Source organism: Protomyctophum parallelum (assembly GCF_964188405.1).
Source record: "Protomyctophum parallelum genome assembly, chromosome: 4".
NCBI lineage: Eukaryota > Metazoa > Chordata > Actinopteri > Myctophiformes > Myctophidae > Protomyctophum > Protomyctophum parallelum.
In genome coordinates, this window is record NC_139700.1 from 27,606,707 (window position 1) to 27,746,634 (window position 139,928).

Genomic DNA, 139,928 nt, shown 5'->3' on the forward strand with positions numbered 1-139,928 from the left:
GTTTTTATTAGCTATGCATTAGCGAACACTCCGGAGGGCGAAGCACATTAGCTGCCACCCTTAAAGGAGCATTCAGTGATTTGGGTGATTTGGAAAAAAACCCCGGTCCGCCCCGATAACAAGATGTGCACATGCACGCACTACAGTGAGGGTGAGGGGACATGCGACAGCACATACACCAAGGCCCGCTCAATCATGATTGGCCGGAAGGCCCCTCTTTATCCTGATTGGATGAAGGCTGGGCCACCAAAAAACAAAACCTACTTTTTTTTGACCCCCAGGGGTTAACTGGGGACAGGGAGGAACTCCTTATATGGTCAGCACACTCACAAAAAAACAAAAAAATAAGTTGAATTAAGTGAAATCACTTTGTGGGCATCCATTATTAATAGGAGACTTTCACAAGAAGATACATGACATATTACAACATTGTCACAAGATGCAGTTTTTGAATACAATTAATAACTTCTGTCCTTTTAGCTCATTGACCGCTAGGGGGAATCCCGGCGCTGTCTCTGTCTCCTACTGCAAACATATATTCTATTTGTATCAAGATCTCACCCGTCTATTGTATCCCGATACACACTGGATGCCTCAGCGTCTTAAACATTGAAGACGCAGAAGATATTTGGATAATTGGATTCATGGTGGCAGGCTGGCTGCTATCGGGCCAAGGCGGCGGTCTGATCTACCGGAAGATTTCGAGGGGAGCAGTCGAAAGTGTCGAAGGTGCTCCCAAGCTGCCCACCATGGTAAACGAACTGTGCAGAGCGACGGGGAACATGTCTGTGGCTATAGCTGAGCTTAATCGGAAGCTGGACACCAACTTGGAAAAACTTTCTGAAAGACTCAGTGCCCTCGAACGGAGAATGGAAATCAGCTTGGAACGTCAGACTGCAATACAGAGAATTTTACTGCGGGCGAAATTTGACAGAGGAGATGATGATTAAAAAAAATCATTTTCTCGCCATAATCTCACTGAATCCCCCCCCCACACACACACACACACACACACACATACAATCAACTGAGGGTGCTTTCCAGGCTGAAAACCAAGGCTGCACTGTCTGCACAGCCTGCTGTGTTATTCCTCTAACTATCTGGACTTTGAGACCCAAATCCGGGAGGGCTGCTCAGGATACGCTTACATCAACAATGAACTTATCATGACATTTCACACACACTCCTACACTACACGCCACCTTCGCCCGCCCCTCCCCCTGCTGTCCTGGCTGTGCCTCCACTTTTTTCCTACACGCACGCAGCCCCTGCAAGAAAGATGTATTTGGCGCTCGCACTGCGGCGACATGGACATAAGGGCTACGCTTGCATGCGGGCCCTTTGTCTAAGACAAATTTATTCCTCGGGAGACAAATAATAAAGAACCTTGAACGTTGAACCGATGCACTCGCAATGAGGAATATAATATAGGATCAACGAAGGTGTATGATCACACAGCCTATGCTTATAATGCATAAAACCATAACATTAACTGCTAGGTGGTTGAGTGCAATAAAAATAACTCCAGTTTAGCTTGTTGATCGTAGAATCCCCATAGCATAGGTGAGTCTGATTTAAATTGAGGTTAGGATTAGGGATATGATTAGTTATAATGGGACCAGTCAGAATAATGGGATGTCGGACTAACCACATGGCACCTGAAATCCTTCCACGCGCTATGTCCGGCCGGGGAAACTCTCCCCTGTCAAGTGAAGAAGCAGCTTGGACTCCTCATGCATAGAAGGAAGCATGAGGTCAGTCCGCTGCCCCTCCAGGTTGGCCGAGGAAGTGTAGCGCCCAGTATTACATTAGATAATTGACACTGGGTGTGGAGTTTGCATGTTCTCCCCGTTTTCCCTCACAAAAAACATGCAGTAATCCTGGTCTCTAAACTGCCTCCCCCTGGCCAGCCGGGGCGCCTGATGGAGGGGAAAGGAACTGGTTGGAATAACGTGTTCCTTCCACGCGCTACGTCCAACCAGGGAAACTGCCTCCCCTGGCCAGCCGGAGCGCCTGATGTAGGGGAAAGGAACTGGTTGGAATAACGTGTTCTTTCCACGCGCTACGTCCAACCAGGGAAACTCCCCCCCGTCAGGTGTAAAGGAGCGACTTGGACACTCATGCACGAAGGAAGCATCGTTGCTCTCCCCAGGTTGGCGGAGGGTGTGTAGAGCCCAGGATCACACTGGGTGAAAAAAATGGGTTGCAAAATCGTGGGATAAAAGTGTAAGTAAAAAAATAAATACAAGGCACCTGATGATAAAGTTGAGTTATGTGACTATCTGGCAGTCTGTGTCAACTACATCTAATGTCATCCTCACGCCCATCCATGAGATGGTCATCTTACATCACAGCTGTAGTTATTGTCCGGACGGTGTGTACTGCACTCACTAGATTCAGAACACTGGCTTCATCGATATGGGCGCAATCTAACTGCGGATGTCTAATGACATTTAAAAAAAAAAGTCTAGACCCCAGATATAATACGACCATTTTAGGACATTTTTTTACGTCATCTTATATTCGGCACAATATGGTAGTTTCTTTGGATGCAGAGAAGGCGTTTAATGGGGTAGATTGGGACTACTTGTATGCTCACAGCATGTCACAATGTGACATACTGTGAGCTTGTAGATTGGCTATTTTCGGTGAAGAGATTTCGTCTGGAAGTGTCCAAGTAGTCCGGTAATAATGTAATTTGACCTCAAAGTAATTGCAAAAAAACCAAACTCAGTTGATTTTGTATCTTCAATATATCCTGAATAACAGAAAGAACGTTGCCTGGAACACTTATTGGGCTAAATTTGGCCATAGACACTTTGGCCCAAGGACTAACTTATCCTAGGATACAAGCAGTATCCTAATAGGAAACAAGAAGTAACGGAAATTCCAACGTTGCATATATCCTGGTTGGACTGCACCAATCCTACATCCTGGGATTCTCTGGGAGAAGTTTGTAGTCAGCCCATATAGATTACAAGATGTAATGTATGCAGAAGTCCCCCTTAAGCATGACAATTTTATTTTTGTCATATTATACTATTTCAAAGGAATTAACAATCTGGAAACTGTCTATACCAGTTTACTCCAACAATTATTTAATACTCAGTATTAAATACAAAGTCAAAGAGTTCTCTGCTGGGACATTGACTGCATTTGTACTATATACTACTATTATTGGCTTGAAGCGAGCCCACATTGCTTCTCCAGGAACATTATTTTCTAGTTCATTTAGACAATGTTAAATGGCCTTACGATTTGAGAATCCCGGTGCTTGCGCGCGCGCGTGCGCGCACGCACGCACGCACGCACGCACGCACGCACGCACGCACACACACACACACACACACACACACACACACACACACACACACACACACACACACACACACACACACACACACACACACACACACACACACACACACACACACACACACACACACACACACACACACACACACACACACACACACACACACACACACACACACACACACACACACACACACACACACACACACACACACACACACACACACACACTTGTAACATCACAAGTCAGGTGATAGGGGTGTAACAGAGCAGCATTGTCTTTGATGTATGCCAGAAGAGAAGGCATCAAAGACATCAAAGACAATGCTAAGAATAAATTACACCTTCACAGGCAGAAGGTTAGAGCCAGGAACAGTGCCCTCCCCCCACCCGAGAGACAGAAAGAGAGAAAGAGAAAGAGTCACACGCACACGCACACGCACCATACACACACACACACACACGCACAATGCGGAAACTGTCAACTGAATTTGCAAGCACAATGCGGAAAACCGTCAACTGAATTTAATGGTAATTTATGGTAATGCCCCCTCCTACCTCAAGAAACACTAACCGCCTCTTCCTCCCCCCACCAAGCTCCACACACCATGGGCGACCATGCTCCCCCCCCCCCCCCCCCTGCCTGGTGTGGAGGCTTTCCTCCTCCACACCATGAGCCCCCCCCACCATGCTCCCCGCTGAATGGTGTGGAGGCTTTCCACACCATGAGCCCCCACCACCATGCTCCCCCCCCCCCCTGCCTGGTGTGGAGGCTTTCCTCCTCCACACCATGAGCCCCCCCCACCATGCTCCCCCCCTGCATGGTGTGGAGGCTTTCCTCCTCCACACCATGAGCCCCCCCCCCCCCCCCCCCACCATGCTCCCCCCCCCCCCCCTGCATGGTGTGGAGGCTTTCCTCCTCCACACCATGAGCCCCCCCCCCTCCCCCCACCATGCTCCCCCCCCCCCCTGCATGGTGTGGAGGATTTCCTCCTCCACACCATGAGCCCCCCCCACCATGCTCCCCCCCTGCATGGTGTGGAGGCTTTCCTCCTCCACACCATGAGCCCCCCCCAACATGCCCCCCCCCCCTGCCTGGTGTAACTTAAATACCACTTTATGTAGACATAGTACTCAATAGTGTATACACATAGTTTCCTTAGATAGATATTCCACTGTTTACAAGCTTACGTAGGATTCATGATGACTTTTTTATGTTTTGATGTATTATGTATTATGTTTTTTGTTCTTGCTTATTGTAAATCGCCCTTGATTAAGAGCGTGTGCTAAATGCCTAAATTGTAAATTCCTAGAAGCTTTGTCATTGGTCGAAAAAAAAACCCGGTCGAAATGACCAATCAGGAAGTAGACAGGCAAGTTGTCCAATTACAAAGCTTCTAGGAAAATCTTTGAATGCAGATTGCGGCCCCTAGATGTGTCACAGAGACTAAATTAGTTTTACCCATTGCTGGCTGTCTGAATACCAAAAAGAAAAGAAAAAGTGCATAACAATTTTGACATAGGTATTATTGCTTATAGCAGCTTTAACTCTGAGAGTGTAAGAATGTTAAAGACGGGGTGAAATGGTTAATTTGGGCATTTTATTTTGAAGTTTCAGCCTCAAACGCCAGTCACTGACTTCAGAGCGTCGCATCCTTTCAGGCTATGGGACACATGCACACACATGCAGAGTGTTGTTTACAAAGTGGCTTATTCATAACCTATAAAGTTTACAGATACATATTTTAGCGTGATAATTAAGTTTAAAACCAGTAACTGTCTGGATGTCACCTTGAATGAGATTAAAAACGGAGTAGTTCTGAAATCAAAACCACCTGTGTTTGGAGGACGACGCAGCAATATCAAACAGGTGAATTTAATCAAGATTCATTAATATGCATGTGAGCCTCTACACGTCATCACGGAGTACGTTTTCCGTCAAGATTTTTATGGACTTTTGATATAAAAAATAACCAAAAATTAAAAATGTCCAATTGTTTTGGCATCCATTGTTAGGTATGGCCATATGATGCCCACGGATATGGTGTAAAAGTGTGAAAAACAGTTTTCTGAAATACCTATGTTTCTAGGCCTATATCACTCAATATTTCATGTCAAGGACCCCAAAAATGATCTGTAATTGGCCTTCGACCCCCATCTGAAAATATGTTGTTCCAGGGACCTCCCCAGAAGCAAAGATTTGAGTTAAAACCGTTTGTTTGTAGATCTGCTATTTTTCAATAGCTAGATTATAACATAAGGTTTAAAACACCAAAAGGGGTTCCCGTACAGAATGGGTTAAAAGTACACCGGATGTTTAGTGTGCACAGTACTGTTCAAGCATTCCTGCTAAGTGCTGCCTGGGTCCCCAAGGGTCCAGAGTAGGAGAAAGGCAAGCGAGAGCAGAGCAGTTCCCAGTAGGTCCCCCATGGCTGTGAGGTATGGGATAGAGTAGCTGTCGGGGTCCTTGCCCCTTCGCCATAGGCAGTGGACCATCCAGTCGGCCATACAGAGCAACACAAAGACCTGTGAAAGGGGCAAGGCGATTACTGGAGACGAGACACAATGCAATGGAGCAGGAAAGCAGTGATCTAATGGGGAATGAATGGTGCAGAGAGAAACAAGCCTGGCTTACTTGAATCAGGGCGGCACACAAGAAGAAGATAATGAAGACAGGGGTGGGCAAGGTTAGACCTCCTTGCATCAGGTGAATCATGTATATGAAGACCAGCTGACCAGGGATGACCAAAAGCAACAGCACTTGGGCAGATCGATGGTTTGGCCCTAGTTAGAGTAATTTAGATTCGAACAGAACAGAGTAGTAGAGTAGATTTGATTAGAGTAGTATAGAGTGGAGCACTGGAACCTGCCTTGACAATGACATGGGGGTCCTTAATGTGGGCGTGGCCACAAGGTGGGCATGGTCAGGCCATAGGGGTCAGGCAGTGAAGTCAGGATTCACAGGATGTGAGACAGCTCAAAATAATATAACCAAATGCACCCATGTGTTTAAGGTAGGCTACTAATAGTCACCACTCACAAGCCTTTAGTTTCCTCACACAAACAAGTTAACACAGAATGACGACACTGTAGCATTAAAATAAACAGGCGGAGGCGCCCCTGGAGTAGTAGAGTCGATTAAATGGTTTGGGCCTAGCGACGTGAGGTAAGTTTGTTTTTTGTTTGTTCAACATTTACTTATTCTTATGTAATAAATTATATTTAAATGGCAGCTTGGCAAAAGGCAAGCCTCTTGAGTGAAAGGGGGGTAGGGGCAAAAAAAACTAAAAAAAACTTTAAAAGAAGACAACATTTTCTTTATGTGTCTTTGTTTTAATCAACAGCCATTTACCTGAGCCACAGAAAGTGCAGCAGGGGTTGTAGCAGCCTCTACGATCCTCAGGCACCTCTCCTGGTATGCAATTCATATGCAAATGAGTTGCAATACGACTAGACTGGATGGAGACTAGGTTTCCCCCAATACCTGTGGCAGTGAGAGACAGATGGGAGATGAAACAAAAGTGGTTCAATCAACACACACACACACACACACACACACACACACACACACACACACACACACACACAAACACACAGACACACACACAATTCACTTTATTGGCATGAGTAAACTGTAAATGTACAAACAATAGAGGGAATGCACATGCATAAAGTGAGCGTCAAATCGAGTGGCAAAGTGAGTTTAACGTTGTTTAACGTGGATGTAGGCCAGAAAGCAGTTTTTTGCCACTCAGCAGGCATAACCTTTCCGCCCTCACTATATGTTTATTTTCCCTTTTTACCTCCTTTATGATGATTAACCAATCCCTTCAATCAGGTTATTTTTAGCAAATGGTTGGTATTTTCAGTGTCTCCTACTTATCTCTGCCTGCTTCCTCACCTGCCCTCCCCCTCACCCACATGTGATTTGTGTTAACCAGATAGCTGGCTTCCTATCAGCATAGGCAGACAACGCGTGAATCTATTCTACGTACGAGCATAGACATGGTAACGCCCCGCCTGCCTCTGATTGGCCTATCGACACTGCCCGTCTTGCACCCGCATGGTCTCACCAGACTGTCCTCCGAGAAGGACAGCTTGGCACGCGCGACAGGCTGCATGTAACTAACTTGTAACTTGTATTTTTGTAGAAGAGGCAAACTAAACTTGTTTATGCTGTTTGTTTTGATTGAAAAATCATAGTACGTTGTACTATGATTTGATTTGGGTGTGTTGACTGTGTTCTAAATAAAGTTAGTTGTGTTGATTATAGTGTATTAATTTAATTATAGTAAACTAATACTATATACTAAAAAAGATAAAGAATCAAGGGAAAAGAGACCTTACAGTAAAATAATGTTTTGCGTTTACACAATTTATTTAGAACACACAATCAATTATTCCATCAAAGCAAACGGCATAAACAATATTAGTTTGCCTCTTCTACAAAAATAAAAGTTACTGTCATGCGTGCCAAGCTGTCATTATCTTATCATAGTTTCCCACCATGGAGTAACCTCGCGGCAGACTATCCAGCATGTATCCTCCACCTCGGAGGAAAATCTGGTGCGGCCAGCAGTGTCGGTAGGCCAATCAGAGGCAGGCAGGGCGTTACCATGTCTATGCTTGGACGTAGAAAAGATTCAGGCGCAGACAACAATGGGCTACAGGATTTAGCTAGATAAGCATTCACTTTGTGTTGATGCCTGACGAAACGTATCTCTATATGAAATAAAGTTTGGAGCTCAAGACCTGTTGTGTGAACTTCATCTCCTCTCATCTTTGACACACACGCGCACACACACACACGCACACACCCACACACAGATGCCTAAAACTCCATTCTTCCTGCCTCTACAGTACATTTATTATGAGTGAATGGGCCTTCAGAATGATGACGGAGCTACCAGACCATGTCAACAGATACCAGGGAACCTGCCTCCCTTTGTGTTTAAATAACTCAGTAAATATCTCTGTAATCACCTTGGGATGACTCATCAAGTAAGCATGCATACCATCTAAATAACGCTTCAGTTGCTTGACGACTTCTTTCTCCCTGGAAATAAAAACGTCTGAGTTTCCGAGGCTACTTGACAACTAGCCATCAATCAATTAGGTACAGAGGTATCTGTAATTAACCCCTCAAAGGACCATACCTTATGCTCACACAAGCTGTGAGGTTAATGAGGTTTTGTCTTTTACTTTTGTAGTGGATGTCTGTGGCTGGGTCTTTTGTAGTGGATGTCTGTGGCTGGGTCTTTTGTAGTGGATGTCTGTGGCTGGGTCTTTTGTAGTGGATGTCTGTGGCTGGGTCTTTTGTAGTGGATGTCTGTGGCTGGGTCTTCGCTTCCAGATAAATGATCAAAGATGTGAGACAATAGATATTGCTCAAGCGTGATTATATTGATGCTATGCAGAGAAAAAGTGCCATTCTGGGCACAGGTCTCCACCAGGAGGATAGGAGTGTGTTGGATGTTTGGCAAAATGTTTAGGAGTAATATAAACATGTTTGTTTTTTGCAACAATTGTCTTCATTTTGTTGAGGAAATGCAGAGCCAGATCACTCATAGCATCTCTATGAGGACAGAATTCTGGATGAGCAGGACATGCAGCATTTTGTACAAAACGGGCCACTCCTGAAAACTTTGGAAGGTAATCTTAGCCAATCAGTGTAGAATCTAAGAAATCCAACAGAGTCGTCTTGATCACATGACTACAGAGATCATGTGTAACGATTTTCCGTAACACTAATTGGTGGGGCTGTCCAAACTTGTTGTTTAGGTGTCAATCGGGTCTCTGTTGGTGAAGTCGGGTCTAGGTGGTCTAGAAGATGAGTTAGTCAGGGGATATTAATACAATCTGGTAATAAATTCCTTATCAAGAATTTTCTTCACCAATGTGTTTGGAAGGGTGTCTACTAACATATCCCACATTGCTTTATATTCAACCACCCTAGCGGAACTTTTGACAGCTGCTGAAAGTTGGGGTACCATCAACAACCTATATAAGTGCACTATATGGATATATGGCCGAATTTAGCCCAAGGGGTTTGACCCCTAGTTTGGCCATAGACTCCCTAGTTTGGCCATAGCCACTTGGTATGGTACCCAACTTTCAGCAGCTGTCAAAAATGCCCCTAGGGTGGTTCAATAGAAACCAATGTGGGATATGTTAGTAGACACCTTTACAAACACATTGGTGAAAAAAATCATTTTGAAAATGGCTGCCATGGTCACAGGGCCAATATAAATAGTACCACTGTATTCCTCATCCTTGAAAATGTGGGATTAGTCACCAGAATCAAGATCCTAGGTGGTCTAGAACCTAAATCAGTTAAACTTGTCAACTCCGTCAGATGTTCGTCAACTCCGTCAGACGTTCATCCCGTGATGTTTTTGTTAATTTCCAAAGAAATAGAAAATTCGATGTTAAATCTTTTGTGCTTATGTATTGAAACACCAACTGAAATGATACGTAATGATGATATATATTTTTTTACATGGTTTTCATGTTATAATATTGAAAATAAAGGTTGAAATGACGGATTTGAGAAATTGGATATTTCATAATAGTGTGATATTGGAACAAAACAATATTAAAAGAATTGTATTACTTAACTTGATTACTGAAAGCCATTATAAGATAACTGAGGACTTTATATTATTGTTGAAATTATCAAATTCAATTAAAAGGGATTTTACTGTGTCTGACGGAGTTGACATGAATCAGGTAATCATAAATGTCCCATTTTAGAAAGAAATGTTATGCGAAAAACCTGTTCCTTCTCAAGATTGGTAGTTGAGACCTGTGTCTACAAATACATCTATTTGATTTGAATGTATCTTTAAAAAAAAAATCTAGTTTGAAAAAAGTTTTGTCCCTTATCTCAAGAATGGGTTATTATATATATATATATATATATATATATATATAAGAAAGGCTCGATGGCTCACCCGTGCTGCTGGCCATTGGAGAGCGACATCGATATGTGGCGGCCATCTTACTTCGAGGCAGCATAACATTGTGTCTATGGGGCATGTACTTTTAAATAACCATAACTTGCTCGGTTTGGTTTGTTATAAACGTCAGAGACATCCGCATACGTATATGCTTTTATATGACGTTCATTTAAAAAATAACATTAAGTAGATAAGCATCCTGAATCATAGCCACATTGATAACGTTTGTAATAAACCAACCCGTTTCTAAATCCGTCAAGACTTAAGCAAGTTATGACTATTTTTGTTTGAGCTGCCATAGAACATATTGTACTGTTGCACCGAAGCAAGATGGCCGCCAGGTGAAATACATCGGAGACTCCGCCTTGAGCCATCTAGCCTTTATGCCTATGCTTTACAACGTCCCTCATGTCCCTCACAATCCATGTAAAGGAAAGGAAAGGTACTATGTTTACCCAGGGTAACTGGACTAAGCTCAAGAACTTGTTTACAGCCAGGCCCTGCTCATAGAACATTTCATGGTAGAGGTTCAATGCCTTGTCCAAGGGCACTTCAGCGGTGGTAATTTTAACGTGCCGGTCCGGGGATACGAACTAGCGACCTTCCGATATCAAGACCGCTCCGCAAACCGTTCGGCCACCGCTGCCGACTATGTCAGATATATAGGAATTCTTGCAGAGCAGGGATCAAACCCCAGTCTCCCACTCGTCAAAGTGGCACAGAACCTGTGTCTGCTAAATCCTGTAAAAAGTTTAAAGGAGGCAATTTCCTCTCGAGAAAGGATGAAGACCTAATTTGAGAGTTCCTGTAATTACAGTACATTTCAAGTACAACTCAATACAAAAACAAAAACTGTTAACTGTGAGTGGACAACACCATACAGCATTACACTTTTACAATAGGGCCCACCATTTTCAATTCATCAAAACATTTAGAGACGTTGTGTATACGAATATACACAACTAAATAGTCAAAACAGAAAATCATCATAGAGGAGGTAAAAAGGGAAAAGATACAGATACAGTGAGGGAAAGGGGTGGGTGGGGGACTGGAGTTTGACAAATTGTCAGTATGATGAGAATGTATCTGTTGGTGTCAAATGGAAGTGTGGAATGCCCTGCAGGAATTACTGCCCAGTGCTCTTGAATCCCTTGAGGAGGGCCACGTGGTTCTCAACGTTTTTGGCTGGGGACCCACGGAAATGCTTCGTCTCGCAGTCGCAACTACATTCTTGCCTTGACAGGCCATACATCCAAACAGGTCCTATCTGATTGCAAAGTGAGTGTCACTTTGCCACTTACTTTATGCATGCGCATAGTCGCATACCCTATAGCAAGCTCACAATAGGAAGCTCACAATAGGAAGCTCACAATAGGAAGCTCACAATAGCAAGCTCACAATAGGAAGCTCACATTAGCAAGCTCACATTGCGTCACGGTGCTACACGCGGTTATAATCATGATCGCCCATGGCTGTGTACTTGAACGTGAGACACAGTGTACTTGATATGTATTGTTTACTGACTGATCTGTAGCATACTTTATAGTTAGGCTACGAGAGACATCTCAGACAGCAAGGTCAGCCTTGCTGCAGTTAGCGGTTATTATGTCTGATATCTTGTGGTCACGTCATTATGATCCAACATTATATATGTTCCTGTTTGTGTAATAAACTTTGTGAACAATAACGCGACACTGCCGTACCAAAGGAATACTTCAACCGGATTATCACACACCACCCAGCCTGCACACACTACCTGTCTGTCAAACCAGACGAGGGTCCAGTACTTAGAGTTTACAACACAGCTTGCAATTGTTTTTTGAATAATCAAAATATAAAATAGGCCGTTTGAACAACACATTTTGCTGTGGACACCGTGGAACCCCCTGAAGGACTCTCAGGACCCCACTTTGAGAACCACTGCATTAGGGCAAGGTGGGTCATTTGGCCACCTGTGGAGAGGGAGAGGGCTGTTTTACTGAGACAACATGTAGTCCAGGAAGGAAGTGAGACCAAATGAGTATCCATGACATCACTGACACTTTCCATCCATCCATCCATCTTCAACCGCTTATCCGTAGTCGGGTCGCGGGGGCAACAGCTCCACCAGAGAGCTCCAGACTTCCCTCTCCACATTAGTGACTTCCTCCTGGGGGATCCCGAGATGTTCCAAGGCCAGTGAGTCAATGTGTTTCCTTGGTCTGCCCCGGGGTCTCCTCCCAGTGGGACGTGTCTCCCACCTGGAGGTGGAGACATCCCTGAGACGCGCAGAGAAGTGCAGGCAGCGGCATGAGCGCGCTGCAAGGACTATCCAACCAGGTTCAACACGTCTGCCCCACGCGTGACAACGTGTGCGGATCAAGAATTGGTCTAAACAGCAACATGAGGGCGCACCAAGCGCTAAACCCCACTACCCCCAGGAGGTATGAAGTATGAGGTATATGTATGAAGTATGAGGTATGAAGGTATGTGTGAAGTATGAAGTATGAGGTATGAAGGTATGTGTGTGTGTGTGTGTGTGTGTGTGTGTGTGTGTGTGTGTGTGTGTGTGTGTGTGTGTGTGTGTGTGTGAGTGTATGTGTGTGTGAGTGTATGTGTGCGTGGATCCTCCAAGCAGTCACAAAAATAACATCAGGTCAATTATGTCATCAAACTGCAATACGCAGATGACTGTGCAGTTGTGGGCCACACACCTGAGGCACTGCACGCTACCCTTGCTTATGGCAGGCTGGGCCTCTCTGTTAACGTGGCAAAGACTGAGGTAATACGCCAGTTCACATCCACTCCTCCATCTCATACCCCAACCTTCACCGTCTCCAAAATGCCACTTGCAACAGTGGACTCCTTCAAATTCTTGGGCAGCTTTCTCTCTGACGACTGCAGTATCGACAGAGAGATTCAAAACCGGATCAAACAGGCATCATTCTCCTTTGGCAGACTCAGGAGAAGGGTGTTCCAGAACAAGGACCTTACACTCCATACTAAGGTAGCAGTTTACCTGGCTGTTGTTATGACAACCCTGCTCTACACCTGTGAAGCGTGGACCCTGTACAGCCATCACCTGAGGATGCTGGAGGACTTCCACATCAGGTGCCTACAATGCATCCTGGGTATATCCTGGAAGGACCGAGTCTCCCACACTGAAATAATCTGCAAGACCAACTGCAGCAGTGTGGAGGCTACAGTCACCCAGCACCAACTCCGCTGGCTAGGCCACGTCATAAGAATGCCAGAAGAACGAACGCCTACCGCATGCCCAGCTCCATCTTGGTCTTCCCTTGGCAGGAGGCTCGCAAAAGCGCTACAAAGACCAACTAAAGACTGCCATGAGGAAATGCGACCTGGTGGCAGCTCGCCACAAATAAACTTCAAAGGAGACATGAAGCCAGAACCACACCCACACCCCCAGCCAGTGCTCTTCCCTGCCCTGTTTGTGGCAGATTGGATTGGACTACATAGACACATGAGCACTCACAAGATATAGAGATGGATTGTCATCATCGGATACGATGGACAACCTTAAGCAAGTAAGTGTGTGTGCGTGCATGTGAGCGTGCGTGCGTGTGTGTGTGTGTGTGTGTGCGCGTGCGTGCGTTTGTCTTCATATTCCATCAAAATGTACATAAGTTAATTTAGATTAGAAGAAAAAAAAACTCAGCTCACCATTTATGACTGGAGCATAAACTATGATTCCTGCCAAGTTCGGATCTGAGACGGTTTTGTCTAGGATGAGTCCTCCGATACTAAAGAGAAAAAAGAGAGAAGGGGGCGGGAAATAATAAAACTGGGAAAGCATATGTGACAGATGTCACCAAGCGCCGGCGAGCCATGTACATACTGTTCTGTTGTTCTGCAGTCCTATTGGGTGGCAATATTTGAATCACTGTCTAAAGTGGCTGGAAAACTAATTGCGCCTAATGCGATCACCAGTGGTGTCATGCTCGTTGCACGGGGTACCACGGCGTGGCACCAAAAGAAAAATCTTCGGTGGTGTTGTTTGAACACAACAAGAATGCCTCCTCCTCTATCAAAGAAGAATACATTCGTCCAAAGCAAGCGTTTAATTTAGTTTCGCTACTGCAGCAGTAAATAATTTGTTATTTTGATTATTTGAAGTTTACTTTTGTGTATTTGTGTGTCTAAAACTCTCATAGACTTTAGGTTATGACCATAGGCAAGCGCACACCAGAGTAAGAGAGTGGCAACAGTAGCGTTGACACCCATTGTAACAATGGAATGCGGAAGTGCTCATTCCATCTCAATGGGATAGTTCCAATTTTTGGAACAATAGCTCATAGGCACCCGCTTTGCGGTGAGTTCAAAGCGTGTCGCCAGTCTCTTACTAGATTACTCTGCCGCACATGTACCTGTAGGTGCACACAGGGGCGGCCTTAGGGATCTGGAGGCTCGTTGCAAAACCAATTATGAGTCCCCCATATACGCAACCAATGGCATATTTTAACTCGTATTGATATTTGATAAAAAAAAGTTTTTACCGTTCAATTTCGTGCGCAGCCATCACTCTCGACAATTACGTAGCATGTAGCAACAACACCTCTCCTCATCCTGATGTCCCTTCACAATAAAGTGTCTCCCTTTTACATCCCAAAGCCGCAAATTTTACCCAGGTTATTATAAATAGGAAATAGGTGTAACTTAACAGCGTGGGAGAGAGCAAGGCAGCGAGTGGGTGAAAGAGAGAGGGCCTCGGTGCAAGGGTGGGGGGACCGTGGGGGACTGGTGGGGCCGTGGGGGGAGGCAGCCTTTATAGCGTTCGTTACCCTACCCTAGACGTTTAATATTGCTTAGGTGGAAATATCACACGCTTTGTGGACTGATTGCAGTCATTTGTAGAATGATGAACGGTGAAATGTCAGATGGCGGCTCGACTAGTAATCGTATAACTTTTCCCGGTAGTATTTTATTTATTGTCTCCACCAGGCCGAAAGCATGGGGAGAGAGTATGTTTTGCACTCCGTCCGTGTGTGTGTGTGTGTGTGTGTGTGTGTGTGTGTGTGTGTGTGTGTGCGTGCGTGAGTGTCCGTTACTGCTAATCTCCGGCACCGTTGGCCCGATCCATGCCAAACTTTGCACACACACTCCCTGGATGCCAACGACGAACCTCTGCCCCAAATATTCCTCAACGACCTGTTATAGCGCCACCATGAGGCCGATTTAGGCAAAACACATTTATGTAGATTACTCTCCATTATTCACACAATTCGGTATACTCTATCTCCATAGGATCCATAGTCCACGGATCTGCACCATTTCCCATGTTCCATCCTGATTGGCTAAATTGGCTTCCAAAGCTCACATGATTGGTCCGATTCGAACAAAATGCCACAAATCACAAACAGTGTGCAATTTCCGTGAAATTATACACGCACATGTGCATCTTCACAACTTCTAATCTACACATAGCCCATATACCGTAGTCTGGAAGGAAAGATAGAGGAAATACTTTAGCAAACACAGATGCTGTATTTCCGCGCGCACACACACACACACACACACACACACACACACACACACACACACACACACACACACACACACACACACACACACACACACACACACACACACACACACACACACACACACACACACACACACACACACACACACACACACACACACACACACACACCTTCACAACTTCTAATCTACACATAGCCCATATACCGTAGTCTGGAAGGAAAGATAGTGCAAGATAGAGGAAATACTTTAGCAAACACAGATGCTGTATTTCCACACACACACACACACACACACACACACACACACACACACACACACACACACACACACACACACACACACACACACACACACACACACAGAGGTGTGCATTGACAACTTCTAATCTACACATGTAGTCTGTAAGGAAAGATGGGGCACAAAGCAAGGAAGAGGAAATACTTTAGCAAACACAGTTGCTGTATTTCCCTCGCCTTAAGGCTCTACCACATGGGTGGGGGGTGTGGATCATATGTCTCTGCATGGATAGTTTAACTGCTGTTTTGAATTCCAAGAACATACAGTAGTAAATCATTCAGACAACTGACAATATGCAGACCTTAATTGAGACCTAATACTACCTCAGACAAGTTAATGCATTTTAGGGACAGTTCTCCCTGAATATGCAGAGACAATTGCACATGAAGCCATAGTTAGATTATAAATCGCCCGAAGTTTTGTGAGCTGAGCTCTATGGATTACAAAACGTTTCAACTCTCAAGAAGACACAAAAGAGCACTTAGGGTACCATCACACCTGAGAAGTGTGTGTGCATGTGTGTTGTGTGTGTGTGTGTGTGTGTGTGTGTGTGTGTGTGTGTGTGTGTGTGGTTGATGTGTGGGCGTGGGCGGTCAGTAGAGTAGAGTCAGGAGAGTAGAATGATCCTCCATAAAACTGAACCTTTATGGGACCTAACAGATAAGGGAATGTGAGCTCAAAGCCAAAAGGGAGATAAGTTCCATTTCAGAAAGTTCAAAAGGTCATCATCTCGGGGGGAGGGATGGGGTGAGGGAGAAAATGGGTCAAAGGGTCAAAGTGGGTCAAAGTGGCTAAAACCATAATAAATTCGGATATCATCAAATAATTGACTGTATTGTAAATATTGTGCTGCACCTTCAAATCAGTGCATTAACCATACTTAGGCATTGACTGACTCCATCACTACTTATCTTGCTCCAATAAGCAAGCCAGGGAGAAATATCGACCAATCAGAATTGGGAGCAGAGATAATGAATGACAAGGGCAAGAGTCCAGTGAGGTGACTCATGACTGTACAAACAAACTGTTCAAAAGTTATGGCGAAAATATATAAACTGTGAAAAACTGACCAATCAGAATAGGGGGCATGGCTATGTAACTCCAATAACGGACAAGGACTTTAAACCAAGTCCAATGAGGCGACTCACAAGTGGCTACGACAAACTGTTCAAATGTTCTGGCAAGTTATAGAAACTATGACATATTGACCAATCAGAAGAGGGGACGGTGCTAATTGACTCCAATCATGGACAAGGAATTTCTATCGAATCAAGTGACGCGACTCACAAAAAGTCCAATGACACCACCCATAAGTCTGTATGACAAACCGTTGAACAGTATTGCAAAAAATAGGAACCATTAATATTGACTAATCAGAAGAGGGGCGTTACTAAGTTACACCAATGAAGGACAAGGACTCTGAACCAAATCCAATGACACCGTGTGATTCTATTCTACGTCCGAGCATAGACATGGTAACGCCGCGCCTGCCTCTGATTGGACTACCGACACTGCCCGTCTTGCCCCCATCAGCCCATGGTCTAACCAGACTGTCCTCCGAGACGCGAGGTTCCTGGCGTGGAGGGAAAAAATATAAGTAAGGTATAATAAAAGAGATTGACAGCAGAATGCAGCCTTAAATTGTAACTACGGTACCTTTTATTTTTGTAGATGAGGCAAACGCAAACAAAAAAAGCGTAATGTTGTTTATGCTTTTGCTTTGATAGAATAAGTGATTGTACTATGTATGTATATGATGTATTTTATTTGATTTGGGTGTGTTCTAAATAAAGTGTTAGTGTTGATTATCGTGTATTAATCTAATTATAGAAAACTAATACTATTATACAAAAAAATATAAATAATAAGGGAAAAGAGACCTTTTTACAGTACAATAATGTTTCTAGTTTACACATACAAATGCATTACACAATAATCAACACTTTATTTAGAACACACGCAAATTAAATCATATTACGGCGTATGTGTTCAACCAATTATTCCATCAAAGCAAACGGCATAAACAATATTAGTTTGCCTCTTCTACAAAAATAGAAGAGGCACAGAGTAACCTCGCACCAGACTATCCACCATAGCTATCCACCTCGGAGGAAAGTCTGGTAAAGGCCGGCAGTGTCGGTAGGCCAATCGGACGCAGGCGGGGCATTACCATGTCTATGCTGGGACGTAGAATAGAATCACACAATGACACCACCCACAAGTCTGTACGACAATCAGTTCAATACTTATATATGTATTTTGTTAAGTGTAAACATTGTAGATCTGGTATTTTCACTGTGCATTTGGCATTGAAGTTTGACGCATTTCCACGGTCACACCATTTTATGAAAACTTGTGTATGCTGAGCAAGTTTGATTTGTAGCTGACCATCCTGCTAGGAGGAGTTTGTTAAAGTGTGACCCTTTGTGTATGCTGAGCAAGTTTGATTTGTAGCTGACCATCCTGCTAGGAGGAGTTTGTTAAAAGTGTGACCCATGAAAATGGCATAAATTGTGCAAAAATGCCACAATAAATTCAAAATGGCAGACTTCCGGTCATGGCGCCATGAAGAGACATTTTTGTTAGTCAGTCGTGTACCAATTTGCATAATATGTAGGACGGTGAAACAGTATTGTGGGGCTTCAAGCACAAACCTTTGTATGGGGCGCTATTGAGCCATTAGGCCATGCCCCTTTTTGCGACAATTAAAATACACAACTTTTCACCACTTGTGATGTGTGTACAAAGTTTTGCAACTTTTACAGTGCGTTCAGTGCCTCAAAAATGCGATTCATTGAGGATAAAATTATAATAATCATTGCGATTTCAATAGTGCTTCGCACTACTCTAGCCCTAATTATTTCAAAAGTTACTAGTTACTTTGCAGATTTAGATGATCTACAAACTCCCGATGTGCCGCGAATCTCACAATACAATTAGCTGTGAGCTTGTAGATCTCATATTTTAAAAAAAGTGAGGTTATAGCACTTTCACTCTGGTACTGTTACTATATTTTGATGCCAATACTTTTATTCAGGTAATTAATTAATTCATTATTTTATATTTATTTTTGCCTGTGAAGTATACAAGCTTTCAAGCACACTCTTTCACCACGCATACACCAAAACAATATTTATCTATTTCAATCTATTTCACTTAAGGATATCACAGTACAGACCCTGTGTCCTCTGTTCTTCTCACTATTTAATGAGTTCTCTCTTTTTCTCACTCCACTGTATGTGTCCTCTCTTTGTCAACTCAATTCAATACAAATGTACTACTGAAAGGCTTCTATATGCACAGCAGGCAATAAACCTGAGATTCTTTTAAGATAACATTCCAACCTCTACAGGACTCACTGACTCAGATTTGAACTCCACTGCCCATTAGTCTTTTGCCCTCAAGGGCGTCAGGATGTCTCTCTAGGAATTAAGACCATGTGAGCTTTTCCCCTCCAGAGAACGTTTATCCATTACATCAGGAAACACCATTGGCTGTGTCTCAGTTTGGGAAGCTGGTGGGGAAGTCTTCTCTGCTACAATAGCACCTCCTACAGCAGGGGTGGGCAACCACCCCTGCCCCTTGATCTGACAGGTGACCTGTCGGCTGTCGACTGTGCCCAGCAGCCGGTGAAAACTAGAGTTCTCAACAGGCCCGAAAATTAAGGCCTGGCGCTACCTGGGCCCTCATCGAACCCTGTACGCCCAAGACACTGCCCCCGCTGCCACCCTTAGATCTCCAGATATGGAGCTGACCTGTTCCGACATTCCTTATGTTGATCTGACCTCATCAAACCCTGTACACGCAAGACACGCTCCATATATGGCCAGTACAGAATTAATTCCATATGTTGATCTGACCCCCCCATGCCAAAGCATGGTTGGGTGAGTCTTACTGGGACTAGTACTACTAGTAAGAAGTATTAGGTAGCCATGCCGCAGTCAATACTTGGTTCCCCAAAAATGTATCCTGTATCATATGCAATAAACAATCTACAAGGAAGCACAGGGGGGGGGGGGGGGGGGGGGGGGTCGTAAATAGCTAACCAAGTTCCTTCCTGTGAGCTAACCGGACCGGACAACGACCCTCTTTGCCCAAGCAAAGCATCCATCAGCGTAAAATAAACAGAAGTCTTGATAAAGCACTGTCACTGGAAACATGGATGTTCCCCTCTCATTGTGTGGAATGCGCTTCGCGTCACAGAATTAGCTCTGACCAAGAGTACAATTGAATAACAACAAATGTGGATTAAAACTGTGTATGCTATTCTGTGACCTGAGAATATTGTCATTGTTATGGTGTATACTGTACTACAAACAATATTTTAACTGTGACGTTTCTAAAGGTGATGGTTCTCCTGTAAAGTACATTTCTTGATTTCTGACTTTGTATTTGACCCCAACCTGTCATGTTTGGTAACAAACGACCTACTCCGGCTCTCCTGCCGTCTCTCCTGTGCACGCTCTCGGCGCGCCCCGGTCCACAGTGGCAACCTGGCTGTGGAAGATGGAAGGCGGGGGGGGAAAGGAGGTTCTCCCCTATGGCTACAACAGGCCACTGCCTTCAAAACACTGGTACCCCTGGGGGTACACTACAGTTTGGAGTCAGGGGACACTGCTCAACCCATGAGCAAAACCGACGCCACATGCCGACAGACTCTGATACCCGGCGAAAAGGTTGTATGAAACTGACCATGAAGTTATGGCACACAACGAATGGGAATATGAATGTGTTGGTTCTCAGTTCATCACTACAGCTTATTCATAAGCCACTGTTAGCCTGCCCGGCCAAGATCTGTTCATTTTCTTTCTCCACACGATATCCTAAAGTTTATCTTTTTTACTAACATTGTAGCCTACTTCCGGTGGGCATACTAAAATCGTTTTATTTTATTTTATTTTTATTTAAAAACTTATGTTTCTCACTTAATTTTAACTCAAAAGAGGATTTCGATGAGATCATCAGATGTGATCATGCCTTTGATGACAGGCCTTGCCTGTCCGTAAACGCATTAATTGACACTTACTATGACCAAAAGTACCACTTAAACCTGGTTCATTCTAACCATGTTTTACATTTATTTATTTTTAATAAATTGATGATTTTAATTAAGAAGTGGTTGTGTCTTATGTATCCTATGTTTATGGTCAATACAGTATTGGAATATTTAATGTAGTCTGTTCAAAGCCCACGTTACGTTAGTGACGTGAACAATATAATTTCATTATATTACCCATCGACCAAAAAAGTTTAAAAAAATCGAACGAACTTCTGTTGTGCGAGATTATAAGAATGTTCAAAGGGAAAGGGACTAACCAAAGGCCTACTGTATATGCCTATACTCAGCACTGTTAATTAAAACGCTTGATGCAGCGACTCACATGCCTTGTATCAACTCGCTGCAGCTTTTTTAATAAATCAGCGCTTCGGTGAGGATTCTGATCTGTCTTGTTTCTTGATAACACTCTGTCTCAACAATCACCAAATCTCAAGTTCACAAGATCACAACATGTTGTGTTTTGACTTTTGAGCTTATATTTCAGCTATTTTTGGCTCATTTCCCCCCCAGAATATGGGATGCATGGGTTCATGTGGTAACGTAACCAGTGAGCTGTGGCACGCTGTGAATCTGCACTGTTAGCAATGAGATAAGATTTCTTACTGCACCGTCAAAGACTTCACTGATGAATGGACATTTCAACAACTGCTTACTTAAGGAGATCAGCCGGAGAATCGGAGCAGCAGGGGCGGTATTGCAGTCGCTGTACTGCACTGTTGTGACGAAAATATTGTTGAGCCAGAAGGCAAAGCTCTCGGTCTACCGAGCAATCTTCGTTCCTACTCTCACCTATGGTCATGAAGTGTGGGTCATGACCGAAAGAATAAGGTCGCGAATACAAGCGTCCGAAATATTTTTTCTTCGACGGGTGGCTGGCATCTCCCTTAGAGATAGGGTGAGAAGTTCAGTCACACGAGAGAGACTCGGAGTAGAACCGCTGCTCTGCTTTGTATTTTGTGCGGGCAGCGACCGGGAGCCAGTGGAGGGAGCGGAGCAGGGGGGAGACATGTGAGAATTCTGGCTGGTTGAAGACCAAGCGAGCTGCTGCATTTTGGATCAGCTGGAGAGGCTTAAGTGCACATGCTGGTAGGCCAGTAAGGAGGGAGTTACAATAGTCGAGTTTTGACAAGACTGTTGTCTGGATTAGGATTAGGCTGATTCCTGGAAATATCATCAGTTGTGGTGATTAGTGAGACAGAGTTTTGTCAGAGCAGCAGCATTATTGGCTTAGGAATGGAACAAAAAGAGCAGGTATACGCTCCTGTATTTTTACATCAGTTATTATGGTGGTACTTCAGTATAAAAAGGTTGGGAACTAATGCTATAGAGCACTGAGTACTTTAACTTCTGCCCGTGGGGGCACCACTAATGCCAGGTCAGTCCTGTGGGCCCATTCTACTAGAGCTGACTCACACACAGTCAATAAGTTCATATGAATCAGCTGCTCTAAAGAGTTTGTCAGGGAAAGACAGGTGATGACGTCACACTGTCACGGTATAGTAAATATAGTCTAAACTCTAAACTATTGATAGGTCTGTCTTAATTGATAATCAAAGACATGATTAGAGACGGGAAGAAAATACAAAGCATGAAAATCACGTGATTTAATTTCTTCAATCAATAATAATTATCAACTTGGAGAGGTACAGAGATGTATACTAACTAACTAACTAGCATGGTAGCCTGATGTTTTTTGATAAGGGGTCAAGGTGGGGGACTGGGTACGGAAGGAGAGAAGGAGGCAAATGGGGAGAACACGGGGACAACAGTCCGTAACACATGAGGGGAGGGAGTGTGGATATGGAGAGGGCATTTCAGATGGGAGGGGCTGCCGTGTCTGGAGGGATAGAGTGAGTGTGTGTAGGGAGGGGGAACGTAGCAGGGGTTGGAGTGACAGTCCATGACTGGTGCAGGGGAACAAGGTGAGGTAATGAAGTGGGCCTAGGTTATATTCTGCATTTCTGCCACTACATTGGCTTATTGTGTAACATTTTCAATAAACCCAAATCTTATCACTTTTCTTATTTTGAGGCAGTGTGTAACTAAATATTATGTCAGTTTGGCACAGAAGGTATATCTCTGTTGAAGGGGAATTTTAGTAAGAATGTAACAAACTAATCGCCGTATCCTCAAGATATTGAAGAGATGTCATTATGCAAATTTTGACACAGAAAGATAGCAGACGGTGTTGTGCCAGAATCATGTTTTGAACTTACAGGCGCCTCTCTAAACAACAAGCTGAAACCAGACATCTGAACAACTCTTTTCACTGGTCAATGAGACCCACTAGTCAATCAGACGCACTGATAAAAGATATGGCCCGTCCGAGATGACACCATCCCGACCTTGACCACTATTGACATGTTTTGCTTTTATTGTTGTGAAGCACTTTGTGACTATGATGTCTGTGAAATGAAATGTGCTCTATAAATACAATTTACTTACTTACTTACTTACTTACTTAATTACTTACTAATCCACTGGCAACCCAGTCAAGAGGAGATGTGTGTTACTTACTTACTTACTTACTTACTTACTTACTTATCCACTGATCACGTTCAACCCAGATTTGGCTCAAACAAGGGGTTAAATGCGTTCTCCTCCTATGCCACAAAAATATGGAAACAGGAGATAGGCTCCTGTCCTATGGGCCTCATGGCTCGGCAAGTCTTGTCAGTTGTAACCTTGTATCATTTCTATTATCCTAATTTAATAAATCATTATAATTATTGAACCACGCTGTCTGAGTCTTATTCTTTTTGTGAAACAACTTTTTGACTTTGAGTGAAAAAAGTATATAAGTATATAATATAATTGGGTTCCATACTCTACATTCTACAATATTGTTCTTCTTGTCTCTGGGTTTTTTACTCTTCAATGGAAAATATTTAATTCCTTCAACTATAATGACTCCACCACACTACTAGGCAATCCAGCCAAAAGGAGATGTGCGTTCCGCAGAGCGCCCCTACTCAAAGGTATTGCTTTTGCAGTACTTTCACAAAACACTTTCACGTGATGTTGAAGAGGACTACACATATTAAATGGAGGAGCATTAGAGAATGCCATGATATATTTAGCATGTTGCAGGTATATATATTGAAAAATATAAATAATGAATGTTGAATTCATCAAAGAAATATACATAACACATTTTCTGAATGTAATTACAAATTTGTAACTATAATAATATTTCCCAATTTATAAAAGTGTTAGTTACTTTGTGTTGAAAGTCCACAGTTTTCAACAGGTGGTCCACGGACCACCTGTTGAAAACCCCTGGCCTACACTACAAAAACAGTGATATGTGAAGTCGTCTGGCATAGGCCTACCTGCTGATGACCATTGCTGTAATGATTGGTTCCCAGCCTGTGTACAGTAGAATCCGACTAGCTGGGTGTCTGAAGGAGATGGCGACCCATAGAGGGGTCAGGCACAATAGGAACGCACTCACCAGGTATAAAACACTGGAATATTGTTCTGTGTAGGAAATAACAGTGAGAAAAATACATGAGTTCAATGAAGATTAGGACTTCATAAGGCAGGGATTCTCAACATTTTTGGCTGGGGACCCCCGGAAATGCTTTGGCCATGTATCGCGACCCCCGTCCCGCCCCCACTCCCTACCCCCAATACAAACTGACTGCAAAAATAACCTTAATAATAGAGAAAATATATCATAAATAAATGAATACTGAAACCAGATTTAATCATTAAGGAAAGTTTATTCATGTACTTTGTAAACTCTACTTTGAAAACTCTCATTTCTATTTTCCAGCCATTCAGTTGCAAAAAAGGTATAGGCCTATATATATATATATATATATATATATATATAGTAAGGCGCTGTTGCACTGTAGGACAATGGCACTGCACATGGGTGTCATCTGTTGGTTAAAAATGAGAATTACATTTCAAGAGTGAGAATCACTCTTGAAAACTCCAAAATACTTCCCACCTCTTCTCTCTTACTGATTACCGGTGACTCCGCCTGGCCTAAGTCTGGTCCCGGAGTGTGTTTTCTGTGCTTTTGTCTGGGAGTGTCTGCGGCTAATCTCGCAAACTACCAGACTGATAAAATGTCATGTGCATGATGCATCCTGCCAGTAGGCCAAGGAACTGCCAAGGAATTCATGAATATTGTTTCAAATTAATCACTATAACTATGTTATTGTGAATTAATAACGTCAGTCCCACCGTCCCTCCAGTGAAGTCTATGGGATATGTGTCTGCGACAGTGTAGAATGGGACTAGCCAAAAGGGTGCAAGCTATGCCAATTCCTTCCTTCAGCCGAACTATTGCCTCACAGTTAATGTAATATATCTCTACACCAGTGAAGTAGTGCTGGTCCCAGTGGTCAACTTTATAATGTGTCCCTTCCAGACAGCGCAGCGCAGCACACCTATGATGCACACACACACACACCACTGTAAGGGAGAGAATGTTCTTTGTCACAAGAGCGGGAAGTGCTGACCACCAGGTGGAACTCCTCTTTATGGACAAGTTAAGAAAGCTTAAGTTGTCAGGCTTAGGTTTAGATTCTCATACAGACTTGATTGAAGATTTGAAGATTTATGATCAGACAGAGAATGGTTCTGGCAAGGTGCCTTATATAAGGAGGGGATGACGTCACAACTAGGTAGGCGTGACGTCAACCCTGACAGTACCCCCCTCGAGGAACGCATCCACGCGTAACCAAAGTGCTCGTGCGCCTGGCGTTGTCGAACACGTCGAGTAAGGGGTGTAGTCCAGAGGTCTGTAGTCCAGAGGTCTGTAGTGCCGCAAGGCTGGAATTGCCCAGGGTGGGTAGATGGCTGGAAAGAGCCGGGGGTGGGTAGATGGCTGGAAAGAGCCGGGGGTGGGTAGATGGCTGGAAAGAGGTAGATGGCTAGAAAGGGGGTGGGTAGGAGGCTGGAAAGAGCCGGGGGTTGGTAGATGGCTGGAAAGAGCCGGGGGTGGGCGAAGGGCCGGGCAGGCTGGGCGGCGAAGGGCCGGGCAGGCTGGGCGGCGGAGAGCCGGGCAGGCTGGGCGGCAGAGAGCCGGGCAAGCTGGGCGGCGGAGAGCCGGGCAGGCTGGGCGGCGGAGAGCCGGGCAGGCTGGGCGGCGGAGAGCCGGGCAGGCTGGGCGGCGGAGAGCCGGGCAGGCTGGGCGGCGGAGAGCCGGACAGCTGAAGTAGCCCAGGAAGGCTGAAGTAGCCCAGGAAGGCTGAAGTAGCCCAGGGTGGGTAGAAGGATTCGGGGCCAGGGTCCTAGGCGGTTTTCGTACATCGCAACAGCCTACCTGGGGGCACGATATCCTTCAGCGTAGAATAATTCGGGGCCAGGGTCCTTAGGCGGTTTTCGTACATCGCAACAGCCTACCTGGGGGCACGATATCCTTCAGCGTGCGGTTCAATTTTGACCTCGCCCAGGGGAGGGTGGGGCAAGTCATCTTTGGCCCTTCCCGGAGGCGAAGTGCCACCGGTTTGGGAAAATCCAACTTTGGACGAATCTGAAGTCATGGTCATCCGCTGCGTAAGGCTACAGTAATTCATGCTTTGTTGTGTGACCACTTTGGTGTTGAAACTTTGAATTTCTCGTATAGGCTTGTAAATGTACACTATGTGGGGATTATCTGACGAGGTTAAACCTTATATAGGCTATACTAAATTAGAAAAGAAGAATACAGCCAGTAGCATATTTGAAATAACTAAAACATTATAACAGGAAATGGTCATGATAAAAATGGTCTATGGTCTAATGTAACGGAATAAATGGATGATCAAATGCAGTTTTCACGACTCTTCTAACTGTAACTAGGGCCGTCACCTTGCCCCCCCGCCCATCCCACCCCTCACTGGTGCGAAACTGGGTAGAGAAAACGGGGAAGCGTGTGACCAAGTCACTCTCTAGGAACATGCATTTGAAACAGGTGGATTTGGTCTATTCCAGTTCCCAAACTGGTCCAGCTTGAGACCCAAACTCATAAAAATACATTATGAATAAACTGGTTAAGCCCTATTTAAAAAGAAATATAGCTGATCTTGCACTGTGAGTAAGTAATAATAATAATAATAAATTAAACACAGATATATAATATATTTTTGTGTTTTGAAGGAAAGAACATGAGTCATGAGACCATGAACACGGGTCATCAAACCAACAAAATGGGTCTCTCAGCTCTATATCAATTGGACATAAATTATCTATCTTTACCTAGGCATTCATAGAACCACTGGCTTAGGCAGGCTAGGAAGGCCAGTGTGATGAGGTCTCCGAAGCTGGCAGCCATGGGTGTGGCAACGTTGTCAGGGTTCATCCCTATCCGCTTGGTACCAATGATCACCCCGACCATGATGACACCTAGAGAGGTGGAAAAGCAGAGTGAACATTAAAACCTAGAAATTGAAATAGAATCAGTCCTGGGATTGACAAATTATGGTGGAAATATTTACATGTCAATATTATAACTTTGCATTCATTTGTAATTTTGAGAACCTTCTGTCAGACTTAGTGACTCACGATTTTAGCAAAACACATTTTTTGTGTTTTTATTTTGCGCACACAAGGCAGAGGAATAAATGCCACCTGAAATTGGCACTATAACAGGCCGATTCGTGTTTTTACCTATAACTAACACCTTGTATGCGCACTATAGAGGTCATGGAAAAAGCTTTGGGTGACGGCAGACTGCTGGGCGAGCGCTGGCGCTTTGGCATGCATGGGGGGTCAGATCAACATATGGAATGAATTATGTACTGGCCATATATGGAGCGTGTCTTGAGTGTACAGGGTGGCTCAGGGGTAGAGTGGCTGGATGGTAACCGCAAGGTTGCCAGTTCGAACCCGGGCTCCCCCAGGGTCAGTGACTCTGACTCTGAACCCCTAATTGCTCCTTATGTGCTGGTTAGTGCCTTGCATGGTTTCAGCCGGTGTGTGAATGGGTGAATGTAATGCACAATCTATCTATGTAAAGCGCCATGGATAAATGCACCATTTAACATTATGGAATGTTAGCTCCATATATGGAGATCTAAGGGTAACAGCGGGAGCATTGTCTTGAGTGTACAGGGTTTGATGAGGGCCTGTTGAGAACTCTAGTTTTCGCCGGCTGCCGGGCGTGGCTGGACAAATAACTTTTGGGCAGGCCCGTCTAGAGTTTAAATCAGGGTTCCCTTGTTTTTTGGTTATTGTTGTTTTGCTTTCTTTATATTAGTAATTGTATTGTCTTGTAATGTTCATTGTTGTTTTCTGTATGTTTGTATTGTCATTTGTGTGTAAAAAAGGAAAACAAAAAAAATCAGGGTTCCCCAATTAGCGGCCCGCGGGCCATCTTGGGGGGGGGGGGGGGGGTCCAAGTTATAAATGGCATTAAATGGGGGTCAGTAGCCTCTGCATGTCAAACTGGGGGTCCTCCAAATGGAGTCTTGCCCTGATCATTAATTTCAGGGCAAGACCTCGACCTCGCGCGTGCCGACTCGGCCCCCAGCCTTGTACCGTAGTTAAGGAAATTTTATTTGGGAACCCTGGTTTAAATGGACAGGTATCAGTCAAAAGGGAGACTGAAGGGAGATTGAAAAGGCCAATATTGATGACATCAGGGATCGCCATATATGGGCATATACACGTGATGCTTAGGAGTGTAAGCATGCCTAGTGCTTATAGTTGGTGTTACATTTGTCATATAGAAAAGCAATGTCCATGTCTCCCTGTAAAATTACACATATTTTCATAACATGCATAATTGATTCGAAGTTCCTAGATCACAAGTGCTGGCATGGAGCAGTTCAAGATACAGTTCATAAACCCAGCATGTTTAGATTAACATTATGTTTAGTATTTAATGTGACTAAGTGAATCATTATTATCTGCCTTGACATATCTGCACTGAGTTAACAACCTCACAAACTGGTGAGAATGGCCTCCCAGAGAAACTTGTGAGGACTGGGAATGTGAACAATTTTGATGGCATTTTTGAGTGGCATTAAAGAAAATTGATCATTTCTGCTGTTACTTTCTGTAAATAGAGTGAGTGGTCAAAAGCTGCATTCACGGCCCAGGCCGTAGCGTAACGGTCTGGGCACCGGACTGGTGATCCAGTCGCGGTGTGCCGCGGGTTCGACTCCCGGACCCGACACGGCCTTTACCGCATGTCATCCCCCCATCTCTCTCCCGTTTCCTGTCAGCCTACTATCTGTCCCTTAAAAAATCAATAAAAGGCGTAAGCCGCAAAAAAAATATATGAAAAAAAAATATATGAAAAAAAAAAGAAAAAGCTGCATTCAGACCTGAATATATATATTCGCCTCGGTTTGTCCCGTTTGTACCACGCCAGATCGCGCCACTCCCGTTTGCGCAATTCTCGTATGTAATCGCGCCGCTCTAGACAGTCAAACAAAAATATTGTAGTCTTCAAAATATTCTGTTTTCCGAGTCTGTCGCCAAAAAGGAACCAGATCAACCAGATTAAATTAATGTATTAAGGGACTGCCCCTCAATTGTACTGAGTTGAAATAAAGGTTAGTGATTAGGGTGGTAACAGTTTGTGTTCTTGGCTTGCCTTGTATCAATGAAGCCATGAAGGCCGTAGAAATGCTGGCAGAACACAGAAGAGCTGCATGATTGAGACGCATCTCTCCCTTCATTGCCAAGCCTAAAACTATTGCCATCACAGCAGCCAATAGTCCCAGCACTGTGGCCTGCACCTGGGAGAGTAAGAGAATAACTATTGAAACATGTTCAGGGAGAGCTGTGTGTAGGAAAAAAGCATCTACCGGTATGTTATTTTAGATTTCAGCTATAGCAATTATAACAGTTTATTTCTCTATAAAAATAGCCGATTTGCTCGTCTACATATGACGTTAGTTCTCCCTTCATTGTCAATGGGACTTTTATGTTTGTGTAAGACGGAAATCTACACTATTATAGCTGAATATAGGAGCTCAAAAATAGCAGTTACAGTACAAGCTCATTACAAGCCAAACAAAAATAAGTTTTACTCTTATGTACCTGTACACAAGATGTAACAATAAAGTACAACCTTGAACCTTGATATCGCGTCACCTCGTGACGTGAGCGCTACTATGAGCTCGTAGATTTGCTACAGCTTTGTGTGTATGTAGCACCGAATGTGATGATTTGATTGGCTTGGCTTTTTTTCTTGATAGGGGTCCACAACCAAATACATATCATTGTGGGGGTCCTGGGGAGCACTACTGATATACTAACATACTTTTTTCAGAAAACTGTCTTAGAAGACATTTGTAGAATCAGCCTCAGCCAAGTCTTAATGGGTTAAAACCCTATATACCTTGTGACAGGAGTCCACTCTACTAGGTCCTCCTATTTTCCCTTTACACAATAGCCAATCTAATCTACAAGTTCACAATGCATTCAAAAGTGACAAGTTGTGAGCTTGTATATGCGATGTGTTGTGACTATCACAACTCACGTCACAATATGAAATCAAACTACCTGCTTCAGAGCCAGGTTCCCGGTAATCAAAATCCATTTTTCTTTTGCAGACTCCATTCTTCCTGAATTCACCTGACAACATCACATAATGACATGATCATTCATCTTTGAAATATCATTCCCATCTTCCATGTATACATCTTAAAATGTGTTTAATGGGTAAATAAATGGCATGCCACTCATAAGATAACAGAGGCTCATTCTTAGCAGTCCATTTGATGCTATTATAAGAAAAAGCATGAACACCAGCTGATGAACAAGTCATGGCCATTTAGAAATTGTATTCTTTTGATGTTAATCAGTGTTTGTTCAGTTGATTGTGTGCAATCAATAAACTACAATACAAAAGTGTGGTTAGCTGGTGATTGTGGTTTCTATCATAGTGATGCAACCTGTCACTATGACTCAGACAACCAGAAAAACCCTGATACACCATATATAGAGGCATAATGCAGATGTCCATATAACTGTCATGCGGATATATGGGACCAATTAAAGTCAAACTCTGCCTGTGCATCGGCAAGGATTGAGGGAATGCGGTGCTCGCCACCGAGTCGTTCGGGTAGGTTGTTGTCCAGACTCCAGAACCTCCGATCTGACCGAAATGTCCATATATACTCTAAGTATAATGGATATCCAGTTGTCCGGTCACACCAATCCAACCGACATGCCAAACAATGGGCATGCCCATATATGGGCATATACTGATGACAGGGATCTCCAGATATGTTTGTCTTTCTAATTAATATTATTGCAATAGCAAAAGTAAATGATGGATTAAATGTTCAGGAGAGAAGCACACATTTTTTTTAAATAAGGAAATTACTTGTTAACTATGAACATTTACTGTAACCCTGAAAACAATGGATTTTAAAATATAGAATAGATGTAATATTAGATAAAATAGTTTGAGTTGTTTATACATTTGCCAAGTAGGTCATTAGGCCTATACTGCAAGTGGAACCGCTGCCGTTATCTTGACAAATTGGTGTGGATTTTCACACCAGGACAGAGAACTCATGATGTAAGAGAGAAAATGTATTACGAAGAACTCTTACCCTGTCCACCTACCTACCATAAAAGATCGACATGATGTAGTCCTGTTTTGCCTTTCATCTTGTGTTTATCTTATTAAGATATACCGGTATGTGAGGTCCTTTATGTGTCATCAGAAACACATATGACAGAAAGATGCGTGCGCAGTGTTTGCGCAGTGGTGTAGAAGTAAAGTAAAAGTATCAATACTATAATGTAGTATTCCAAATTTACTTGAGTAAAAGTACAAAGTATTGTCATCAAAATATACTTAAAGTACCAAAGTACTCGCATGAAATGTCCCATTTCACAAGTTTTCAAGTGTATAAAATGTAGAACTAAATCTTTTGAAAATAGCCAAAGTTTAAATAGGGTTGAAGTGGTTAATAATCTAAATCTGCAAAGTAACTAGAAACTAAAGTTTTGAAATGATTGTAGTGAAGTAAAAAGTGTGTGTATGCGTGCGTGCGTGCGTGCGTGTCTCTACTCACAGCAGTTGAGAGCCTAGAGGCCAGGGTCATCTCCACGTTCCCCTTCAGTCCCAGTACAGCAGGCACCAGAATGAAGATTTCTGTCACCTCCTGGAACACCTCCCAATACTTCCACAAATACACACAAGTTACAGAATAGTAAGTTAACCAAGGTCAATAAATGGATGGGATCTTCATGAAATGTGGTTGTAATGACCTGTAGGCTCAAGCTGCCCGAAGAGATGATGAAAAGGTTAAGGTCACAGTCAAGGTCAACATGTATGTCAGGAACAGAGAAAAGTAGAACAGAGATGTAGAAAAGAGATGTTAGTGTAGGCAGGGATTAAAGGACAACTTTAGTTTTTTTCAACCAAGGTTCATGTTTTAGGTTGTTATTAGAGAAACTAAAAGGTGAGTGTTAATTTTCTTTCATTTGCTGCTTTCTTTTGTTTTAGGGATTTTAGCTCTTTTTGACAGGGGGCGGGGGCATTCGAGCATGGGGCTAAATATGAATTTTTTTACAAAATATTATGGCGATTTTTTTATTTATTATTAACTATAGTCCTAATAAACCCCAGGAAATTACATCTGGCCACAGAAGATCACAGGATCTACTGAATTTGAAGGTAGCCTACTGGGGGAAGGCTTATACTGTGTGTATAGGCTCAATATGTCAGTTTGTCACATTCAATATATCCTGTGATCTTTTGTGGCCAGATGTAATTTCTTGGGGTTTATTAGGACTATAGTAAATAATAAAATAATAAATAGCCATAATATTTTGTAAAAAAATACATATTTAGCCCCATGCTCGAATGCCCCCACCCCCCTGTCAAAAACTGCTAAAATCCCCAAAACAAAAGAAAGCAGCAAATGAAAGAAAATTAACACTCACCTTTTAGTTTCTCTAATAACAACCTAAAACATGAACCTTGGTTGAAAAAAACTAAAGTTGTCCTTTAAGCTCCAGATGTGTTTTTTCCCGTTTTTTTATAAGTCAGGGGTTTTCAACTGATTGTAAACGAGGGACCACCACCCTGACTTAGACTCAACCTGGATACCACTGTTGTGTTGTGTGGGGATATGGGCTAAGTTTAGTGCTTTGGTAACCCATGTCTATTAACATCCACTGTGACCACGTGCAATACCTTCACGGATCACCAGTGGTCCACGGACCACCTGTTGAAAACCGCTGCATAGTATAAAGCAAAAGTGTTAACTTTACTAAGCGTAACTCTCAGGGTGTACAAAAGAGTTCATGTAACACTCAGTAGTATTTTACCATGTGGTATCCTAGTGTGTTATTGTTGTCCCATGTCTCTTTAAGTCTTACCTGTACCACATCAAGCAGCATCCCTGCAGAGACTGTGCCCAGCCCAGCCAGCAGGAAGGGTACTAGAATCTGCAACACCATAGAGCAGACTGTCTCCGTTGGCATGTCCCTGGAACTGTCCTGGTCCTGGACAGCGAAGACTTCTGCACTCTTCCCAGATATACCTCTACTGAACTTTGACCCCTTGCTGTCTCCATTGGGGAGTAGGAGGTCTGTCTCAGTATATGGACACAGTTGATAAGCGGTTGGTGATCTCCCTGGGGGAAGTTGTTGTTGTTGATGAGATGTGACCTGGTTCCATCCGTTGCCTCTTCCCAGAGAGTCAGCAACAACCATAGTGTGAAGTGACAGTGGGCAGCTTTCTGCAGCACCCGCCGCCCGACAAACAGTGTCCCCACCTGAACTGATCACTGGAACAGCTAAGTAGTGAAAATCCAAGGATGAGGATGATGCCACCAAATCAGAATGAATCCACAGGATGTGATACTGCAACAGAACAAAGCTTTAATAAGGCATGTCATGAACATGACAGAACAATTATTGCAAAGCATTTTGCCTTGCGTTTTAAATAATATAGCTTTCCCACACATAACTCTAAAGTGATGATAGTCCTTATATGCCAATTGATGGCCCCTCACATCCCAAACCAACTATTAGACTGAGCCTTTTCTTTTAGGCCTATATATGGCAATATAAACTGCATACAGTAATAAAGCAATTGACAATTAACACATGTGGACAATAAAACCAAATAACTTGTACATACAGTGCTATGGAAATTAAGCAATATTAGACACTAATCTTCCATATCACTGCCAGATTTTACATTATACCCTGAAGTGTATAATATAGAATTATGAAGCTACACAGGAAACCCAATAAGTGAGTTAACATTTCAAAGACCAGTAGGCCTACTCATATGATCACCTGCCACCTAGCCATGCAACATGGACATGGCAAAAAAACCCTGCTTGTGGACTCATAACTTTTGTCACGGTCATCTAATGGTACACATTGCATGCATTATCATGCTGAATACCTACATTTTCCCCAAAGCAATTCTGAGGCTGCTTTGTCTGACAGAGACAATATTCCACTTCATTTCCAATTTCTCTAAAATTAGCAATTACCAATTAGTTCCTGCATGGTTGGAAAGGTTAGAACCTTATCCCAGAACTTGCTTCTATATGTGCATATTTGAGAGTAAGTTAACATGAGTGACCAGTGGATCTGTTATTATGCATCGGCAAATATGTGACTATGAAAGTGAAATAAAAGTGGTGCAGTAGTGGAATTTCAGTGTTGTCCCTTTGAACCCTAGCGTCCCTATTCTGGGGCGAACACTATAGCAGATCCAGTTCAAGCTCACAACTAAACAGGAGATATTTATTGTTGAGTAGAAAAAGCAGGATGCCTATAGACCCCTGGAGTACTCAACTATATAGGGTTCAATCAATTAAACCCTAACACGCCATTGACCGGAGGGTCTGTAGGAGGCCCCCTCCTTGTTTCACCGACCAATGCTGATCTACAAGCTCACCATGCGTTGCAATAATTACACGTTATGAGAGCTGGTAAATCTGTGAATGTTCGTCCCAGAATACTGTCAGTCTGGCACTTCATGTGTGTTTCATGTGTTTACTGTAAGTGGTGGTTAAAGGCACTTACCCTGAATACTTCACACTCCTCTTGTGTGCTGTCGTCCTTGTGGCCTCAGTGTACTGTGTCTCTCTTAATGGCTCTTCATAGAATGACAACCCACACCATAGTGACCACCTCCTCCCTCCCTGCTCATCTCTCCCACTCCCTCCTCTCACATGCTTGTAAAACACACATTCAAATGAAGAGAGAACATAGACAACTTATCTCTCTCTCTCACACTCACACTCACACACTCACACTCACTCTCACACAGTCACTCACACACACACACACACACACACACACACACAGAATAATGCAAAGACTCCTGCTTCTTAAAACAAAACGCCAGCGGTCTCAGAATCCGACTCGAGGCTACCTGTTTCTGGCTCTACCTGATGAAATTGACATTCTCTCTTCCTTCTTCTCCTCTCTTCTCTCTCGCTCGCTCGCATGGCACACACACACTTCGACTTCTGACAACTGAGCAACGGCAACCCACTATGATGCTGTCTACGCAGAACTACATTTCCCATGACCACTAGCGACTGTTTACAGAGTCATGAGATAAATCATGGGATCGCTGTGCTTCACTTTAAGGCAAAGGCAGCTATACCGCTATAACAGTGTTGGCCTGTTGGGCTCTTCTAGCTGACAGAATGGCAGTCGAGACTCCTGATTGGGAATTTGATCGTTTTGACGATGGCTCTCAGAGTAAGTACTGTAGCTTATTCATGAAACAGTGAGAGTTACCTGGCTGCTTGTTGTGGTACTGGTACATGCAAAGTTGTATGCTAGCTCCAATAGCTCAACCAGAAGAAGCATGGGCACAGTCTATTTGCTGAATGGAGCAAACTACGTTGAGGAAGTTAGAAAAACACACCCGTGAATTGTGAATTATGTTAAATTAAGAATGTTTTCGGCTGAGATATAGGACCTATTTTAACAACGGCCATGGATGCTCCGTCGGGTCATAGTATGCCTAGTCCCGACTCCCCAGTCCCACTGTCAGTCTGTCACCAAACACAGCTGATCAATTTGACAGCTTCACAGTACAGACCAGAGTTGCTGTTTAGCTACTTAGCAATATAGCACTTCAGTAGCCTCATCCAAGTTACATTATGTTGTTAATTGTTGTTAAAAGTTGTTACTTATTTCCCTGACATTAAATGCACGGGTTGGAATTTGAAAGAGATGGACGCATGCAATCAGCCTAAACGTAGAACCTATAGCAGCAGCACCTCAGACAATTCTAAACCTAAGCATCTCCACTCCCATCAGAGATACACACAGAGGTTCAAATGAAGAACTATGGGAAGTTTTTGGAGGAATACACTTCCCAGCTGAAAGGGATTGAAGATGCTCTGGATGATTCCATTGGGGATGTATGGGATTTCACACTGGATCCCATTGCTCTAAAGGTAACCATGACATTTAAAGGAACAGTTGGAATATTTCTTTATACTGTTCCCTTCTAAAAAAATAAATAAAGCCAGAATATATCCCTCACAGTTCAACCTTCCACTTATTCCTTCCCATTTATTGCAGCTTCTCCCATATGAGCAATCTAATTTGCTTGAATTAATCAAAACCGACAACAAGGTAAGATGAGGTCATGAGTCATATGACATGTTTTGGCATACATCATAACACATGACAATTATGTTGCATCTTATGAAACGATGGTATTGTGCTTTGTGTAGGTCCTTAACAAAGTCATCACAGTATATGCTGCTCTCTGCAGTGAAGTGAAGAAACTAAAACATGAGGTAGGAAGCTGTGGGGAATGCCCGTGTACAGTTTAAGTTCTATAGGGCTGGGCAGTATATCAACAATTCAACACTATATTTCAGTGATCTTTTTTGCAAACTGTTCTCTGTATTCAATCAATCAATATTGTGATATGAGACTAGATATTGTCTGTGATTTTGGATATAATATGGCCTAAGTATTGTTTTTGTTTTCCTAGTGTTAATCACTTAACCCCTAATCGGCCTAATCATTTTCAATTTGGGGGGGGGGGACATTTTCTAAAATGGTAAATATTAGCTGATGTGCAACTACAAGCTCACATCGTATCAATGCATTGCAAGCTTGTAGATCCTTCTCTATTTTTAACATTAAAAAATCACACTTGTGTGAAGTGAGGGGCACTCTTATCATCATACGTCACATGCTGTGCTCAGCCAATCAAATCATCACAAATGTTATTGTGGCCAATCACTTTTGGCGTCTTCACTTTTCTGCCCTCACATTTATTTTAAATATATATTTTGCTCATCAAATCGCTATGGGCTGATCAGCCAATCATCAGCCAATGTTTGTGTTCACACAAACCCGGAAAGCTGGGCATAGGATAGCGCCCCTCAAAAAGTCACAATATGATATTGTCACAATATTGATTATTGAGGTATTTTGTCAAAACGTCATGATATGCATTTGATTTGATTTTGTCATGTAGTTGAAATTGTGTCTGCATAACACCAAAACCAGGCAGTAGATTTGTACTGATAAGATAATTAATATGTTCCACTTTTGTAGGCAGAAACCAAGTTCTATAATGGACTGTTGTACTATGGAGAAGGAGGTGAGATTACAGTAATCCTCGTATCAGCTATTTTCATCTTTTTGAAGGTGAATTTCTTGCTAAACAAAGTGTGTGTGTGTGTGTGTGTGTGTGTGTGTGTGTGTGTGTGTGTGTGTGTGTGTGTGTGTGTGTGTGTGTGTGTGTGTGTGTGTGTGTGTGTGTGTGTGTGTGTGTGTGTGTGTGTGTGTGTGTGTGTGTGTGTGTGTGTGTGTGTGTGTGTGTGTGTGTGTGTGTGTGTGTGTTCAGTATCTGACACCAGTGTTGTTGAAGGCGAGTCCCAGATTCAAATGGGTAGATTTATATCATTCCTTCAGGTGAGAAGTGGATGATTAAAGCCTTTCATTAATGACACTGTTCATTGGAATTGAAGATGTAAAACGTATATCTTCTTATAGGAGCTGTCCTGTTTTGTTTCAAGATGTTTTGAGGTAGTGGTCAACATTGTTCATCAGCTGGCAGCCCTATATAACAGCAACAAGTAAGTCGGCACGATCCAATTGTGTGTGTGACTGTGTGTGTGCCACACACACACACACACACAAGTTACAACCTACAGTCCCGAGTGGCTCCCTGAGTAGCGGTTGAGCATTGTTTTTCGGTAGCTGTTCAGTTCAAATAAATAGTTTACAATGTTTTTGTCTCGCACAGGGGTGCAACCAAAGTAATTGAATCATCAGGAGTCCATTTCCAGGTAAGGTGTTGTGGTCTAATTATGAGCTCTGAGCCACAGTTTAACAGGATTGTTTGTGACTGGCCCACGGATAGCTGCCAACATTCCATATTTTTCAAAGCTAAAACTAATAGCTGCTCTGGCCTACAATGATCACAGCTTAATTTCTCCAAATTATCTAATTGGCTTTACTCAACAGCATCCCTAACATTGCCTCTCCTTTGCAGACTGTGTATGAGCATCTTGGAGAGCTGTTAGTGGTACTTCTCACATTGGATGAGATTATGGAAAATCATGGCACACTAAAAGACCACTGGAAGATGTACAAAAGGTAAAATAAAAGAATAAAAAAGACACTGAGGTACAGGAGATTCCCAATGACAAAGTTATTGATAATGCATTGAACAACATAGAATCTAGTCTAAGATGCTATCTGCATGCGGCTTAAATAATTATCTTATGCATATGAAATTCAGTTTTTTAGTAGGTTAAGCTTCTCTTCCTGTTCCAGGTTGCTGAAATCAGTGCATCATAACCCTGGTAAATTTTCCATTCCTGAAGAAAAGTTGAAACCTTTTGAGAAGCTCCTTTTGAAGCTGGAGGGCCAACTACTGGATGGGATGATTCTGCAGGTAGCCACATCCATTTGTTTTACTATTGTATTTTTTCTCCTTGGAAAGGTTTGGGGTCATAGTTTGACATATTGAAGCATTTACTGTGCTTAACAGACTTATAGTCTGGTGAGACATAGGAGGACCCAAACCACAGTCCTAGAGACCTCTAAGTGCCTGCAATCCCCCAAGAACAGACAAAGCAGGTGGAGCCTCCTGTTGGCTCTGGTATAAAGCCAACTCCACACTGCGGAGATTCGTTCGATTTTACGTCGGGATGGATTTCTGCCGCCTCTTGCCTGTCGGCAGGATGTTGATAGATAATCTTGACGTTATCGACGAGGATCGTGAGAAACCCGACATGTCTGCTCGGTCTGGAGCCACCTTTAAGAGAGAGAGGTCAATAGCTGGAAGCCTGGATGAGAGGGCCAGTGATTTGGCCAATCACTGCTCTCCCGCCAACTGGAGTGTTGTGGTTAAGGAGTGATGTTAGTAATAATTGACTCAATTATTAACTTAAATTTCATAACCTTTAATAACTTTGGACAAAATGTAAAAAACAAATACTAAGTCTAAAAACAATGGCTATTAATAGGGAAATGCTTTGTACAGTATATTATAGATAGCCAAACCTGTGAATATGAGTTGACATGCATTGACACCAGTATGGTTATAAGTATTCAGCAACAGTCTTTAACAGAATTTGTTCTTTATGTGACTTTGTGACAGGCGTGTGTGGAGCAGAGGTTTGACGATCCTAAAGAAGGAATCTCTATCGCTAAAAACGGTGCCTTCGCTGAGGAATTTTTCTTCAACATACGCACAATATTCACTAATGTTGAGTCCAAGATCGGTCAGTGTCTCCTCTTTGGTTGTATTGATTGTGTGTGTGTGTGTGTGTGTGTGTGTGTGTGTGTGTGACAAGATTTGTTTTCAATCTACGTACGTATTTGCGTTTGTGTCAGGTGAACCCGCAGAGATAGACCAGAGAGATAAGTATGCTGGTGTTTGCAGCCTCTTCGTGCTTCACTTTCACATCTTCAGGGCTGTCGACAAGAAACTCTACAAATCACTTTTAGATGTCTGTAAAAAGGTAAGGGACTTACTGTTAATTTAGTCAAAATTGTATTTTGGCAGGCCTTTATGGCGTCGTAATGGCTGCATTCTAAAAATAGACGTTCTACAAGTAGAACGACCAACATTCTTCATCATTTCAGTCGACAAAATTAACACTGCTTGGAAGACGTCCCACTAATCATAGTGGTTGTTGTTCCAGGTCCCAGCTGTGACTCTGACTGCTAACATCATCTGGTTCCCTGACACCTTCCTCATTGCTAAAGTCCCGGCTGCCGCCAAGCTGATGGACAAAAAGAGTCTACAGGCGATCAGAGCACAGAGAGACGCCTACCTGCAACAGAAAGCACAGACGCTCACCAAGTGAGTTGATGAGCACATCAGTAACAATGTCTTTGAACAAAGCACCTGGCATTTGTTTTTTAAATGTGCTTTCCCTGTTTTAGTAAAGTTCTTTTTGGGTTTTCGGTTTGGGCATGAAAAACCGAATTGGCTGCTTAAAACTGTCTCATGTCTTAACTAAGGGATGTTCAGTCCTACTACGTGTTTGTTACTTCATGGATGATGAAGATGGAGGCCATCTTGTCCAAGGAGCAGAAAAGTGAGAGGTTGTCGGAGGACCTGAGCAGCAGGTGTAATGTCTTTGTACAGGTGAGAACAGCAAATGTCTGTTCAAATTGGTTGGACTAGTCTTCCGGGAAACAATAATTGGCTACTCTAAATTTAGCAGAAAAGGGGACACTTCGTTGTGCTGACTAAAGTTATTTTGTACCCTATGAAAATGGTGAACTCAGATTTTTAGTGTTACCACATACACACATTACTTGCAAACAAGGCAACCTATAGTTGCTTATAGTTGAGCCATGTTTTCAGAGCTTTCTGGTGAACAGCGACATACACAGACTGACTATTCACAGTAGTTTTGTGCTTACTTTGCATGGCTCAACCAATTGCATATCCAGTGGGACCTCATGCACGTATTGCATACCCGACATTGACCTTTTCCTGTGCTGTCTCTCTCCTAGGGGATCTTGTATGCCTACAGCATCAGCACCATCATTAAGACCGTCATGAATCTCTACATGTCTATGCAGCGGCCCATGACCAAGACCTCTGTCAAAGCCCTCTGTAGACTAGTTGAACTGCTCAAGGTACGTACAGAATGGTCAGATTCATACATACAGTAGTTGCACACCAGTGTCAGTGCAGAAAATGCATGTAAGCTTGTACAATGTACATCGGCTATCTTTGGTACGTGACACTGGTGTGGATCTGTGTGTGTGTGTGTGTGTGTGTGTGTGTGTGTGAGTGACAAACGCAGCATTTGAACAATATCTGCTGTCATCTCCTCTGCAGGCGGTGGAGCACACATTCCACAGACGTTCTATGGTGGTAGCAGACTCTGTTTCCCACATAAACCAGCAACTACATTCCCAGGCTCTGAACGCCATTGCCCATGCCAAGGTGACAACACAACACAACGCTATGCAAACAATACAATATACGCAAGATAATAATAGAGCTAATATTGGATTGTAATGACATAAAAATCAGATTTGGGGAAAAATACTATATTATTGATCTTAATCATTTTGAGATGCATTAGACACATTTAATATGTGTCCCTATTGTCTTGCCATGTTGTCGTTCTTGTAGAAAAGGGTGGTATCAGACAAGAAGTACAGTGAGCAGCGTCTGGACGTGCTGTCGTCTTTGGTGATGGCAGAAAACGCCCTGAATGGACCCAGCACCAGGGAGCGCCGCCTGGTGGTGTCCCTGGCCCTCAGCGTGGGCACTCAGATGGTAAACCAGAGGATCTGCTGTGTACTGTCCACTGTGTCCAGTGGTGTAAAGTAACTAAGTAAATTTACGCAAGTACTGTATTTGACCCATTCTGACCTGAGATCGGATTCTAAAAATGTCTTCTACATCCTCACAGTTTTCTGAAAAAGCTATGTTTCTATGTCAGTCGTTCTTCGATTTTTCAAAAATAGCAGACCTGCTATGAGCTTGTAGATCTGCTATTTTTCAATAGCTAAAGCATAGCATAATGCTAACACCAAAAGGGGTTCCCGCCCAGAAAGGATTAAGTACAATTTTGAGGTACTTGTACTTTACTTGAGTATTATCAATTTCCAATACTTTTATTTCTACTCCACTACATTGATTTTAAAACATACTCAAGTAAAGTACAAATACCTCGGATCCAAATATTGTACGTTTACTCCACTACATTGATTTGAAAACTTTCGTTACTTTGTACATTTTGATTATTATTACGAAACATACATTAACCACTTCAGTCCTATATACATTTTCGAAATGTTTCGTTCATTTGAATTTTAAAAGATATTTGAAAACTCGAAATGGGACATTCTGCATAATGAGTACTTTTACTTTTGGTACGTGCCAATGCTTTTGTACATTCACTCCAAAGTACATTTTGAATTCTGGACTTTTACTTGTAACGGAGTATTTCTATATTTCAGCATTGATGCCTTTACTTAAGTAACAAAATTGAGTACTTTTTTCCACCACTGTTACTGACTCATCACACACAAATGAAAGTGTTGCGCTTTGTTGTTCTTTGACTTTGGAGTTGATCTTTTCCATCTAGAAAACGTTCAAGGACGAGGAGCTGCTTCCGCTCCAGCTTGTGCTGAAGAAGCTGGATCTGATAAGTGAGGTCAGAGAGAGGTGAGGGGATGTTGTTTTATTTCACACCTTAGCTGATCATTTTGTAGCAGTAATGAGGTTCCATCACACAGTGGCGATAGTCAGGATTATGTGGGAACTAAGGTTGTTTAATTCATTAAAATTAAGGAATTATCTAAACCTAGATTTGAAAAACCATGCTCTTTTCTTTTGTGAGTGAATGAAATATGTACAATGAAAAAGGAAGGCTTCGACCCTTGCGGTTCTTCGCCAAAGTTCTTTCTTTAGATGTGCACGCTTCCCTTTGGACTCTTCTGCGTGAAATATGTCACACGTGACGAGACTTCAGTCAGTGTTGAGTCTTGTGAGGGAACCACGGATCCTCACAATTATGAACCCAGCATCTATGATGTGCTCCGTTCATAATTTCAGTTTGGTGATACTGACCGGCAGAGTGAAACCTTTTTTATAAACAGTCTCTGTGGGTTGTTTTCCCTTCCTCTTCAGGGTCAAGATTCAGTGTGACTGTAGTTTTCTGTACTGGCACAGAGCGGTTTTTCCCATCTACCTGGATGATGTTTATGAGTATGCCGTGGATGCAGCAAGAGTACACGTAAGTACAATGGTTATGTCAGTAAACAAACACTCAGGCTCATGTTAATTCAGGACCATGCCTTACTGTTTTTTCGGCTGAACAGGTATGCATGTCCCCTAGCTGGCTCTAAAATAGGCAAATCACAGATGATACATGTCAGGGTAAACCACGTGTGAACCTTAGCATCGTTATTCTGTAACCTATAAGCTCACAACGGATCACATCACAGATATTTAGTGTAGAGCGAATACCCGGAATAGTCTATTAATTATATGAATTTTAAATGGTTAAGGATGGTTAAGGATTAGGCAAGAGGGTTGTGTCTCGGTAGACCCATGCGTTATCCTTGCACTTAACAGATGCAAGGAGGATTAAATGCAGGTGTGTTAGCCCCTGCTATGCACAGCTTTGTGTGTAGGTGTGTTTGGGCATTGTGATTTGATTGGCTGAGGAATGATGATAAGAGCGCACCTCACTTTACACAAGGGGGATGTTTATTTTATTAATTCATTCCTTTCCACAGAACAATAAAATGGGAAATATGCATAGGATAATAATTGAACTGTTGGACATGCAGGTTCCTATTGATGCACCCATGCACAACAAATCTGTGTAAATAAAGATCACTGATTTGTGGAAGGATACTGCAACAGTCTCGGACAAGCCTTTATTTACAGGGTGCACTGCAGGCAAAATGTTTAGCTCTGTTTCTCTGATAAATCTCCCACGCTAGAGGGATGATTTTCGCTTTCATGCTTTTTGCACTGAATCGAGCCTTAAAACGCCAATGTAATGTCAGTGACAACCAGTGTAAAATGCCCTCAGATATTCAAATTGTTGAACTAATGTGTTGCCTCCCTTGAAACCCGACATCTTTTCTCATTCTGAAATCCATTCTCTCTCACACACACACACACACACACACACACACACACACCTAAAAAACAAAAATGTGATTAACATAATGCCCTACATTTCCCGCACACCCCTCCCCCAAGGAAGTGAGGAACGGAACTCTATCCCCTCCCCCTATTCATTACCTCATGTGGGAGAAATGTGCAAAAGACATTTTCTTTTTCTCACAATCTTCATGATGAGCGTCTCACATTAGAACAGTGATTTAGGTTCAAAATCTACAAAATTCCCCTAAAGATTATTATAATAATTGTCAGGAAATACCCAGCCCTTGTGAAACTCCTGAAGAGCGAATGTTTTTTAAAGTCTTATGGAGCAGCGGTGAAATGTTTATAAAGCATTGATAAACATGGCTTTTGGCCAAAGGAAACATAGACCGTCACCACAGTAGTCGACATGCCCATAAGCAGCCATGTAGGGACAATGCCAATTGGGTATAGTCTGGATTCACCACTGAACACATCCTTGTGATTGTGCAACTTAAGTTCACAAACGGCACACATAATTACTTACTGAACACACAGGCCACGCTGTTTTAATTGGACTGTTTCTGTCCCTATAGGGGTCCCCGGACCCCACTTTGGGAACCACTGGCATACATACTGTAGATATGGGCACTGGGGACATCTAGTGGATGAATGGTGTATAGGTCTTAGATTAAGTTAACATGGTCACAATGTTTGAAACTATAGTTACTATATGCATGTAGACATAAAAAACACTGGCGCTTCTCACCACCGACACACAAAAAAGGACTATGTTGAGCCCTAATTAGACTGTCACCCTGACCCTTAAGGTGTGGGAAGGAGCAATACATTGATCCTGTTCTTGTTTGGTTCATTAGGAGGAGGAAGGCGATTATTCTCACTGGCTTCTCCTGTTATTTGTTTGTGTTTTGTTCCTGTTGCATGCGATTGGCCCGGAGCAGTACATGTTTAGCGCCTTGAGGGACAGCGTGCCCACCATGCTGTACGCCAAACACATGGAGTCATGTGACCAGCTGTTGGAGAGCTACGACCAGGAGATCATGGACGTGTTCAATGAGGTGAGGAACAGGTGCCGTCCAAGAATGGCTGGACGTGTGTGTGGTCTGCTCTTTCCTTTCCTCTGCATCTAATGCACGGTTCATCTCTCTTCCACTTTCATCCTGCTGTTGTTTCAGCACCTGTTGGATAAATTGTGTAAGGAGATTGAGAAGGACCTGCGCCTCTCTGTTCACACGCACCTGAAGTTGGACGACAGGAATCCCTTCAGGGTCGGCATGAAAGATCTGGCCCACTTCTTCTCTCTCAAACCCATCCGCTTCTTCAACCGTTTCATTCACATCAAAGGTACGTTATGCCTCCACTGTTGGCAAGGGAGTTCTGCTTCATGTTTTGTGCGTTTGTAGTGTAACCACCTGGATTGGAACCTGGGCTGTCCCCCATGGGAACCCAAACTTGTATTGTTCCCAATGGGGAATCTCCCCCTTGTCCCAGGATGGATTTAGGCTTCAGGCATTTAGGGCTGGGCTATTTTGGGATTTGTTTGGAAAAAATACTAAATAAAATGTCTTATTTAGTTATTTTACAATATATGATATTGAGGTATTTATTTGGTGAAATATAATTGTTATATTGGATTTTGTCCTCCTTGTACTATAGTGTGCATACACATTGAATGTGCCATAAAAGAATCACTGGAAAATTAACGGGGTAAATTTACTATCTTCTGCACTTGTGTGTCATGTATGGACCAGATTAGCACGATCAAAATAAATCTAAAGGGGAAACAACAGATTGTAACTTGGTTACATTGGCTAAAATTAAATCAATATCTCACACATCTGTGTAACGGCATCGCCTCCTGAAAGACATAATGTGGAGTGTTCTATCGCTAACCGTTTAGTTTCCCTGCAGCCTGAAAGACATAATGTGGAGTGTTCTATCGCTAAGCATTTAGTTTCCCCGCAGCCTACGTCACCCACTACTTGGACAAGACGTTCTACAACCTGACCACCGTGGCGCTGCACGACTGGGCCACCTACAGTGAGATGAGGAACCTGGCTACCCAGCGCTATGGCCTGACCATGACAGAACCTCATCTGCCCAGCCAGACCCTGGAGCAGGTGGGTTGCCTTTTAGGGCTGCAACAGTCTCATTATCGTCTTCCCAGCGATGATTTTGTTATATGTTATATTTATTTTAAGACATGACAAAATAAGACATACATGACAACACATACATTGAGGGATTTATTTTATTGATTGAATAATCAGGAAGTGCACTTGTTAGGGATGATGCGAAAAAACGGATAAAAAAACCCACTGATGAACCACTTAAGGTTTTTCAGTGAAACCCTTCCTTTGAAGGCCCACCCGGGACCCGAGTTGTGAACAGGATGTACAAAAAAGATTAGCTCAGCATCGTGAACATCTGTGCTAGCAATCTGTAGGGAACGCGATCAATAAAGATAGACAAAAGAACACATGTTCCACAAGACGTAACCCTATCCTAATCTATAGGTCAACAGATGGAACAATAAAACCCCATTTCCTTTGTAAAATTTGTAAACAGGAGGCAACGGGAGTGTGACAGATAAGATAATAAAGAGGTGGCTGTTAAGGAAGACATCTGTCTGCAAATACTTTCTCACTCTGATGAGGGTCATTGAATGTTAACCCTCAGAATTCCTTGACACATCCCACCCAGTTTCCATATTTTCGCCAAATGTTAATCCATTTTTGCCAGATGTTTGTGTGTCATTCCTAGAATGCTAGGGTTCATGTGGTAACGAACGTAAAACCATTTTATTAATCTTTATCCCTATTTTATGGACACCAGATTGAAAGTGGTTAAATAAAAAAAATAGCCTGCTCGACTGCGAACACGTTCTTTAACTGATGCATGAGACATTGGACATTAAGAGTTGCATCACATATTAAGAGTTGTATGATACTTGCACTTATTATTTGTGATACATTCGTATTCGTTACCGGTTGGTTAGAAGATAATTACTGTATAAATGCAGTGATGAAATGTGTGCATGATTAACAGGGCTTGGATGTCTTGGAAATCATGAGGAATATCCACATGTTTGTCTCACGCTACCTCTACAACCTGAACAACCAGGTAAGAGCTCTCCGCACTCCTTAGTCGCTGTCTCTCCCTTTTTTAGACCTTAGTTGTTTTAGTACTGGTGCAATACCTCGTGCACTGTATGAACGTACCTGACGCCGTGATATGATTGTTTTGGTGACAGATCTTCATAGAGAAGGCCAGCAACAACAAGCACTTGAACACCATCAACATCCGGCACATTGCCAACTCCATCCGCACGCATGGAACAGGCATCATGAACACCACGGTGAGACTGCATGGGTGTGCATGCGTGCATGTGCATGTGTGTGTGTGCATGCGTGTGCGCGTGTGTGTGCGTATTCCTGTAATAATGTCAGTTCTTTCACACCAGTCACCTCCCTGCCCCATCTCTCTGCCAGGTGAACTTCACCTACCAGTTCCTGCGTAAGAAGTTCTACATCTTCAGTCAGTTCATGTATGACGAACACATCAAATCCAGACTCATCAAGGACATCCGCTTCTTCAGAGAAACAAAAGACCAGTCTGATCAGAAAGTGAGAACTATGGAACCATTCATGTATTTAATCAACAATATAGTTAATCAATCAATCATTATAAATCATGTGGCCCGCGACCCACAATTTTATTTGCGCGTGCATGAGAATATTTGTGGACCTTCAGCATTTCTAGTTGAGGACCCCTGCTGTAGGCATTCCTGCATAACTTCCGGGTATGATGATGATGTTGATGTTGCGCGCATACCTACAGTATAGTTGTTGTTAAGAGGCTGAAATTGTTTTTTTATTCAGACTTTTGAAATCAGTCCTTGAGTGTTCTCAACACAAATTGTGTTTGTTTGTTCATGTCTATGGTGTTTAGTATCCGTTTGAGCGTGCAGAGAAGTTTAACCGTGGCATCAGAAAGCTGGGAATCACGCCTGAGGGACAGAGCTACCTGGACCAATTCAGACAGCTCATCAGTCAGATCGGTGAGGCCTTCACACAAATGCACTTATGGTATTTTCAAGGTCAAGAGGGTCTACACACTTGCATTGTGGAATTTATTATCAAGAATACAGTATGAATAAAACGGTGTCTAATCTGATCACAATATACTGGATGTTAATTAATGGAACAATATTATAACATTTCTGCCGTGTTTCTACATTGTCCCTTTCGCTGCAAAGATGCTTTTTGTTCATTATCATGTCATTCTCGTTGCTCATGCTAAGAAGAGCATGTTATTTGTGTGTTTGGTATGGTAAACATCTTAAATTATGGTTGTTTTTAGTTTAACAAGAGATCAATGGCTATGAGGTTGAGATTGGCAGTCACACCCTCATAGCCACGATGCAAATGCAGTTTTATTACAGAAGATTACTGTTTGCAGTTTTATTACAGAAGATTACTGTTTAGACTTTACCTTATGGCTATGAGTGTGAGACTGCTATTACTTCACATTTTACTCCTCACTGTGGTCACACTGGTCGGTATCTTCTCAGTACTGGTGTGCTGCGTGTGCATTGTCTTGAATGCCTTTTTTATAAGGAAACCCTGAGTAAAAAACCACTGCTTTCCCATACCCCCCCAGGTAATGCCATGGGCTATGTGAGGATGATCCGTTCTGGTGGACTACATTGCTGCAGCAGTGCCATCAGGTACACCAATTTACACTTTAACTTGACCCATTTTGGGCGGGAACCCCTTTTGGTGTTAGCATTATGTTATGCTTTAGCTATTGAAAAATAGCAGATCTACAAGCTCATAGCGCGCCACTCGGTGGCGCGCTACGAAGAACGACTGACATAGAAACATGGCTTTTTCAGAAAACTGTCAGGATTTAGAAGACATTTTTAGAATCTTATCTCAGGTCAAAATGGGTTAACTTAAACGACACAGACCATGCACTCCACAGACCATTAACCACTTCGAACCTGGCATCCCTATTTTCGGCATGTCACATTATAGGCAAACACATTCCCAAAGAAAATGTTAATCATTTCCCCCAAATTTGATGTGCAAAAATCACATCATATTGTGAGCTTGTAGATCGGCTATTTTATAAATGGGGCATAAGTGGTTAATGTTATGTAGTTGTTGTTGTTGTTGTGGTAGTGTTTTCACTACCACAAAAATGGGATTTTTACCCTGACCACATAATTTTGTCTGACAGCTTATTGGGTCTAAATCCTGTTAGTGTAATAAAAGCACAAAATCCAAGAAGTTCTGCTTGTCCTCAGGGAGTTATTACTGAGACACTGCATCCACAGGTGAAGAATAATGTCTGTGATTCTGAGCAAGGCAATAGAGAATGACCATAACCTGTTAGTATAAAGTCTGAAACTGTAGAAGTCGAGAGGTGTGTCTTGTACCAGCGACAACTTCATTTTGAGAATTGAATTATGACTGGAGCACTAGAAGAGAGGCAGAACATGAATGGAGACTTACCAGTACTTTCTCTACCCCACTAAGGTCAGAGTGCCCATTATCTGCTCTAGTCTTGTCAAAAACAAGGAAAATCATGTCATGTCTGTCCTCTCATCCCTGTCTCCGGAAGGCTGTTCCCATGGCTTACTGTAACTCAATGTATTGTTTAGGCTCCCTTATCTCCCTCTCTTATTATTATGATAAGAGAGGGAGATGCAGTAGTAGGGTATTGGCTGGGAAACATCCAGAGCTAAATGTAAACTATATTAGTTGCCTTTTGGGAATTGGGGAAAAAAGTGTGGAGCAATAGCGGCGCTTAGTGTCCACAAGCGGCACATTTAATGGCTCCCCCCAGAGATTCAAACTTTCAGCACCAGGTTTAATAAGTGGCAAGCACTTGGATGGTCGTACTGGCTGCCAGGGCTGCAGAGGGGGGAAAAATGCCATAAATTGATCCTCAAGCTAGACTTGATTGGTAGACCCCCAAAACATCCCTAACTCTCGTCTAGCCTAAACCTAAACATTTGTGGGAGTATCGCTGCCTTTGGGTTGGGTTGGTTTGGTAAAAAATAGCCAATCTACAAGCTCACAATGCACCAGTGGGTGCAGTTTGTTCTGTACAGGCTCAAAAACAACACTTCATAAAATAAAGTACCGGTAATGTCTTAACCAATAAGATGTTACTCTGATCTCTAGGTTTGTCCCTGACTTGGAGGACATTGTGAACTTTGAGGAGCTGGTGAAGGAGGAGGGTCTGTCAGAAGAGACCCAGAAAGCTGCCAGGTATGACTGTTGCATTTATGACACATGGGAGTGACTTGGGTCCTTGAAACCTTTTCAAAGACCACCAGTTTGGTACGCATTAGGCTACAGACCCCTCTGAGAGTATCCAGTAGGGTCCCAGGAGCGGATTCCATTTGGTTTAATTTGTACATGTGGTCAAATGACCATATTATGTAGTGATTTTAAGGGCGGGATAAGGATTTGACAGGGCGGTTAGCCAGCATTTAGCCAATGATATTGCCTGAACTCAAACTCGCTGACTCTGTGCTTGTAGAAATTGGGCCCTGGTTCAGGAGCCACAACCTCATTTTAATTGCTCACGTCTGTATGTAATGCGCTGTTTGTTCATTGTTATTAATGGGCACGGTGAGAGACACTGACCCTGCGTCTCTTCCCAGTGTCCTGGACTCAGTACTCGGGGATTTGACCAGCAACTCTGCTGAAGGGACAGAATACTTTAAAATGCTGGTGGGGGTGTTCGCGCCGGAATTTCGCAGTGCCAAGAACATGCACTTAAGGAACTTCTACATGATCGTACCCCCGCTGGTCAGTGTCTCACTTGCATTATTTTCTTTTTGGTCTTTTCATTTACGCTACTGCTCTCCATGTTCCTCGCACCTTTCTGAACCACTTAAGCCCTATGTAGTTGTGACCTTAAGTTGTGACCTTGTACATCTTCTATTTCTGATCATGTTTGACACACGTTAACAGTTCCTGCCTATAGTGACATGCCCACAATACGGACGGTCAATGTTTCAACATGTACCTGAGCAAGACACTTAACTTCCTGTGTGCTGTTAATGGCGCCCACTGCTCCTAATCGTTAGATGGGTATACATTTCTCGTATGTGCAAATGTACAGTGGCAAAATAGTGTCATAGTAGTGGTGACTTGAGTATTATTATAATCACCGGCAATGGTCTACCCCAATTCTTCTCTTCTATAAATACTTAGTCCCCTTTTTCATTCCTTCATGCATTATGAACCATTTCTCTCAGACGGTGAACTTTGTGGAGCATTCCATCGGCTGCAAAGAAAAACTCAACAAGAAGAATAAAGGCGGAGCAGCATTCACGGACGACGGCTTCGCCATGGGTGAGCGGGCAACTGTGACCAATCGTGCTGCATTTTGAGTGGCTTTACAGACACGCCATGCACGCATGCACTTTGTCAAGTTTTAATTTCCCCCTCCCTCCTTCCGGTCAGGCGTGGCATACATCCTGAAGCTGCTGGACCAGTACCTGGAGTTTGACTCCCTGCACTGGTTCCAGGCTGTCAGGGATAAGTACATGAAAGAGATGAAGGCCGTGGCCAAGGAACAGAACGTCCAGTCCAGCAACCAGGACGAGAAGCTGCTGCAGACCATGAACCTCACGCAGAAGAGACTGGACATCTACCTGCAGGTGCTGCCGCCTGTCACCTCAAATTTTCAATTTAGCCATTTAGCACAGACACTTATCCAGAGTGATTCACAAGTGTGTGATTAGAGCATGAACCCTGGTCAACTAAACAAAATTACAGGGTAAATAAATATAGTCACAACTAGAGTGCAAAGAGAACAATGTAGTGAATTGGAGAAACTAGGATACCTACTAGGATGGGTAAAACCTATTCTTAGCATCTTGCATGGTAAACTAGCATCTATTTAAATCTTTGACTGAAATAAAGGTCTAACCCTTGGACTGCCAATCCCAATTTTTTTGTTTGGGTAACAAATTGGCATATTTTTAATTCATCGTTTTAACATACAAGAAAGATCTGGTGGTTTGAACAGATGGGTTTTTTTTATTTTTTTCCTAGTGTATTCTCAAAATAGACGAATCTTCCTAAGTCACTTCCGGTTCAACGATCAACAACATCCGGCAGTATTTTGACCCTAGTCACTAGCTTGGCTGGTCTGGATTGCTAAGCTAATGCTATATTTTTCATATCTAAGTCAAATTAACCTCAAATCAACCCCAAAACATCGCAAAATATAAAAAAAATTACAGCGACGCACATAGAGACGGCGCGCATGCACGATAGCGCACTATCACGCGGATTTCGGCCGTTTATTTTGGTAAATTACATCCAACATTAGTGATATTAGCGAAAAAAACATTTTTTTTTGCTCTTTTGACCCCCCGATAACTGATATTGATTGTCATTCCGTTTTTTCCGTGAACGGGAGGTTTAGATTTTTAGATTAATTCCGTTTTTTCCGTTAATTGTAGGCCAAGGGTTAACAATCCCTGAATCCCTATTTTAAACAATGGTGTTGCACGTGATTGAAATAAGTGCTTTTGAGCTATAATATTGACATGCCCCACAAAGTGATCAAGGAAAGGGTACATTTTTACACTTGAGTTAACTTACACTACTGTGTAATAATGGATGGTATCTTATCATATTTGGTTATGTAGCGGTAAGAGTGCGTTATGACCTGTCCTCCCTCCACCCTGCAGGAGTTTGAGCTGCTGCACTTCTCCTTGAGCAGCGCTCGCATCTTCTTCAGAGCAGACAAGACAGCAGCTGAGGAGACACAGGAGAGGAAGGATAAAGGTAAAAGGGCTTACAGTGTTTTATTTCCTTTTATTTTTTTATATAAAACAAATGCTTCTTAATTATTCTATTAGTCAATATAATAATTTATTACTAAGAAGATTGTAGCCTACAACAGTATAGCAGAATTATATATTTTTGTAATATATTTTTTGGGCTTTTCTGCCTTTACTGGATAGGATAGTTGAGAATGACAGGAATCTTGACCACTAGGCCATTGGCGCCCCAGTATAGCAGAATTCATGTTTCAACCATTCTTGTCTCCTCCAGAAGAGGCTGCCAAAGTGGAGGGTTCTTCAGATGGCTCCAACCCTGGCGAACCTGCCTCAAAGTGACCACTGGAGACATACGGATATTTATGTAGCAGCACTGAACAGAAATGGACAGAAGAAGCCACCTGCAACGAACAGAGGAGAGTTGGAGCACCAGACTCGGACTGTGCTTCCAGACTAGTCCGGGTTGGCGATGAAAACAAAACAACATCGTCATATAGCATCAACACGATGAAGGACGTGCTCTTCAAAAGGCTGTCACTGCATCCTAACGCCTGATTTTATATTCGTTTGTGCACCGTAAAAAGCGCATCTACAAGCTCACAACGTGCCGCGTTGCGACATTTGGTTATGAGCATGTAGATGATTATGCTATTGTCAGTGCGTGATGCCAATGAGTAACTAGAGTTGAACTCAGGCTTAAAAGTGGCAGAAAGTGTGCGCTGAGAACATTGTTACAGAAATGTTCTGTAAACTATTTTCCTTCCCTCTCCATTCTGCAGACAGCCAGAGACATCCCATGTCTGTCAGCTTCACATGAAACAAGCTCTGTGACTTTGTTGCGTTTATATGAATTGTGCTTCATTCAGTACAAAACACCAATCAGTGTTTTAATCAAATTTTACTGCAGGATTATTAGCTTCTTTTTTTTTGCACTGAAATTTGTAAGTCTTCACCTGTGTCTTAGTTTATACTATTTGATTGTTCATTAAAAAAAGATAACTTTTATGGCAGCTTAATGGATTTAAAGCAATGCCTCAGTGAGGTTTGTAGGTGTCTGGTATGACTTTGTGAATGTTTTCAAGGTGCATAATCATCTCTTAATGTTGACGTGCCATACTTGTGTATCCTAAAATATCAATTTTCAATTGATATTTTAAAACTCATTTCCATTTGTTGTAAGGCATGTGTGCCTTTTGATCATTGTATACTAGTTTCAATGACTAACAAATTAACCACTTTAACATCCACTATTTGGACATGTTGAAAATTCAAAATGTTTCAATCATTTAAAAACTTTAACAATATGGCAAAACTGGCCAATCTACAAGCTCACCGTGCATTGTGAGAGGCCACAGCTACTGTATTTTGCAATTTGTGGTTAAGACATATGCACTGCAGTGCATAAGTGAGCCACTCATCTGATACCTTTCCCTTCAGCACCTTCTGGTGGAGAACATAGTGTGCAGAAATAAAACAGTTTTGCAATTAATTAAATTGTCGACAAGACATGAATGTTCATACATCTTCAATATTTCTCTGTACCAAGAGGGTTAGTTTTTAGTTTTAAACATTCGTCAATGGTACATTTTGAAATCTTAATTTTCTCATTTTCCTAACTGTCAATTAGCTTTTTCTGTAAAACACTTTGTACAACAAATTAAAAGATCAATGAAACATGCACTTTCAATGTACATTTCTTTTGTTGAATCTGACCCATTCTCATGACCGCATGCCTTTTCAGTGGTTGGAAGTACTCACATTTTTTTACTAAGTACAAGTAACTATCAATACCACAATGTAAACATACTCTGTTAAAGTCAAATCCAATATTAAAAAATTATCAAAATATAGTAAAAAGTACCAAAAGTAAATACTCATTACACAGAATGTCCCATTTCACAAGTGTTCAAAATGCATAAAAGTATTTTTAAAATATATATAGAAGCAAGCTGTATAGATCTATTTTCAAATAGCCAAAGTATCTATAGTTTAATGTACTGTATGTTTTGTAATAATCCAAATCTATAAACATACACACACAATGGTAGTAAAAAATCATCCTCCCTGGCCTGTGTGCGCGCGCGCTCTACTGGCCACTTTAGGTGTTGCAGTACATATGTTCAATAATTATGCATGATATGCATGCACTTAACATTAAGATATGAGACAGATTCAGGAAGCCTTTTCTGCTTTAATACAAAGAAAATAAGCTTTTAACTTCAGAAAATACAAGATTGGTCTGGATTCTTTTTTTTTCTTCACTTTTCCTATGAAACACAGCTGTTTAAACAGCTTAGATTGCAATATGTCCATCCTTTCACTTTGGACTTGCTTGTCTGAAGGATGTCGTCCTTGGATGAGAATCAGGCTTTTCCTTGCTTGGCTTTTATTTGCAAATTATGTTGTTTAAGTGCCCACATCACTGAGTGACACCCTGTCCTTCAGATCCAGAAATGTCCCATTATATCCATATTGCATCCATGCTCACCCCATTAAAACGAGGTACAAGGCAGGGCAAAATTTCCTCCTAAATATATGTCATATATATATACACATACATACATATATATATATATATATATATATACATACATACATATATATATATAGCAATCATATATACACATTCGTACATACATATATTCATTCATGTGATGCCAAGAAACTAAAAAAATTACACATTACAAAATTGTAACAAAGACTGTAAAGTGTTTTGCTTGCTCCGGAGCAATGAAATGTGCTAAAGAACCTCTCGTGAGGCCTTGTCCACACATTGTGGCAACTAAAAAGTCTCTGATTTACACCCACATTTAGTCACAGAAATCAGAGTGTAGAAAGATGTATAGATTCATAAGATTGTGGAACTAAAAAAAGAAAATGAAATAGGATGCATGTGGATAGGCTGTAGTTCCAAAGTAATTGGGAGTGTTCACATGAAAAAACACAAACACATTTTGTGTTCTTTTATTACTAAATATAGTGCAACAATAAACATCGCATTTCGTATGCCCTTTCACTTGCCTCTGAGGATGGTACGTTGCCAGCATAGAATTTTTCTGTTCCTAACACCTTTTGGAAAACAGGCGTAACCCTTCAAGTGTTTAACATTGTCAAGTCCTTCTGCCTTGGACATAACAGGCTTCAGATTTCAAGAGACGTAAACAAAACACAGACCCTGCTTGAAACGATAACAAAAATGAGGAAAACAAGGAATAAAAACAGAACAAGTGTTTGTGTTTTTGGGCAGCACGCAATTTAGAAAAGGCAGGGCATTTCGTTCTCTTGTATGGCGGCAAAGCCCCCACCCTGCAGTCAATTAAACAAATCCTGAAGGAATAAAACCCAAGATGTTTAGACCACCCTCCCTGGGGCTAGGGCCATTTTCCTGGGACAGCTGTAGTTCTTGGGACAGGCCTGGGCCTTAGAAGGCCTGCTGGGCTGGGTTGTAGTTGAATGTTGTCGGCACATGAGGCCTCTCTTCCAGCTTGTCGTATTCCAGGTGAAATTCCTGTTCATGGAACAGAGAAGAACTTCAATTAGCTAGAGCCCAAACCTGTACAAAAATAAAACAATTTCCTACTGGTTCAGCAAGTGAGGTGGGACTTCGCATTAAAATAGTTCAAAAAAATTTTTACATCGTCAAGATTTTAGTTTTACAATATTCTCCAAAATGGGGCGGCAGTGGATCAGGGGTAGAGTGGCCGAATGGCAACCACGAAGCGAGGTTCCCAGTTCAATTCCGAGCTCCCCCAAAGTTAGTGTCGAAGTGTCCTTGAGCAAGAGTCTGAACACCTAATTGCAGGTTGGTGCCTTGCATGGTTTCCTCCACCATCTGTGTATGAATGAGCTTTGGATAAAAGCACCATGCACCATTTACCAAAATGTAAATTGTAAAAGAAAGTACCAAAAACAGCCACTGAGTGGCACAATTGAGTTGCTTTAACCAAACAAAAAAAAACATAGCACCTCTATTGTGGGCAATGCTGGGCATACATTATGGTCGATCAACATTATGGTGAAATAGGTAACGTTAGGCAAAAACTACTTTTCTATTATTGATATAAATTATGGGGCAAAACTACCTGCAGCTCCCAGCGGCATTCTTGAAAGGTCTGCTGAGTGCAGTTGGATTATTAATGTCTGCAAGGTCAGTCATCTTAGTCAAACTTTTCAGTAATAATTGGATGAGATCGGGTTGCCTGTGTGTGGGCGTGCTGCGTTATTTTAACAAAAAGGGACATTCCACAACACTGAAATGTCTGCTGTAGTCTTAGAGTATACTCTAAGACTTAGAGTATACTCTAAGACTGTAGTGTACAATCATTAAAACAACTCGAAAAACAACGGATGTACCTCTTAGTCAGAGCATAACATGTAATGCCTCATTTATACTTTATTGCACGCTGTGTTGGACACTGAAAAATAGCCGATCTACAAGGTCAAACGCATCAGATCGTACTGCGTTCAGCTTGTAGATTGGCTACTTTCGGAGGGCTATATTCGGTGAGCGACACCAGTGTGCAACTAAGTATAGATCAGGCTGTAACCTAAAACTTGAATGAGCCTAGAGCTGCTCTAGCAATCAACACAAGCCCATACTCAGTAGCAGACGGACGGCAGCGGCACCGCAGCACTGCACAGGAGAAGGCAACTCAAACGCACAGGGATAAAATAGATGCATTTAGTAATGTAACACAATTGATAACAGAAATAATGCCATTTGCTATCATGGACAGCTCATATAGTCCGTTGCGTTGTCAAAAAAGCCTACTTAGCGTTATCATTACACATTTCTGACATTAAAATCCCCATTATTAATTTTGATAGCTTACAATGCAGGGGGAAAAGGTTGACAAACACAAGAGCAAATCATTACCTTGGCCACTTTCCTCCAGTTAAGACAATCGAAGAAGTAGTACGTTCCCCTCTCGTATGCATTGGTCTTTAGTGTTGGCTCCATACCGGGTGCCCTTGTGATCCAAACCCGCTCCTCCTTGTGGTACCGCCAGTCCCGGTTAAAGCTACAAAACAAAAGAGGCAGATGAAAAAGTCAGAGAGGAAGCAAGGAAAAGGGACCCAACAAGACTTCCCATTTGAACGTCGAATGTTTCTTTTCAATGTGTTCCCTTTCTTTCTTTTGTATAGCACTTTGGGATGCTTTTTCATGCATGAAAAGTTATATACAAGTGTATTATAAGTGCATTATTATTATCCCATTCTGGACGGGAACCCCTTTTGGTGTTTTAACTAAGCATTATGTTCTACAAGCTCATAGCGTGCCACCGAGTGGAAAACGTAAGACCTTTCTCACACAAACTTACAGCTCTACTGCAGACAGAAGCTGTAGAAGGTCTCCGCCATTCATGTAGTACAGGTAGAATAGCAGGTCTTCACCATATCGAGCTAGTTTGATTGCAGCCAACTTAAGATAAAAGAGGATTGGAGAGGAATATAGAGAATTAACAGTAGTTGGTCATTTGACAATTATATGATACACAGACATTACACAGAAATTATTAGAAACATAGAAATATCTTATTTCTTCCTCTCTGTAGATTACATGATTTAGTTTGATGCATTATATTTTCTTTTGTGTTTTTGTTTTGTATTGTTCATTTCCCCTTTTTGTGCAGTCTGTGTTTTTACAGCTGCTCCCTTTGTCAACTTGTAGTCTTTTGTATTGTTCTTAATGAACTTCTAATCTGCTTAATCAATGACCTCTTCCTTACAGGAAAGGATTCCAAATAAGTCAGCTGGCTTCTTCCTTTCCTTGCATTGTATTTTTGTTCATTGATATGTATGCATTGTGTTTTTGTTCATTGATATGTATGCATTGTGTTTTTGTTCATTGATATGTATGCATTGTATTTTTGTTCATTGATATGTATTGTCTATTTTTTATACCATGTGCTAAATAAATAAACCTAAACCTACTAATTGTGACACTGTTCAGTGTTCAACATACCTTGTCCCTTATGTGAATGTTGGTTAAATACTCTGAGGGAACATGGAAGTCTGAAAGACAAGAGGAAGACCAGCAGACAATTAAGTTGTGATTCCTGAAATTAGACAGTGAAAACATTTTTGGAGTCTGTGGCTTTCATTATGCTGGCCCACATTGCTGATGTCACACCAATGCTTGCAGTCTGAGGCAACAGAGCATTATTATACAATTTCTACGTGTCACCAAGTTAAAGGTGGTGCAAGTTTTTATTTTTTGTAAAAAGGTTAAAGCTCTATGTTCAGATAGCAATCATTGCTGTATAGATAGTGTTCAACATCTTGTCTCTACTGCTCTTTAAACAGGGGGAACATTTTCATACGAGTTGCCAATTTAATTGATTCATCCGATTAGAATTTATACCGTTCCAGTTCCATCTCATCACTTCCAATTGTTTATACTGTATCTCTCTGTAATTAATATCCTAAAAAGCCTTTTCTGTTTAGTTAAGAGCTAAAGAGACAGGGAGACAGACCCCTGTTACTGAACACACACTATATAGCAACGATTACCATCACAGCACAGTTATTTTGCACTTATTTTAACAACATTTCTGCACCTTTTCTTATTTGTATTATGGGGTTTCACAACAATAATTAGTGAAAATGGAGGGCCTTGAACAGTACTCTACAACCAAGTCAGGTAGCATGAATCTCTTCTTAAAAGCACTCATATTACAAGATGATCTTTCCATCCTATCCATGCCAGTGCCTGACACGGCAAAGTGTAAATTAGGACTGCCAAGGATAAAAGTGGGATAAAATACACTTAGTGTCGTCCACATAGTTCCAGTTGATGTCTTACCAATATCTTGAGGTCGACAAGGTGCTGATGCCCAAGGGGAAGCAAACTTGGGGTACAAATTTCTGTTAGGAAAGAGTCATATTTTTTTCATACATTTGAATCATGGAAGGAAAAGAAAATCTAAATTAGATATCTAGAAAACAGATTAGAACTGATACAGGTGATACAGGTCAACCTGGTTTTAAATTGGATTTGGAAAGAAATTGTTCAACTCTTGTTTATCCAAGGTTAATGGTAAACTGACCCGGCATTTTCCCCCTTTGTTGAGAAATGGCAGCTGCAAAGCGCACAGACTATGCCTCACAATGAAGAACAAACTTTTAACACTGCTACACCTCATGCACTTCATATATGAAACGACAGAGAACGACAGAGAAAGGGGAATGTCGAAGGGTAGCAACACAAATGTTATTATTATTATTTTTTTAAGACTACGTTTCATGTAGGCCTAGAATATTATGTAGTAAGGTGGCGGATATATTCTGATGTGCTGTATGATAAAGTTTAAAGCTCCATATCAAGTTTCATATCCTACACGCGATGTGAAACCGTGTCTCCCAGACAAAACTTCTACCACTCTTCCCTTGCTTGGCCAGGGAAGATACTGCACTTATGCAATACTACTTGTCAACCATTAGGTATCCTACTACCTGATCTAAATGTCTCAAAGAAGCGTAGCTAGACCACATCCAACCACCACAGCAGATGTGCTAGTCATATTGCATTAATAATATACTCTCCACCATACAGATAGATTAAAATAACATTTTATTAATCTCCAGAAGTCCAAAGTCCAGATTGCAGCTTTAAATTGTTAACGGCTCTCGTCTATTAAACTGTGAAGACAAGGTTTATTACACTTGCTACAGTTAAAAAGTTTAAATAAACCCCAAGTGGTGACGAGAGCTTGTCATCTATATTCATGCACATCACTCTTCACAAGGGATGGCGAAGCTTATGGCTCGCACACTTCATATCTGAGGCACTAAATATGCTCAATGTACCACTGACATGACAGATGACATGATTATGTCCTTCCCTGAAATTGTGTTAGGTCAGTTAACTTACTCAGGTGAGTTGAGGTTGAGTCCCAGTGTTGTAAGGTCACTTCCCAGTGCCAAATGGACCATTCCAGGATCCGTTTCTGCCGCCCGAATGAATGTCAGCAATCCAATCATCCCAAACTGGTCCGTCACCATTCCCAAAGGAATGTTCGTCACCCGACCTACAGGCATAAAGATACATTTTAGACTTCAGTACAAAGTCACAATATGAGAAATATATATTGAAATCTGGCTATAGGTCTGTACACAGCATGAGAAAGAAAGAGTGGTTGTTTACATGGCATGCACAAAACTATTTTGGAGGTATTCTGTATCATTCAGGGTCTATTCATCATATATAGAGCATACCATTTTAGTAACATTACTGGAACTAATGCATTGTGTGTGTATTCATATACCCTCCTCCTCCACCCACAAGGAAGCATAGACCTGGGTCGACGAGATCTCACCATCAGGCAACACTTGGATCCCTCTCTTCTGGTTGTTGTTCTGTGCTGAAATGGTCTTGTCTCCAGGGAACTTGGGCCCATCTGCATTGGATGTACTCTTGACAATGGAATTTAAGTTCTGAACGGGAACAGAAGAGTCAAACCGGCATATTTACATTACTCCCGCACACCATACTGTATGTATGTACAAGACGTTGTCAATAGAGGCATTAATGCCCACTTACGGTTTTACTGTCATCGTTGTTCAACGAAGGGTCCTTGTAGTTGGGGCCAGGCAGTGCAGGGAAGTCCTCGTTGTGGATGGAGAAATCCTGTGTCGGTTCATTTGAAGGTTTTGTCACCATGCCAACTAATAGAAAAAAGTTATGAGATTTTACAAGGTGTGATAAACAGATTTGTTTTCGCATCTCTCTAGTATCACCCCAATGTTTTGCTAAATGACACCTGACTAATGGCTGACTACCATAAAAGGAAATATTTAATAATATTTGTAGACATTTTTTTGTGACATATATTACACAATACACTCACTACCACAGTCACACACATATACCCATGCACTTACGTAATTATCCAAAAAAGAACAATACATACATTCAAATAAATCATAAAACATTGTTTACCATTCAAGTACGTCTCCCAACACTCTACAAAATTGTTCTGTCTGCATAAAGTTATTTGGACAGAGTGTAGGACTTAAGAGGCTGACTTCCATAAATGATACAGGATAGAGCAAAACCTACAGCCGATTGTGGGCCACAGAAGGTCAATGGTGGCCTGACAGTGACAACCCAAAATCAGCTTGGTGTGTCAGGTCGTTTAGGGGTGGTACGCTGCCTAACAGTAAGTGCTGTGCATGTCTGAAACCAGTGGCTGTAGAGATTTACGCAACAACATTATGGTGAAATATGGGTATTTTCCTCCCATGTGTTCCAAAGATTATGCACAAGCCGTTAGTGGAGTATATAGTATGTTTTGCTCTTTGGTAACTAAGTGGTCATTCTTGGCTTCTGTAGTTTTGGAGGTTGATTAACAATGTTTTTGTGGACGCACTACTTTTAAAAATAAATAAAAAGGAGCCTACCCTGCTAAATACTTCTTGATTTTAACTACCCTAACAACTTACCATATGGAGCCCTTCCAGCTAGTGGGTTGAGCAGTGGTGTTGGATTTCCACTCCCTTCCCTCCGACTCCGGTCCGCTAATGCAGGGAAGTCTGACAAATCCAGTCCCGTTACATTTTCACTTCCATCTGTAGGGATTGAAAAGCTTGTCATTAAAACATGCTGGAGTTTTAACATTGTTGCTGCCAAGAAAATAGTGATAATTTCTGGAGCTCCATAAAAGTGTACATACACTAAAAGACATTGCCGTGCAGAACAGAGCAATCACATATAAAGCTATCATACGACATAAGGAGTAATTGTGTACAAAGACATGTTATTGATTAGTAACTGTAAATCAAAGTACTATGTAACTATACAAATCAACAGTGATATTGAATTTCCACACGTATAAATTAATGTATAAACCTGTGCCGTTGAAGATGTTGCTCGATATAGAGTTGTTCATCCCAAAAGCCTGATTGCGGTTCATTCCAAACCCTGACATGCTGCAGATGGTGGGAAAATGTAACAACAAAACTGTTACTGGGGGGAGGGGGCGTTCATTGTAGACCTATACTTAGTTTTACAATGAACCAATTCCAAGGTAATCATTTGTTTATTCCATTATATAGTCACAAAGATGAGGATATGTTTTTTTTATCAACACAGCAACCGTGGCAACCATGTTTGTGAAGGCTACTCACTGTCACAGTTCAGTGTGCAGTGGCACTTTGGCTTGCGATTATTGGTTATCAGACAGCCCTATGGTTGGTCCTTTTATCACTCCCTTAAAATAAGGCCGAAACGCACACGTTGTCTGCTATGTATTGAGTGCTGGCATTTTCTTCATTCTCTCATGTATCATCGAGCCTTGCACCTATAGACCGATTCCGTACCGGTTTCATGGTTGCAGCCTACGTATTTCCTGTAGGCGGACTCGACATAGCTGCGGGAGTAAAACCCTCACCAGGCGCACCTCTTCCACTACAGTGAACGGCAGAGTGACTGATGTTAGTTTGCCTCAAACTTTACTCCTTTACCTGCTTTTTTACTAACACTAACATTACAAAGATGCCCAGAACATCGAGATGAACCTGTGTAGTTTATGGCTGCTCCAACAGTAGTGGCAACATAAAAAAAAAAAAAAAAACGGAATGTCTAATATCCACCTCGGTGGCGGAGACCAGAGCCATTGAGTAATGGTTGAGACAAAGCAGTGAAGGGTCCTGAAAGATACGTAATTTCAGTCTTACCCAATACCCAATCTTTCTGTTTTATGAACACAAGGCTGCTGTATTTTATACCTCATACTAAGCATTTAAAGTATGAGGTATAAAGTACAGCAGCCTTGTGTTAATAAACAGAAAGATTTGGTATTGGGTAAGACTTGCGTTATGTATCTTTCACTGCTTTGTCTCAACCATTACTCAATGGCTCTGGTCTCCGCCACAGCGGTGGATATTAAACATTCCGTTTTTTTTATTTTTTATGTTGCCACTACTGTTGGAGCAGCCATAAACTACACAGGTTCATCTCGATGTTCTGGGCATCTTTGTAATGTTAGTGTTAGTAAAAAAGCAGGTAAAGGAGTAAAGTTTGAGGCAAACTAACATCAGTCACTCTGCCGTTCACTGTAGTGGAAGAGGTGCGCCTGGTGAGGGTTTTACTCCCGCAGCTATGTCGAGTCCGCCTACAGGAAATACGTAGGCTGCGACCATGAAACCGGTACGGAATCGGTCTATAAGGTGGAGTTTTGTGTTTTTATGTCTTCGGCAGTAGTTTTTTTCTTCACAGTATACTATGAAATTATTATAGGTAATGCCAAAGCCTATGACTTTCTAATCTTTAGAGCTTTGACAGATCTAAATGTTTTTTTTGTGGCTTTCGCCGTTATTTTATATTTTTTTATTTTATGGAGTGACAGACAGTAGGCTGACAGGAAATGGGGAGAGAGATGGGGGGGGGGAAAGACATGCAGTAAAGGCCGTCGGGATCGGAAGTCGAACCCACGGCACACTGCCAGACTGGATTACCAGCCAAGGTGCCTGGACCATTGAGCCATGGCCCAGGCCTGGGGGTGCATTTTCTAACTGTGCACCTTGGGCATGGAATAATCTTAACAAATATCTCAAATTAGATCAATTGTTATGAAATCGCTTCGCCATTGCGGGTTCGAGTCCCAAGCCTGACAGCCTTTTCCTGCGTGTCATTCTGTGTCTCTCAACGTTTCCTGTCTCTCTTCACTAATACTATCCAATAAAAGCAGAAATAAATAAAGGCTTTGTTTTTTTCTTCAGAATGGCATATTTCAGATTGACATAGTTCAGAACTGGCAGACAGACAAAAGCCTGAAGTCATCACAAGAGTATGCATATTCATGTTCACACATAAAATGGAAGAGGACGAGTCTACCTGTTTATGGTAAAGGGTTGGCGTGCTGGTTGTTGCTTGGGCATACAGATGATGCTGGGCGAGCTGCGATTGGGGCTTCCCAGCCCAGAACTCCCCATGCTGTTGGTCCTGCCACCCATTCCAATGCTTTGGCCAACCTGCGAGTGGTTTAGCAAGTTCCTCGTGTTCATGGGCAATGCCCCCCTATTGAAGCATGGTCTTATTCAGTAGATTGAATTTGGTTTTTTTTCCATATAGCATGTCTAACAACTATTAACTGTCATACAATGGTGCTACTCTACCAGGTAAAATAAATAAATAAAAAGTGCATGTATGTATGCGTGTATGTATACAGCACTTGTACAGTATACATGCCAAACATACATGAAATGCAAAACCCTAACACACACCTGCTTGGTGATGGAGGCGTATGGAGGGACATGGTGGGCACACCTGTTGTGGGAGTGATATGACTCTGTAATTGGGTGCCTTGTGTCAAATTGCGATTTAACTGAGGCGTACTGTTGCCCAAGCTCCTTATCGAGAAGGGAAGTGCACCTGAGAGAGGAGGACAGGAGGAGAGGGATGAGGGAGAAAGGAAGGTGAGAGAAGAGAAATAATGTGACCAACCATATCTGGAAAACATTGTACGTATGTATGCTCAATTATTTGTCACAATGCGAATAGGGTTTAAAGTTTACTTTGTGGGCCACCGTACAAGCTTGCACCAAGCTGTGACAGTTGACCTGATGATGGTGATGGAGATGACAACATCTGTAAGTCAACATAGAGAGAGAAAGTGTGGGACCACAGGGAAAAACCCCTCCTGTAATGAATATTGATGCAAAAAGACTAAAACTCACGTCTTTGTCCGACCGATGTGTGAACATCGACGGCTGGCCGTAGTACATGCTTTCATCAGGAAAGTCATTATCGACTACCTCGACAAACTCTACAAACTTCTTTCTAGAACCGAACATGCCTTTCGTCACCTGGAAAAGACATCAAGAGAACAGAACAGTCAAATTAAACTCAGACACTGTAGTGTAATGCAACTCTGACTTGTTGATGGAACCATATGGATGTGTAGGTTAAATGAACACCCAGTATTTTACAGTGTAGTAGTGCTGCTAGTGCATAAACTCTCCTGCAAACACAGACTATCCCACCAGCCATGTGTGCTAAATGTAACTTCAGCAGCTTTTCAAACGAATTAACTCTTCGACTACGTGCAACTAACGCGAATGGAACCAAGCACACCATGTAAACAAGCTGGTCCAAATAGCCCTGAGGACACAAACAGCAATATCAATGTACTCTCTCTGCTACCAAGCTAACATTAGCCTCCAGTCAGGCTAACGGATGGGGGCTCCTGTCTTTAGCCCAACAGCAGCAGCGTCAACTAGCCCAAATGTTAGCTGGCTGCTGCCTTAGTATGCTCAGTCGAGCTCAGGGCTCCCTCTCCCCCGGTACCGGAACACTTGGTGGTGCTGTCACATTAAAATCACATTTAAAAAATAAACAAGAGGCCAATGGCTTCGGCTCCGTTAAGTACCGTGCTATGCTACTATAAGAGCCCCACACACAGAGAGCTTTGGACTGGAGCCGGGGCTGCGTGCTAACACAACTAGCGCTGGTGGGTCTGATAAAAGTTCGGGGGCCTCCGTGTGAACTGCACGCCCCGTGCGTCGTCGGCGCGGCGAACCCGGGTTCGAGTCTCGCGTTCGGGGTTGCTTGCTTGCTATGCACTGGCACGGTGGCGCCCAGAGACGCAGGAGGAGGAACTGGACTCGGGCTCGCGCTGCTTAGGGCTCCGGGCTTCTGCTCTACCGAGCAGCGCGACCCTGTTTTGGGCTCGCGCTGCATGGTGGAGCGCCGAGCCATCATCACCCGCTCCTCCTGCGCCTTCAAAAGGAAAGCCCCCCTCCCTCCCCTCCAAGAGATCCAGAATGTTTTATGTTGTTATTTGAGTTATAGTCGCGTGAAACGCAGGAGAATAAACCCTCTCACCGCATCAATTTACACCTTCTCTCGTCTGTTTAGATCCAAGATGGCTGAGTGTACGTTTCCCTCAATGGAAAAGGAGTAGAATAGCCTTTACCCTCTGACCTTACAACCTGCAGTGACCGTTTCCGTACACAAAATGTAAACAACACGTCATATATACACTGTGAGATCCAGAGTGTTCATTTATGCATGTGACATGTGCAAGTCCGAGGGTGACCCTCGGAGTTAAATGAACACTTGGGATTTTTACTTAATTACAGCAAAACCACATACACATAGTGATAGTGGTGAATTGAATTATTATATAGCACCCAATAAAAATGCGTTATTAAGCTAATCATGTCCACAAATCCAACTACTGTAAACAACTGCTGCTCATATGCCGCTTTGATCATGATGCAAACCACAACGTTTTGGTATAATTATTATAGTCAGACACAAATAAATCCTGTATTAAATCCAATAGGCATCAACAGTGTGTTAATAACAATATACTAATAATTAAATAAATACTTATGATACAACTGTGAAATAGTAATCATGAAAATTGAATAATAAAAAACACCCATAATCAGAACTGGATCCTCAAATAGGTTTATCTGGCCCAAAAGGTCAGTCAGCTCAGGGCATAAGATGTGATTTTTTAAAGACCCCCTTGTCCCGTGTGTGTGTGTGTGTGTGTGTGTGTGTGTGTGTGTGTGTGTGTGTGTGTGTGTGTGTTTGACATGTTACGCTGATTATTGGTGACCACAACGGATAGTACAAATGAACAAATGATGCACTAGAACATGTTGGACAGATGTTGGATTGATTTTCTGCTTTTCCTCACAGCAGCAGTGCATTATTTCTTAAGCTGATGAAAAGCAAGCCAGTGTGGTGGATCTTTAGTGCATCTTGCCAGTGCCCAGGATTTATTTCTAGATTGAAACAAACAGCATGGATAATTCAGTGGTAGACCATGGACATGATCTGCTTACTAACATTCACTAATCAGTAAACATTTCCATTTTATCAACAGTTTCTAATTCAGTAGTGAGTGACCACTGAATTAAAACAGTGTCAGGTAGAATTCATAAAAGGCTCAATCGACTTAAATGTTCTAGGGCCTCCTATGTCCAGCTTTGAGGGTTTGTCCCGTGTGTGTGTGTGTGTGTGACTGTGTGACTGTGTGTGTGTGTGTGTGTGTGTGTGTGTGTGTGTGTGTGTGTGTGTGTGTGTGTGTGTGTGTGTGTGTGTGAGTGTGTGCGTGCGTGCGTGCGACGCCGTGCGTGCATGTTCGATGTAAGACATATAACTATTGGTTTATTAGGCTAATCCAATTGCAAATTATCAGTGTTTTCTAAATCCTTTTTAAGAGTTGTTATCCTCAGATATTGGCCTATAAATTATGAGATGTGTTGGTTGTGCAAGTGCATATAGAGTTGTGACTTGTGTAGACTACATGTAGAGTATATATTTGACGTACATGCACACTGTTTCATGATCGCCATGGAATCCTCAAATAATATGTAATGAAATGAAAAAATCTTTATCCCGTCTACAATCCTAGTACAAAACTCTGTTAACCAACTCCAAAAGACCCCCATCTTAGCTACTCTTCATTGGCTACCTGTTAGTTTCAGAATTGATTTAAAATGTTGACTCATGACTTTAAAGCCCTGAATGGCCAGGCTCCAAGCTATGTCTCTGACATGCTGAAACCTTACCTTATACCTTATACAAGCTCAGCTTGTCACTAAGGGCGGCAGGGCTTTTGCAATCCGGGCCCCCAAGCTCTGGAATGCCTATACCTACTGAGCTAACATGTGCAAAATCAGTATCCACGTTTAAATCTCTCTGAAAACCCACCTTTATGTTAAAGCCTTTTCTTAATTGTAATTTTTATTATGTTTTGTATTTTTATGCCTGCTATCGCATGGATTGATCTTTTGTTGTTTTCTTTTGCTTGACTATGAGCACTTTGTGACTTTGTCTAGAAATGTGCTATATAAATAACAAGAACATTATCATTATCATTCAAGGGGTACAATATTAGTTCTCAACTGGCTTCAGGAAGTAACTCAGGACCATACTGCTTCGTATGAACATAATGATCTAAGCTTCGGTTAAGACCTTAATGTCATTTGACCATTTCTTTAAGGAAACATTCTGTTTCAGGCAGCCAATATAACATTACAGCAAAGTATGTTATGAAGATATACCGCCTATGTCCCTGCTCGTTGTTTCTCAAGGTTGTTTCTCATAGAGCTGTGAGTACAGTATGTGGAATAGCCAATTTTTTCTTTACAAAACTTCATTTTCACTGAGTCTGCCAGCATTCCAATCCCTACTTCATAGGGCATACATTCACTCAAAGTAAAGCTCAAGTAGATGTAGGAATCAGTATATTCCATTTCCATAGGCAAGGCTCAAAATAAAAATACATTTGCTGAGATTGTACAGTACAGTTATTTTCTGAAATCCATAATCTTAGTTTTACTCTGGTTGATCATAAGCCTCCATTTAGAGCACCGGAGATTTAGCATCTTCCACAGATTATCTTGTGACTCTGCTAGGAGGATAATATCATACACATAAAGTAAGTAAGTGGATGATTTGAAGCAGGCAGGTACCTTGCGTTCAACCACAGTTGACAGGGAGACAGAGTCCAGTCCAACTGCCTTTCATGGACTCTTATGGTCACATTATCTCCCTTGATGTGAACAACACTTCAACCATTCAACCATATAGCCACACATTTAAGAATGGGACAATGTATATGGTATAATGATCATGTAGGCCTATATGGTCAATGAATATGGCACTTTCTATGCTGAGCATTGAACACCCTTGTTGCAATTCAGAGGGCTCCAAACAGTAAGTGGATGAGAGGGAGGCTATGTGCTAAAAACAGACCATCAATAGAAACAGAGTAGAGGAGGCAAGCCAGTGCCCCCTCCGATAAGAAAAATGAAATGCCTGCCTAGTTTTATCTGGTTAGAAAATAGCTCTAATGAAGGTACACAAGATAGCATAGTTAAATCACACCTCAGAGTGAACTAACTGAGACGAGTGATATGACAATACTCTTGGTTTTGGAATATACCAATATATATACCAATATATCAACCAAAATAATCAGAAAATAGAATAAAAATGTAGGAGACATATTTCTGTGTGTAGTCTTACTAGTCTATGTAACATTCTTCCACAACCCTATGTTTTGAAAAAATGACAGGGTTTTAAATTGGTCTAGTGTTAAAACCCATAATGCACCTCAAGTCTAAAGCATCACATTTACCCTTGAAAATCAGTTATTTTTGTTGAGTAACACATCACACAAAGGAGTATAATTCAGATTGCGTGAGGACCTCAGAAGTCAGACGTGTTGCTGCTGACATAAAACGCCTGTGGTCTCAGAGGCTACTGCTGACAAAACCCAGGCATACCCTGGCATAGTACATATCCCTCTGATATGCCCCTTTACTTTTTTGAGAGAGTTTCTTTTCCACTTTTTTATTTGTTCGTTAGGCACAAAACACTTACAAAGCAACAGTCTTGTTGAAAATGCTTTACAAATGAAAGCACTAAGCAGGACACTTGCAACATTTGTGAGACGTCACTAATTCTGAAAGTTGTTTGAGACTGGAGGTCTCCTTATGTGGCTCTGATAAAGGCACAGACCTAGAGTCAGTGGTCTGTATGAGAGGAATGTAGATGACCTTCCCTGCTCTTTCATCACAAAGCACCTCTTATGCTGATCCATGGCACTCGACTCTCCACAACCCACGCCCAACCCCTCCCTGTACTCCCTCATCCACCTCTATCATGTATGAGAAGTAGGGGCAAAGTCATTAGGCACAAATGGGGAGGAGAGAGCAGCTTGTGGTTACTATCACTCGAGAGTCAGAGCAAATCTCAGTGCCACTGAGGGATAGGGCTATGACTGCACAGGGAATATATAACAAGGGAATACCATGTGTACGGTATAGACATCATTAAGTTAGATAAACACATGGGATACTTTGGGAGAAGCTGACAATCACTGCTGACCCTGGAATGAAAGTAAGTATTTTTCAGTATAAAATAATTCAGTTAATTCATTGGTGATGCTATTGTACTTATACTCTTATAGGTCACTTAAAAACACAAATTTGGTGATATTTGAATTAAGTGAAATCCCTGAAGATACCTTTAAGTGCTTTATATTGCTTTGCTTTTGTCAAGTGAAAGTCATCGTGAAAAGCATTTTTAGTTGCCAGTTGCCACACTGTTATTGTTTCAGTTGCAATGTAACACTTTTTAAATATGTTTACGTTAACCCTGATGATGTTAAAAGGGTGGTGAAGGTAACATTTTTGTTTTACTCATCCCAACAGTTTCACTCAGTATGCATCTATTCTGATGTTAAATTGTGGAGGTGACCATAGGAGCATCTATGAGAAAGGAGGATGGGGAATGCTTTGAGAGGTGCCATTGCCTTCATCCCCTCAGAACGAATCCAGCAGTTTTTAGTGGGGGACTTGAAGGAAATGCCTTTAGATCGTACTCTGGACCTGAGCAGCCTACAGCTACGTCGGCTGCCAATTCCTGCCTGTGCCTTTGATGAGCTGGTGAAGCTCTACCTGAGCAACAACAATCTTAGCAGCTTACCAGCTGAACTTCAGGGCCTAAGGAAACTGCAACTACTGGCCCTTGACTTCAACTGCTTTGAGAAGCTACCTGCAGCAGTTTGCAAATTGCCACAACTCAATATCCTTTACCTAGGTAACAACAGGCTGTACAGCCTCCCAAGAGAATTGAGAGAGCTTACGGAACTTAATACTTTGTGGCTAGAGACTAACTGCTTCACAGAGTTCCCCCATGTTGTTTGTTCACTGCACAATCTCAAGACCCTGCACTTGGGATATAACCAGATACGTAGTTTGCCAAGGGAACTTAGAGGGCTGGAGGAGCTACGGAGTATTTGGCTTGCTGGTAACCAGCTAAGTGAATTCCCAGCAGTGTTGCTGGAAATGCACCTTCTAGCTGTAATTGATGTAGACCGTAACAAAATTCGCCAATTTCCAGTGTTGTCCCACCTGCAGGGGCTGAAACTCGTCATCTATGACCATAACCCCTGCGTTAATGCTCCGGTGGTGGGTGAAGGAGTTAGAAGGGTTGGGCGCTGGGCAAACAACTCAGATGATGAAGAGGATGATGATGTATCAAAACCAGTGAGTGAGACTTCTGCTGAGGTCAAGGATCTTCCCACTGAGGAGGAATAGACTGACCTGCCAGAACAGGATGACACTTCAGAAGCACAAGCTGTTATTAGTCAAAGCATTCGTAGTCGCGTAGCCTTGACGGGTGGTATGGTTCCAAATATGGTAACCACAAAGACATGGAGTTGAAAATAAAAAACAATGTATGAATCTAGTATAGATTCTTGCCTATCAAATTAATATTTGCAGCAAAGCTGACTTTCTCTTTTTAGTAAGCTAGTACTTTATTTGAGATTTTATTTGAGAAATATTGTACACTGTAACACTGACAAATAGCTAACTTTTTTTCTTAATGTAAAATAAAGGGAAGATAATTCATTACAATGATTAAATTATGCCAGGGTCAGAGATTTATATCTACCTGCCAAGTACATGATGAATAGTTGTAGTCAAGCAGTGCACTCCATATCCAGACCAATGCATAATTTATCTGATAGACTGGGGTTATGGCTTTGAATATGAACGTCTAATATGCTTGAATAGCATTGCTTTATAATAGTTATGACGTGAAACAGATTAGACAATATAAATATTTACGCTTGTCAGATTGATTGACAACTGATTGAATATATCTGTACATATGGTAGAGAGATATACAAGATTCTCTTCTTGCATATCTGTCTACTACTACTCTGTTACAGAGATAACATTTAATTTAAGTGGCTAGGGTTAGCTCTGGTCCATAGCCCTAATGCCCTTTGCTGCCGTTGTATTAAGGCTATGGGACCGTTCTCTTCCTGGCTCGCATGAAGCTCAGACTAGCCTTTCCTCTGTTACAAAAATAACAAAACGTTTCACCTACTCACCAATACAAAGACGGCTTGTGTTATTAGAAAGTCTACTTTCCTTAGTGGACGCACTAATGTCTGTGTATACTGTACGTATGTACATAGGCGCCTACTTTATCCGTGGGATTCAGCGTTTTAGCCAAAGCTATAATTTAAGCATAATAACAATATCATTTGAAAATTTATAGATGTCTCTACAACAAATGCATGGGAGCTGGCGTAGGCTTTTTCCAATTGCGGTCCTTCAATTCAGTGTTTTAGGCAAAGCGATGCATGCCTAATTATTATATGTTCATTCCATACCAAAGCTCTATCACGGGTGTGTGATTCTGATCTGTCATCTCTGCGTGTTTACACTATACACACGCATCTTCACTTTTTGAATAAATCTTGGTTTGTGTCACGAGGCATCTGGTTTGTGTTGCTTGTGGTTCTAATGAAAAGGAATAACTATTACATAATATGAGAGCTTAAACCCAGTTAAAAATGAGGACAACAGTAGTTTAGGTTGGCTGAATGGAAGTTGGACATTTTTTTATTAATTGAAATAAACTTAAAGTAAGATTCACTAATTAACTATTTCAAAGCCTTTATTGTGTTACGAACAGATTACGAAGCATATTTGTATTCATTGCAGACAAAAACATATCAAACTATATTTTATAGCAACAAAAACAATGCAATACTTTGCAAAAAAAAGTGGATTAAACTGCTGAACCTCACAACGTCCTTGGCATGAAATCCTTCACCTAAAAACGTTTTCAACAAGCCTTTCATGTATTTCCTTAAGATCTAACCCCCTTGTAATGTAGGGCTTCACAGGGTTCATCATGTTAAGACCTGTTTCTGCACTTTTTCTACATGAACCTCACTTGCTTTTCATAGGCATATGGTATACAATCTTAATTTAACACTTAGAATAAGTAACTGCTAAAATAGTTAATAACTTAAAAAAGCACACATTTAACAATATAAACTAAATTGTAACATGCAGAAAGCAAAGACCAGAAAGAATGAAATCAGGGTTCTACTTCTGTAACGAAAGACCTCCAAGTCAGTGTTTCCCAAAGTGGGGTCCAGGAACCCCTAGTGGTCCTTGGGGTGGTTCCCGGGGGTCCCCAGCAAAATTAGTATATATAGCATCAAAATCAGTTTAACCACAGTTTAACCGTATGTCATACTTCAGCAATTTGAAAATATAAATATTTGTAACAGTTCTCTTACGGATGACATAAAAATGTTTTGAGAACCACTGTAAATCATTGAAATTAAACTGAGGCTGAAGTTCTCACAAACTAGATGAGGCCACAGAGTAAAGGTTACACATTTGTGTATTTTAACACAACACTGCCCTATCCAACACATTTTACAAAACAAAATGCTCTGAAAAAAGTATGCATTGTCACCTACCTACCCACTGTTCTAAAGATTATTGAGAAAGTTTTAATGAGGCAATACAAGAAAATGTTGCAGCACGTTCAGCAGTGTCTTCAAAAACACTGAGCAAATACACAGCCTAGTTCAATGCAGGACATAATGGTCTTTTTTAATGGAAAAGGTTGAAGAGCTGTGGGACACCCACTTAAACCTAATCTAAGCAAATGTTGAAGTTAGACAGCGTGGAATACTATCATCAGATGCAACACACCGTGCATGACCAAAAAAGGAGTGTCAACTTGTTCACCGATAGTAGACTGCAATGCCAATTGCCGGTGTACTGTATTTTGACTGTATCTGAATGATGGAATGTAGCATCACTTGCCAAATGTCAACATAACTGAAATGGACAAACAAGACATAAAATTGTCTTTTTTCAGGAAATCTGTCAACAGTCAGGAACAAAGCACAGGGCTGAGGTTAACATGTTAAAATGAGGTACTGTATACATGATATCAAAATGACAGGACAATAAACAATAACAAGTTAATAACAGTGTGGCTAGGCTAGTAAAACAATACTGTGTTTGTGCAGCTTCATCAATGATTTGCATGAACCTATCAACGTGACTCTGAAAGAAGCAGATATTGTGTGACAGATTTGAGATTTTCACACAAATATAAGTTCACGCACTGGTTCACAGGCTCATCCAGGGTCCAGGTCGCTGTCGAATAATGGTTTCAGCCAAGTGAGGCTGCTGAGATGTCTCCAACAATCCTTCCCTCTCTTCAGTCCCCGTAGAATCACAAGGCTGGCTCACAGTTTCTCCACTAATCCCTTGAGGCTCTGGGACCACCGACAGTTCCTTTGCTGACGATTCCACTATGGCGTCATTAGATGGCTCGTTCAGAGAACCAATTTCACAAGGCGACGTCACTGACGTGTGCCTCTCCATGCGCTTCCGAGCTTCCACTTTCCTCTGTTGGAAGCGAGTGTTTTCTCCCACCATGACTCTCACTTTCTCTGGGGGCCAGATCCCCCCCCATATACACTGCAGGTAGCTGAAAAGCACAATCACAGTGAGGAAGGCAAAATTACTGGCCACACCAACCACTGCAGATGGTATGGGGAAGTTGTACAGGACATATCTTAAGCCAGTAAAGTAAGCATGGATTCGAAGCTGAGATGAATATAACTGCACCCGCTTAGAATGGATCATGATGACAGCACCGAATGTAGGTTGATAATCAATGGACTTGTAGTCCGGGTACAGCTCCACTTCTATGAGTTGCTTCTGCTCTGATATCCCGGTCAGCAGAAGAGGAGCAAAAAACAGAGTGCTCAGAGTCTGTAGAAGGGCAGAGCGGTAATGCAGCATCGCAGAGCGCCCCACAGATGACACTATGTCTCCCCCCTTGGTATAACAAGACACCTGGATCATAAACATACCTATCTGCTCGTTTACTGGAGACTCTGGCATTTCTAATTCCAAAGATATCCTATATGGCAGACCATGAGCCATCACCTGTTCTCGTCCATTCTTCAAGAATGAGATATTAGCAGTGGGGAATGAACAAAGTACTGACTCTGAGGCTTCACAGTCAGACCTGTAGTAGTAGTGCACAGGTGTAGAGAAGCTGACAGTGGGCATGTACGAATAGTAGAAGCTTCCGTACAGAAAGATAGACACCCAAGACAGCAGACCGAATACACAGCACAGGATGGCAGCCTGAAGCAGGGTTCGACGGGCTTTGTGGAAGGTGACAGCCACCACGTCCTGCAACCACAGCAAAGCCGGTCTCGAAGCGCCCCCCATGGCGTGTCTAGTCCAGTAGACTCTCGTCTATCACTCTGGTCCAGGCTGCAAGTAGGCTAACAGCTACCCAACTCGGCTTAAAAATTCTAGTTTAGGAGGAGGAGGTTCCTTTATGAGTGGGGGGCTCCTCCAGTCTAGAAAGCTTTTTCGATTGGATTTCTTGCCCTTGGCGTTGCCTTTCATTAGCTCCGATCACCTGCGGGCAGTAGTAGTTATCATTGTCATCACAACAGCGGACTGTACGGAGCAAGAGATTAATATATAAGTGATCCTTCCGCACCGGCAGGCTTTGAACCGGATGTACATGTCATGCACATCATCATGTCTTCTTTGTAGCTGCTGCAGCCAGCTGCACCCCAAACGTCGTCAGTCAGTCGGCAGCAGAGCAGAACAAACTCAGCGGCACCATAACGACCAGGGATGATGGGGAAGAAAACTCGCCTCCCAGGAGTTGGAACGGTCGGACGGAGAACCATACTGCAGCTCTCTCAGTCTCCACCCGGACTTCGCAGCGGGGCGGCCGGCGGACGGGAAGAGACCGGGTCGGGGTCCGAAGGTGAGATGCAAACGGGCCTTTGAATGCTGCTAGCACGTTAGCTAACATGCTAGGCAACTATTACCCGGCTAGCTAGCATGTCAGCAAACGTGCTTCGCTAGCAGAACCGACTGGTTGATTATTGTAAATAATTGTATAAAGTACAATATTTGCCTCCGAGTAGAAGTACTGAAAATTGGAAATACTTTGGGAAGGTAAAAATGAAGTCAAAATTTGAGTAAATTACACCACGGCTAGCTAGCATGTCAGCAAACGTGCTAATGGATAGCAGGACGGTAGGGTGATTATTGGGGTTAGCGAGCTAGCAAAACGGTCTAATTGGCTACAGCCTAACCCAGCAAATATTTTTTCTGACGGCAGCGCCTGTTACAAGTTCTCTCGGGGTTCCTACCGTTCCTCGGCTTATGTGATGGTAGCATACACAGAGATACAGCATGGCATACATGTTCGATAACCACAACTAAGTTGTGTTGTGGACTGGAGTCGGACTCTGCCATCCACTTGGGTTAGTACAGTAACGATTTCTAAAACACTTGTATCATGAGTTGAAGTTATCTCTGAGTCTGAGCCATAGCCGTAATGCTTAATTCTGCAAGCATTAGGGCTATGAACCAGAGCTAATTGTTGAAGTGTTTGTTTAAAGGGCCTTTATGAGGACCAAGTAAAAAGTGCCAGGTATCAACATCCACCGAAAGTGTTACGGTTTTGACTGATTGAAGTATTCAGTTTGGAGAATTACAGTACATTTCAAGCACAACTCGATACAAAACTGTAACTGTGTACGACACCATAAAGCATTACACTTGTTTACAATAGGGTCCACCATTTTCAATTCATAACATTTAGAGACGTACATTGTAAAATGTCGAACTAACTGATGAAATGTCTTTTCTTGTTGCAATGATAATTGGAACCTTGGGGAGGGTGGGGCGAATGGGCGATGGGAGATTTATAATGAAAATGAAAAAATCATACAAATCGTACAAATATACGTCTTCTATAATTCACATATATATATATATATATATAGCCAAAACGGGTAAAAAGGGGGAAAATACATATACAGTGAGGGGGGAAAAGGGGTGGGTGGGGGATTCAGATGTTTACGGGGCAGTTTTGAATTGCAGCAGTCTGTATAGGTGCCCTTTGAGAGCGGTTTTGAAGGAGTCAAGGGTCTTAATGACTGTTGGTAGGGCGTTCCACATTTTTGTGGCATAGGAGCGAAATGAATTTAGTGCAGAATCTGGGTTGCACATGGTTTGTTGAACTCCCTCTGGTGTTATGGGTGTGGACTTCGTCCACAATATAATAATAATAATCATTATATAATACTTGTTTTCAGTGATTAAAAATACCCACTCATTACCTAACAATCGGTAACAAATCTAAAATTATAGGTCCAACAATACTGTCTAAAATGATAGGTCCACTTCCTAGGAAAAGTCCATGTTGCATGAGGATGATAAAAGAAAACGTCACCCTACTACTGTTAATGAACCGTTCAGTCAGTGGTGCGTGGTGTTGTTGATGCTATTGTGTGGTTTGCTTTATTAAATGCTTTTCTTGGGTTGTTTTCAGATGAACAGGACGGCGAAGCACACAGATTTGTGAGAGAAAAAAACACTGACATGAAGCCCCGACCAGTGATTGCCACCAAACCAGGTGAGGTTTATACTTTTACGAACTCTGAGTTAACCACTTAACCATTATGAACCCTAGCGTCCCTATTCTGGGCTATTTTCAGCTAAGATATTTGGTGTAGTTGGTGGGGGGGGAAGAGGGGGCCTAATATAGACCCCTGGGGGACTCCAGTCAAGTGGTTAACCTCTATATACTTAGTAAACCAACTGACAGGGGTCAACTCTGTATTTGGTCTGCTGGCTACACCAAATCTCTTTGCAGACTATAGAGGCTATGCACATAACCCGGAAGTTATGCGGGAATGCCTACTGAGTGTCAAAAAATACTTTCGGTTCTTGAGTCTATACATCCATAGCATACTTATTTACATGCACCTCGACATTGGGTGCAGGGCCAATAAAGCAATCATGGAAGGAGGTAGGGCCCACAAAGAAAAATAAATGTCAATCTTAATGGATCTTCGTCAGGTCAATATCCAGTCCATACATCCAAACAGAAAAGTCTTGTCTGATTGTAGCAGAGACATACAGAAATGAAACAAAATAGGGGAGAGAAAAAAATTGAACAAATGATTGTATTCGTGTATGAGTGAAAACAAGATGGATATCTCATTGACCAAATGCCTTTTGTGTCCATCTTTAGAAGGGTTGTCCCTTCTCGGTGCCTATGATGACAGTGATGAAGAGGAGTCGGGAGAGTCTTCACATCCTCCTGCTGTGAAGACTCAACACAACCAGTCTGCTGACATTGACAGCACACTGGCCAACTTCATGGCTGTACGTATGATTTGAAACCTTCTAGACATACTGAAATATACACAATGACGGAGAACTTCTGAGGGAATAACACTCAATTTTTGGGGGGGAAATATATGATTTCCTTGCACAGGAAATTGATGCAATCACCATTCAGCCAAGTTCAGAGGACCCAACGTCTTCAGAACCTGCCGTCTCCCCCAAGCTAGAACCTGACACACGGCAACCAGTCCCTGTTGATGCAGGAAAGAATAAGGAAAGCACAGAGGCTGAGTTCCAGTACAACACTGAACACTCACTAGCTGGAGGTAATTAGGTGTCCACTCTCCAGTGTTTGAAATAAAGTGCTCCTATTTTTCAACAGGGAACCATTTATAATTCTATTTGAGCTGTTATTTGTATCTGTTCATTTCAGTTGGTGGTTTGAATATGGGAGATTGGCAAGAGGTGTGGGAGGAGAGTTCTGGTTGTTATTATTACTGGAACACAATGACCAATGAGGTGGCCTGGGAGCTTCCTCACTACCTGGCTGATCAGGTGAAGGGCCTGCAGCAATCTGCCAACATGTAAGTGTCTGTTGCTCATTATCATGGCAGATAGAAACGCATGAATGTATGTGCCACAAGGTTTGTATACCGTTTTCAAACTTATTTTATTAATACTCTTGACCAGTTCTTGACCATAATGACTTGCATCTCGTTGAATATCAAATGAACAATTTGAGTGTTTTCATTTTTCAGCTCTGCTGTTAATGGCACAACGCATAAAGGTTACTATGCTGATCAAAATATTGCACCTGCTACACCACCTCCGTCAAAGCATGAGGCAAAGACTAAGGCAAGTTCCTCTTTGCATAAAATACACATTTGGGGGGGGGGGGATAAATTAACTTGAATGAAACTTTGATCCCTTTTATTGTTTTTGTCTGTTAAGGAGGTGATTGAGAGTGTCGTTGCCCTCACAAGCGAAGAGGAGGAGCGCCGTGGAGTGGCCGCGTTACTCCTTGGCCCCCTTATCCCCTCTGACGTAAAGGAGGCAGAAGAGAAGTGGAGGAAAACGTTAATTGGCGGCTCTGACGAGAAAGAGAACAGCCTGGACTCTGACGGAGGGGGCAGCGGCATTCCCGGGTCCCCCGGGTCCCCCTTGGCCACCCTGCAGGATCCAGACTCTAACCTCATGGGCCAGAAAGATGCCCATAGCGGTATTCCCTCAGAGGCGAACTCTGATGCTGAGCAGGAGACAGAAGAAGACACTATGGAGCTGGAGTTGGCCTTGGAAAGGAAAAAGGTGAGCTTAAATGCAGTACATTCTAGGGGTGTAAAGATGCATTGATGTTGAGAATGAGATAGAGGTTATTAGAGGTTATATCTTTAAGACGTGGTGAAATGAAAAATGCGTTTTTCACACTTTTAGAGTATATCCGTGGTCGGGCATAGTAACAATAGATGCCAAAACAATGGGACATTTATGTCTATGTATTTTTATATCAAGTCCATAAAAATCAAACAGCTAGAAGGTCCTGGGTTTGATTCCCGCTCGGGACGCTGTGGGCGCTGGCGCCGTGTCCTCTCCTCCGCGTCATTAGTGCTCATACCCGAGAGGGGGTTGGCGAAAGGGCCTTTCTGTGTGGAGTTTGCATGTTCTCCCCGTGTCCCCTAGCCCATTTTGGCCTGACGCCCATTCTAAAATGCCTTCTAAATCCTGACCTAAGTTTTCTGAAAAACTTCAAATATTTCTATAGCAGCATCAAATATTTTTAATTTCTGAATACTGTACATACTAAACAGAACCCCAAGAGGGGTTCCCGCCCAGAATGGGCTAGGGTAGGTACCCTCACAAAAAACATGCAGTAATCCTGGTCTCTAAACTGCCTCCCCCTGGCCAGCCGGGGCGCCTGATGGAGGGGAAAGGAACTGGTTGGAATAACGTGTTCCTTCCACGCGCTACATCCAACCAGGGAAACTGGTCAGGTGTAACTTGGACACTCATGCATGAAGGAAGCATGAGTTCAAGTCCGTTGCTCTCCCCAGGTTAGCGGAGGGTGTGTAAGAGCCCAGGATCACATTAGATAATTGACACAGCGGTGAGAATGGGTTACAAAATTGTGGGATAAAAAATTATAAATAATAATCAAAATTGAATTGCGTGATGAGGAAACGCGACCCGAAATAATCTTTATTTCATTCACCTGTTTGATTCCCATTGCTACACGTTCCTCCAAACAGCTTGATTACAGAAATACTCAGAGGATATTAATTAAATCTGGGAATACATTTCTTACCAAGAATTTTCTTCACCAATGTGTTTGTAACCTATCCCACAATGGTTTCTATTCAACCACCCTAGGAGAAAGTTTGACAGCTGCTGAAAGTTGGGGTACCAATATAAGGCAATTTTCTAAATTTCATTATGCTTTAAGTAGCATGTGACATGTTTTCATGATTCTGAATCCATTCCAAGCATTAGTTTTGCACGAAAAACGGTGGCTATGGCCAAAAATGTTAAATGGCAAAAACAGGATGGCAGTTCAAGCTATCAGTGTAACATTATAATTCATAATTCCCGCTCGGGACGCTGTGGGCGCTGGCGCCGTGTCCTCTCCTCCGCGTCATTAGTGCTCATACCCGAGAGGGGGTTGGCGAAAGGGCCTTTCTGTGTGGAGTTTGCATGTTCTCCCCGTGTCCCCTAGCCCATTTTGGCCTGACGCCCATTCTAAAATGCCTTCTAAATCCTGACCTAAGTTTTCTGAAAAACTTCAAATATTTTTATAGCAGCATCAAATATTTTTAATTTCTGAATACTGTACATACTAAACAGAACCCCAAGAGGGGTTCCCGCCCAGAATGGGCTAGGGTAGGTACCCTCACAAAAAACATGCAGTAATCCTGGTCTCTAAACGGCCTCCCCCTGGCCAGCCGGGGCGCCTGATGGAGGGGAAAGGAACTGGTTGGAATAACGTGTTCCTTCCACGCGCTACATCCAACCAGGGAAACTGGTCAGGTGTAACTTGGACACTCATGCATGAAGGAAGCATGAGTTCAAGTCCGTTGCTCTCCCCAGGTTAGCGGAGGGTGTGTAAGAGCCCAGGATCACATTAGATAATTGACACAGTGGTGAGAATGGGTTACAAAATTGTGGGATAAAAAATTATAAATAATAATCAAAATTTAATTGCGTGATGAGGAAACGCGACCCGAAATAATCTTTATTTCATTCACCTGTTTGATTCCCATTGCTACACGTTCCTCCAAACAGCTTGATTACAGAAATACTCAGAGGATATTAATTAAATCTGGGAATACATTTCTTACCAAGAATTTTCTTCACCAATGTGTTTGTAACCTATCCCACAATGGTTTCTATTCAACCACCGTAGGAGAAAGTTTGACAGCTGCTGAAAGTTGGGGTACCAATATAAGGCAATTTTCTAAATTTCATTATGCTTTAAGTAGCATGTGACATGTTTTCATGATTCTGAATCCATTCCAAGCATTAGTTTTGCACGAAAAACGGTGGCTATGGCCAAAAATGTTAAATGGCAAAAACAGGATGGCAGTTCAAGCTATCAGTGTAACATTATAATTCATAACTTTTCCAGAACAGTATAAATAGTTAATACAAGTGAGTCAGGTGACAAGTTACCTCCTCCTATCGGCATTTAGAGCCTGGATAGCTACAGGCACGAAGGAGAACTTATACCTGTTGCTTTTGGCCCCTGGAACTTTTAGGCGAATGCCAGAGGGAAGCAGCTTGAACTCAGAGCTTTCGCCTTTATTTTATATATTTTTTATGGAAGGACAGACAGTAGGCTGACAGGAAATGGGGAGAGAGATGTGGGGAAGACATGCAGTCAAGGCCGTCGGGAACGGGAGTCGAACCCGCGGCACACTGCCAGGCTGGATTACCAGACAAGGTGCCTGGACCATTGAGCCATGGCCCAGCCAAGGAGTGTTTTTTGTGCAAAACTAATGCTTGGAATAGGTTCAGAATCATAAAAAAAACCCTAATTTGACCCCTAGTTTGGCGACACTTGCCCAAATGTGCCTAAATGTGCTGACATCACATTTGTGATGACGGATATGGCCGTTTTTAGCTCAAGGAGTGTTGTTTGCGCAAAACTAATGCTTGGAATGGGTTCAGAATCATAAAAAACCCTAATTTGACCCCTAGTTTGGCCATAGACCACCTAGTTTGGTGCCACTTGACCAAATGTGCCTAAATGTGCTGACATCACATTTGTGATGACGGCTATGGCTGTTTTTAGCCCAAGGAGTGTTTTTTGTGCAAAACTAATGCTTGGAATCGATTCAGAATCATGAACCCCCTAGTTTGACATGTCACATGCTACTTAACACTCTTATTGCTAGCCTATTCTGCTTGGCTAAGGGATTAACATTGGACGAAGGAACTGTTTCGGGGCCCACAGCAAACTGTTCTCTTATAGCGAGAATCACACCGCATACATCAAAAGAAAGCCCAACTTGTCCACTTCAATTTAAAAAAAATATCATGATTTTACCATCTTCCATTCTGGAGATATTGACCTTTTTCTAACACCTGCTTTTTCCTGCACTCTGCTCGCTTGAAAAAACAACAGAGATATGGAAGGTCAAAGTTGACAGACATTTCAGTTCAGTTTTTTTATATGAACACAAATAATATCCTATACATACCATACACCGAATGAAAGCCCTCAATGTCTACTTTTAGGAGGAAATCAATATACACATTGATCATATACAGTTTGTCAGTAATTGTTTATTGAATGCAGCTTGCGGCCACCAGAGAGAACTTTCGAGAAGGCATGGACCTGAACAACTATTATTCACAAAATAAGGCCTATAGCGACATGTACATACTATATACCGTATGAAACAGAAGACTCTCTGCTTTCATAAGAAAAAAACTAATACTGTAATAATAATAGAAATCACACCCCTGTGAAGTGAGCAGTGCAACTGTTGCACTGCTCACTTCACAGGGGTGTGATTTTTGCTGCATTCAATAAACAATTACTGACAAACTGTACATGGGATCAATGTGTATATTGATTTCCTCCTAAAAGTAGACATTGAGGGCTTTCATTCTGTGTATGGTATGTATAGGAAATAATTTGTGTTCATTTGTATATCTGCCTGTCAATGTCTGTGACTAAATGGCTTTTGTATGAGCTAAAGAATGAGCATATATGGGACTGATGATGGAATATTGGGGCTACGTTACTACTGTTTTGTTTATTTTTTATGAAGATTATGATGATGACGGATCAAGACCCCCGGCGAGCAGATGGAACGATGCGAAGACGCATTGTCATTATTTATCCATTGTCATTATTTATCCATCTGTGATCTGTCGCTGTGTACAGTGTATCGTTCCAACTTGGCTCGCCGAGGTTGTTGTTGACTTGTAAAGTCAAAACAGCGGCGCGTGCGTCTTGTAAATACATCATAACAAAATAACCGTTTCGTCCCTCGGCAATGAATGAAGGAAGGGAGACCAGACGTTAGATCTGTGCCGTGTCTATTATGGGAACAAGTCCGAGCATGTTCCGACAGAAACAGAGTCTACACAAAGACGCCTCCTCGCGAGCAAACGGGGGCCCTCCCTCCCTCCCCTGAGACATGCAGGGGGGGAGTGAGAAACAGCTCTGCCTAGCTAGCTACGATCGGATGTCATGAAATTTGATCTGGCTAAGGGCTAGCTAGTAGCTACGCTCGCAATGGGGGCCGCCATTGTGTGATAGTGAGCATTTGAGCCCCTCCCGTCCTGAGTTTCAGGATGGGAGGGGGAAGAGGCATCTTTTTCTTTTTTTTTGTGATCACGTGATCGGAGTGTTGTGCTACCGTCCAATGCTAGTAGGTAAAGTGCTCGGGTGTGTAGAAAGGCGATTGAAAGTTATCAATAAAAACATACAGTAAAAGTAAATCTCCCTTTCCCGCATCGGAGCGCTGGGAATCGAACCACGTAAATGTCCCTTTCCCGCAGAGAAACGGTTAAAGCATAATGAAATTTAGATTTTTTTTTATAATGGTTGTTGACGGTACCCCAACTTTCAGCAGCTGTCAAAAAAATAGAAACCAATGTGGGATATGTTGGTAGACTCCTTTAAAAACGCACTGGTGAAGAAAATTCTTGGTAAGAAATGTATTCCCAGATTTGACATTATTCTGATAATATTCCCTGACTAGTAGATAACGGTAGCACAATTTGAAATTTGCACTCAATGGCCAGAAGAATAATGTAGTCTGTATATGCCACAATGCTTTGGTGCACTCACCCCACCTTGTGGAGAGGGGGAGTTCTGTCTTACTGAGACAACATGTAGTCCAGAAAGGAAGTGAGACCAGTGTCTGTGACATCAGACACTTTGAAATACTAAAATATCTAAACACACCCTGTACATTACCCTCATAAAATTACCCTTGTCTCCCAAACATCATTAAATAGTGGTTGCAAAAGGGGTGAAGCGACATGCTAAAATATGTATCTGAAAACATTATAGGTTAGAAATAAGCCACGTAGTAGCAAACCGTCTTTCCCTCACTTGTAAACAAACCGACTCCACGTGCAGCGGATGTAGTGGAGCTACGTCCCATAGCCTGAAGGGATATGACGCTCTGATTTGTTCAGAAACGCACGGGCTTCCATTTCAGACTAAAACTTCCAAAATGAAAGTACCGAAAAAGCCATTGCACCCTGACTATGTTATGTGTTATCTTAAATAATAAATTGCAATTATATGTATGACAATGATCAACTAATATTGTCATGATTGACCGTGGCTGTCCCCCAGGCTGAGCTGCGGGCTCTGGAGGAAGGTGATGGGAGTGCAGGAGGTTCCAGTCCCTGTTCCGAGACGAGTCAAGAAGCTGCTGGGCCTCATGGCCTTCTGAAGAAAGGCAAATGGAAGACTGCCTTCCTCCGTGCAGCCAGCCCTGACTCCAACAGCAGAGGCTCTTACACACAGGAGACCACAGACACGGGTAGGCTTGCATTCACGTTCTCTGTTGCCAGGATAGATTTCCGTAATTTGAATTCCATAGAGGCAATTTATGAGATCATCAATGTAAAAAGAAAATGCTGGCTGGAGTGTACAGAGATTGCTGCGGTGTGGATGAGAGTGGTCGGGCTACTAATCTACGAACCATGATCAATCCCCATACAAATAAGAGAGAACCAGAACTCTTGTATTTTTACACTGAAGACCCACATGAGTTTGTGCCAGACCAGAGTAGTCGCACAATCTTAAAGCCCATGTCTTCATGTGTGTTCTGTAGCAGATCCTAAAGTCCCAGAGAAGGCTCCAGCACCAGCAATTGAGGAGAAGGAATCGGAGCAAACTGAGGATAAAACGGAGTTAAAGATTCTGGGAAAAGAGGAGGTGGAAACGCCTGAGCTCAAGGTAACTGCAGCAATGATAACAAAGGGAAGTAATTATATGAAGTAGAAGTAATTGATGAATGAACTAACATGTGAATGTGCTTTAGTTTCAGATTGGAGAATTGGCCAACACTTTAACCAGCAAGCTGGAGTTCTTAGGAATAAAAGAAAAGGCAATCTCAAACTTTCAGCTGCTTCTGATACAAACCGAGGTGAGATTTATGTTCCAGATAGGCTGCCTTCTCGTTGTGACTGCCTTACCAGTCTAAAATATTTAATGTGCTCAGCACATGGCAGTATTAAATATTTAAATGCTTCATTATAATCCATCACAAGGTATCTATGTGGAAGTTTCCTGTAATTATGCTTTTGCATTACTCCTCTGTCTTTCTCCTTTCCGTCCTCTCCATCTCTCACTTCTACTACTGTATTTATCTTTCCGTTTTCATCTGCCTCTCCCATCTATCCAAAACTTGTTCATCCCATCCTTTCATCCCCTGTACATTGCCCCCCCATCCCCCCCTTGCCCTCTGTATCTTTCAGACACGAATTGCAGACTGGAGGGAGGGCGCTCTGAACGGGGTATTTCTCCGCCGCAGGCTGCAGGAGGCTGCCGAACACATAAAACATTACGAACTTAACGCCACCCCTAAAGGCTGGTCCTGCCACTGGGACAGGTACGCGCTCCTAACTTTTCACATCTCTAAACTCCCCACCTCCCCTCAAAACTTATCGTGTGACTATATACCCCTCAGTGTCGGGGGGGTTGCAGACTTTTAACATGATTTCGAGGAGTGGATCATAATACATTACCAGAAACAGACTTTCCATGTTTCGGTGATGCGATCCTGGCACTCTGCTATTGCCTGTTCTGATAAGAGAGCATCCACTCTGGGCCGGCCTGGTTACTTCCTAATAATACCTGACTCAGGCCTATTTGGCTAGACTGATCCTGAGGTGAAGTCAGGGGAAAGCGGGTGGAGATTGGGTGAGGGGTAAATGGTAGGAAGGTGGTACCGTGGGAAGAGCTTTGCACTTTGCAGGACTACAGCCCCCAGAATGCAACACTGACACAGAATGATGCCCTGGAAACGAGGAGTGTCACAAGCATCAAATAAAAGTGAAGACGGACCATTGAAGGGGATCCAGCAGGTCAGACCACCTCTATTTCATATCATGTTTCCTGTTTCTTTATTTCTTGACTGAGTGAAAATTCTTAAATATTTCCTATGTAAAGAGTTGACTGTGCTTGTAACTTTCTTTAATTATGTTGATGGTGCTTTCTGATTGGCATCTTCATGTGCTTTGGGAGGGGAAATGGTTGTCTAAAGCTGAACATATCTGACAACCGTGAACCTCTGAATGCTATTTTGATCAGCCTTTCAGGACCAAAAGATGATTGTTTTTTTGTTAATTTGTCTTTGAGATCAAGGTGGGTTCAACCTATCTATGTCCGCAATCACATTCCAATTTGGTGTTTGCCCTTGGATGGCTAAAGTTGCTGTCCAGATCAACATTACTGCCTCCACCGTGTGGCAGCTTTGTCCACTCCCTTAACCCCACTGTCCCCAGGTTGTCATGGCATGCAGCTAGTTGCAAGGGTAGTCGTTGAGACTTGTGCCTTCTATCTCTGTTCTACTCTCTAGAGAGCACAGGCGCTATTTCTATGTGAACGACCGGACCAGTGCCTCCCAGTGGGATTTCCCAGCTGAAGAGGACAACCAGGAAGAAACGAAGTGTAGCCAGGTGCCCCAAAATGAAACAACCAGTCAAGGAGATGCCAAAATCTGTGTAGCCACTGCTGGGATTGCAGGTCAGTAAACAAAAATAAATCTTTAAAGGAGCTTTACAGTAGCCGTTGCTTTATCTTCCACCTACTGATGCGTTTTAAATGCAATTCAATGAATGGACTCAAACTTGCCAGCGAAATAACGGCATCACTGAACCAATGTGAAGAATTTTGGGCAGTCCTTGATATTGGAATTGTCTCAGGATTGGTTTTCAAAGCAGAAGGTATAGGCATTTTAGTGCTGGTTTTCTCCGTCGTCCAAATTCATTAAATTAATTTAGATTTTCCCATGCGTCTCATCCCTACTCATTATTCACCCGAAAATAATCTAGACTGGGATTGGCACAAACTAATGAAACAAACGATTCCTTTGTGTCCGCAGGATCATCTAGTCATGTCTCTGTTGCCCCGGCAGCCCCCCTTCCGCCCAGCGCGTCTCCATTCTGGTCTGGACCTCAGCCCCCACTTCCTGATGGACCACCGCCACCACCACCACCTTCAGACTACCCCCCGCCTCCCCCTCCTCCCCCAACCTCGCCACCTCCACCCCCTCCCCCTCCGGACAGTGATGGAGAGATTATGGAGGTGGAAATGGAGATGGATGATGATGAAGGGGACCCCCCGCCTCCGGGAACAGAGGAAGATGGCAGCGGGCGGCCTCCATTACCTCCAGGCATCATAAGCACTAAGGTATTGGCAATTATACCTCTTGTTAAATTGTGGCTTTCTCCAAATGTGTAAATAAAGAATCAGACCGGGGTCTGAAGTGAGTGGTGCAACAGTGCCCCCCGTTAGTACTCAAAACATTTGGTGCTCTAAACATAGGGACATTGCTGTTCCTTGGAGTTGTTGCACCACTCAAAGATGTATAAGCATACTAGCGTCATGCTCTGTGTTTTCTTCAACAGATTGTGGAGTCTACAGCCACCCAAGCGAAGGGTCATAAACGCAAAGCTGGTCAGTTGACCAAGGCCATCACTATTGGAAGCTGCCCCATTATCTATACCCAGCCGGCTGCCATCGCAGGTGAACGCGTCATTACACATGATTTTTCCAAACGTTCAGAATTGTGATTATAGGGCTGACGGATGTCCCTAGAAATAAACAAACCATTAAAAGCGATATTTTTCTTTATCCGAGTATAATGGTTAGTTGGGATAATGCTAACAAGTCATTTTAGGAAATGTATTGCCAGACTGGACGTGCAGTAAACCGAGAATTGCATATTTACCGTACTATTGTAATGCAGCTCTATTACATTTTTATTGATTTAGTTTGTTTCTCTGTATCTGCAGCTCCCGTAATACCAATTCCAATACCAAGTACCTATTGGGGTGTGCCTCCACCTCCAGTCACTGCCATGCCTGTAGAAACCCCTGTTCCACCAGCCCCACTTTTCGCCATTCAACCACCACTGCCTTCACCCCAGCCACCGGCTTACGAGCCTCCAGGAGCCAAAACTCTACCCGTAGTAGACAAGACCAAAAAACTGAAAAAGGACAAAAAGGAGGTTGGTAATGAAACGTGTACTTCAAATTGAGTGCCATAATAATAACCTACCTCAAACAAGGCAACCTAGAGCATGAGAATCTTATTTTAAATTCTTTATTAATATAACAAACCACCACATTTCTAACATTCTCCCAATCAGGCATCCCTGCTCAGCCTGAGTAGATATGAGCTTCATGTAGTATAGTTGTCAGCAGTGGGTGTGGTACCTGAACACAGGATCTTAATTTTCTCGGGTCCAGGTCTTTTTTCCGACACCTTTTTAGCCGACGGGACAATGGTCCGACAGTTTCGGACTATTGTCTGAAATACCGTCTTTTTACTCCAACAGTCCGACACGACATTAGACAGACAGAAGTTGCGGCAATAGTCCGACAAACCGTACGTTAGACAGGCCACCCTTAGGTTAGACGGGACAATAGTCCGACACCCCTTAGGTTAGACGGGACAATAGTTAGACGGGACAATAGTCCGACACGGGAGGGGAGGGGAGGAGTGGGGTGCTTGTGTGTGTGTGTGTGTGCGTGCGTGTGTGCGTGCGTGCGTGCGGATACAGTGTGCGTGCGTGTGTGCGTGCGTGCGTATACAGTGTGCGTGCGTGCGTGCATATACAGTTTCTGTGTGTGTGTGCCTGCGTGCATGAGTGCGTGCGTGCGTGCGTCATCATATTTATTATTATTATTATTATTATTACTACTACTTTGCATTATTATTATTTATACGTCATTGTATTTAATATTATTATTATTATTATTATTATTATTATTATTATTAATACTTCATTGTATTTATTATTACTATTACTATTACTATTACTAATATTAATACTAATATTAATATTAATATTAATATTAATATTATTACTACTACTTTGTATTATTCTTATTATTATTATTACTATTATTACTATTACTATTACTATTATATTATTACTATTACTATTACTATTATTATTATTATTATTATTATTATTATTATTATTATTACCAGTAGGACCCAGTTGTGCCCAGTAGGACCTAGTAGGGCCCTAGGAAGGAGGGAGAAATGAAGGAAGGAAGCAAGCAAGCAAGCAAGGAAGGAAGGAAGGTGGAAGGAAGGTGTGTGTGTGTGTGTGTGTGTGTGTGTGTGTGTGTGTGTGTGTGTGTGTGTGTGTGTGTGTGTGTGTGTGTGTGTGTGTGTGTGTGTGTGTGTGTGTGTGTGTGTGTGTGTGTGTGTGTGTGTGTGTGTGTGTGTGTGTGTGTGTGTGTGTGTGTGTGTGTGTGTGTGTGTGTGTGTGTGTGTGTGTGTGTGTGCGCGCAATGCTGGCCCTAATGAGTCCTACTGGGCCCTACTGGGCCCTAATGAGTCCTACTGGGCCCTACTGGCCCTAATGAGTCCTACTGGGCCCTACTGGGCCCTACTGGCCCTAATGGGCCCTAATGAGTCCTACTGGCCCTAATGAGTCCTACTGGGCCCTACTGGGCCCTACTGGCCCTAATGGGCCCTAATGAGTCCTACTGGGCCCTACTGGCCCTAATGAGTCCTACTGGGCCCTACTGGCCCTAATGGGCCCTAATGAGTCCTACTGGGCCCTACTGGCCCTAATGAGTCCTACTGGCCCTAATGGGCCCTAATGAGTCCTACTGGGCCCTACTGGCCCTAATGAGTCCTACTGGGCCCTACTGGCCCTAATGGGCCCTAATGAGTCCTACTGGGCCCTACTGGCCCTAATGAGTCCTACTGGGCCCTACTGGCCCTAATGGGCCCTAATGAGTCCTACTGGGCCCTAATGAGTCCTACTGGGCCCTACTGGGTCTACTGGGCCCTAACTGGGCTCTACTGGCCCTACTGGCCTACTGGGCCCTAATGGGTCCTACTGTAATAAATATGATGAAGTATTAATATAAATATAAATAATAATAATAAATATGATGAAGTATAAATAATAATAATATTAAATACAATGAAGTATAAATATTGATAATAATAATAATAATAATAAATACGATGAAGCACGCACGCACACACACACACACACACACACACACACACACACACACACACACAAACACACTGTATACGCACGCACACACACTGTATACGCACGCACGCACACACACACAAACTGTATACGCACGCACACACACTGTATACGCACACACACAAACTGTATACGCACGCACACACACTGTATACGCACACACACACACACACACACACACACACACACACACACAGAAACTGTATACGCACGCACGCACGGACGCACACACGCACCCACACACACAAGCACCCCACTCCTCCCCTCCCCTCCCGTGTCGGACTATTGTCCCGTCTAACTATTGTCCCGTCTAACCTAAGGGGTGTCGGACTATTGTCCCGTCTAACCTAAGGGGTGTCTAACCTAAGGGTGGCCTGTCTAACGTACGGTTTGTCGGACTATTGCCGCAACTTCTGTCTGTCTAATGTCGTGTCGGACTGTTGGAGTAAAAAGACGGTATTTCAGACAATAGTCCGAAACTGTCGGACCATTGTCCCGTCGGCCAAAAGGGTGTCGGAAAAAAGATCGCCACCCAATTTTCTCAATAGAAGAGCAGGAAGTCCACCTCTAACCACGACGTGGGTTAGTGTTAGTAACTTACTCTAATATAATATTAAAACATTTAGGGAGGAATCTGAACGGCACTTACCACACTATTTGAGTTTTTCTTCATACATGCATACAATTCTCATGCCATCCCTTTGTTTCAAGTCAAAGAAGACTAAAACGAAGATGCCATCACTGGTGATGAAGTGGCAGACCATCCAGAAAGAGCTGGACGAGGAGGAGAAGAGTAGCTCTAGTGATGAAGACCGAGATCTGCTCAACAAGAGGGGCATTGAGGAGTGGAAGCAGCAGCAGCTTCTTACGTAAGATTCAGTGCATGGCTGAAAATAGCTAATGTACATGGCATTAAAGTATTTTATGCCTTAGATAGTTTTTATTTACAATTATGCTGAAATGATTATTAATTATATTATTTCTCCCTCAGGGGAAAGGCTGGAAAGAACGCTAACTTCGAGGCACTCCCTATAGACTGGCGGGAAAGAGTGAAGAAGAGGAAGATGATGAATAGCACATAACATTTACCCTCTGATACGGAGCCTGCACACAGTTTCACAAATCTCCTTTATCCTTCCCTTCCCCAGACAGAACGCTGGACAATTATGGGTGTGAATTGTGAACTATCATCTTCTCTGGTGGTTATGAATGCATTTCCTGGTTCCCCATGGTGGGTTGTATTTATTTTTCTTTATTTTACAAACCGTAAACCCACACCCAGTGTTGGCATTTGTCCCCTGTATAGAATCGCAATAGGCTGTTAACAGTTTCCTATTTTTTCTCTAATTGATAGTAAAATGGCAAGCTCTTAAGCATTTGGCTTTACTTTATTTTGGTTGGGGAACTTTATGTAAAGTATGAACAATAGTTATTTAAATTTTGCCCTATACACTATCTGAAGAATCAACGTTGGTGTTCTATTTATTTGTTCAGAAGCACACAATTAATTCATAGCTTATGTTGGCAGAACAGATGTAATCACCATGACAAGAGCAATATGGTCAGTTTGTCACACCATGTGACAACTTTGATAATAATGACTAACTTTTGATAATGGAGCCCCCCCTTTTTTTTTCTTCCCTTACTAAAACCAAGTAGCATACACTGCTATTTTTGCTTGCCTTTACATAATTTGATGGTGGCCACTCAGCACTCATGACTAGTTCGTATCAGACATCATTACTAGATTGTATCAGAAATGCTTATGTTAAAAGTTAAAATGTGCCAAATGTGCCGATGGGTTGATTGTAAATATTCCACACATGTTTTGTAGATCCAGTGAAGATTACCATGAGAATGCATTTGTGGAGGACTGAGCATTTTTACAGTTGTGCGTGTGTATATAGCATAATGTCTTAAGCAAATGGGATATCCGATTTTGGGATTGGAAGGGAATGTCAGTAAATGTATATTTTGTAAAAAGTTATTAAACAGTTTTTCTGATGTCATTTTTTTTATTTCATTTTGAATCCAATCATCTCCAAATCTCATCAATTACTACCATTATGTAATTCCTTAAGGCATAGCCTACCATGTGAAAGATGTGTTGAGGTAAGGGGAGCTTGATTAAAATATGTAGAAATGTATAAACCCTAACCAATTAAGTGCAAAGATTTATTTTAATGCCTCATGCTACTGACATTGGATAAAGGTGAGAGATTGAATAATTCAGTCCTTGAGGTTCCTGGAATAGTTGACCGTCTATTGCGTCTTAACCATATTTTATATCAGGATATTCAAAGCACACAAGCTTTTAGATATGCTGTTTTTGAAACAAATTCTTGAATACTTTTGAAAACAAGTATTCTCATGGCATGGCCCTCAATGTCTTCATCGTTATGCTATGCTGTCTTCATCAGTGTAGTAGGGGAGGATGGGGGAAGATGAACCACTTTTTACTTAAGTTGTCCTGGAAGCAAGGCAAAATGAGATGGCAGTCAAATCTAATGATCTACACATATTTCAGGATGTCCTCTATCAATTGAAATGATGAGTAAGCAGCTATGACAAAGGGCCATGAAAATATGACCTTTAAAAAAAAAAAAAAAAAGTGGCTCAATTTGCCCCAGGTAAGGGGTAAGTTGATCCAAAATTGAACCACATGATATTTTAATGTAAAGAGCTTAAACTTGAACAGATAATGTATTCACGTATTGAAAATAATTTAATAACAGTTTTCCCTTTTGCAAATAGTCTTATTTATCTGTTTATTTATTATTTAAACAATATAAAGACAATTAAATAAAGTTTGTTATTCAGAACCTTATAATATTTGCAATATTGTTAATGCAATATAGCAAATTTGCAAACATTTGCAAACATCCAAATTAAAGGTCATTCAGTATAATTTGAGTATAGCTAATACTTAATACAAAAATATGAATGGTGATTCACATTAAGAAAATTGGCTCAATTTACCCCAAGGAATTGGTTCAACTTGCCCCATGGCCACTTTTTGACTAAACATGGCTAGCTTAATGCTCCAGGCTAATGTTTAGCTAAATGATTCACATGGGTTTTATACATTGGTATATCACCAACATGCATGATATATAAGTTTAGACCTGGGTGCTTTTGCTTTAATATAAAAATGATTATTCCAGAAAAGTTTATTTTTTTACTTTGACCAGCAAAAAACACTTTTTTGTGTATAAATGTACTTTCCACTTTGTCCATGTGTCTCTCATCTTCACAGTCAGGTTGAAATGGTGCGTGTGTCCTGATTTTGAGGTCACATGACAACTCATGTGTGTAGTTTTAAAGATACAGGGGGTGGTTCAACTTACCCGACAGTTCATCTTCCCCCATCCTCCCCTATGTCAAACTCAAACTCACAATAGTTCATTTCCAAAGTGATCAAACTATTTTGTGAAATTAAATGGTCAGCTAGATAATGATAAAAATGTGAGTATGCATGTGAATACCAATGATAAGTAGGCCTACCATTTCAGGATATTGTTTTAATGAATTGCATTGTTTCGGTACTTTGGTGTTAAGTTTAAACTCGCGGCGAGTTTGTAAACTGGCGACTTCTCCGAATACCGTCAGATGGGGCTCTGGCCGTGGCCAAATGGCTCACACGCATCAATTGTGTCCTGTTTTAGGGCTGTTTTTTCAACTATTTGAGAACCGCTCTCACACAAACCCCCCACAACCTGAACCCACCCCACCCTATTCCATGTCCATGGTAACATTCTTGTTGAGTGTCGGTTGCTGGGCAACGTAGTTGACGAAAGATTATTTTTGCTGGCCTGCACCACTGCACGCTCTGTTGTTTGCCCCAGTAATAGTAGGCTACGTTTACTTCCTTTTTCCAACGTGAACAACTTGAACAAGGTAAGATCCAGTTTTAATAGCCGTTTTATTGTTAACGTTGTGCACAAAGAGGCATGTATATTGTGTAGTAGCCTATGTGTACTTGTGTAACGTATTAAGCACGCTGCACGTGTATGGGTCTATTATAATTGTGAACAAACTAAAACATGCGTTCACGTGAGAAGACAGATGTATAGGCCTACCTGATATAGTCAGTATGACATTAATTATGCTCGCCTATATGTGTGACAAAATAAGGCTCTGGTGGTCCATAGCCCCATGCCCTTATAGCTGGCATTGGCGCCCAGAGCTAAGATAATTATGTACATATTTTCATTCATGATTTAACGGTAATATAGGCCTACCGTTTTATTTGTAGAGGGCATCCGAGGAGGAGATTCAGGAGAGCTTCTTGCACCATTTTCTGCAAGACCATGGACTCAGCGTTCACATGTGAGTTTCATCATCATCATCATCATCATAGTAGTATTACTGTGCGTGTGTGTGTGTGTGTGTGTGTGTGTGTTTCCATCTCAGAGAACAAGTTCCATATCATTGTCTCTGTCAACAGGAATTGGAAGGATGCTGATCGAATGCACAGCTGCGACGACAGTGACTCCAACATAGAGGACAAGGAACATGATTTAGCAGCAAGGAGAAAATGTAAATAATATTAATAATAATAATAAATGTTATTTATAATGCACTTTACATGTGAAACAAATCTCTACAGACTAAACCTTTGCATAATAATACTTTAATATGTTATAATACTTTAAACTAAAGGGATTGTGACATCCCTGAGCTCAATTGCACCCAAAAAACCTGAACTTTTAACCTTCAGTAGATTGTCTGTGGTCTGGGGTTTTCTGGCTCAAACAAGTGTTCTGATTTTCCTGTGGAGTGTGATGTATCATGTAAGAGGCCACAAATCCCATATATGACATAGGAATTTGCCAGCAGATGTTTTAGCTGTTTTGCCTGTTTCCAGCTACAGCTGAGCTTACAGCTCAAAAGGCTTCACAGACACAGAGAAAATCCCACGCCACAGAAAATCCACTGAATGTTCAAAGTTCAGGTTGTGTGGGTGTATCACTGAATGTTCAAAGTTCAGGTTGTGTGGGTGTATCACTGAATGTTCAAAGTTCAGGTTGTGTGGGTGTATCACTGAATGTTCAAAGTTCAGGTTGTGTGGGTGTATCACTGAATGTTCAAAGTTCAGGTTGTGTGGGTGTATCACTGAATGTTCAAAGTTCAGGTTGTGTGGGTGTACCACTGAATGTTCAAAGTTCAGGTTGTGTGGGTGTATCACTGAATGTTCAAAGTTCAGGTTGTGTGGGTGTATCACTGAATGTTCAAAGTTCAGGTTGTGTGGGTGTAGGCTAATTGAGAAATTTGAGGTCATAAAACCTAAAAGAAAAAAAGAATTCGGCATTTAATTAGCAGCTCATGATACAATATGAGTGCATAATAAATAATAAATATGTCAATGCACATACTATAAAATACTATAAAAAAAGAGGTCCCTTAAAACACAAATTCAGTTCAGTCTGTGCAGTGTCACAGGACTTATAGCTCTATAGACTGCTGAACTAAAGCCCCGTTCAGACCTAAAGAAGCTGGAAAAAAAATGCAAAGCAGATTTCATTTCGACGCAGCTTTTGTTTTAGAAAGTGGGCGTGTACAAGGTACCTGTCACTCAAGCTGCCTGGACTGGCTTTGAGATGAGAAAGAAAACAGGCAGTTTGAGCAGATGCGCATTTGAAAGTCTAAAATGTGAAATAGCGACTTATAGAGGAGAAATAATTATATATTTAGTTACATCATAACCTATGTATGGATGAATAAATAATATAATCTTGGTAAACGTGTTTGTAAATAACCGAACGAGACTACGGACCAGATCTCAATCCTCCCTCTTTTACCCCGTCTTCAGTGCTCATGTCTCCCCCCCACTCCGCTCTCCTCTCCCCCAGGCCACGAGTGAAACCCTCCGGGCATTTTTTAAATAGCGGCTCTGTATGTAATGTTAATGTTGTTTTAGCAAGAGCATACCGTAGAAATACAATTGTATATATCCAGCACGTCGTAAAAGCAATTAAAACAGCTTATGTTTACGTGTGTTTTCCGGACATTCAGTCCCAAGTCTCCCTGGGAAGGGAGCCCCTATCGCGGCGCTGTCTGTCACTGACCCTCTCAGTCCTCGGCTGGCTATATGTGGCAGTAGGAGACCGCTCCTCCACCACCACCCCGGACCCTCACCGTTTACACTACAGCATCAGCACACACAAAGGCTATTATTGATCTCTCTCGCGTACACACACACACACACACACACACGTGGTGCACACACGCGGTGCACACGACGCGCTGGGGACCCGGGACTTTAGTTCTTTGTCTATAGACTATATATATATCTGCTAATTTATAAACCGTGTGTGTGTGTTTAGTCCACGGTCAGAGTCAGCTACGGGGTTCAGTTGTTCACCTCTCCGGACGGTGGGAACCGGGAGGGGGTAATTACTGCAGGGGCACTGAGAGAGAACTGGCTCGCAAGTGATCCCTGTGTCGTCGACTCGTCGGCTCCTCCACGGTGCTCACTGCTCCACCACCCCTCCCTCCCCATTAGCGCAAGTTTGCTTTTTATTTAGCAGATGATGTGAAACTTGGGCCACTATAGTAGCCTAGTAGGCATACTTTTATTACTCCATAAATAATCAATATCACACACACACACACACACACACACGGGGATTGTGTTCTTCTATCTATCTATAAATATAGGCTATCTACTGTCTTTCAACTTTTGCTATGAGGTTCATCGATAGGCCTACATGAACGCAATAAACCAATTGAAATGATTCCCTCAAATAAATCTTATCTATATGCGATTGGTTTATCGATTCAGAACGCAGCAAACCAATCACAAAACACGGGCAACATATTGCATAAATAGAGGGGGTACATACAACTGATATAAAGGCTATTCATTATTTTTTAAAGGTATGATTGACGGTGCCAAAGTTTCAACAATCAACATATAATGCAGCTACCGACACACACACACACACACACACACACACACACACACACACATGACGACCACAGAGAGGGGCCGGGCTGCTCCTCCCCTCTTCTCGGTGAAAGTTTGGGGGAAAAGGCAGCGGGTCCGACACGAAAAAACAACCGGTATTGTTTAGTTGTTTATCTATCTATCTATATCTGCTAATTTATCAACCGTGTGTGTGTGTTTAGTCCACAATCCGCGTCAGCGACGGATAGCGTTCTGGACTGGTCAGTAGTCCATGGCTTCGGCGGTGAGAACCGGGGGGGGGGTGAATGCAGGAGCACTTCTCCCCAGAAACCGTGCCAATCCACTGGGATAGAACTGGCTCGCGACGGAACACAACCTGTTTTCACCGCTTCGACAACTTGTTTCTCATATAAACTTTCATTTCTTTCGATAAATATGGTCTTTCTTGCCAAATATCCATTCATATTTCATATACAGCCCTTATTTAAAAAGTATATTTTTTTATGCGGAGAATCGAACCGGACAGCTCTCGGAGAGGCTTTTGGTTTTGTGAAATGAGCTCAACTCCGCCTCCTCAAACCACGCTGTGCTCTGATTGGCTAGCTTCAGCTTTTAAAAGCTGCTTTAAAGTTAAGTTTTGGGGAGAAAAAAAAACGCAAAAAAAAAAAAAAAAAGCTGTTCATTCCAAGCTTCAAAGCTCAAAAGCTGCTCTGCATAGAGATAACATGGGACCACGAAGCCAAAGCAGAAGCTAGCTTGGGCGGTGGGAACGGGGCTTTACGCTTGCCAGAGTGTGGGACGTGTGGAGCGTTCACAGCTTTCCTGTCTTAGCTGATCTAAGTGAGCAGGAGGAGGGGCTATAGTATAGGGATACTTGGATCAAATTTGTAACTTGTAAGATATGGGGTGCTATGCCTTTGGTTAGTACTTGGTGTGGGCAGCAACTGGGGGCCAAAGAGAGAAGTCATGGAGATTATATTTGGATCAGTATCTATCAAATGATGTTCAACTTGGATGTGTAGGATATGAGTTATACATTTTTCAAGAAATTGAGAAAACCTTATATATTTTAAAACAAAGCAATACAGCCCCATCACAGTTGGTGTTGTAACTTTATATATTGTCAATTACTTCCATGAGAGGGGGAGAGGTGGTGGAGTTAGTTTCTTTAGTAGACATTTTGAGGGTCCAATGGAGTTAAGTGGTTTTGTCCAAAGGCCAAAGCACTTTTTACTACTTTCCATTGGTTCAATAATTTCGAAACAACACACAGACGCAAAGGCCAAGGGACAATAGCACTGATATATGCCAAAAAAAATCTAAAACCTCATAAATTGAGTTATGAGGTTCCTCCCGACAGCAACGATATGTTGCCTTCCAGCTTACTTTGTAGGCACACAAGGACCACTCCCTCACTGGTTGTTAGGGGTGGTTTGTGATCTAACCAACCATTGTTAATAGTGACACAAAACTACAGAGTGGTCAGTTGTAATTTTTGACTTCTGCAATGTATACATTTCTGAAACTGATTAAAATAAGAATTTAAACTATAGCAATCATTGAGGCTTCATTTACCATTTAAAGATGAATTTGCTTGTTATCAGGTTAATTAATGTAATCAGCTTTACTGTAATACTTTTGATGATGAATATACAATGCTGTAATTTGAAACAAGGTGAGGTGGTCATTAACCCATTCTGAACGGGCACCCATTTTGGTGTTGGCATCATGTTATGCTTTAGCTATTGAAAAATAGCAGATCTACAAGCTCATATCGCGCCACCGAGTGGCGCGATACGAGCTTGTAGGTCTGCTATTTTTGAAAAATCTAAAAAAAACGACTGACATTTTTAGAATCTGATCTCAGGTCAGAATGGGTTCATCAGACCAGTGTGTGTCCGGCGGAAACCTCGTATGAATCTGATCTCAGGTCAGAATGGGTTAAATAAGGAAACAATGACCTCGTTGACCTGGCCCTCGTCATCTATTTTGGTAGAGCCAACTCATTGTTGTGTTCTTATTGTGCTACTGTCTGTCTGTTACATGTTCCCATCCAGTGTCCATACACGTGGGCTATGTTATGAGGACCACTCAGCTGGTGGTCGCCTTTGATGGCGAACGGCCCCTCAGGCTCAGAGAGCCTCTGGACCTGTTCATCTTCCCCTCCGTCTCCTGCCAATTCCAGGGAGTCCGTTGGCCCATAGAGTTTGAGGTCATCAATGATGTCATCCATCATATAGGTGTGTTCTCTTTTAAATCACTTTTCAAAACACACTTCTATTGCTTTTAGTCTGTTTTGTGTTTTTCACTTTTTGAGGTAAAGCTTAAAAGCGTTATACAAACCTTATGTATTATACAGGGGATATGTGGTTAAAACTGTGATGAATGAGTCTAGAAATGGCAAAGAAAAAACGTATGGTAATGATCGCAGCCAAACTCTTCACACACTCCCTGGATGCCAGAGCTGAATCTCTGCCCCAAATCTTTCCCAGGAAGAAATGGCACTTGACATTTCTCACCTCAGCCACATGGTGGCGCTATAACTGGCTGATTCATGGTTTTACCTATAATGGCACCTATCTCTGTAAAACCTTATATGCACACACCAAGAGGCCAAGGAAAAACCTTTTCCCTGTATTTTTCACATCTGCTCTTTATTACGCCACAAGGACTCTTTTTTGGTGGGGGATTCTATCCAAATAGATACACATGATCTCTATAGTCATGTTTGATTTCTCATATTCCATCCTGACCTGATTGTCTAAGATTGGCTTCAACGTTTTCAGGAGTGGTCCGTTTTGTACAAAATGCCGCAAATCATCAACGCAGTCGGATTGCGGTGAAACTGTGCACTCATATTGACTAGGCTGAGGAAGAAATGTCACTTGACATTTTTCAAGTCAGTCTCATGGTGGCGCTATAACAGGCCGAGTCGCATGTTTACATATAACTGCAGCGAGATCTGCGTAAAACTTTGTATGTATACAAGGAAAAATGTCTGGCCTGCATTTTTCAATTCTACCTTTTCGAGCGCCACCAGGAGGCCAACTTATGTGCAAATCGTTCTTTATATTACCATTGTGATTGTGTTCCAGAATGGGAGCCACCAGGTCCAGAATCATTTTACCAGTTAACAGGACATGAGAGGACGCCCATGCCAGTGGGAGAGGAGAAGGGGAAGGTGGTATACTGCATTGACCTAGGTAAGCCTGTGATTAAATATATGTTCAGCACAAAGCCATGTAGAACCAATACTGTAGCTACCTGGCCATGATATAAGTCAAAATATGATTGATCAAGCACTTATTTTTATATAAGAACAAATCAACATGAATTCAAATTCATTTTTTTAATAGATTCAATTGATTAAAATGTAATACCAATTTTATACAACAGAGTCATGCAAAAATAACAACAAATATAGCTGCAAGCAGCGATAAGACAGGAATCAATAAGCCCTTTTAGGCTGCTCAACAGTGCCACTTTAGGTCACCCAGCGGTATTGCAGCTGTTCATACCCCAAACATACAGTATACAGACAGACAGGCAGACAGGCAGATGAGTTTTTTCACTTAAGAAAATGTACTCCCGATTTTTTATCTGTATAGGACCAAAGTTAAGTTTTTCATATAATTCAAAATGGTGGGTGAGGGCAGAGGTCAAAAGTTAGAAGACGAAAGTTCGGCATGAGGCATGACAGTCAAACGGTTCATGAGCTATGCCTGTTAAAAGTTTGCATTTTCAATTGAGTGCTATAGCGCCACCCTTTGGCCAATGGTTGTGGGATTTGCATCCTCACCGTTTGGCATAGCCCTTTCACTCTAAATTAATCCCTTCTCTTTCTCTGTCACTCATTAAGCCACCAAGACCCCCTATTTCACCCACTCTCGTGTTGGGGGAAGCAGAAGGCCAATTAAGATCGCCACCTCTTGTGCCACACGTCAGGGGGAACCCACGCTAGAATTTGAGTCACGATTTGAGAGTGGAAACCTGCAGAAGGCGACGCAAGTGTGAGTCTGTAAAGCCTTAACTACCCTGATCTTTGCCATTTCAGCTCCTGAGCTGTCTTGTTTGTTCTTTGATTTATTTTGACTCACTGGCATTTCCCCTCATCTCACCCCTACCCAGTGGCGTCCACGACTACGAGCTCACTCTGCGCACAGACACGTACACCAACAAGCACACACAGTGGTTTTACTTCAGGGTCAGGAACATGAAAGCTGGCGCAACATATCGCTTCACCATCATCAACCTGATGAAGTGTCACAGCCTGTACTCTTTGGGTTTGAAACCACTCCTCTATTCCGAGAGGGCTGACAAGGAGAGAGGTGTTGGGTGGCACCGCATCGGATCTAATATCAGATATTATCGAAACTGTAGCCAGGTGGGTAAGAGCATGCCATGTCTCAAGGCGCCACTTAGCTTGTAAGCTTACGATTATGATTTAGCTAGAATGAGAATTGAGTGCACACTCAAATTTCACCTGATCTAAAAGTCTTTCTAAAAGTAATGAACTTTGAGTGATATTGTTGGATTACAAAAGTGAAATATTATCTGCTAAAGCAGAAGTTCAGTTTCCCATAGCTTTGTTTGAATGGCCACATAATGTGATGCATTTACAGTTCAAATCTGCTGCTGGTCAATCAAATCAAGCTATTATATATTATATGGGTAAATTAACTGGAACAGGAAACAGATATGCCACCTGCTGTAAGGAAACCTGAGAATACAGTTATGGCCACAGAGCCTTAGCAAACATTGTGGATTGGAGGGAGGGCGAAATCCATTTGACCCGACCGCCCGGTCGGTCAGTGTGCATCTGTTGAAGACTCGATATGTGAAATGGACTTGGAATTTTATAGCAGGTGCTAAGTGCACATAAAACAAGTCATCAGATGGCTGGGAGAAAGTGTGCAGTAGGATTGCGAGATACAATGCCACACTGATTGCATATAAACATATCAGCATATAATGCATAAAACACTACAGCTTTTAAACAACATCGTGAAATACAGTCTCGCAGAATGACAAAAGGACTGTGTGTGCGAAATCAGGAGAGAATACGATATTACATACTGTAGGTCTGTGTCACTCAGGCTGTCATTTCTCCTTTCAGGGTAAAGAAGACAACAATACCCTGTATTCGCTGACGTGGACTTGCCACTTCCCTTATGACTCTGACACCTGCTATCTGGCTCACTGCTATCCTTACACCTACTCCCGCCTGCAGCGCTACCTCAGCCGCGTCACGTCTGACCCGGCCGTCGTGGCCTACTGTAAACTGCGGGTGCTGTGCCGCAGCCTGGCAGGGAACATGGTGTATGTGCTGACGGTGACGTCCCCTGCTGGCAGTGCTGGCAGCAGGGCAGAGAGCAGGAGGAAGAAGGCTGTGGTGGTAACGGCCAGGGTGCACCCAGGAGAAACCAACAGCTCATGGATGATGGAAGGATTTTTGGATTTCCTGCTCGGGGACTCGGACGACGCTCAGCTCCTCAGGGACACTTTTGTTTTCAAGGTGATGAGGACTCAACTGTATATATATGGAAAATCTTGAAAATCAACAATATAAAAGTGACCTATTTAAATTAAAATGTTATTTTAATCTATTATTTTTTATAATCGACTAGATCAATTAGTTGAATTAACTTTTGCACCCCTATGTGTCCATAATCCCATTCCTTTTCCAACTTTTTCAACCAATTTTTGGTCCCATGCTTGTATCAATTTGATTGGTACTGCATCAAGATATTAATGGGTATAATTTATGTTATAGTATTAAACTATGTTTTTCTGCATAAAAAAATATATTGAAATATGCAAGTTAAGACTGTAAAGACTGACATAGCTCACAGATTTCAACACTTATTTAGAGTCTAATGCTTCGCTCAACTAGAGACTGGTGACAATCTCCCAGCTTTCGTTGCTAAAACTTTGAGGACGCAAATAGAGAGTGCATTGTTGCACCAATCCACAGTTCATCATATTGAGGTGGTAATATTATTGGTTTCCAAAGGTTTATTACTTGTTGGCGACTAGCGACTGTTCACGTTGCTGTTTTAGAAACTACCTTGGATTTTGAAGTCACCAGACATAGTTAGACATAGCAGAAGTATCTAGCAACATAAGACACTCACGAGACTCACCTGCGGATTTGAGGTCTACAAACGGTAGCACTCCAAACAAGCATCAACAACCTCATTTCCTGGTTCTGCTTTTTCTTGATGTGATGCAGGTTGTACCGATGTTGAACCCAGATGGTGTGGTGGTGGGGAACTATCGATGCTCTCTGGCTGGCAGGGACCTCAACAGAAACTACAGAACAATGCTCAGGGAATCCTTTCCCTGCGTCTGGCACATGAGGAGCATGGTGAAAAGGTAAGACAGAATGTTCACATACATACAACTACAGTACACACACGCATGCACACACACACACACACACACACACACACACACACACACACACACACACACACACACACACACACACACACACACACACACACACACACACACACACACACACACACACACACACACACACTCTGTGTCTCTTTCACTTCACAAACGTACTGAACACGACCACTTCTCACACCATTCTCCTGAACATTGGGAGTAGGATATGATATTGGATAATGAAACTCAACTGCACACCGAGTGACTCGAGTCCTGCTGTTCCATGTTTTCCTTCAGATTGATGGCTGAGAGGGACGTGGCCCTTTACTGTGACTTCCATGGTCACAGCCGCAAAAACAATGTGTTTATGTACGGCTGCAACAACCGTGGTGATTCCACACGGCAGCTCCACGAGAGAGTGTTCCCGCTAATGATGAGCAAGAATGCCAATGACAAGGTAGACGTGACGAAGGATTCTAATACTCATATTTGTAGGAGAACCGTGCATGATATAACGTGACTAACTGCTTAATGAGCTCGTGGTTGTGGTGTCCGTGCACTCAACAGGCTTGGATTGTCTGGGGACAGAGTGGCATTCTGACGCACCGCCATTCTGACTATGTGGCTTCTGTGTGCGGTTAAGTTTCTGGTTTAAGGACTTCAGTGTTTTGTACCATACTATTGTATGAGTACAGAACAAAGAATGTTTGCTTTCGCCATCTTTGTTGAAGAAGAGTCTGGGCAATTAAGATTTAGTCTTACTAGAAGCACTAAAAGTTTCTCAATCTTATATTTAGATTTAGTCTGGCTTAATCTAGTCACCTCTGAGGTAGGTCAATGATTAAAGTGTGATTACCTTTGAGGGGATTAAGACCACCCATTCCGCTGCTTCGGAATAGTGGGTTTATTGATCTATGACATGGTTGGTTCCAAAGGCTGCTTGCTATACTTACATATATGTAGTCATGTAGCTTATATTTCATAATCATAACACGCAGCTTCTTTATTGATTCATATACAGTGCTGCATACTGATATCAAATATCATGTTTCCCACCTCCTCAGTTCTCATTCAGGAGCTGTAAATTCAGAGTGCAGAAGAGCAAAGAGGGAACGGGGCGTATCGTCATGTGGCGTCTGGGCATCAGAAACAGCTACACTATGGAGTCCACCTTTGGAGGCTCCACTCTGGGTGTGTTTGAAGTGAACTCTAATTGTGACTTACTGTGCCTATGTGAGTGTGCGTTCAGCGATTTCATTAACATAATACAATCATCCACCTTGATGTATTTCATCTCCAGGTAATAGGAGCGGAACTCATTTCACAACACAAGACCTTAAGTCCCTGGGCTACAATTTCTGTGACACTCTGCTGGACTACTGTGACCCCGATCCCACAAAGGTGATTAAACACTTAAACCCTATACACTTAGTTGACCGGAGTCCCCCAGGGTTCTTCTGTATACTAGGCTCCCTATTGTGGTCCCATACACTAAATATCTATGGCAAAATAGCAGATCTACAGACTACAGTGCATCATGTTGCGAGCTTGCTATATTTGCCGAATGTTCATCCCCAGAATAGGGACACTAGGGTTCATGTGGTTAAAATAATGGTCTGACCTGTTTTCAAAGCCACCATCATTATAATATTATTATACAATAATATTACAAAGATATGTTTAGGCACAAACTGTAAGACAGAACACAACATGACCTGAAACATACCTTGTTTCTCTTTTTGATGACGTTTAGAGCACATCGATTTATTTGAGTACTGTCATTTTTGTAATTGTTTATAACGTTTCTCTTTCTCTGAATGTCTGCGTTTGTGTGTTAGACGGCATACTGTCTGACTGAGTTGTCAGCACTGCTGAAACAGGAGGTCAGGGAGAGGCTCGGCAAAGAGCTGGGCACTGACTGCAGCATCTCTCTCTCTGATGTGGAGTCCAGGTCTTTACCTTTTTAATAGCCTACCTTTCATCGTGTGACATAACTTTCACCAAGACTGAAAGCTTTGTTGTGTAATTTTAGCCCCATTTAGCGAAGAGGCACCAAGGATGGCAATGTCAATCCATCTAACACTTTATTCCCATTTATAAAATTACTATAAATTACATTTATAACATTACTGGATGGATTGCCATGGGATTTTCCGTGCACCTTCAGTAGGATGTGCCCCTAATGATTTTGGTGAACTCTAGTGCCACCTTTTGGCCAGTTGGCTGCACCACAGCCATTAGGGATCTCTGCAGGGCTTGTTAAGCCACATTCACCTTGAATTTGTATTGTTTTTTTTACTGCAGTGTATTGTATTGTGTATGGATGCTGCTGGTCCTTGTCTCAGAGACATATTTCTCCTAAGCCTTAGGAGAAATATGTCAAGGACTGCTTCTCCCTTAGGACCTAAGGGAGAAGCAGTCCTTGACCCTTGAATGTGATTTCCCTCGTCCCAGTGTTGTTTTTGGCAGCAAATTTCTATTTTAGTCTTTGGAATGAAACTTCATTTAGTTTTAGTCACATTTTAGTCACCTGGAATGTTTAAGTGTTAGTCTAGTTTTGGTCGACTAAATATCATAAGATTTTAGTTGACTAAATCTACAGTTGATTTAGTCGACTAAAATGTATTTTGGCAGGCCTTGATGCCGTCGTAATGGCTGATTTTACCCTTGCTGAAAATAGCAGATCTACAAGCTCAAAACGTGTTGTGCTGCGACGCGTTGTGATCTTGTAGATCTGCTATTTTCAGCAAGCAACCAAGTGTAAAATGACTTATACTGGATCTCTTGTCCACTAGTCCCTCCCTAAAATTTTAGTCTAGTTTTTATTTGTTGACGAAATTGTCAATAAATTCAGTCTCAGTTTTAGTCACCATAGACAAACATTATTCGTCATAGTATTAGTTGACGAAATCAACACTCCCTCCTCCCCCTGTCTTTACAGCACCAGTGGTTCAAACAGTACAGATTCGGATGGACTGCCGGTACATTTACTGAAACAAGAAAATGCTGTCCACACACAGGTACGGCCTGTGCACCAGAGTCACATGGAATCAGTCAGATGGCAATATATGAGCAGTTTCCTAATTTCTAAATTGGATAAATATCTCTTCTCTTTTAGATTAAGTGGTCATTGAAATACAAAATAATTAAGCTTCAAGATGCTTAGTCTTTCTACAAATTTGTGTAGACTTAAATGTTTTCAGTCATATCTGTTACTGGTGCGTTTCCCCTCATGCGGCTGTATTTCTCTCCAGAGAAGGCCCATCGAAAAGAAGAAACACCTGAGAACTCGTAAAGAGAGGAACCAACTGCGACAGGAGTGGATCAAGAACAACACAGAGCCCAATGTCCTGCGCAGTAGCATCAACAACATTGTAAGACACTCCAAAATCACGATTGAAGCATTTACTGTTTTGTTTTTTACTTGCCATTATAAAGTCATTTACAGGCAATTTCATTTCATATTATAAGACAGTTTTTTTTTTTTAAGTGTAAAAGTAAAATAAGTGACATTACAAGAAAAAGAAAGAAAAAAATAATTTAGAGTATCTGGGCAGCGTCTCTACCCATTTGTAGAATCGGCTTCCAGATATTCTGCTACTAACTCCCATCTCCTTTTGAAGTTATAGGGAGCTTAATTTGTAACTGGGCTGTCATATATTCCATCTTATTTATTTGTTTAACTTTTTGTAGCCACTGATCAATAGTAGGGGGGTTGGGTTTCATCATTTAGCCTACTGTTTTATTCTTGCGAGCTGAAAATAATTCATTGTTTTGGTCTTTGCAGGAGCCCAATCCGCTCAGCGAAGACGAAATGGTTAAAATGAGGATCGAAAAGACTGTAGGCCTACTGAGAAACGAGAACAGAAAGAAGGTATAAAGCAGATGATGATTAGAGTCCGGCCGACGATAGATTTCTGGGTCTTATGCTGGACAGTTTTAGACCACTGATTACCAGTATTTAATGATATTTAAAAAGTGCAACATCTTCTAAGCAATTTCAAAGGGTGGTCCGACAGTCATTACACTGACAACCTACCTCTATCCCTAACCTAACCCTCCGCAAGCACGGGAGCAGAGCATGTTCAAGCGGTAGTCCGACCGTTGTTCCCACATGTCAGACTAATGCTCCGTTGGAATTATGTTCGGATCCCATTTCGAAAACATTGATTTCAGACATTTGACTTATAAACAAACAAGTAAATATAAAATACCCATAAAGTGAACTCTTGTATTTATTCACTGTATTAAAAGAAATGCTCAAAAATCTACAAGCTAACAATACATCACAACACGGCAACATGAGCTTGTAGATATTTTTTTATATTTTCTGAAAACCTTTGAAAATGTTAATGACATGCCAGAATAGAGGCGCTCTGGCTCTAAGAATGATGGACAACCAAAGATACACACATAAAAGAGAAGAACTCATTGGCTTTCCACTTTACAGTATGTGCCCTCCAAGATCCCCTGCGGAGCAAAGGTTGACAGTTGGATGAGAAAATCTGCGATTCCTCGTTCAGCCTCTGGCCCCAGACTCACCAGCCATGTGACCCTAAGTCAGGACCAGGAGCCTATTAAGGTTAATTAATTATCTCTGCATCCTTTTGGGATCATTTCACTTGATGTAGGGTCTGTAAATTAAGACATTATTGGATCAAGCAAAAGTGTTCATACAAAGTAAAATCAGGAGTGCTCATTTGTGTAAAACTTTACCTGTCGACAGTTGATATCAGCTGTCAAGATGGTGATATTCTATTCTGTTAGTCAGTGATTTCAAAAGCTGCATGTGCTGTCCTTTTTCCCCTCAGTTGCTTTTGGACTTATACTAAGTTGCGTGCCGATGTGTGGTGTATCGAATATAGTTGAATATAACTCAGGATTTGCACTTTCTCTGTTTTAGAATAAATCCCTGGAAGCTATGAGGGCTTCATACCGGCATCACAGGGCTAAAGCGTATCCGCAACTCAGACTGACCCTGACCAAACTATCCCAATCAGGTAAAAACACTCTATTAGTATCAGAATTCAAATTTCTTGGAATTACACTAGACTCAAACTTGACATTTAAAAAACATGTACAAAATGTAGCCAACAAAATCAAATTCAATTTATCTAATTTCAGACACATAAGACCATATCTAACAACCGATGCAGCTAAACTCTTCATGCATGCTATGATTTTTTCACACATAACGTACTGTTTCACAACCTGGTCACAGACAAACCAGACAACTTTAAAACCCATAGAATCACTGTACAAACAGACATTAAAAACACTTGACCAAAAGCCCATCCGTTACCACCATTGCCACATAGTTCAAAAGTACAACCTATTTAGTTTTAACAGCTTCAAACTCTTTGCAGATGCTTGTCTCATTTTTAAGATCTTAAATGGACTTGCACCTCCACCACTGAACCAGTTCATAAATCGAAGGGACAGTGGTGACAGAGCAACAAGGGCAACTACCAGAGGGGACTGTGAAGTGCCAATCAGACGTAGTGTGTTTGGTAAAACAGTCTTCTCTGTTAGAGCCTCCCATCACTGTAACAGTCTCCCCACAGAAGTAAGAGAGACTTCCAACTATCTGACCTTCAAATTCAACCTGAAAAGGTGGCTAAAAACAATTCAAATCTGTAATCATGAGTAACTATTGGCACTAATTAGTATTCGGTGTCATTTCTCATTTCACTTTGCAGTTGTTCTGTCCCCTGTACCATGTTGATCTGTATTGTATTGTGTATGGTCATGGTGTTGGGTGCCTGCACATATGCACACATGGCATCAACGCATGGTGTTGTGTGCAGGCACCCCACACTTTGTCTTTCTTTTATCTGTATTGTACTGTGTTTTTGTATGGACGTGGTGTTGGGTGCCTGCACATATGCACACATGGCATCAACGCATGGTGTTGAGTGCAGGCGCCCCACACTTTGTCTTTCTTTTATCTGTTGTACTGTGTTTTTGTATGGACGTGGTGATGGGTGCCTGCACATATGCACACATGGCATCAACGCATGGTGTTGTGTGCAGGCGCCCTACACTTTGTCTTTCTTTTATCTGTTGTACTGTGTTTTGTATGGACGTCGTGATGGGTGCCTGCACATATGCACACACGGCATCAACGCATGGTGTTGTGTGCAGGCGCCCTACACTCTGTCTTTCTTTTATCATTTACTTTTTAAGAGCCTGCCCAGGGACTACAGATGAAATTTAGCTTTGGTTAACTCTGGCCCATTTACATTGATGTGAAAACTGACATGTTGATTAATGAGCGTTGTCCCTGTCAAATAAATAAATAAATAAAATAAAATAAATTGGTGTCTAAATGTGATCTCTACCATAGCCAGGCCGATTCCAGATTTTTGGGCCTGATGCCAATCCTGATTTTACTACGCCACCAATTACCAATGTTTTGACCTTTTTAAAAACTTGGATATGGAAACTACAAGGGTCTGGAGGAACCCAGCGATGCTGGGTGCTATTGGCGATGTGAAAGTAAATAAATGAATATGGATGCAAGCACATTGGAGCTGTGTAAACCTGGCTGAGTGGCCGGGTTATTTTTTCCCCTTTTCTTTACTTATAAAAGCAGTTTAGAGGGATAGTAGACTTTTGAACATTTTCAACTATAATGACATGCCCAAAATAGAGACGGTTTGAAAGTGATAAAGAATCTGGACACATCGGCAGCATACAGTAATTGATCACCGATGTCTCTACAATCACTAACTTTATCATGTTGCGGTGTATAATACACCATGTCTCCCTAGTTGAGGAAGTTCACTTCTGTGTTGTACAGTACATTCATGTGACAATAAACACTACATTGGTCATTTTAGTACTCTTGACAATAGGGGAAAGTCTCTTTCAGTTTGTCTGCATTTGGTCTTCACAGAGGAACCAGAGGAGGAGAGAGGAAGGTATTCAACTCAGCTGTTGCATCTGCACTCCCTGCTTCCACCTCAAACAGGGGCCTTCTATCCTCCCCAGCAGCAGCAGCCACCACTTTCTGTTGTCTCTCACAAAGGCTTGAGAGGTCAGTCCAAACATAGTTTGAGTGTTTACTCTTTACAGATTGTGAGGAATAAATTGGGATTCTCTCATTGATTGAAAACCTGATCCATAGTGCCTCATAGCTAGCTGTCTGGTCATAAAACTCATCTCCCTCTTTCAGGAAGGCTACCAGATTCTCTCAGCACTGCGTACAGGTAATCATAGAATCATCATAGCGTTCCAATAAAAGATGACATGACTTAACTAGGGTGAATCATTCAACATATTGTATATTTCTGATGATAGGTCTCCCCCAGGCTTGCAGTACAAAGTAGTTCCAGATATTGTTCCATCAAGGGTATTGGAACTCAACATATCATCAACCCTTTGCCCTGCCAAGTCTAGCCTTGAGCAGCCTCATGTAGACAGAAATGCTGCTTGGGTCTCCACCTCCCAGACAAACACCACCAAGTACAGACAGGTGATCCAGGAAAAAGATGCAATGGAAGGTGATACTCATACAGAAATGCCATTACTAACATGACACATAGACATGACACATTAAACAATAACTTAACTATGTACTTTTACTATGTAGCACATCTAATTTGCTATTTTGTTATATTGTTGTTTATTTAGTTGGTGTGTCACTGTTGGACAATGTGCCCATTAGTGGACAGGACCAGAGAGAGACTGTCCTCAAGAACCCACTTTACAAAATTGAACCGGATGGAAATTCATACTTGCACAGTCTGAGGAGCACAGATAGAGGAAAAAGGTTCGTGGGAATATTGTCTCTGATTTGGTTTGTAATCATCGTTCTTACATCCTAATAATACATTATATTTATATTGCACTTTACATTTGAAACAAATATCAAGGTGCTTTCGCTCTGCCTCTATTAATGGTCATTAATGGTAACACTTTTCTGTCACCTGTCTCTGTATCTTCAGATTATCCAAGAAAACCTTAAAAGAGCAAGATAAATTGGAAATTGGTGTTTTAACCACGTTGTCTAAGACTTCAGACCTCTTCCAGTTGGATCGTCCTCTGTCCCAGGATGACACTTTCCATAGGCTTCAAAAACTCAGTCTGGTTGAGGCCACTAGGTTTTCTCACACACAGAGAGGAAATCAGAAGCTGACACCTCTGGAGGGGAAACTGGTCAGAAGACCATCAGGATCTGCCCCACTGCATGGCACATACTCTTTGTGCTGAACACATAGTCACATAGGTTTTCTTTGACTCTAATGTTCTGGCTGGTCATTTGAACCTTGTGCATGTACTGCATGTTGTGCATGCTACATGCTAAAGAACAGATTTATTTTGGCAGGGAAAATCCACTGTGAGTGGATCATATAGCCATATAGGCCTAATGCACAGTGCAATGTCACATATAATAGTGTCATGGAAACATGTATTTTGCACTGATCTTCTGATTTTTAATGTCATGGATCTGAGATTAAAATTGTTTTTGTACCTTTATGTTGATTTAATGATTTAATTTAAGTTAACGTTGAATAGATTTACAGCCAAACCATCCAGTTTAATTTATCACACGTTTACACATCCTATGTACATTATTTATTCACAACTGTAGAAAAATACAAATGTTTAAGTGTTTAAAACTTTTCAAGCTCATTGTATGAAATATGACGTGGCTGCATTTAGTACAAATGCTATATCTGTTATGGGACACTTCACCCCTTTTGCAACCACTACGATTCCCATAATGCTTTGGTACACTGCTCCTCCTTGTGGATAGGGGGAGGGATGTTTACTGAGACAACATGTACCGGTAGTCCAGAAAATAAGTGAGCCCAGTGTCAATGATATCATGGACACATTGAAATACTAAAATATCTAAAAACACATATTACCCACATAAAAACCCCAGGAAAGTGTTTCTTGTCTCCCAAACATAATTAAAATAAGATCTGGTTGCAAAAGGGGTGAAGTGTCCCTTTAATGTATCAGTGAAGTGAAGACCATGGGCAATGAGATGGGCATCAACGTGGATGTCAGGCAGCTCAACCGGCAAGTCCAGGGCTCAGAGCTCAGTCAAACTGTCTTAGATGAAATTGGCTTTCTGTTTGTCTGACCATCTCTCGCAACGCCACGAAGCCAAAGAGGGCCTGGGGGAATGGGAGAACCCAATTATAATATAACATTATCAGAATTCCCAAACAAAAAGCCGTAGACAATAAAAATGCAAGATCCGAACTAAAGCCTAATTTACACAAAAGAGCGTTATTTTACAATGCAGAATACCATTGTGCAATGGAGCATAAAGTAGACTAGCTAGGGGGCATCTTTCATGTGTTATATAATTCACCTGTGTGAGTATGAACAAGGCAAGCACGATGTGCACGCCTCTCTCCAGGGGCTGGATGAGAATGGCCTTGTTGAAAAGCTGGAACAGGATCAATGGAAACTGCAGCAGAAGAGTCAGCAGCCAGAAACCTGCTAGCTCTGGGACCTTCAATCAATACAAACACATAAGATTAGACACCACCAAAAGACCCTCGTGTAATCTTTACAAGCTCTGCCCCCTAGATGCCGACTCCGAGTGTTATGTTGACCAGTATCACAACAGAAAGGTCAAAGCACAGTCACAGAACTCTTTATGTGTATGTGTTCAATACTGTACACAGCACGTGTATCCAACCTTTTCTTGCAAATTCCCAGCATAACCAAGGTACAGTCTGATGGCCTCGATCAGGGTCATTAGGATAAGAACAGTAACGAGGATGAACTTGTAGTAGTCCGGCAGGGCAGGATACTGGAGGAAATTAGCACAATTACTTTAACAGAAACATAATAGCTGTAAAGCATGTAGGAAAAGAGTTCTAGTGCCTGCACTTAAAACTGGGATTACAAATCCTACTTAAGCCACTATGTACTGCCTGTTTTGACTAAATAGGTTTACAGATTACTTTACGTCTCTTAGATTATTTTGACCATTTCAACGGATCACAATACAACAGAAGGTTGTCCTGAAGCTTATTTGATACCAAGGAACAGTTTGCAGAGGGCTTCCATTCGCTAATTAAGGGCATTACAATACAAAAAAATATCAACATACTGTAGTAACTGTGCCACCTGGCATCTATCTCACCTTGAGATTCAGCATTACAATTTCACTGACCCACCACAAGGGGAAGAACCATGTGTTGAAGTACAGCGACATCTGGAGTGGTAAACTGGACACAACTGGGAAGTGGAAACAAAGAGAATCCTTTTTAATACGCTTTAGTTGGCAATTATACAACACTGGAAACGAATTAATCACAAAAGAGATCAAACGTGTGAAACGTGCATTAGTACATGCTGGTTAATAGTAAACAGCATATTGTGCTGTTCTATCTCTCATACAGAAATTACTTAGCTTGTAGCTATTGGTATAGCCCTGAAACATGACTGAATACGAGAGTCATGAACCATGGCTACTATTGGTATTGCAACTGCAATGGAACTCACTGCAGCCCAGGTATTTTGCATGGTCTTCACGTGTAAGTTCCTTACGACTCTGATCAATAAATACATTTCGAGAGAAATCTCCTAGGCGTCTCCTGATCGGCTGCGGCAGGTCCATGTTGTCTCAAAACTAAACAAGAACATCATCACGAGCTAGCTGCAAGGAAAAGACAAACGCCCCACAGTTTCCTTGGTTACTAAAGAAATCTCGCGTTCAGCTGAAATCTCGCACATCTCTACCAGGCTGCACAAGCGAAAGTAGTTGTGTTGTCACATACTGTCACTGACAGTGTGTAAACCATTATATTCCACGCCGGTAACAGGTCATCTCGCCCTTTGCCAACTCGCCCCCGCGAAAAGTGAAGGTGGCTCGCACCGGAATTTCGAAAAGTGAAGGAGGCTCGCCCTAAGCCCTGGATAGCTCGCCCCCAAAGCGTGGGTATCTCGCCCCACAGCGTAAATATCTCGCCCAAAGCAGGGATATCCCGCCCCATGTTTATTTCATGTTTATTTTACCTTATTTCTCATATTAGAACATTTAGAATCAATGTTGTTTGTCAAAGGAGAACATTTCGAACCAGTTTGTTGTTGTTGTTGGTCAAATGAAAATGATGCATGGATAATGAATGGCTCACCCCCCTCCATTGTTCTGGAAATTCCATTCAGGAAAGGTGTTCCATTCCTCCATTGTTACTGAAATTAGTTGTTGTTGTTGTTGTTGTTGTTGTTGTTGTTGTACTATTCTGCTATGTCTGCATTACAGAAACAGAGGCAGCAAGCAACGTCGACTTTTACAAAGAAACTTGAGATAGGCCTACACCACGATTTCTCTGAGGTAAGAAACAATAAGTTTGATCACGCCGATGCGACATACTTAACCTGCTTTTTGTAGCGCGAAAGGGCACATAAGGGCATGTGGGGGGCCCTGGGGGATGTGATGTGGGGGGCCAATACGAGCTTATGTGGGGGCCAATAAGGGCTTGTGTTGGGGGCAAATAAGGGCTTGTGTGGGGGGGCAATAAATGCCATTGGCCCTTCAAGACGAACATTTGACAAGTAATGATAATTCCACTATCATAATGAATTATCTTTTAATCTGCCATCAGTCAGTTTTAGACTAATGAGAACATATTGCTTATTTTAATGACATGAAATGGCACAAGGGACGGACTCCACAAAAAGACCACCCCTACAAATCGGCATGCGCTACGCACGCCCACACATGTGCCCTTTTCTGGAGTTTGAGCCCCTGCCCCCTCAGTGCTCGCTGCACGGCCCTGACCCAAACTGTTTAATGTTTAATTGCGAATGCAATGAGCACTAACTATGAGACCCTGCAGATCATGTCTGTCTGTGTGTGTGTGTGTGTGTGTGTGTGTGTGTGTCTGTCTGTCTGTCTGTCCCGCTGTGACACCACCCGCCCGCCACCAGAGGGCGCAGCTGTAGCACACACACACACACACACACACACAGTAGAAAACTTAAAAAAATTACTAACTAAAAAGAAAAAAAAAGTACGTAATTTATTCTAATTGTTGTTATTGCAATTTACGAGCTGCGTTCGCTTCCCGCGTTTGCGCATCTTACTTGTGTAGCAGTAGCCCAATATGTTCCCTCAGTCCCTACGCTCATTCTGTAGCTCCAAGATACAGAATGCTATACCTGTTGAGTTTATAGGACTAGATTGGGACTAGAATAGGGCTTAATTTAGTCCTTTAATGGCAATGTGTAACATCTTATAGGACGGACCCATTGCTCAAAGGAGGTGTTTCTATTATTTATAATTCTCTCTCATGTCTAGATAATAATGCCTCCTTGGAGTATTTAAAAACTGCTTGGGAAAACGACTTAGGAATATCTATCACTGACGAGCAATGGTCTACATCACAAAAGTTTGTGCACTCTTCTTCAGTATGTGCCAGGCACGGTCTTATACAGTTTAAAATATTACACAGGTTACATTTGTCAAAGGAAAAACTCAACAGAATGTATCCAAATGTGAATCCAGCCTGCGACAGATGTGGCCAGTCGCCGGCCACTCTAGCTCATATGTTTTGGCATTGCACTAAACTAACATCATATTGGCAAAGTATATTTAAATCACTGTCAGACATTGTTGGCAGGCCTTTTGACCCGGATCCACTGACAGCAGTTATGGGAGTCAGGGGGACCGGGGTCAAACTGTCTACTTTCCAATATAACATGGTGAAATATGTGACTCTACTGGCTCGCAGACTGATACTGTTGAATTGGAAACAAGCACAGGTTCCGACTCACACTTCACTTATGAGAGATGTTATGCACTACTTACAATAGGAAAAGATTAAGTTTGAATTGAGAGGGAGTGAAGATAGATTCTACCAGACATGGCAACCCTTCATTGAATATTTCAATAGGTGCACGCTAACCCCTCCTACACAATAGATAGCACAATAGAAAATTGGAAAGAAAAAAAAGGAACTGAGCGTTTTTTCTTTATTAAATTTTTTCTCATTTAAAAAAAGAATGTCTGTAATTCACTTAATTTACAACAACATGTTGGGAAAGTTTGAGAGCAAGAGTGTCTGTCCTGTTGTCTGTTTTGTTTGTCTGTTCACACTGTCTTTTTTATTATGTATTGAATGTGGAACATTTACATTGCCTGTTATTTCTTTCATTTTATTTAACAGAACTACTCATTGTCATTGTCGATAATATTCTGATGTTGTCATACAAAAAAATGCCTAATAAAAACAGTATTAAAAAAAAAGAAGAGCCTTACTGATGGTAGGTATTGTATGGCATTACACTGTACGTACACGGTACATAGAAAGCAAAAACATACTTGTGGGTATGATGGGTTTCCGCTTAGTTGACTCTGGCCTTGGCCACCACTAGATTAATCACTGCTTCACTGGTGATGTTTTTACCACTGGCTTTGTGCCACTGTTGAGGCTGGCTTGTGCAGGGGGTGTTGTAGCACCCAGCCCAGGCATGATTCTAAACTGCGTCCATCTCTAGACATGGTTAGTAACACCCTGCCTGATTCTGATTGGCCTACCGACACACTGCCAGTCTTCAGACTTTAGATAGCTATGGTGGTGACAGTGGCGGTGACCCGGGCTCCCCCAGAGTTACTGTCGAAGTGTCCTTGAGCAAGACACTGAACCCCTAATTGCTCCTCAAATTTGACAATTCTACTGTAATTATTATAGGCTTCTCATTTTTGGATTGGGAACATGGCCTTCTATAGGATTGTTTACCTGCCTAAAATGCACAGGCCTATGCTAAATCATGTTGATATAATTTTAAAAAGCACACCAGTGTGAAGTGAGGGGCGCTCTTATCTTACATCGAGGAGAAAACAGACAAAACAAACATTAAACTCTATCCATTGTCAATGGTGTTTTTAATGTTCGTCTAAGGAAAAACAAACGTTGAACCTGTATAGGAGGCTAGCTAGCCTCAACAATAAAAATCGGGCCGTGTGAACTGTGAAGTGAGGGGCACGCCATCATCATACATCATCTCATTCTGGCCAATCATTAGTCTTTTAATGTTTGTGTTTACACAACACAAAAAACTGGCCATTCATTATCAATGGCATTTAATGCTAGCGCCCCTCAAAAATGCAGCAATGCAACTAGGACATACCTTTGGGTGACGTCACGACTCACCAGTCATATAAGCAGTGCGACATGATTAAGACAGTGAAACCAAGATTTATTAGCCCTCAAGCCAGAACACAATGTCCATTGACTATTACATGTCCTCGGAATAGAACTAGGATTTGCATTTAAAAAAAAGAATACGGTAGACCACAATTGTAACAATTATTGAAAGTAGTAATGCATACAGAAAAAGGAAAAATACTACTATATACACAATATATCCAAAAATAGCAGATCTACAAGCTCACGTGCTGTGACATGTGAGATTTCTTGCTAATCAGAATGCTAGGGTTCAAATACATGAAACTCATTGTCCGCTATCTAGTGGTGGCTTAGAGTGGCCGGAAACCACTGAGTCAGGAAGTAAAAATCCACTATTTAAACATGTCTCGCGATATCCAAAACATCCTTTTTGTAAGCGAAATCGGACACAAACCAAGCTTCCCAGAGGTGACCTCAGCAGCCTGCAATTAGGAAGAAAGTGGTTAGGTTACTCCAGTTGAAATTTTACATCCATTCATCTTCAACCGCTTATCCGTAGTCGGGTCGCGGGGGAAACAGCTCCACCAGAGTGTTCCAGACTTCCCTCTCCAGAGCAACATTAGTGACTTCCTCCTGGGGGATCCCGAGACGTTCCAAGGCCAGTTTCCTCCAACTGCGCCTTGGTCTGCCCCGGGGTCTCCTCCCAGTGGGACATTTTCCATGGATTAAAATATTATCTTGTCATTACCGTACCCAGCTTGGTTGAATGCTTGATTCTTCAACGGGGTGTCATTTCTGGATAATGACCGATGGCTAATCAATGCCAGCTTTGAGCCTGCCTCAGAGCACTCTGCATCAGCGCCATAAGAGGTGCCGGTCCGGTACAACTTGTAAAAGGATATATATTTGTATGCTAAATAAAACCCATGTTACATATAGCCTTTTTGTATCAACTGTCTATTATTTTCACCTAAATTCACCTTCAGGGTGATTAACCACCAACATGAAGCGGAGGTGGTTAATCAACCTGTCAGTGAATTATCTCCCAACAATGACCAGCTAGCCAGACATTATCCCAAATGGGTGTCATACAGTTCATATTGTTGAATATTATAGTGACTGAAAGAGGATAATTCAATTGCTTGGCCTACAGCTGCAATGTTGGTGAGTTTAACGTAGTTTAATAAAAGTTGTTTAATACAAGCGATTTGGATGAATGGGGAGTCAATGGAGGGTATTGTAACTCTAGATTCATCCAATTATTTAAAAAATCTAGAGTTGCAAATTGCGGCTAGTATCACCCCAGTTGTTTTGGTGTCATTGTCGATAGACAAGACCATGCACCTAATTTGGTGAAAAATAAATAAAACAAAACCATTTTAAATCACTGTAGGCCTACAGTCAGTAGGCTATGTTTACTCTATTGCTACTACTAGGCCTACACACACACACACACACACACACACACACACACACACACACACACAGCGAAGACAATTGTAATTTAATGTTTACTACTTTAAACTCACTGCTTTTCTTTTCACCAAACGCTTAGCTGGTAGGCCTACGTGGTTTGTTTTCAGAGCCTCTGGTCGGCCGCTTTTGCCCCTGTACTGCGATGCTGCTCCACTTGTGGGCCTGCTGTGATTCTCTCCACTTATTTTATTATTCATTGTCCACACAAATTGTAGCCCGTCCTGGCGTCCTCTGGAATACAAGATTCATGGGGTTGTGAATCGACTGGTGGTGTAGCCTATTAATAGACCTTAATGGGGGCGTGGTTTGTGCCACCTTCTATCAAGAGGCTTTTTTATAGCACCCCATATGTAGGCCTACAGCGTTTGGTGTATGTGAACAAACATTTGTCCTACATGTAGCCAGGCTGAGTTGAGCCTCAGGGGCCACCATACAATGCCTGCACTGTCACTTCCTCATTGTCAATCAAAGTGAGTATTTAAAGGCCCTGTAGCCAGTCTACCAAACATAGGCTATTGTTGTTGCTGGCCTGGCTGTGGGTCTGCCGACCTGGGTCTCTTTGTGCTCTGTTCTGATCTTTCCCTGACTCTGCGAGCAACATTGATGCATGGTTGCTTTTGATAATTGTATTAAGTAGTATTTTAATCATTATTTTGTTACTCCCAGGTTGAGGTCATGTGTCTCGAGTCCTGAAGTGAGTCCATGTGCCAAGAGGGATAATGTGAAAGAACACAGACAAGTTATCACCGTGAGAGTTATCTGATAGTCCAATAAACAGGCTGTACACATAAGTCATGGAATCATCGCTCCGGCATATTTTAATTATTGCCCGGGATACTTATCCCAAATTGAATGGTCATGTGATATGCATATGAACAGCAAAGACATCAAATACGACCTGTTACATCACAAATCAGATTCGATCATATCAGTCCGTGCTGAATCAACCCCTCCGAGGGCTCTGGCGCTACACCAAATCAAAAGGCCCCATGCACACGTGCATGCGATTTGCGTGCGCGTAACACAATCAAGAACAGAGCAACAGCTGTACCTATTTGAAATAGTCTCGAACAGGATCCTGCAAGCTGCGGGATTTCAGAAATGGAAGACCTTCCCCCACCACAACCATGAGTGCAGATGTGCAGTACAGGTTGTTATATGATCTTATTCATTCTTTAAAGATTTTGTTTTGTCTTTTTCTTCATTTATTGATGGGTTGAAACTGAAAGTAATCTGACAGGAAATGGGGAGAGAGACGGGGGGAAGACACGCGGCAAAGGCCGCCGGGATCGGGAGCCGAACCCGCGGCACGCTGCAAGTGTGATATAAGCTAAATTCCAATACCGCAACTTTCACACTCGCTCACTCTCCTCGCGTCCTCCACTCGCTCCTCGGCTCCGCCCCCAGCGAGGAGGAGAGGAGGAGGAGAGGATTCAATGCGAGGACAGAGTGGTGGTCGAATTTTCCTCTGGAATCGGAATGTACTACGCTGTCATTTCAAAGCGACGGCACATTCCGCGATCACTAATGACGTGTTTCAATTCAATTCAATTCAAAGGGCTTTATTGGCATGGGAAAACATACGTTAACATTGCCAAAGCAAAATTGGTGTCACACAGCTGGATGCCTGGATCACTGGAACTCCGAACAGAGCCGTACAGTCTACAGAATAGACAATTCATCATTTTGTACATGTAACCGAGGGTCCGAGGCCAATGTGTATGTATTGGTAACATGTGCAAGGCAAGGGTATTTATTCCTGAAATAGTGAATAAGCGCCAGGATGCGCACACGTATAAATCACCCACTCCTCCGACAGTCAGTCCTCCTCCGCGGTCTTTGCAAATAACGGACACTATAACAGGAATTAGGTATAGTCTCTCTGACTTACATATTCAGTTCAGTCCACATATAAATAAATACATTTTTCATTTTTGTCACCGTCATTCATAGCAGTCTGTGCATTCAGGCATGCACAGAGATAAATTAACTATAGCTTTTGAGGTGCGCACAATATAGCCGGCCTAATTTATATATCCTACTTTTATTATGCTTATATCACACAACGCAATAAAGCCAGTGGCTTGTTGTGGTCCTTTCACTTTCACATAAGTAGGCTAGATAGGCTACTTTATCATTCTGAAGCTCTATTCATTCAGCGAAAATGTGTCTCTTCAACATACAGTTGAACAGTGCGTGCATGTGTGTGTTGGCCGTTGGGTCGGCGACTTCAGCCAGTCAGCCGGCCGGCAGCTAGTGGATGGGGGGGGGGGGGGGGGGTGCACAGTATCGGGTTTCATCAGTGTTTTCTGTGCCACATGTGGAGGAGGCGGACTTATGTCACTGGAGAAGGAAAAAAAACATGTACACGTGATGCGGAAATCCGCTGCGAGGAGACAAAATACCCCACCGAGCCTGCACCTGATGTACACTCGCTCTATGCGGTCTCGGAGAGCTCACTCGGCTCCTCCACTCGACTCTCCTCTCCTCCTCGATGGAGCGCTTTAACAATCGGAACGTTAACCATTTCCGGGTCACGCTGGAATGACCCCGAGTGACCGAGTGGGAGTGAGCGAGTTTTGGGTATTGGAATTTAGCTATAGTGATATAGCTGGGATCCATGGCAGTGATCTAGTTGGACAATTCATTAAAAGGAGAACAGAGTTAGAATAGATCAGTGCATCTGTAATCTACTACTTCACACTTGGTGTTGGTAATCGATTGATCTTGTCTGTAGAGGGAGCAAGTGAGAGAGCGCGGGCTTGTTGCTTCAAGTTCATTCTCATACTGCTGATAGAGAGGAAACACTGTGTCCAGCTTTCTTACTGAGATCTCCCCTTTTACAGGTATAAAATGAGTATTTCTGTTCATGACTGATTGCAGTGTTGTCATGATGTGTTGTGTATATCTTGAGTAACTTTGTGACCAAATATAAAGTGTTTTGAAAGTATTCTTTTGAGAGTTTGGATCATACAGTATGTGGATTCAGTGCACAATGCAGCACACAACGTGGCCTAGCCCCATATGTCCCCTCTCCCTATGAGGTCACACACTGGGCCCCTCCCACCGCGTTTCAGAAACGGCGCAAGTTTCCGCTGTAAATTTCTTACCCTGACGCCACGATTAATCCAAACGTGAAGGGGACGTGAAGGGTTTACACTAATTCAACCATAACAACGCCCAAGAAAATCCAAGTAGAGATTTGAACCGAGCCTTTACGTCCCGTATTTTGTCAGTCGCTTCCATGTTTATCAAGGAAGTGTGCGTGTGCGCGTGCATGTCGAGTGAACTGAAGTCAGTTGGAAATTTCGACCAGGGGAGGCGCCGGGGAGGCGCTAAAGCTTTTCAACTTCCTTGATAAATTAAGTGACTGACAAAATACGGGACGTAAAGGCTCGGTTCAAAATCTCTAGTTGGATTTTCTTGGGCGTTGTTATGGTTGAATTAGTGTAAACCCTTCACGTCCCCTTCACGTTTGGAACTTGGATTAATCGTGGCGTCAGGGTAAGAAACTTACATAGCGGAAACTTGCGCCGTTTCTGAAACGCGGTGGGAGGGGCCCAGTGTGTGACCTCATCTCGGAGCTACAGAATGAGCGTAGGGAGAGGGAACATATGGGGCTAAACGTGGCCATGATACATGCAGTGTACAACGTTGCTAATGTGTGTGTGTGTGGGTAACTTGCATGCATTCATGCAGGCAAGAGAATTAAGAGAAAACGAGTGGTTTTGCAATTTGCATATGAAAAGGATTAAGATAAAACGATTTTGTTTTTATGTTATTGTGAGAAAGGAGACATGTTATTATGCTAAAAGGGGTATTTACCTGCATGTGAAAATAATTGTGTATTGAAAACCTGCACAGAGAAAAGTTGGTATTGCAATGAAACATTGTGACTATGTTAATATTTCTGAACTAAAGTGACCATAAATGATTCTCATACTGCTGACAGAGAGGAAACACTGTGTTCAGCTTTCTTACTGAGATCTCCCCTTTTACAGGGTACTACACAAGGCTGGCTCAGCAGCCTATTCTTCATTCTTTTACAGTGATACTCATCAATGCATTGTCACATTTCAACTGTCTAGGACCAGTCATAGAGAGCATTCTATGAAGAGGTTATTGCTCCCAATGCTGAGGGACATCAGACTTCACACTGATGAAGAGCCGTGAGGCTCGAAAAACATCATGTCCACTTTGGTGTAAGGAAATAAATCTTTAAGCTTTGGAGCTTAGTCCAGTGTGTGGACCTTATTATTATTTTATTATTTACCTCTGCCCAGCACCTGGTGTTTAGCTAGTGGATGTGCGTGCTCTATTGTATATTCATCTGGTACTACTCCCTTTAATGTACCATGTTTTCATAGGCCTTCTGTACAATGAATTATAGACCGGCCAATATGATTTGTACCATTGTCATAAATGGGCCTTTTCCAGAGCAATATACATGTATGTTACATTATTTCAAATAGACATCTGTAAGGGTATAAACATACACTTCTGACAGTCTTGCAAAAAAACAAACCATTAAATCATAACGGCTGATTTAGCAAGGCACTGACCCGTGTGGTATTTAATTAGTGTTATTGCATAGTGCTTTTACAGAGCCTGTTGATGTATCAGAGACCTGTGTTAATTAAAAACAAGATGTTTGTGTGTGGTTAGCTGCCTGTAATATGACATCATTCAGCTAAGGGACTGTCATTTGGGAGTTAAGATACCTTATAGTCTTTTACCCTTGTTTTCTCTCACACTACAGCCATGTTAACTAGCTAACAAAAAAAATGCAAAAACCATATTGCATTTCATGATGAACAGTCACAGTGAAAGGTTTTGTTAAAGCACATGGCAGTTCAAAGAGCATAAGACATCAATATTATGAAAGGACTTTTATATAATATATAAGTCAAAACGGATTAAATTACCATGCAGTTAAAGAAACTTTCATAGGCAGCGTTAATTGTAAAATAACTAGTTGTAGCGTACCTGAAAATGTTGTGAAGTTTGTTCCAGATATGTGGTGCATAAGAACTGAAAGCACTTATCCAGACAGAGCAACTTACAATAAACAAGGTTAAATTAATCACAAATTGAATGCAGAGTCAAGTGCCACAAGAAGCTAGGATAACAGGTAAACAATGCATTTGTCTAAACATCTACAACAACATCTACAACTAGTAAAACACCCTGAGAGCTCGCCCTAAAGGGTGAGGTTGCATGCCTGGGTGACTCTTTGGCATGGGGGGTCAGATCAACATTATAAACATATGGAATGAATTCTGTACTTGCCATATATGGAGCATGTCTTGATGTACAGGGTTTGATGAGGTCAGATCAACATATGGAGTGTGTCTTGAGTGTACAGGGTTTGATGAGGTCAGATCAACATATGGAATGTCAGAACAGGTCAGCTCCATATATGTCAATATGGAGATCTAAGGGTGGCAGTGAGGGCAGTGTCCTGAGTGTACACTGTACAGTGTTTAATGAGGGCCCAGGTAGGGCCAGGCCTTCATTTCCAGGCCTGTTGAGAACTCTAGTTTTGCCGGCTGCCGGGCTCGGCTGCACTAATATTTTTTGGGGATGGCCCGTCTAGAGATTGAATGGGCAGGTATCAGTCAAAAGGGATATGATCCGACAGGAAGCAGAAATTCTAGGTGCTAGTCAAAAATATACGTACAATGAAATACCTGACGAAGCTACAATTCAGTGTGCGGACATCCCTTCCTTTTTCATCAGTCAAAAGGGAGACATCGAAGAGGATGGACGAGTGGGGAGGATCAACATCATCTCGTTGCTGTCGGGAGGAAACCTCATAACTCAATTGAGGTTTTTGAGGTAGCCCACTGGGGGGAAGCCACACTGTGTGTCATAGGCTCAATATGTCAGTTTGACACATTCAGTAGATCCCGTGATCTTTTGTGGCCAGATGTAATTTCCTGGGGTCTAGTAGGACTATAGTAAATAACTAGAACTGCACTCTGTCGAGTGCATACTTGCTTGTTGCACACTAGTAGGCCATAAATGGCCAACTAGTGCGCAAGCAGAGCGTGCAAGTACTTTCAACCGCTGTAAACTGTCAAATCTCAGTATCTCTGTGAAGGAACGTTTGAAATGTCAAATTATTAGGTGTAACTATTTGCTACTTATCTACTTTATGCATGTAAACACCTAGTATTATTAAGTATGGTTCAAGTTTCTATCTATATAAGAAATACAGTTTTATCGATGTAGATATATTCTAGATCATGATTTATTTTTCTTTGAAAAACTAAAAAGGGATCTAAATTATTACTTGGGGGCGAAATTATTACTTGTGCGCTCTGCTTGCGCACCGTGCCAGCCAACCCGCCACTTGATGCGTATGCAAATAAAACAGCAGATTTGTGCCTGGTTTGCTGGGACCAGATTACATAAATGACCATATTTCTTACGTCATCATTGAGAGCTAGTCATACATATACACACCATGTACTCTGGTCCCAGCAAATCAGGCACAATTTGCTATTTTATTTGACTGATTATGTATATAGTATACGTATGACTAGCTAGCTCTAAATGATGACGTAAGACATACATATACTATATAGAGTATGTAGTTGTAAGTTGATTAGCGGTATACTGTGGTTACTTTGCGCCAAAAACCGTGCCAGCCAACCCGCCACTTGATGCGTATGCAAATAAAACAGCAGATTTGTGCCTGGTTTGCTGGGACCAGATTACATAAATTACCATATTTCTTACGTCATCATTGAGAGCTAGTCATACATATACACACCATGTACTCTGGTCCCAGCAAATCAGGCACAATTTGCTATTTTATTTGACTGATTATGTATAGTATACGTATGACTTGCTCTAAATGATGACATAAGACATACGTATACATATACTATATAGAGTATGTAGTTGTAAGTTGATTAGCGGTATACTGTGGTTACTTTGCGCCAAAAACCGTGCCAGCCAACCCGCCATTTGATGCGTATGAAAATAAAACAGCAGATTTGTGCCTGGTTTGCTGGGACCAGATTACATAAATGACCATATTTCTTACGTCATCATTGAGAGCTAGTCGGGAGGCATACTATCATCCGACAGAGCATTGCTCCAAAGGAGCAATGCTCCGAGGTGCGCTGCGGGTCGGGAGAGGGTTGCGGTTAGGTTTAGGTGTCTGCCCCGGGGGAGGTTAGGGTTAGGGTGAGGGAGGAGGTAGGTTGTTGTTCGGACCAATGCTCCGTCGGATGAAAGTACTGAACTCGAGCTAGTCATACATACCACGTACTCTGGTCCCAGCAGATCAGGCAAAATTTGCTATTTTATTTTACTGATTATGTATATAGTATACGTATGACTAGCTCTAAATGATGATGTAAGACATACGTATACATACATATACTATAGAGTATGTAGTTGTAAGTTGATTAGCGGTATACTGTGGTTACTTTGCGCCAAAAACCGTGACAGCCAACCCTCCATTTGATGCGTATGCAAATAAAACAGCAGATTTGTACCTGGTTTGCTGGGACCAGATTACATAAATGACCATATTTCTTACGTCATCATTGAGAGCTAGTCATACATATACACACCACGTACTCTGGTCCCAGCAGATCAGGCACAATTTGCTATTTTATTTGACTGATTATGTATATAGTATACGTATGACTAGCTCTAAATGATGACGTAAGACATATGGTCATTTATGTGATCTGGTCCCAGCAAACCAGGCACAGATTTGCTGTTTTTTTTGCATACACATCAAATAGCGGGTTGGCTGTCACGGTGAACGAAGACCGGGCGAAATTATTACTTGCGCGCTCTGCTTGCGCAAGTAATAAAAAAGATTTAGTAAAGAAATTCATATTTAGCCCCATGCTCGAATGCGCCCCCCTGTCAAAAACAGCTAAAATCCCTAAAATGAAAGAAAGCAGCAAATGAAAAAAAAATGAACACTCATCCTTTACTTTCTCTAATGACAACCTAAAACATGAACCTTGGTTGAAAATAATTAAGCCCTGCCCCTATACATATGTCTCTGCCATGATGGGTGTTGTGAAAGATTACGTGATGACATAAGTTGACACAGGGGGTGGCATAGCAGTACTTTATAAAAAGAAATAGCAACTGGACAAACAACTTTGGAAAGGGGTTATACAGGAGGACAGTCATGGGGGCTTCTCTAGACATACAACTGCTATCATATCTGTACTTAGTTTTGTTCTCTTCATTCTCTCATTTGTCTTCCTCACCTTCCCCCTCTTGTGAGTTACAGGCACAGTTTAACCTCAACAGAATTCACAAGGCTGGGGACTTTGTTCTGGGTGGTTTGTTTCCAATCCACACCTTCCCTGTCTTCCCTGAGCTGTCTTTCACCTCCAGGCCACGGGAGTTCACTTGCTATGGGTGAGTATCACACAATCATACATATGCATTTTGTATATTCTTACTCAAGGTGACAGTGGCATTTTGTGTCTTAGTTTTAACATTCTAGGATTCAGATGGGCCCAGATCATGGCTTTTGCTATTACTGAGATCAACAGGAACCAAAGCCTACTACCCAATGTCACTCTGGGATACAGTCTCTATGATAACTGTGTCACACTTGGAGTTGCATTTCGTGCTGCATTGTCATTGGTCAGTGGCAGAGAGGACCAGTTTCACCTGGACAAGAGCTGTGTTGGGTCTCCTCCAGTGCTCGGTATTGTGGGTGATGCGACCTCAACCCCATCTATTGCCATATCTAGTATACTAGGCTTGTACAGAGTACCCATGGTAAGTGTATATTATGCTTAATTATGGTAACAGTCTTTTTTACAACTCAGATATATATACAGTATATATGAATGGCATACACATGCTATTTTATAATAAATATTGTCTTATCCCTTCACTCTGCATGGAGTGGCATTTTCGCTACTCACATGCTCATGCTCTGCTTTCATGGACAATTTGATAACAAATGCAATATATTACAGAACACATGTTTTGTGCCTTTTGCAGGTTAGTTACTATGCCATGTGCTCCTGTTTGAGTGACTGGAATCACTTCCCATCGTTCTTTAGAACTATCTCAAGTTCTGCATCCCAGGTGAACTTCCACAGACAAAAGATCTGTTGGTATCAGGAAGTACATGTTCCACACACTTGCCAAAAACATCTCTCTATATTGTATTCAATTCAGCTCTCTTGCTAGAGCTGAAGATCTATCTTGATTTCGCCCTTTGATTAGACCTTTTCCATTATGGAATCTGAGTGGGAGATTCACTGATGTACCACTCTATCCCTCCATTCTTTATGGAATCAGGTGCGAGCTATGCTCCACATTATGTGGCAGTTTGGGTGGACCTGGGCAGGACTGCTGTTCAATGATGATGACTACGGCCGTGATGCTGCACGCATCCTCCAGGCTGACCTGGCCCAGTCTGGTTTGGGGTGTCTGGCGTATGTGGAGGTCGTGCCCTGGGATTATGACCCTGCTGAGATTCAGAGGATTGTCACTGTGATGAAGACATCCACAGCTCGTGTGGTCTTTGAAATTGTATATGGCATCCATATGATTAAACTCATGGAGGAGGTTGGGGGATATGTTAACTTAATAATTCATAATTATAATAAGGCATCTTAAATGAATGATATTGAATTGAATTTAGATTAACTTGATTAATCAATTAATTCATCAATATCTGCACAATAACCAAATAATCACACCATTCATACAATCTGACTGATTGTAATATTGTTAATACCCAAATCCAGTTACATCAAAAAATAGAAAAGAAAAAGAAAAAACAATGTAGCACATCCAAAAATGTAATAAATGGTGGACAAAGTACTTAAGTAATTGAGTACTTTGTCTGCCATTCTTTACATTTTTGGATGTTATACCTTTTAGGAAAACTTTTAATTCCTATTTTTTGATGATATAAAAGAATATATATATATATATATATATATATATATATATATATATATATATATATATATCAGACCTACATTGAAAACAACACAATATATATATATATATATATATATATATATATATATATTTTTTTTTATATAAACATAACAGGTGGTAAAGCAGAATGTGACAGGTTTGCAATGGATATCCGATGTGGGCTCAATGACAGCTACCGTACTTCAGACTCCTCAATTCATGCCTTACCTCAGAGGCACCCTGGGGCTTGCCATCCGTCATGGAGAGATACCAGGTCTTAAAGATGTCTTATTAAAAATACATCCTGACAATGACCCTGACAACAGTCATGAAAATACATTGGTGAGTTTATTGCTACATTGTCTATTCAAATTCAAAATCCGATGTCTGATTTTGAGGGCCGCTAGCCCCTCCTATAAACAGCTATAAGTGTTTAATGTTTGTGTTGTCTGAACACAAACATTAAATGCCATTGACAATGAATGGAGAATTTACGCCATATGTGTCTGAGCAAATCGGCATATGTATGTCAGTGGGAACCCTTGGTCAATTAGGGACCACCATTCTTCATGATGATGTACGATGATTAGGAGCGACCCTCACTTCACACGGGTGGGATTTTTATATATTCACAAGCTATTATATTTCTATTTCTGTTTAAGTCTTAATTTTGTTTCTTCAGGTGAGGCAGTTTTGGGAGCACACATTTCAATGTAAATTTGCACCCCTTCCATCAGAGTGGGTGGATGCTGGTGGAGGGGTGTGTACTGGACAAGAGGACCTAGCAACAGCAGAAACAGCCGTTTTGGATGTGTCTGACCTCAGGGTAGAGTACAATGTGTACAAGGCTGTGTATGCTCTGGCCCATGCCCTCCATGACATGCTGCAGTGTGTACCAGGAAGAGGGCCTTTCAGTGGGCACAGCTGTGCCACTTTGCAGTCAATACAGCCATGGCAGGTGTAATATCAATTCACAGTTTACCTGTAAATGTTTCTAGTTGGATTCTAATGTAGAATAATAATGAATATGTAAACATGACATTGAGTAAATAATAAATATATACTATAATATGATAATAATATCATGGAAAAAAATACAGTTAAGGCTGCAGCCTGCAACATACAAAAACAGAATAGGCTAAGAACTTTTTTCTGCTTTGGTAGGTCAGTAAGAACAAAAACACCCTAAGAACTTCACCAGTGCCTTTTTGACGTTCTTTTTAGTAGGTCTCCACCTCCAAGATATTCTAACGAGCCAAACACCCTCTAGCTGAATATCCTTGTGTGATTGGTCAGACAATCTGACCAATAATGAATGCACTTTTGATTTATGTGGCTTTATTTCCACTATCTGTCAACAACGTGTCATGGCCCCCCCTCCCAGCTGCTGTGTTGCTAGGAATGGTCCTACTACTGAGTGGGTGGGGTCAAACATACAGAACACAGAACTGAGCGTTGCAAGTATAAAATAGCCAAATGTGCTTGGGCGTTGTTTGGAGTATGGACTTGCAGCTTTAACACAGAAGCCTTTGGGGGGATACTTATTATGATGAGGTATAGATGTACATTGTACACTGACACAGTCTGGGACACCAGGGCTCCATTTTCGTCACCGCCAAACCCCTTATCCCTAAACTTCTTTGCCATTATTTTACTATTTTAAAACATTTTAAAATAGTTCAACTAGCCAATCTACATAGACATAGTGTGAGCTTGTAGATCAGCTAGTTGAACTATTGTAGAAGGTTTTAAAATAGTAAAAAATGGGAAATAAGTTTAGGGTTAAGTGATAAGGGGTGGCGCAAGATATAGCTATAGTCTCTTTCTCTTGATAAATTTACTCATCAACTCATCATCACCATTTCTAGCTTGTGTATTACATGGAAAAGATCAACTTCACCACATCATTTGGAGATCAAGTAACGTTTGATGAGAATGGTGATGCTTTACCAATCTATGATGTCATTAACTGGGTGTGGCTCCCTGATGGAAGTGCAAAGTTTAACTATGTAGGTGTGTTCAAGACGTCAGCCTCCGGAGATGAAGAACTCATCCTTGATGAAGACAGAATCTTCTGGAGCTTTGAATCCTCAAGGGTAATTTGAGCTTTCAAAAATGTAGTTAATGTTAACGGCATGATGTGAATGCAATTTAGTTTAGACTAAAATTCAAATTGATCATTGTTATTTTTCTCTGTAGCCACCTCGGTCAGTGTGCAGTGAGAGTTGTGCCCCTGGATCCCGTGTGGCCAGAAGGAAAGGAGAACCTCTCTGCTGCTTTGACTGCATTGCTTGTTCTGATGGAGAGATCAGCAATGAGACTGGTGGGTTTACATGATGAAGCTACTGTCGGTACAATAGGTTATCTTTAGGATGGTACTGTACTTACCTGTTGACCTTGCCCTCTTTGTTAGACTCTACAGAGTGCACAAGTTGTCCAGAGGACTTCTGGTCCAGTCCCCAGCGTAACCACTGTGTCCCAAAGAGCATAGAATTCCTCTCCTACCATGAGGCCCTGGGTATCTCCTTGACAACCACCTCATTGGTAGGCACACTTATCTGTGCCATTGTCCTGGGAATCTTCATCTATCATAGAAGCACACCCATGGTACGTGCCAACAACTCAGAACTCAGCTTCCTTCTCTTGTTGTCACTCAAACTATGTTTTTTGTGTTCACTTCTGTTCATTGGCTATCCCAGGCTCTGGACTTGTCAACTGAGGCATGCAGCATTTGGTATCAGCTTTGTGCTGTGTGTCTCATGTATCCTGGTAAAGACTATGGTGGTGTTGGCTGTGTTCAAGGCCTCCAAGCCTGGGGGTGCAGACATTATGAAGTGGTTCGGTTCTATGCAGCAGAGAGGAACAGTTCTGGCTCTTACTGTCATCCAGGCAACAATCTGCACAGCCTGGCTTGTGTCTGCCTCACCAACTCCTCATAAAAACACACAACATCAAAGTGATAAGATAGTCTTTGAGTGTGTGGTGGGATCAACAATTGGTTTTGCAGTGTTGTTAGGTTATATTGGTTTACTGGCACTCCTCAGCTTTGTCCTAGCATTCATGGCAAGGAATCTTCCAGACAACTTCAATGAAGCTAAGTTAATCACTTTCAGCATGTTGATCTTCTGTGCCGTGTGGATAGCCTTTATCCCAGCATATATCAGCTCTCCAGGAAAATATGCAGATGTAGTGGAGGTTTTTGCTATCTTAGCGTCTAGTTTTGGGATTTTGGTGGCACTATTTGGACCAAAGTGTTATATAATCCTTTTGAAACCTGAGAGAAACAATAAGAAGTCCATCATGGGTCGAGATGCCACCAAGACGTAGAAGCAGAAATTCTATGACAAAATAATCTGTATATTTCATAACAATGAATGATGATAAAAAGTGTTCATGAATATGTTTGATTGCTGATGACCTTATTAGTATAATGTGTTTTCTGACAGACTAAACTATAACTAGTAATACATTCATTCATCCATCATTGAGGAGTGTAAATCCCTACTGTCCTTCAAAACCTCTGTAAAAGAACATTTACAGGGGCTGCAATTCGAAACTCGCCCTGTAAAAACTCAAAGGCTTTCCAACCCCCCCGCCCCACCTACCCCGAATTGTTTACTGTACTTTCTTTTTTCTTTTAAAATTCTTATCCCACGATTTTGTAACCCATTTTTCACCCCTGTGTCAATTATCTAATGTGTTCCTGGGCTCTGCACACTCTCCGCCAGCCTAGTATATGGGGGACATGGGGAGAGCAACAGACTTGAACTCATGCTTCCTTCATGCCTGAGTGTCCAAGTTGCTCCTTTGCACCTGACAGGGGGGAGCGTGTGGAAGGAAAACGGTATTCCAACCAGTTCCAGGGGAAAGCAGTTTAGAGACCAGGATTACCGCATGTTTTTTGTGAGGGTACCTACTACCCTAGGGGACACGGGGAGAACATACAAACTCCACACAGAAGGGCCCTTCCGCCAACCCCGCCTCAGGTATGGGCACTGATGATGCCGCCAGCACCCACAGCGCCCCGAGCGGGAATCGAACCCAGGACCTTCTAGCTGTGAGACAGCACTACCAACTGTGCCACCGTGCCCCCTGTTTCTTTTAGATTTCTAACTGTATATATGATGATTTGCATAGTAGCCTATTGTATATTTGTCTGTGATTAATTGTTTTTATGAATTGAGTACCAAAATACCCCAATGAAACAAAGTAGGGGTGTAACGATACATTTTAACAGCGATACAATACATATAATTATACATTATTTGACGATACGATACATGGACGATCATTATGGCGATCCGATACGTGTCATGGTCTGCAGACCATGTCTCCCTGTCAGCCACTCCCACTCTCCATTCCTACCCTCAGTCATTGTCACACACCTGTTCCCACTCCATCCCCAGCCCAGCAGGGCCATGCCCACTATACAAACCTGTGAACCTTCCACAATCAACCTGCTCACTATAAGCCTGGACTCAAACCACACTCACACTGTCGGAACATAATCCATTGTCCGGTGCTCCATGTTGGTGTTTTCCTGTGATCTACTGTACCTGGATTCTTATCGTTCTTGTATGGTTTTTGACTTCCTATGTTTTGTGCTTTTGGTTAGTTTGACCTTTTTGGACTTCCTAGTTTCGCCTTTTGTATTTTTGAACAGTTTGGCTCTCCTGAGTTACTGCTTGCAAGTTGCATTTTTTACTTTGCTTGTAAGCTAAGCTGCCTTCTGCTTTAATAAATTGTTTTTGAAACTACTCTGCTCTGCATTTGGGTTCAATCATTCTGCCACCGTGACAATACGATACGATTCAATGATTTGAAATCGATACAGTAACTATTTAAAATACATTGACATTATTTTAAACTATGTAATTAAACCCCTCTCTTTCTTTTTTCTTCAAAAAAATGTTAAAAACCACGCACAAATGTAGTATTGATACAATCTTATTTGCATAGCAAATGATTTCGATATTGATTATTTGCATTGCAAAACAATACAAAGTCAATGTTGCTGTTTTCATTTCGATATACTTAAATTCTTGAAATTAAAATTGATTTTTCGATGCAGTTACTATATCGTTACACCCCTACAACCAAGCCATAGGCTTTCTTGGGTTTAAATCCTCTTAGCAGACCTTGTATTGAACTGTACTTTCCTTTTCTCTTTTTTGCAAACTGTTAAAGTATTCAATCAATCAATCGCAAGTGGGCCATCCATGTTGATTTTGTTCTGCCATTTTTCTAAAGCATGTTTTCAACTGCTGGTCCAACTCTGTTCTGATCTGTTGACTTGAAACAGCTAGTGGAATGTACATTGCTGCTCATTCCTCCCATATCCTTGTTTTCCCACTATGATCATAATGTAGTAAGAAAAGCACTTGTGACCAGTATTGCAGTCTACTGTATACGTGCGCATGTCGTGCAGGGTCACACCTGTGCGAACTGAGCAGTGGAACTATACTTTTATTGTTATAGTTACTGTGTTATATAGTGACTGTGTTATAATACTGTGTAGTGTGTGTGTGTGTGTGTGTGTGTGTGTGTGTGTGTGTGTGTGTGTGTGTGTGTGTGTGTGTGTGTGTGTGTGTGTGTGTGTGTGTGTGTGTGTGTGTGTGCGCGCCTTGGAGTGCCTTGGAGCCAAGCACAGTTGTTTACTGAAGCATCTGCAGGGTCAATACACATTGGAGACTGTGTGCCACCGCTGAAAAACCTAGCAGCACTGCTTGTGACCATTTACTCTATGATGCATAGTGTAGGTAGGTTTATGCATATTCCCTAGGGAATTCACTAATTCCCGGGTTAGGGAACATACAGACTAAATAACATATGGGCTCATTTTCCTATTTATATTGATCCCAAATGACTCGCCATGGGGTCTACTTAGCAGAAATGCCCATGTTTCCACAGCAGACCCTGGCAGCCCTCATAGCATGATAGAACGGATCCTATAAGCATATCACTTTTACGCTATTTGTCGCGTTCAAAAGTGATTATACTCAATTAAAAAATTTAAGCCTGTTATAAACATTTTTGGTATATGTTATTTTATATAAAAAATATTTTATGTCATGAGGACATTTTGCTGAAATTCCACTAAATGTCATTGTATTGCATTTCTTGATGCAATATGCATTATGCCTACCACAACACTGTTTTTAGAAACAAAATAATTACTAAAATAATTTAGAACATTTAGAATCAGAATTAAGAAATGTCCAAGCATAATATCTTTGCTGTCAGGCAGAAACCAGCTAACTCATCAAATTTGGTATTGCGACTTTATAGATTGTCAAATACTTGCATTTGTCATATTATCACCACATTACCCCAATTCAACTCAAGTGGAGTGGAAAAAAACGTATAACCATTTGAACTATTCAAAATAGTAAAATGGGGATATGGGGTAAAGGCACTCCAGCGATAGGGCCCTATAGTCTGTAAAACATAGTCTGGAGGATGTCATGCATGAGCATGATTTTGGATGCACAATTTACAATATGTAGACTAATAGAATATCAATTTGTAACAAAACTTAAAGATGGTGTCACGTTCTGTCCCAGAACGCCCCATGCCTGGTCCGTCACCCTTATGTTCTCTCCTACCTACCCTGTGTGTTCCCCTCCCCCACCCTACCTGAGAGACAGTTTCCTGCTGGGAACACAGCTGTGGACTATTGTGCCAATTATTGACACTGTGATTTAAGTGATGTGTTTGCTGGACTCTGTGTCGGTTTATAGTTTGGTGTTACGCCAGCTTTGCGCTGCTGTTCTGGTATGTGTTAGTTCCTGCCCTGTGTGGCGTGTCCTGTGTTCCTTTTTCCTTTAAGTTAAGTAAAGTGTTTTATACCCGTCATTCTTGTGTTTCGTCCTCCTGCTTGGTTCCACACACATACACCGGGTCGGCAGCCTGACAGATGGAGTGTGATTTTTGCATTTGTTCCAGTTTTTCATGTGTTTATGAGGTGACAGTACTTCATTAGACCTCTTGGTATAGCTACACCATACCTCTACAGTACATAATGTGTCCTTTGGGAAACCGGGCCATTGACATGCTGCTCACTAACTGGTAGGGGAGGCTACTTACTAGGGGAGGTTACCTAATTACTAGTTTTTGTGTACATTTATTTTGTAGTATTGTTTTGTGCCTTCCTGTCTGCCCCTGTAGTTCTGTACCTGCCTTGTCTAACTTTGTGATTAGTTCAGTTTTCTCCACCTGTGTTTTGTTAGTCTCCCAGCCAATCCCTGTGTTGATCTGTCAGTTGTATTCACCTTTGTCCAGTTAGTCCTTGTCTATTTATATTCCCCTGTTTTTTTAGTTCCTTGCTGCTGGTTCGTTGATTATATGTTGCCTGTGAGTATTTGTAACTAGTTTCCTTGTAGTTCTATCCCCTAGTTGTCCCAGTATAGTTTTCCTCGTACCTTGTATTCCTCTTGTTGTAACTGCCTCAAGTGATTTTGACTTTGCCTGTACCTCGACTTTGATTTTGCCTGCTCCTCTTGTTTTGGTCACAAATCTCACAATAAACTTCTGAACCTGCCTTTCCTGCCTCTGCCTCTCATCCTGCATTTGGGTCCTACACGGCTACACTCAACCTGACTCACACCGTGAGCAGATGATGCAGAGGTGGATCATTTCAGTAAGTTACTTCAATCAATGGTCTCTGATAGGTATTTTTCTTTTGTAGATCGGTTGTTTTGGTGGAGGAGATTGACATTGGGATCTATGACCCGGTATTCCATACTTTTGCTGAATTATGGCCTTGTTTGGCCTCAGCCACTAAACTCGCAATAATGAGAGGTGTCTGCTGCCTGCGTATGACCTTGCTCTAGTGCCGGGGAATCTTATCAACCGGGTGCCATGGCAACGCCAGCCTCTGTGCTTTCTCGATCTAGGGTCTTCTGGGTTGGCCAGTGACTTGAATTATGAACTACAGGTCATTCCAAACTACATATCCCATTACATTGGTTAGGATGCTCTTCTGTATTGCCACGTCTATTTTGTACCATTCTCCATTTTGTATTGAAACCGTAGTGAGTCACATTTCAGGGCCCTCAAATAGCAAACAACAGTAAACTTAAGAGAGGCTATCCGTATGACAGGAGAAGTTAGTGAGAAGTCAAGATTTTTATTCTGGGTCCCGTGGAAACCTTACTAATATTATCACCCACAAAGGTGAGTTCTCATAGACATCCGGCCTGGATACAAGTCCATAGTTGGTCCTGTGGTCCATTTGACCCTTGGCTCCAAATTTTAGGGTGTTTTGGTCATTCATTTTATAAAGACCCATTTTTGGGTGGAACATATGACATGGTATTCTCTGTTTACCTTAAACTTCAATGCCCTTACCTCAATGTAGATATTTAGATATATATTTTGTTCCACACCATTTTTAGCTGTGATCTCATACATCTCTTTCTCCCCCTCTACCTATCTTTCCTGTTTTCTTAATCATTCTCATTTTTCAGATCCACCATTCAATCAATAATCAATTCTATTGTTGTGGTATAGGGAAAGTCATTTGAGGTTTTCTACATTACAACACATTGTTCAATTAATTAGGTACATTTATAGAATTATTTGTGTTGCTAGTTGCTTAGCTTATGCTTCCATTTTTATTATTTTTCATATAACAAAAGGTTTTAATGGTTTTATTTTCACATTTTGGACATCCTAAATTCACCATTTCCCATTTTAATCAGTTTTATTTTGTTGACAACTTGACATTGTTTGTAAAAGGGCGGAGTTGATAGATAAAAAGGGTCTTATCTGTGTTTACAAACTAATGTCCAGTGGTCAAGGTCTCATATTCTCCTGAACTTTGACCCAGGCCGGATTCATAATTGTCACCTTAGGCTCCAGATCATCATTTTACTCTTAACCTACTGCCTGTTGTTCTCCTTATCATCTATAATGTCATGTCATTCATGTTTATTGGCTATAATATGTTTTCATCTGTCCCATTTTATATCTTGTTGACTCCTTATTCAGTCTCCATGGGGTCTGCCTTCAGCCACAAACTTTCAATACTGTAGGCGCTGTTTTTAATTTGATAGCAGCTGCGGTGTTATCAGTCTAGTTTGACCTTGGCCTAGTAACTTGGTGCAGGGAAAGAAGTTATCTACAGGTTGCCTGGCAACGCCTGCCTATAGCGCTCTCCAGGCTTCAATGGGCATCAATGACTGAACTAAGGAAGATGAACTCTGCGTCGCTACGCCATCCTCATCATCTAGGCGTTGGACTAATAAGAGACGGCCAACACTGGTCTTGTCATCTGACATTGCGGACATGAAACATCTCCAGCCAATGAACTGTATATCAACAAATCTGACGGGATCTGCAGTATTTAGCCTGGAACAAATACTGTGAAGTTCAGTTCAGCTTCGGGTTCTTTTTGGAATCAACAATTGATTATTCTAAATTATATTGATGTAAATAATATTCTGAACCATGT

At 42.1% G+C, this 139,928-nt stretch overlaps 9 protein-coding genes across 13 annotated transcripts; 5 read left to right on the forward strand and 4 right to left on the reverse strand.

Annotated features, from left to right (window-relative positions):
• Nucleotides 1-5,644: 5,644 nt before the first annotated feature.
• slc41a2a (solute carrier family 41 member 2a) lies at nucleotides 5,645-33,510 on the reverse strand (the record flags this gene model as incomplete). The annotated part of the gene is made up of 10 exons (XM_083762744.1): nucleotides 5,645-5,841; nucleotides 5,951-6,099; nucleotides 6,668-6,799; nucleotides 13,938-14,017; nucleotides 24,447-24,594; nucleotides 27,310-27,456; nucleotides 29,654-29,798; nucleotides 30,568-30,639; nucleotides 32,094-32,201; nucleotides 33,406-33,510. The coding sequence occupies 10 exons, from the start codon at nucleotides 33,508-33,510 to the stop codon at nucleotides 5,665-5,667; spliced, it is 1,263 nt and encodes a 420-aa protein (XP_083618870.1). The 3' UTR covers nucleotides 5,645-5,664.
• A 2,108-nt stretch (nucleotides 33,511-35,618) lies between these two features.
• On the forward strand, nucleotides 35,619-53,974 carry washc4 (WASH complex subunit 4). 4 transcript variants are annotated; one of them, XM_083763545.1, is made up of 33 exons: nucleotides 35,619-35,760; nucleotides 36,328-36,467; nucleotides 36,595-36,648; nucleotides 36,750-36,815; nucleotides 37,588-37,633; nucleotides 37,880-37,947; nucleotides 38,029-38,111; nucleotides 38,282-38,324; nucleotides 38,531-38,634; nucleotides 38,815-38,935; nucleotides 39,644-39,767; nucleotides 39,880-40,007; nucleotides 40,191-40,351; nucleotides 40,513-40,639; nucleotides 41,014-41,139; nucleotides 41,345-41,452; nucleotides 41,645-41,791; nucleotides 42,606-42,685; nucleotides 43,151-43,256; nucleotides 45,082-45,198; nucleotides 45,316-45,484; nucleotides 46,106-46,260; nucleotides 47,189-47,263; nucleotides 47,394-47,498; nucleotides 47,632-47,766; nucleotides 48,092-48,200; nucleotides 48,803-48,869; nucleotides 50,335-50,421; nucleotides 50,820-50,967; nucleotides 51,420-51,516; nucleotides 51,628-51,824; nucleotides 52,866-52,962; nucleotides 53,233-53,974. In XM_083763545.1, the coding sequence occupies exons 1-33, from the start codon at nucleotides 35,706-35,708 to the stop codon at nucleotides 53,295-53,297; spliced, it is 3,510 nt and encodes a 1,169-aa protein (XP_083619671.1). In that variant the 5' UTR covers nucleotides 35,619-35,705; the 3' UTR covers nucleotides 53,298-53,974. The 4 variants fall into 4 exon arrangements, with proteins under 4 accessions (XP_083619671.1, XP_083619672.1, XP_083619673.1 ...); XM_083763546.1 differs by having other exon boundaries at nucleotides 53,236-53,974; XM_083763547.1 differs by lacking the exon at nucleotides 37,588-37,633 and having other exon boundaries at nucleotides 38,052-38,111.
• Nucleotides 53,975-55,906: 1,932 nt separating this feature from the next.
• cnot2 (CCR4-NOT transcription complex, subunit 2) lies at nucleotides 55,907-66,847 on the reverse strand. 2 transcript variants are annotated; one of them, XM_083763553.1, is made up of 15 exons: nucleotides 66,784-66,847; nucleotides 65,637-65,765; nucleotides 65,475-65,547; nucleotides 65,184-65,331; nucleotides 64,795-64,977; nucleotides 62,809-62,888; nucleotides 62,403-62,528; nucleotides 61,501-61,625; nucleotides 61,277-61,394; nucleotides 60,832-60,988; nucleotides 59,764-59,825; nucleotides 58,924-58,973; nucleotides 58,280-58,380; nucleotides 57,835-57,979; nucleotides 55,907-56,466 (listed from the first exon to the last, which is right to left on the reverse strand). In XM_083763553.1, exons 2-15 carry the CDS (start codon nucleotides 65,751-65,753, stop codon nucleotides 56,380-56,382), a joined length of 1,572 nt encoding a protein of 523 aa, XP_083619679.1. In that variant the 5' UTR covers nucleotides 65,754-65,765; nucleotides 66,784-66,847; the 3' UTR covers nucleotides 55,907-56,379. The 2 variants fall into 2 exon arrangements, with proteins under 2 accessions (XP_083619679.1, XP_083619680.1); XM_083763554.1 differs by lacking the exon at nucleotides 66,784-66,847 and adding an exon at nucleotides 66,329-66,625.
• A 4,363-nt stretch (nucleotides 66,848-71,210) lies between these two features.
• On the forward strand, nucleotides 71,211-72,026 carry lrrc10 (leucine rich repeat containing 10; the record flags this gene model as incomplete). Its single annotated transcript, XM_083762745.1, has 1 exon — nucleotides 71,211-72,026. One exon carries the CDS (start codon nucleotides 71,211-71,213, stop codon nucleotides 72,024-72,026), a length of 816 nt encoding a protein of 271 aa, XP_083618871.1.
• Nucleotides 72,027-74,555: 2,529 nt separating this feature from the next.
• LOC310857723 (seipin-like) lies at nucleotides 74,556-76,239 on the reverse strand. The gene is made up of 2 exons (XM_083763558.1): nucleotides 75,638-76,239; nucleotides 74,556-75,487 (listed from the first exon to the last, which is right to left on the reverse strand). Exons 1-2 carry the CDS (start codon nucleotides 76,002-76,004, stop codon nucleotides 74,886-74,888), a joined length of 969 nt encoding a protein of 322 aa, XP_083619684.1. The 5' UTR covers nucleotides 76,005-76,239; the 3' UTR covers nucleotides 74,556-74,885.
• A 36-nt stretch (nucleotides 76,240-76,275) lies between these two features.
• On the forward strand, nucleotides 76,276-93,663 carry fnbp4 (formin binding protein 4). Its single transcript, XM_083763552.1, has 17 exons — nucleotides 76,276-76,560; nucleotides 78,139-78,222; nucleotides 78,844-78,977; nucleotides 79,090-79,264; nucleotides 79,372-79,522; nucleotides 79,697-79,793; nucleotides 79,890-80,243; nucleotides 85,750-85,939; nucleotides 86,234-86,358; nucleotides 86,444-86,548; nucleotides 86,880-87,013; nucleotides 87,983-88,149; nucleotides 88,508-88,815; nucleotides 89,034-89,151; nucleotides 89,421-89,635; nucleotides 92,366-92,523; nucleotides 92,646-93,663. Exons 1-17 carry the CDS (start codon nucleotides 76,425-76,427, stop codon nucleotides 92,734-92,736), a joined length of 2,742 nt encoding a protein of 913 aa, XP_083619678.1. The 5' UTR covers nucleotides 76,276-76,424; the 3' UTR covers nucleotides 92,737-93,663.
• A 2,301-nt stretch (nucleotides 93,664-95,964) lies between these two features.
• On the forward strand, nucleotides 95,965-113,174 carry agbl2 (AGBL carboxypeptidase 2; the record flags this gene model as incomplete). The annotated part of the gene is made up of 21 exons (XM_083762747.1): nucleotides 95,965-95,983; nucleotides 100,622-100,804; nucleotides 101,660-101,767; nucleotides 102,424-102,574; nucleotides 102,693-102,948; nucleotides 103,681-104,079; nucleotides 104,797-104,939; nucleotides 105,258-105,417; nucleotides 106,025-106,151; nucleotides 106,261-106,361; nucleotides 106,799-106,911; nucleotides 107,902-107,980; nucleotides 108,215-108,334; nucleotides 108,748-108,834; nucleotides 109,411-109,542; nucleotides 109,864-109,960; nucleotides 111,859-111,999; nucleotides 112,138-112,171; nucleotides 112,263-112,465; nucleotides 112,596-112,734; nucleotides 112,910-113,174. 21 exons carry the CDS (start codon nucleotides 95,965-95,967, stop codon nucleotides 113,172-113,174), a joined length of 3,057 nt encoding a protein of 1,018 aa, XP_083618873.1.
• A 353-nt stretch (nucleotides 113,175-113,527) lies between these two features.
• On the reverse strand, nucleotides 113,528-115,657 carry tmem17 (transmembrane protein 17). Its single transcript, XM_083763559.1, has 5 exons — nucleotides 115,437-115,657; nucleotides 115,075-115,169; nucleotides 114,625-114,738; nucleotides 114,292-114,435; nucleotides 113,528-114,091 (listed from the first exon to the last, which is right to left on the reverse strand). The coding sequence occupies exons 1-5, from the start codon at nucleotides 115,549-115,551 to the stop codon at nucleotides 114,014-114,016; spliced, it is 546 nt and encodes a 181-aa protein (XP_083619685.1). The 5' UTR covers nucleotides 115,552-115,657; the 3' UTR covers nucleotides 113,528-114,013.
• Nucleotides 115,658-128,708: 13,051 nt separating this feature from the next.
• On the forward strand, nucleotides 128,709-133,801 carry LOC310857137 (extracellular calcium-sensing receptor-like; the record flags this gene model as incomplete). The annotated part of the gene is made up of 9 exons (XM_083762748.1): nucleotides 128,709-128,944; nucleotides 129,019-129,313; nucleotides 129,542-129,628; nucleotides 129,845-130,114; nucleotides 130,610-130,816; nucleotides 131,157-131,432; nucleotides 132,343-132,570; nucleotides 132,674-132,797; nucleotides 132,888-133,801. 9 exons carry the CDS (start codon nucleotides 128,709-128,711, stop codon nucleotides 133,799-133,801), a joined length of 2,637 nt encoding a protein of 878 aa, XP_083618874.1.
• Nucleotides 133,802-139,928: the final 6,127 nt, after the last annotated feature.

Bases quoted from the DNA above. Each gene is read 5' to 3' on its own strand.
- washc4 (XM_083763545.1), top strand. From the start codon at position 35,706: ATGGCAGTCGAGACTCCTGATTGGGAATTTGATCGTTTTGACGATGGC. The intron at 41,792-42,605 runs GTAAACCAGAGG...TTTTCCATCTAG, and splicing joins TCAGCGTGGGCACTCAGATG to AAAACGTTCAAGGACGAGGA. The intron at 50,968-51,419 runs GTCAGTGTCTCA...CATTTCTCTCAG, and splicing joins ACATGATCGTACCCCCGCTG to ACGGTGAACTTTGTGGAGCA.
- cnot2 (XM_083763553.1), bottom strand. From the start codon at position 65,753: ATGTTCGGTTCTAGAAAGAAGTTTGTAGAGTTTGTCGAGGTAGTCGAT. The intron at 65,332-65,474 runs GTAAACTTTAAA...CTCCTCTCTCAG, and splicing joins CTTGTACGGTGGCCCACAAA to GTGCACTTCCCTTCTCGATA. The intron at 60,989-61,276 runs GTGAGATCTCGT...TTATGCCTGTAG, and splicing joins GATCCAAGTGTTGCCTGATG to GTCGGGTGACGAACATTCCT.
- LOC310857723 (XM_083763558.1), bottom strand. From the start codon at position 76,004: ATGGGGGGCGCTTCGAGACCGGCTTTGCTGTGGTTGCAGGACGTGGTG. The intron at 75,488-75,637 runs GTATGTTTATGA...CCGGGATATCAG, and splicing joins TCCAGTAAACGAGCAGATAG to AGCAGAAGCAACTCATAGAA.
- fnbp4 (XM_083763552.1), top strand. From the start codon at position 76,425: ATGATGGGGAAGAAAACTCGCCTCCCAGGAGTTGGAACGGTCGGACGG. The intron at 79,265-79,371 runs GTAATTAGGTGT...TGTTCATTTCAG, and splicing joins TGAACACTCACTAGCTGGAG to TTGGTGGTTTGAATATGGGA. The intron at 89,636-92,365 runs GTTGGTAATGAA...CTTTGTTTCAAG, and splicing joins TGAAAAAGGACAAAAAGGAG to TCAAAGAAGACTAAAACGAA.
- tmem17 (XM_083763559.1), bottom strand. From the start codon at position 115,551: ATGGACCTGCCGCAGCCGATCAGGAGACGCCTAGGAGATTTCTCTCGA. The intron at 115,170-115,436 runs GTGAGTTCCATT...TCCACTTCCCAG, and splicing joins TGCAAAATACCTGGGCTGCA to TTGTGTCCAGTTTACCACTC. The intron at 114,436-114,624 runs GTTGGATACACG...TATTGATTGAAG, and splicing joins CTGGGAATTTGCAAGAAAAG to GTCCCAGAGCTAGCAGGTTT.